Source organism: Marmota marmota, unplaced genomic scaffold, assembly GCF_001458135.2.
Source record: "Marmota marmota marmota unplaced genomic scaffold, marMar, whole genome shotgun sequence".
NCBI lineage: Eukaryota > Metazoa > Chordata > Mammalia > Rodentia > Sciuridae > Marmota > Marmota marmota.
In genome coordinates this window covers 29297324-29441502 of record NW_026000229.1, presented here as the reverse complement: position 1 = coordinate 29441502, position 144179 = coordinate 29297324, and the positions used below count along the sequence as shown (strand labels likewise).

The 144179-nt window shown below is 37.5% G+C and overlaps 3 protein-coding genes and 1 pseudogene across 11 annotated transcripts in view; 1 reads left to right on the top strand and 3 right to left on the bottom strand.

The window, feature by feature from the left end:
* Slc27a2 (solute carrier family 27 member 2) overlaps window positions 1-18862 on the top strand; it is a 37533-nt gene extending 18671 nt beyond the window's left edge. The window contains exons 5-10 of the mRNA XM_015480680.2: window positions 5642-5836; window positions 10227-10317; window positions 10840-11038; window positions 12557-12654; window positions 17143-17273; window positions 18377-18862. Of these exons, the coding sequence (XP_015336166.1) occupies window positions 5642-5836; window positions 10227-10317; window positions 10840-11038; window positions 12557-12654; window positions 17143-17273; window positions 18377-18553 (891 nt within the window). The 3' untranslated portion in view covers window positions 18554-18862. The remainder of the gene's footprint in view (window positions 1-5641; window positions 5837-10226; window positions 10318-10839; window positions 11039-12556; window positions 12655-17142; window positions 17274-18376) is intronic.
* On the bottom strand, window positions 8010-9228 carry LOC107138115 (annotated as a pseudogene).
* A 5433-nt stretch (window positions 18863-24295) lies between the features above and the next one.
* Window positions 24296-44905, bottom strand: Hdc (histidine decarboxylase). Its single transcript, XM_015480094.2, has 12 exons — window positions 44770-44905; window positions 42802-42974; window positions 39464-39577; window positions 38248-38370; window positions 35902-36036; window positions 35543-35686; window positions 35045-35111; window positions 33667-33829; window positions 33484-33574; window positions 29777-29875; window positions 25505-25606; window positions 24296-25375 (listed from the first exon to the last, which is right to left on the bottom strand). The coding sequence occupies exons 1-12, from the start codon at window positions 44798-44800 to the stop codon at window positions 24629-24631; spliced, it is 1989 nt and encodes a 662-aa protein (XP_015335580.2). The 5' UTR covers window positions 44801-44905; the 3' UTR covers window positions 24296-24628.
* Window positions 44906-60686: 15781 nt separating this feature from the next.
* Window positions 60687-122529, bottom strand: Gabpb1 (GA binding protein transcription factor subunit beta 1). 9 transcript variants are annotated; one of them, XM_015480676.2, is made up of 9 exons: window positions 121845-122527; window positions 89923-90030; window positions 83904-84071; window positions 82358-82552; window positions 80827-80974; window positions 80399-80512; window positions 72904-73086; window positions 69969-70084; window positions 60687-62213 (listed from the first exon to the last, which is right to left on the bottom strand). In XM_015480676.2, the coding sequence occupies exons 2-9, from the start codon at window positions 90028-90030 to the stop codon at window positions 62061-62063; spliced, it is 1185 nt and encodes a 394-aa protein (XP_015336162.1). In that variant the 5' UTR covers window positions 121845-122527; the 3' UTR covers window positions 60687-62060. The 9 variants fall into 9 exon arrangements, with proteins under 9 accessions (XP_015336162.1, XP_015336164.1, XP_015336161.1 ...); XM_015480678.2 differs by having other exon boundaries at window positions 80863-80974; XM_015480675.2 differs by having other exon boundaries at window positions 72904-73089; window positions 121845-122526.
* Window positions 122530-144179: the final 21650 nt, after the last annotated feature.

The window sequence follows — 144179 nt, the reverse complement described above, 5'->3', positions numbered from 1 at the left end:
AAATGTTCAATAAATGGTAGCCATTATTGCCATTATCATCATTTTCCATGCCTGATAGTATGTAGCTTGAAATAACATATTCATTGAATCAATCAGTGAAAATTCTGCCCCATATACACAGAGGAAAAAATAAAAGAAGACATTCAAACTAGTCAGTTCATCTCTATCATTTGCGGTTGAATAAGGGTTGAATAGCAAAGCTGTTGACTTAAGTGATTTTTATGGTTGAATATTTTACTTCATTTCTCATTTTGTTATATTTGATCCTTTTCTTCCAAAGCACTCATTTATAATGAAAGATCATTCTGGTTCTTTGCTTGCTATAATGCAGTTATCAGCTCCCATTTTGTTTGTGTAATTGCCTAAAAACAATGTCATTAGGAAAAACTATTTATTGGAACAAGATATCACGAAAGCTAAGTGTTTCTCTTCTACAATTAGGAACTAAACTACAGCAAGGAGCATAAAAAAGGTTGTGTGCCACCTACTTGTATAGAGACCAGTGGAAAGGAGGAGAAAGAGGAGGGAAAGGAGTCCAGAAAAGAGTTCCAGGAACCACAAGTAAAAGTCATGCTGTTTGGAAGAAGAAATTAAATGAACCAGAGCTCTGGCAGAGCTGAGTAGACTCAATTTACCTTCCTAGTGTTGTCTGCCTTCCCTCCAAAATGAGATAAACTCTGGTCCCTTCCAACCAGAGATACTGTCTCTGAATCACCTGCATTCTGGTAGAATGGAGGGAGGGGTATGTAGTAACACAGAATGGGGAGTGACCAATTTGATGGAGGGATAGCCAGAAGAAAGTTGACAGAGACCAGCCAGGAGAAAGAGGGAAGCAGAGGAGAATCAAGAAGCTTTGCCAGAGGTGAGTTCTAAAGGGTACAGAGAAGTTCTCCAGCCACACAAGGAAAGAAGGGCTTCTGGTTATCTGGAACAGCTCATGAAGCTGTGGAATAAAGGTCCTGCTGCGTGGGGAGCTGCAAGCAGATTGATAGGAGGTTGGCTGAGGGCTGTCCCAGGTGGAAAGGGCTTTCCTATGCTGAGACTTAGGTGTGGACATGAGAAATTGTGATTGAAGGACCTTAGGTGAAGGGTGACATGGGAGATGGTGTTTTAGACAGTCTTGTAGACTGCAGTAGGGAAAATACACTTGAGCTCTTGGGTAAAGCAAAGAGGTAAAGCCTCATCCAGGTAGAAATATAGCACAGTAGGTATTAAGAACATGGCCTCTGGAATCTTCTAAAATGGTGAAGACGCTTCATCTCATGGAAGTCAATCAAAAAATATGAAGACCAGAAAAAGACACAGCTCCATCATGTTAGAAGCTAAGAGATATCACAACCATGAAGTACATAGTACAGAAAACCTAGAGATGGAGGTGACTGATACAGTAAGACTGAGGAAGGTGAAATGTAAGAGGAAAGTACCATGATTAAATTGAAGACTACCAACGACTGAGAGAGAGAGAGAGAGAGAGAGAGAGAGAGAGAATTCTCTAAGAAAATCAATTGTAGACAGTGGCACTGCAAGCAGGAATAAAAAGGGAAGGTGCCTTCAGAATTCTAAATAAAAGTTATTACCCATCTAGAATTTTATATCCAGCCAGATTATCAATCAGGTATACCATAAGAATATTTTCAGACATTCAAAGTTTCAACAACAACAGCAAACTTACCTTTTTATACCCTCCTTCAGGAAGTTAGGAGAGAACATGTTTCGTCTAAACAAGAGAGTTAAAACAGAGAAAGACACAGGATCCCAGAAGAGAGGCAAAGGAGACCCCCAGTCCTAGAGAGCAACCAATCCAGCCTATAGCAGAAGGATTAAGGGAAGCCTAATGGAAGGAAGGAAATCATGTCATCTGATAGATTTCCTCAGGAGGAAAACTGTGTTTAGAGGGTGCTGAAGAATGAGGAAAGAAATAGAAACAGAATATGAAGCAAATGGGCAGAGAGGCAATTAATTCCAGGGAAAATATAAATGAGTTTAAGAATTTTTTCATGTTTCTTATTTGGTTCATCAGTAGTATGTTATGAGCAAAATAATGTGAATGCTGAATATTGATTTAACCAAACTTTGTGATACTGGAAAAAAAAATAGGAGAGAAAACAGGAGAGAGCATATCCTCATCTAGCACAATAGGAAATTTAATAGTGAGGAATCAAGAGGTAACAATACAAGCATTTAATTTAGAAATATGGAGCTTAGAAGAGTTAAAAGTTATCTACCTCTGATGAGGGGCAAAGGACAGATGGAATACAGCATTCTTCATTTAAGGATCTTTCAGTAGTATATTTAAACTATGCATACCACTCTTTATTTTTTCCTCTTTATTTCCCTTTGTATTTTCCCTTCTTTTTTCATTTTTAACCAAAGAAAGAGCACTCTCTGAAGTCACTTAGATTTGGATCTGAGTCTTGGGTATCTATTTTGCTATCTTTGTGAGCTTGGAATCATAACTATAAATTTCCCAAAGCTCCATCTCCTCAATTGTAATAGGGGGCAATACTTTATAACCTATCACATTCTGGTAGAATTTTTTTTAAGAAATGTAAATAAGATAATACACATAGAAAAGCCCTCAATAAAAATTTTTTGCTTACTTTAATTACCTATGTTCCTTCCTGAACAACCTGTCCTCTCACCCTTCATAAGTCATTAAATTCAGGGTGGACTGATGTCCCTAAGTGTGTTTGCATGTTGCACCTCAGCTGCAATGTGGAATAGAAAGTCTAATTCTCACTAAAGAAAATGAGCAGGTGACCTTTGACCTAGAGGAGCAGCTTTGGTGATAGAGAACCACTGTACCCTGTGGGAAAGGAGAACTCGAGACACATTCCATTCAGCCACTGGTGAGTGGAAACTAGGTGACAGCCAGACATCTTAGAATGTTCCAGTATCTCCCCCTTGTATCACCAGTGCTTCCAGGCTAGAGCCTTAATCCCTTCTACTAGTATAATAAGATCCCTCAGTTGTTTGATGCAAACCAAGCCTGAGGTATTGTGATTAGCTACCTGCCACCCACAGGTGACAGCTGCACCTGTGAGGCTGGCCAGCTTCCAACATACCCAGGGCACCTGCACCACCTCCTGCACCCTCAGCCCTGCCCTTGTGCCAATGTCCCAGCCGCCAGCTATTGAACAGGAAAATTGAGGGTTTCCTGGTGGAGGTTATTTATTTTACTGCAGGGATTATGCTGTATGCAAAGCACAGGTCCAAGGCCCTCTGGGCAATACAAAGATAGAGTTGAACTCAACGGAAGTTACCATCTAGTGACAGGGATAGATGATCACCCTTCATCAGATAAGGAAACAAGCTAAGTGTTTGAGAGAACTTATTGTGGGCTGCATGTGGAATAAGTAAGGTTTGCATTGATGAGAAGGCTAATTTGGAACTTCTCACACAGGCCTGGAGCAGGTAAGCACCCAGGTCAGGTGGTTATTTTTTAAGTGAAAATAAGCATTCTTCAACCATCTGGAATTTTCCCCCCTTGGAATGAGAGTGAGGGAGAATGGCAGGGGTGAGGGATCTCTGTAAAGCCAAAAATTCTTACTGAGAATAATAGCATCTTGTGCTCAGGGTGACCCTATAGTTCATTATCCAAATGGGAACATAAGAGTGAAAGATACCAAGCACACCAGAACAACAGGCATAAGCCAGAACTGGCCCTGGCAAACAGACATGTGAGGTCCCTCCTTACAGGTACTAGGTAATTATAAAGGGAACAGATGCCGTGACCTATGGTCCTGAGGAGCTGCTGAAGAGAATAGATTCCTGTGCAATCAGAACACTGAGAACTCCTGCAGGTTCAAACTCGTCTCAGGTGACTCTCCTGAACACTGTAGTTGAGATCCACTGGCATGAGGACCCTGTTTTCTCTTTGCACATGTCCTCCTCAGAAAAAATACTCAGGCTCATTTTTTTTTCCCAGTTAAACCAGTATGTAGCCATCTCTTCGGCTAGGACTCCTGAAAATGCTCTGCTACCTAAATTTTGACCAACCAGCTACTTAAAAATCAAATGCATGTTTACTTTTTTCCCAGCCCCTTTAGCTCCTTTGGTGTGGAGCCAATTCAAAGTTTGTTTTGGTTTGGCTTTTAACTGCCATATCAAAGTCCCTCCCCTTAGATCTGCCAGCTTCTTTCTTCAAACAGTTCTTTTTTTTTTATTGGTTGTTCAAAACATTACAAAGCTCATGACATATCATCTTTCATACATTTGATTCAAGTGGGTTATTCAAACAGTTCTTTACAAAGAGTAATTCTTATTCCAATATCCCTTCATGGCAACTTCACAGTGTAGGAGATAATGTAGAAAATACAGAAAACACTCTGATCTAAGTGATTGCTGTTCTGCCCAATAAATTACCATTAGACTTGAGATGAGATTCCCAGTTACCTAGCACTTTAGCCTGATTCATTCTGTTTTCTGTTCAAATAACTGAGTAACAGAATTTACAAATTAAATGTATAATTATTTATTTATTTTTTTAAAAAAATATTTTGTTTTAGTTGTCGTTGAACACAATACCTTTATTTTATTTTTATGTGGTGCTGAGGATCGAAACCAGTGCCCTGCACATGCCAGGCAAGCGCTCTACCGCTGAGCCACAACCCCAGCCCTAATTATTTATTTACCTGTCTCTTCCACTAAGCTGTGATCTCCTGGAGAGCATAAATTACCTTATTAATATAAACTACATCAAAACTACCATTGATTTGGACACATCTGTAGGGTCCTCGTAAATGACTGGTGAAATGGAAGGCAGCCAGTCCTCACCCCACCTCTCTTGTTCTCATAAACTCCTCTTTCAGTTCTTACACTCAAAATAGCTTTTCCTTTGTGATTTTTATTAATAGCAAAGCATCTTCCTCCCAAGCCACCTAAGCAACTGGGAGCCAGCTTCCTCCTTCTCTTTCTCTTCCCATCCCATTGGGACAGTCTCACTGTCTTGGTTCAGCTCTAACTGGTCTTGTGACCTTTGGGTGTACCTGTTACATGTAAATGTGAACTAGATTATTCTCTCCTGTTCCTTCTAGACTCTTTGATGGCTTTGTAGAAAATCAATATCTATCTATCTATCTATTTATCTATCTATCTATCTACCTATTTCCCCGCCACCACTGAGACCCCACCTCCCTGAACTGTTTTCTAGGTTTACTCTTCACCACCAAGCAGAAGAAACATTACCCAGGGTCCTGCTGGTGTTAGAATGCATCTACTCTGACAGATCTTTCCCATGGAGCCCCTCCCTTCTGGAAATTCACTGATCTTCATCAGCCCATGAAGGAAACTATTAACACATTATTCTAACTTTACATTGAATGAAATGTTGGCATCATCTGGCTCTGTCCAATTGCCTCATCTTTCCCCTTAAAAATCAAAACAGGGAAAATCCAAATCTTTTGGTTATTAAATCAAAGTTCTATCAATCAGACCATAATGATTGTGTTAGAGACAGAAGGAATATTGTCTGTGGGTGGCAGAAAAGGCATAGAATTTGTGACTAATGTAAATATGTAATAAAATAAAGACAACTATTAGTGTAAATTAAATATATAAAAAAATAAAGGCAATTATTAATATATTAAGTACAGATTCCAGAGATGGCTCAGTTTGTCTCCTTCTTCTCCCTCTATCACAGAAACCAAATGATCGTGATCATAAAGTGAGAATGGCCCTGGGAAATGGCTTACGAGGAGACGTGTGGAAAGAATTTGTCAAGAGATTTGGGGACATTCACGTTTATGAGTTCTATGCTTCCACTGAAGGCAATATTGGATTTATGAATTATCCAAGAAAAATCGGTGCTGTTGGGAGAGCAAACTACCTACAAAGAGTTAAGTACATTGAAAAATGAGAGCACATGTAGTTGATTCCCAGAACACAGAGGCTTTTTAAAAGTCAAGTCATGATGACATTATTATTAGAAGTTCATGCTGCAATTAGAGCTGTGTCCATCTGTATCACCAAGAGAAGTTTTGCTCATTCTCTGTACTAATGATCTCAAAAATTCATCTCAATCTAAACCATCTCAGTTTCTGTTAATATCAACCCATTATTTTTTTGCCATCTGCAACTTATTGAAGCCTTCCTTCCTTTGTTTACGTGTGCATGGCAAAGCATCTGACAGTTGCCAGTTCCATAACTTTATTATACACTGAAATATAATATTTCCCCTCAGTTGTGCTCTACTTTACAAGCTCTTTACATGTATAGGTGCAGGGCCCAGAACTTGCATTTTGGAGCTAGTTGTTCTGAGATGGGGCCGAGTTGCTTTTTAAAAGATATGCAGGGTTAAGACTGACTTATTTGACCTTCCGGAGCACAGGGATGCATCCCAGTTCTAGAATCTAGGGAACATTGCATCTACCTAATAATTCTACCAGAAAAATATTTTTTATTTTTAAGCCTGCTCACAGAGGTAGCAATCCCTGTTCTCCCTCAGCTGTTTCATTGCCTGGGATCTCTGGACAATTTATCTGTCTTTTTGTGCCCAAATATTCTGTCTACTACATGGCCCACTCTGCTGCAAAATTTGAGGAATAGTTCATGAATGCAGAGCCTCCTTTGGCTTGAATAGTCAATTTTGTCATTATGTCTCTAGACACCCATCCTGCCTGGCCATAAGACAGCCACACCAGAAGTCTCAGGCAACCTTTATTCCCCAGACACCAGCACAGTACACAGGACAGTGGTTCATATGCATGAGAAGTTCAGCTCTGAACTGCAAAACCCAGCACCACTATATGCCAGCTGAGTGACCTGGGGCAAGTCACTTACATTTCTTAGGCTTCAACCTCATCATCCTAAAACAAAGATTTAAAATAGTAATCAGGCATGGTGGAACACACCTCTAATCCCAGTGACTCAGGAGGCTGAGGCAGGAGCATCACAAGTTTGAGGCTATCCTCAGCAATCTAGTGAGGCCTTAAGCAACTTAGCAAGACCTTGTGTCAAAATAAAAAGTAAAGAGAACTGGGGATGTAGCTCAGTGGTAAAGAGCCCCTGAGTTCAGTCCCCAGTACTAAGAAAGTAAAATAAAAAGAGCAAACACTGGGCTCAATACCTAACCTGTACTCAGTGTTAATAAGGATTGTTGAAAGGATTAAACCAAATACTTTATGAAAAAGCCCTTAGAAGCCAATGCCTATTGTATAATAGACTTGGATAATTGTAGCTGTAATGATCATTGCCATTGCATTTTTTATATACTGGCCTGAGCTTAAGGCATTACCCAGTTCAAGAGGCCTCTCTGACAATGGCAGCCAAACCCACACCTGCAGGAGAACCCTGCAAGGTTCTCCCTGTCCTCCATACCTGCACCATCCAATATAATAACCACTAGTTACTAGTTATTAAATTTTAAATTATATAAATAACGTTTTTAATTCAGTTCTTCATTCACACTGTCAAGAGCTCAATAGTCATATGTGGTTAGTGACTACCACACTGAGCAGGGGAGATTGAGAACATTCTCATTGTCACAGAAAATTCTACTAGACTTCCATTGGGCAGCAATGCTACAGATTGAGAATGGAAATCCTACTGCCCACTGGAAGCATTGATGATTGGGTCAGTGTTTTCCAGTTAGCACCAATCCAACCTGGACCAGCCAAAACCCTGTAGACCAAGGTTACATGCAGTTTAGAAAAAGGGGGCCAGCAAGTTATTGATGTTGGTATTGTTGATGCTCAGAAAGAGTAGTTACATAGAAGCTTTGTTTTCTACCAAACCTCCTTAGAAGCTGCTGCCATACATTGCTAGTTCTTTGCTTTCTCATCCATTGATTGCCATGTGTTATAAACAAAACCACTTTTTAAAAACTAAAAAGAGAAACAAGATACCCCTGCAATTGATATGGAAGAACTGTTAGCATCCACAAATTCTTTACATTCTTGCAAATAATGGTAAGATTTACATTTGTTGACCACAGATGCCACCTGTTGTTTGTTTGTTTTTGAGAGCATAATGAGCAAATACTTATTTTAATTACTCCTATCTGAAGGTACTTATTTATGGAGAACAGCAAGGCATTTTTTTTTTATCTACTCTTTCCATTCCTTAAAGCCTTAAAGTTTTCAGTAAATTCACATTATTTTCACAACTATGTTTTGGAGTTGCTCTTGGTGTGTCAGCAGATATGTCATCAATCTACCTTATCAGTGCTTTATATCTTTCTGCAATATTGAAGCCAATGGCACACGACAACTTGCATAGACAGATAGGACAATCATCAGCTTCCTCCAAGTGGTTGGAGCCTTGCATTAGGCATATGAGCCACCCGCAGTGTCACAGTCCAAATATGTGTTCAATCTCATGGGTTAAAGTCTTACAGGAATAGAGCAGCAAAACACTAGTGATTCCCTGAATAAAGTAGTTATCAAAAATGGAAGAGTCATTGGAAGATTATTTTTTGGAGCTCCTTCACTGTGCCTTCATAGTGGGAGCTATAGAAAAAACTGCCATATCTAGTGAAGCTGAATATTTCCACACCATCTGTCAAAGAAGCCTATCCAAAGACAAAATTCCAGGAGTCTCTTGGGTAAAGATCAATCATTGTTATTCTCACAACACAAAAGGCATCTTCAGATTTCATCTTTTTTAAGAACTTCAGGATATGCCCTGCATGAATTTGTAAATTGCGTGATCATTCACTCTAAAAGAACACCATGTTGCAGAAACAGAAACCAGTTCTAGGAGTTTTATAGTCAAACCGTAGAAAAATGCTTCACAGTAGCCCTTGAGACATTTAATACATTCTTCACTAAAAACTTGGTGTTTCCTAGAGATCCATTGGACAGAATATAAATACTATGCTTCTCTGGAGAGGGTATCTTTCTATAAGGATTACTGAAAAACCATTCAATGTCTTGGGAAGCCTCAGGTTAGGAGGTGATCCAATCTGATTGTGAATGCAAAGTAATAGGTCTGAAGAGATCACTGGTTTGCTGGAAGGCTTCGTTCATTTGTTGCTGTTCCTTAGCATCTAACTTCTCATACTGTGACACAAGCATTGGGTTCTGAGAGATGAGAACTGTTTTTAGTGTCTGTTCAGAGTGACATAATACTTGCATAATGACAGGTCTCATCTATTCACATCAAGTTCCTATGTAGAGCTTTCATCCTTCCCTTTATAAAGTAATTGAAGTTTTTACCTTACAAGGACAGGCATGTCCAGAAGGTGCTATGGAGGGTACCTTCACCCCAACAGGCCTTACCACTGCCCGCCACCACCTGTATTTTTTAATGAAGTTATCTGCTCCAACTAAAGCATGTGATTGATTACTGTATCCCATAAACTTGGATATAAATTTGAAATGGACACAATAATCATGGCTAACAATTATATCCAAATACTGTCATATTTGTGATTATCCATTAGTAGGGAAAATAATATACTTAGTATTGCTCTTACTGAATTATTTAAATTTAAATTCTTATCTCATTAAAAAAACTGTTAAGTGTGATAGAATTTTAATTTTATGGTCAAGGGCATGAAATAATTTTAGCTTTGATTTTTGAATATTTTGTAGAACATGTCCCTGAAAATGTGAAAAATCTAATGATAGCATATTAATATAAGGTTATATAAGATTTTTAAAACCCACTTGTGATATGTCCACCAAAAGATATGTAAAAGAATGTTCATAACAGCTTAATTTATAATAGCCCAAACTAGAAACAGTCCAAATACCCATTAACAGGAGAATAGACAAATTGCTATATATTTATAGAGGGAAAATTTCATGACAATAATAAATGAACTACTTTGGATAGGGATATAGTTCAGTAGTAGAGCAGTTGCCTAGCATGCATTAGGCTCTAGGTTCAATCCCCAGCCTTATAAAAACTAATAATGATAATAATTAATAAACCACTCATAAGAACACAAACATGGATGGATAAATATTCAGAGATATACTGAATGAAAGAAGCAGACATAAAGGCATACATACACTTCACTCATTTGAGATTTAAAACTAATTGATGGTGATAAAAGTCACAATAGTGGCTGACTTCATGGAAAGGACCAGGAGCAAATGTTTTAAGTGAAATGAGAATGTTTAGTATCTTAATGTAGGTAGTAACTACATGGCCGTACACAAAAGCAAAATTTCACTGAGCTGTACACTTACCATATGTGTACTTCATGTACTTTATATAATGAAGTATATAAAAACTGTAACAGAATTTGAACTCAAGATGATATTTTTTAATTTTGTTAGAAAGTCATAACTTATGAACTGATTAAATATGACGTGGAGAAAGACGAACCTGTCCGTGATGGAAATGGATATTGCATCAAAGTTCCCAAAGGTACAGTGAATATTTTGTTCATATATCCTGTGACTTTTCTTATCACAGGATTTTTAAGACTAATGCATTATTTCCAGATGGTTTAATTACTCCCAAAAATAGTTATAGGAATTAGCTTCTGCTTCAAATTTCCAGGCGCTAATTTGCCATTACGTGTAACATAATTATGGTTTTAAGGCTAGCTTAACAACTTCTTGCTTATAAGGTAAGTGTTTTGTGGAAAGGAATATGTAATTATGGTTTCAAGGCTACAGTTAACTTCAGGTGGTCTTGTGTAGTTATGTGCATAAATCATTATCAGTACAAGATCAGCATTAAACTAATTTCAAGTGTGTGTTAATATGTGTATATGTAGTATACATGCATATGCATGTACATGATGTATATGAACGTGTGTATGAAAATGGCACTTTCTGCAGCCAGCTTATTAACAGTGGGTTCTATGGCATCAGTCTTAAGAGAAATTGAAAATAAAATTTGCTTATCTCTAGCACACAAAATAACAACTTTCTTCTGTCTTAGGTGAGGTTGGACTCCTGATTTGCAAAATTACACAACTTACACCATTTAATGGCTATGCTGGAGGAAAGACTCAGACAGAGAAGAAAAAACTGAGAGATGTCTTTAAGAAAGGAGACCTTTATTTCAACACTGGAGATCTCTTAATGATTGATCATGAAAATTTCGTCTACTTCCATGACAGAGTGGGAGACACATTCCGGTTGGTTTTTCTGCATTATTGAGCCTAAATTGAACACAGGCACAGTTTGGTTTATTCCTAAATTGGAATCACATTCCAATTGGGTTATGCTGCTTCATTTCCTCTTGTCTCTGATATATCATTTCAACCTCTAGTATGCCCAGAGAATAAAAGGCAAAATACATGAAGTGTAGCTCTGTAATGCCCATTTAACTTGGCTGAGCAACACTAGATAATCAAATGAGGTAGGAAAGCTGTGTCTGATTTTTGGAGGTTAAAGCCCGTCCAACTACTCTCATTTGTCCTGTATTATTAGGACAGCTGGGAATTTCCACAATGTTCCCAGTCATGGGGCTTTTCTTCCTGCCAAAATCAAATGCAAATTAATGTGGAATTGATCTGGCTGAATCGGAAGTGAGAGGTGCAGAGCCCATCCTCCTCCTCTTCTTCCCTTTTTCTCCCTCCCTAACGAAATGGCTTCCATTGGAACCCCAAAGTCAGCAAAAGGAACTTTGAAAGTCATTCTAATAGACCATGAAGTTAATCCCCAACATTAACCCAGTCGGAAAGAAGCCTTCCTTCTAACATAGGCTTCTTTTCTTTGGGAACTCCCTGACAACAGGCAGGCCCTGTGTCTGTTGGCCACCCCCACAGCACTGAGCCCAGTGCCAGACACACATAACTTTTGATATAAATGAATGAGGAGGTAATGGAAGTCATCTGACTACAGTAGAATGAGCATGGTTGAATGAGAACCAAGCTCCCAGGGTCACTTCCACTACTGACCAGCAGCATTAGCAAAGCAGGTCTGCTTTGCTAATGCTGCTGGTCAGTAGCGGAAGTGGTCTGCTTTACCTCAGTTCTTTTCACCCATTTCATGAGTGTCCTGATGATTCTTGAGATTTCTTCCTTCCCCAATATTCCACAACTCAAGATCCAAATTATTATTTAATGCCACCTTCATATTACTAAGAAGATACATCTAAGAGACCTAGAGAATTTTTATGCAAAACAAAGTTCAACTCTTTATTAAGTGAAAAATAGCACTTGGTGAGCCTTAATATGATAATCTCCCTGTAACAAAAGTATGATATTTTTCCCTTTTTCGTGCTGCCTTGAGACCTTGAAATACAAATATAAGTTCTATGAAACAGAAATTCACTAATTGAATTAAATAGCAACTTAAGTTGGTAAATGAGGAAAGTGAGAGGTCTAAACACAGCAAAAAAACAGTTGAGATTTGTTTCTGATTTCCAGGGCCTTTCTTAGCCATGGTTGTATTTTAACCTTAGAATGCCATTCGTTGTCAAGTTTTACTTGACAAGACTAAAATCCCACATATCTTTAGCTTTACCTTTTATACCTTTACCTTTTATTCCTCAAGCAGAATGCCGTGACTAATTTGGGGAGTAGAGGGAATCAAGATGGGGACGATGAGACCACCACCCCAAAGAGGTCAGAAGGAAGCACCTGCTCTCTGCATTTGCAACCTGGGCTAGAAAGCACCAGTGACCTCTGCTAACTGGCCTTTTCTTCCAGGTGGAAAGGGGAAAATGTGGCCACCACAGAAGTTGCTGACATAGTAGGACTGGTTGATTTTGTCCAAGAAGTGAATATTTATGGAGTGCCTGTGCCAGGTATGTACAAGATATTATACATCTGAACCTCAACTCCTGCAGGTACTGAATATAAATTTAACCTCAAGGCAGTTTGTCAATACCTTCTCCTTCCAGCTGGAGAATTTAACAACTCGATGTCAGTCACCAGGGTATAAGGAGCTTTGTGTTCCCTAGTAACAGGAAACTCAGTATATCTAAGCTGGCTTCCACTGTTTCTGCCCTCTCAGGCAAGCAAAGTCTCCCAAATGCAGTGCTCCATGCTGTGTCTGGCACTCTTCCAGAAAAGATGTGTCAAGTTTGTGAGAGCTGGGAAATGGTGAATGAGGCAGTACAAATAAGAGCAACTACCGTTGCTAAAAAGAAAACCTGGGAAGGAACTGATTTTATTCAGATTCTTTTTCTAAAGCAGGTCCCCGACCCTAACCCAGCTCACTGAGTTTCATAATCATCACAGACCACATCTGCAGATCTGCTTCTGCCCGCAGTGTGGAAAGAGACAAGGTCTAACCTTAAGTCCTGGCTCCAATACCTGCTGGCTATTTGACCTCAGGCAAGTCACTAAAATTAGGGATAATACTTGCCCTGCAGTTGAGATTGTCAGGAGAATTAATTTTATTTCATAAATACTAAACATGTATTTATCAAATTTATACATGAGGATATTCATGAGAATAAATTATTTGAATTATAGATGTCAGAGAGGAGTGAAACTTCCAAACCATTACCCAAATATAACATGCTAGTTCCCTGAGAATTCAGTATTTGGGATTCTCACCCATGTGTTCAAAATGGAAATCCAAAAGTTCCTCTTTCCTGAGCTGTGACAGTTTCATGTGACCTTGTGCTGTCCTTTTATTTTTTGAAGAATGTTTGATAATGTCTCTTGCCTGTTTCTCTATGACCCTCTGATACTAACTCAGTGGGAAATATGGCCACATGTCAGGGCACAGAGTAGGAGAGGGTACAGAATGCTCCTTGTGTTGGTCCCAAGGAGAATGCACCAGACTCCAAACTGAACTAATATAACACTAGGGTCCAAGTCATGGTTGTCAACTGTCCTGCCATACCAGGGTCTTCTTGTAAATCCCTCTTAGAAGGTCATATGTGCTTCTAAATGCTGTATTTTAAGAAGGTAACACAAACAAGAAGTCAAGAGAATCTGAAAAATGGAACAGAAGGACCTAGCCCAGTGTTCCTCAAAGTGGGATCCCCAGACCAGCCATATCTGTATCACCTGGGAACTTGTTTAAAATGAAGTTTCTCAGGCTGGGGTTGTAGCTCAGTGGTAGTGTGCTTGTCTAGCATGTGTGAGGCCCTGGGTTTCATCCCTAGCACCACATAAAGATAAATAAATAAAATAAAGGTATTGTGTCCATCTACAACTTAAAAAAAATATTTTTTTAAATGAAGTTTCTTGGGTATCATGAAAATCAAAGGGAGATCAATAGAGTAGAGGAAAGGGATCAGGGGGAAGAGGAAGGGAAGGAAAGGAGGAAATACAGTAGAATGATACTGACCAAATTATATTGTTATATTGTGTGCATGTACAAATAGGCAACAACAAATTCCACCATTATTACAACTATAATGTACTAATAAAAAATATGGAAAATCTTAAATGCAAAAATAAATAAATAAAAATGCAGTTTCTCAGGCCCATCCCAGTCCTGCTACATCAAAACTTGTAAGATGGGGACCAGGAAGCTGTTTTCACAAACCCTCCGGTGATTCTTAAAAATACTAAAGTCTAATTTGGAAGTGATGAAAATGTTCTAGAACTAGATTCTGGTGGTGACTGTATAACATTTTGGCTGCACTAAGTACCATTGAATTGTACACTTTTGAATTATAAAAATTATGGATTTTATGGTATGGGTTTTAATTTAAAAAAAAAAACACCAAAATCTAAGAAGCACTGAAGCCCAATAATTCCCAAAATTTGGTCAATTATCAAAATTATCTAGAAAACTTCAAAACCTAGACCTAATGGGTCATAACCTCTGGGGTTTGGAACGTGAAATCTGGTGATGTCTTTTTTTAATTCCCAAATAAGTCTAACAAGCAGTTAGACTTGGGGATCATGGATATAAAACAAGGAAGAGGAGGTTAACGGAATTCAAATAATTGGAAGAATAGTCTGGTAGAACAAGGTATTCTGTATTGCCCCAGTGATCAGAACCAAAACTAATGGGTTGAAATTATCAGAAGAAAACTTTGGCCTGAGAACTCTCCTGTAACTAGAGAGACCAAAAATTAAGTGGGCTTTTCTCCTGTTCCACCAGCTAGGGCATGATGTAAAGGGAGGTTGATTGTCTACCTGGGATCCTAGTATCATTCTTGCAGCAGTGAAAAATTAGAGATGAACTCTGAAGTCCCTCCCAACTTTCAGATTCTGGATTATCGTTGCCACTCTTGCTACCACCTGGCCTCCTATCCATAAGAAGGCAGTTCCATCCCCGCCTGGATATGCAGTAGGCCCATGAAAGTAAGGCACCACAGTCCACCATGATTGATCCTCAGCACAGACCTCACAGATCTCAGCTTAGCACCAGGAGAGAACTTCCAGGTTTGGGCCTAGACTGGAGATGACTTTTTCCTGAGTTTCACACTAGAATTGTTCAACTACTCTCTAGAACTTTCCATTCACAACTTAACTTTCTGAAACTGTTGCCAGGTGACATTAGTATTGCACAGGGGAAGAGGCTAGGGCTACAATCTGCTCCAGAAATGTTCAGAGTCAAAGTGGTAAGATAATGGGTTTTATTCAAAACCAGTTTTGAAGGAAAAGAGAAGAAACTTCCACCTTTTGTCTATTTCTTATGTAGGCAGGTAGTTGAATCCAGGCAGTCAGGATCCAGACAGGGTCCCTGAGCTAGGCTGCTAGTAACACAATGACAAAATGGTGTATATCTTCACTGTCCAGGATAGCAGCCAATAGCCACCACGTAGCTACTGAGCACTTGAAACATGGCTAGTACAACTGAGAAACTGCATTTTTTATTTTACTTAATTATACTTAAAATTTAGTTTTATAGCCACATTCGAACAAAGGCTACCACATTAGACAGTGCAGTTCTAGAGAACGCCTAGCCAGAACTGATCTTTAAATTTAGCCCATAGCTGTTGTAGACTGGAACCTTCTTCCTGGAGCTGAGCTAACCCCAAACCAAGCTGTGTGAATCAGGACAAGAGGTTTGAGACCCAACAGTCGCATCTGCCCCTTGTCCAGCTTTGCTTTGTCACTGCCAAAACAGGAAATAAGGAGCTAGTTGATGCAGATTTCTGTTGCGTCAGCCCTTGCCTTCATTCTAAAAGAAACTTATTGGAGACATTTGAGATTGCTGAGGCAGGTTCCAGGGATCCCTAAAGAAAGAGGGTCTGGTGCCCCACCGCTCTTCTTTAGATGAAAGGCAAACCAAATGAGGTGACATTTCCTTTATTGGTTTGTTTGGGGGACGTTTTGTTTCGTTTGAGTTTTTGGTTTTGTTTTTTTTTTTTTAAATCTTCTTTAGAGCCATAGGTAAACATACAATCACCATGGGAGAGATTTCAAAAGCTGGGGCCCAGGTGATCCAGATCGGCTCCTTCCCAGTCTCTGATTACAGCTAAGTAGTTCAGGGAAGTGGACCTGGACTCCCACTGGGTCTACTGGATCGTGTAGAAGATGTATTAATACCTAATTACCACTGTCCTCACAAGAAAACAAAGGTAATTGTTCTGAATTCCTCTCCACTAACAGCCCTGCTGTTAGGATCTGTTTTCTCTGTGGTGTTGCACAGCCTCTTGAGGCTGGTGGGCATGAATGGGAGGGCACCAAACAGCTCACCTCCTCACCTGCCTTCACCCTCCTGTCCTGCAACTTCTCTGAGGTGCAGACAGCAAAGCTATTAGGAACCTTGATTAAATAAAAAAGTCTCCAAGGTGTATTTGTGCCTGGAGGTGCAACTAAAGAACAACCTAAGCTCACTGATTCATGCTGGTAGAGCAACGACTTGTCACTAGAATCCAAAAACAACTTTTTTTCACCACAAGTTTGACCTGTGTCCTACTGAGATATCTCTGTGTTGGCTGCCAAGGAGGACAAAGGTTACAAGCATAGGATCTGAAGCCAGCCTGCCTGGATTCAGTTTCTAACCCTGGTTAGTATTTGCATTGTGATCTTAATCAAGTCTCTTAATGGCTTTAAGTCGCAACTTCTTTATCTGTAAAATGGAGATAACATCTGTACTCCTTCATAAGGTTGTTATAAGAGTTAAATGAGAGTATTTGTAATATATATCTGCTAAAAATTCAACCAATGCAGAGCTATTAGGAGTCTTACTATGAGTAATAGTATATTCACCTGAGAAAAACTTGCACATATATTTGAAGTAAAAATTCCAACTATACAAAAGTAATCCATGCTATACTATGGGCTCAGTGCATAGCTCCTTGAACTAACGAAGTTTCACAAGTGAAATAAACAGCCACAACAACACCTCTAATGTTTTCTCACCTCATATCTAGGTCATGAGGGTCGAATTGGCATGGCCTCCATCAAGATGAAAGAAAACCATGAATTTGATGGAAAGAAACTCTTTCAGCACGTTGCGGATTACCTGCCTAGTTATGCAAGGCCTCGGTTTCTGAGAATACAGGTGAGACATCTTACCAGGTTCAATTATCTTCTCTCTTAGAGACCCCTGTCTATTAGGGAACAACTCCCCTTCTCCCTGGAGTGACCACATTTGCCAAATTTGCCTTGCCTTTTCCAGAAAGTTTGAAAAGAAGTTCAACAAGGAAGCAAAATATCCAAAAATGTAGCTAGCAGAAATCCAATCCTAATCCCTTTCTCCCTGAAATGACAAGGAGACTATTCAACAATAGACTTGGCAAAAAAAAACTCAAAGTCTGTGTAGCTGAAGTATGACAGGCATTTTAAATAGAAATGCTCTATTTAATAGAAATGTTGTTTTCAATTTTAAGGAATACAAAAATATACAAAAATCCTACCCCATAGGGAAAAATTTAATTAGGCATCATTAGCCAGTTGGAACTACCAAACTTGACAACCCTGCTAGAGGGATTTTTTTTTTCCTTTCTAAAACTTAATCCTTTTATTTGGTTCAACACTCTTGCTTTCAGACTTTAAGCTCTGTGATTCTATAACCAAAGGCTTGAGAAAAAAAAGTCTTAAGGTTCTAGATATTGGTGAGTGTATGGTTTATTTCTATTGATGTATATTCATTAAACACTGACATTTAATTTGCAACCAGATGGTAAAGAGATGTCAACATGAAATATCTTCAGAGATCTCAATTAACATTGAAGGAAGTGTTCCCTCTAACAAACAGATGGAGACAACAGAGCTCCCTGTGTGTAAATGATCCCTCCTCCCACTCCCACTGTTAGCCCAGACACCCGGGGGGGGGGGGGGGGCTGGGGGGGTTATCAACAGAAGCCTTACCAACCACCAGGCACCACCCTCTGCTCAAAAATCTAGTTACAGGTATCTCACCATTGGCAGCCTTTCCTGCCCCACAGGTTATCCTAAGGACAAAAGGCAATAAAAACAAATCCCTCACACTAGGCTCTTCATGGAACTTCTGAAAACAGGCAAAATGGATATCACTTCTCAGCTCTCACCTGAGCCATAAATGCCAATGATTTGCAAGTCCCCCTGCCCCACCTCTACTCCTCACCCTGCTCCCTAATCTATTGCAAAACACAACTGCAATGTGGATTGTTTGATCTTTTTCAGGATACCATTGAGATCACTGGAACTTTTAAACACCGCAAAGTAACTCTCATGGAGGAGGGCTTTAATCCCACAGTCATCAAAGATGCCTTATATTTCTTGGATGACACAGCAAAAACATATATCCCTATGACAGAGGACATTTACAAAGCCATAAATGATAAAACTCTGAAAATCTGAATATCCCCAGAAGGATAACTCACATTTCCAGAAAGAAACTGAATGGACTTAATACAGCCACTCAAAATAATCCATCCTTAATTTGATTGAAGATTATGAGATGCAATTTTTTTAGGAATTATTCACATCAGTAAGGGAACAGTTATTGTTGTTTTAATTACACCTGAACCTTTGTAAGTGAAAAGATTTAGAAACAATTATTTTTTCAACGTGTACCTACTGTTTGTATTTGTAAACTGAGCTCATTGGAGGGACAGCCTTATTTTTTTTAAAATATATAATAAAATAGACGAACACCAGCACACGAAATGACACTGTCTCTTGGGTTCTTTGCTGACTTTATTCTAAATGCAGCTGTGTCACTTACTCCAAAACCTGAAAGCCTCACTGGTAACTTGTCACAGGTGTCCAAGTAATGGCATTCTAAATTTAAAAAGATGGCAGAGGACAGGGAAGACCCACAATGAACAATCCAACAGAAATCCAACTCCAGTGTAAGGAAACCAGCTCTCCCCACCCATAAACACCCTGGTCACTGTGTACAAACAGCATTATACCACAGTGGCAATGCCATCCATAGTCCTTAAAGAAGCCTAAGTCTATTGTATCAGAGTCCTATACATGAAAAGGGTTCAGTAAATATTTTGTAGCTACATTGAGGGTGGTGAGCTCACATGTCTTCAGGATTCACATAACGTAGATGAAAGAAGCAGCTCAGGAATGAATGTGGCAAACATGAACAGCTACTACTCAGCTTCAGTCAGCTGATTATTGGCATGCAAGAATGCTGGGATTGTCTAATTATTTGGAAAACACAAATCCAGATTTATATGCAATCTCTCAACTTCTAAAACATGAAGTCTCAACATTTTGAAACTTCCATGCATCTCAAATATAATGTTTCTATGAGCCAGGTAAGTCCCAACTCTCTGAGAAGCACTCCACTGTACACACTCGCACATGCTGCATGCAGTTGGAACTCTGTCCCATGCTTCCAGGTGGGAACTGGTTCCACTCCACAGTCTCCTGCCTGCTCAAGGGCCTGGGGCCTTTGGGTAAGGTACAGGATGGTTTGGGACCTTCTGAGGAACTTTTTCAGAAAACTCTTTCTCCTTCCATTCAGCTGCCTCCCTTCCTGAGTAGCACTTCTTGCTCTCCACAGTGATCAATAGCAACCATTTCAGAAGCAGATCCTGGGTGGAGATACTTAAGACACATTCTTACCTAGAGCTTATCCTAAACCACAGGATCATCACAGTCACTGACCTTAGTCCCCATCCAGAAAATGAGACCCAAGTTCACCCCAGCATCCCTAGAAGCAGTCAAGATTCCTTCCTTCAGACATCCTCAAATGACCAAGATCTGACAAGGAGTCCCAGTTCTCCCCAAGCTTAGTCCCCATAAAGCCCTAGGCAAACACGCCTGGGATCCTCAATGATATATAATGAGGAAGGCCACCACCCTCACCTCCGATACAGTACTAGAAATATTGTATACAATCAATACCTCTCTAATAGTCTCTCTACTCTTTTAAAAAGTGACTTCTATGAAGACTTATAACCAGAATCCCTGCCCCCACTTACTAAGCCTAATAATAAACATTTCCTTAGCACTTAATCTGCATGAGGGATTTGAGGATGGCCCAAGGAAAACTTTGGATATGCTGCATCTTAATGAATTTTTCCTATTGTTTAGAATGATTATTGCTTGTGTATCAGAGCCTGGGTATTTTTGCAAAAAACTCTCTATGTCTTTGCTTTATTGATTTTTCTGGTGAGAACTTGAACCCAAGTAATGCGAGGTAGCAGATCCTGTGTTTTGGAGTTCCGTGTTACGCAATTGCGTTACATGGTATCTCACCAAGTTGATTCCATTTGACCGCAGGTTAAGTTAAAGCAGTGATGTTACTCTTTCCCTAGGGGCATCTTTTCAGGTGAGAGGTCAGCACTTGCACCATTAGCCAGAATATGAGTGTTCCATTAACCAGAGCTTACTGGACTCTGACCTATTTGGGCTGATGTTTTAGATGATTCAGTTAGAAAATCAGAAAACTGTGCCCTTACATCTCCCCCAGCTCTGCTTCCCAGCCTGATGGCTTCCTCGGCCTCTCACTTCCCCAAACCTCCCAGATTCTAGTCAGGTACACAGCTCCATTATGAAGGATTAAGCACCAGCATAATATCTTTACTCCTGGGTTTGCACGCATATAAACAAAAGAAAGCTACCACCTGTGAGAGAGAAATCCACTCTAAAGACTGGTTTATCTCTTAAAAGATCAGAAATCACTGAGCACAGAGGTGAAGTCTGGAATCTCAATGGCTTGGGAGGCTGGGGCAGGAGGATTGCAATTTCAAAGCCAGCCTCAGCATTTTACCTCAGCAACTTAGTGAGGCCCTAAGCAATTCAGTGAGACCCTATCTCTAAACAAAGTATTAAAAAGGGCTGGGGATGTGGCTCAGTGGTTAAGCACCCCTGAGTTCAATCCCAGTTGCAAAAAAAAAAAAAAAAGTCAGAAATCAAATTCATAGAACTAGGTACACAAGTTAGCTTTATTTGAAAGCATAAATTTGTAATCAATGCATAGAGAGGATGCTCCATGCTCCAAAATAATTTGGGGATGAAACTGGGAAGTGTCAGCATTTGAAATGGAAGCCAGTAAGAGTCAGTACAGGTATGGAGAAGACTGACCAACTGTAGTGACCCACCCTAAAAGATAACTTCTTAAATGTGTTGTTTATTTATACATCCACTCTACAAGCATTTAGTGAGTGCCTATTAAGAACCAAGAGATACACTCAGCACTACTGTTATGGACTTCTCCAAGCCTGTCTCCAGGAAGTCAGGTCAGACCTTCAAAGACTGGAAGGGACCCCTAGAAGAAGGGTCAGGGTCCTTTTCATGTGTTTTAACTTTTCTACAATCATTACTTTGTCATTGAAGTTGGAGGGGCTGTATGAAGTCTATAAAGAGGTAAAAAGAAATTGTTACTTAGCATCACCCAGCACTGTTGGAGGGGAGGTGGGCTTACTGGCCACCTAGTCGGCTGGACCGCTATCTTCCAGAGCACACTAAACATCAGGTAGTAGGGAATATGAGATTGATGGTGCATTCCATTAAGATTTTCATTTTCCACTGGGCACAGTGGCACACCCTATAACCTTGGGAGGCTGAGACAGGAGGATTGAGAGTTCAAAGCCAGCCTCAGCAACTTACCAAAGCCCTAAGCAACTCAACAAGATCCTGTCTCTAAATAAAATACAAAAAAAAAAAAAAAAAAAAAAAAAAGAAGAAGAAGAAGAAGAAGTGGCTGAGGATGTGGCTCAGTAATTAAGGGCCCCTAGGTTCAATTCCTGGTACACGCACACACACAAAAAAGATCGTCACTTTCCCTTGGCTCAGATTTCATGCATCTATGAAAATAGAAACTCCGTGAAGGCAGAGACTGTGTATCTTGCTCATCATTATATCCTCAGTGCCTGGCACATAGTGGCAAATTTATTGCTTGTTCATTACACAACCTGCTAAACATGCAGTTCTCTATGTAAGTTTTTCTACTGGGGGAAAGAGCTAATTAAACAATCTAATGTTTATAGTACACATAGAGCAATGGTTCTCACATTTAAACACTGATGATCATCTTGGAAAAAAGAAAGAAAATTGCCTTGAAGTCTTATTAAAATATGGAATACTGAATCCCACCTCCCAGAGTTGGAATTGGAATTTGCATTTCTAACAAACTGCCATGTGATGTTGGTGCTGTTGGTTGGGGACCACATTTTGGGAACCATTAACACAAAGAAAAGCACCTTAAGTTATAAGTCAGGCATGCTTAGTTGCTGTAACTCAGTTCCTCAGGACTGAATTATCTCTTAATACCTGAGGCTCAGCTCTTAGATCAGAGTGGCTCAAAGTGCAGGCCCCAGGAAAGGCAGAGCATCAGGATGCTTTTTACTCCTAGATATTCACATCAATTAACCACTTATATTTATTTCTTACACACATTGTGCTTTACTATAGCAAAATCACAAGTGATCCTAAAGAGTAGTAGAACAGTGCTTCTCAAACTTGTGCATCAGGCTCACCTGGAGGTGCAAAATGCTTCTGACCCACACTCACCCGTTTGACAAGCAAGTTAATCTAAAGCAGTAGTCCCCAAATGATGCTGCATATTAACATCAACATCACCTTTAATCCCAAAGATTAAAACTAAAATCTCATACCAAGTAGACTAAGATTTCTGGGAGTGGGAGCCAGGGACCATTTTTTAAATACCCCCCAGGTGATTCCAGGGTATATCAAAATTCAGGGATCAGTGATAGAGAACAAGTGGCAATGTGAAGCTTTAAGCTCTTAACAAAGATTCTCTCTTGGACCAAACTCTAGCCAGGCTCCTCTGAGCCCTCTTTTCAATGAGTCCTCAATCTTGGCCTATGGACACTTGAACAAACTCTAACCTAGTGTCTAACAGGTCAAGGTTACATCCTTAAAAGGACCTGAGACTTCCCTGAAGTTCTCACCTAAGAAAATTCAAGCCTTCCAAAAAAATTTACCACTAGTTCCAACTAACATCTGAAGATAAGGCCCATGCCCTGTCGGTGGCAGGGTAGGACCCTAACTTTGATAAGGACCATTAATAAACCCAGGTGCATTTCATATGAACCAGCCCGATACCTACTTTTTGTAACTATTTTACATTCCCGACTCTACCAAGTTCCTACTGGCACCTATCCCTTCTCCCTTTAAAACGTCAATTACTTCTGTACTGCCTCAGGTTGAGTTCAGTTCACACTGGACTCATTTCCCTATTACAATAGTTTATTGCTGAGTAAAATTGTCCTTGCTACCTTAACTAGTATACAGTTTTATCTTTTATGCTCTTCATATAACCAATTTTAGAGCCATTCCCTATGAATTAATCATAGCAAGCTGCCCATGAGCATAGCTTTTTTTTTTAACTATAAGGTCCAGAATAAAGAAAAAATGTACAAGTTACAAACCTAGAGATGGGACATTTAAGTGTACTAGAGGACTAGAGTTGGTCTGCTGGACAGTGAGCTTCTGATCAAGTACAATCCTGAACTGTTCTGTAGAGTGGAAACAACATGAGCCCCATTGAAAAGAAGAGGACCTAGTTTTGTCCTTTTAAAGCTCTGGGACCAGAAGCCAGGGCTTTCTTATTTATAAACATCATGCCTGACTCAGAATTGATGCTTTTAAATACAAGTTGCCTGACTCCTTCACTACCAATGTGCCGCAGTCTGGTTGGGCACAAATCACGAGCCACTGAAGCAGGAACAAACTTTATTTTTAAACTGCAGGAAAACACTTCACACAGCTCCCGGGGAATCCTCCCGAACGCGCCACGAGGCTTGTCCAGGAACCCCCAGCCAGAAATATCTCTCCCGGAAATCCCTCCTCCTGCACTTCCCCAACCAATGGGAACTCTCGGGGAATCCCCGGAAATCCCCACGAGAACTCCAAAATAGTGCGAGAACTCAAAAGTTGCGGCAGAGGCGGATAGTAATGCCTCGCCTGTCAATCAATACTGTTGGCAAAATGCCAGGGGCCATACAGACTCAGCCGTGGCTCTCAGCACCAATGGTTCCTCCACTGTTTTCCTATAATTAAATTCAAATCTTCAGCATCCTAAAAAGAAAAATCTATGAGGTTGATTCATTTATGTTCCAGGACATGCCCTGGTTAGTTCATTAATGTTTTAGTAGTCAATTAAGTCACACAGGGTTTGCTTTGTTTCAGGGAGAAGCACAATTTATTTCTAAATAATATTTCATATCACAAGTTGAACCACAAAAGACAGAAGCCGTCTGTCAGTATGCAATCCTCAATTCTTTCTGTCTAATGACCTTCTGGAATCTTCTGGATTATGCTGATATAAACTCTCCATTTATATTCCACCGTGGGCTATGAACCCCTATAAGAACCTGATCAAAATTATGGACTTTCTCCCAAGAAAAATGCACATACACATAAGCACACAAACTCTGCACACAATTTGAAGGGGCTCAAAGACTCCCTGAAACACACACATCCTTAGACTCTGGCTGAAGACCCTGTCTACACTATGGCCTGCAGAGGGCAGCAGGGCAGCTGGAGCCCACATTGAGAGTTGCATTCAGGAAAGCTGGGGACACTGTAGAACTTGATTAGCTTCTTGAAAGCACTTTTCTTCAGGAGCATCATCTCTTCTGGAAACCTGGAGAAGATTCTGATCCTAGAGGAGCCCCCATTCTTCACAGAGCCATCAGCAGGCAGTGGCTTCTGAGCACTCACGGGCACACTATTACAACTGAGGGACCTCACTGTCTTCTTCTTATTCTGCACAGACAAGTAACTGAACAGAAAGGAGGACAGCTTATGCTTGGTGGCATCTGGGGCCTCTTCTAAAAAGCAGTCATCAAGTGGGTCCAGCAAGGTTTCTATGCGGCAGCTGTCTTCCCTTCTCACAGGACTGGCTCCCACACGCTGAGGCTGTTTGATGATCTTCCTGGCCTGGGCTGGGTCATCTCCTGCCTCATTGACAAACTGAAGGGACATTCCACTGGCCATGGCTCTGGAGCCACTGGTTTGAGGGATGAGGTTCCTGACCATGCGGCTTGGTTGGGAAGTACAGTGCTGACTCAGGATGAAAGTAGCAGCATCTCGAATGAGCTTCCAGTCTCTCAGGATGTCATCCTTGGTGGTAAATTGGGATGTCACAGTGAAACGGATGATCAACTTGTCCTGGATAGTGGCTGGGATGAGGAAGAGCTGGCCAGCTTTGGCTATTTCCTTTAACACACTTTCTGTGAGACAATTAGGTCCCTGTTTGAAGGATAAAGAGAAGTCTAGATCACATCCCCTTGTAATCATCTCCAGAAACCCAATGTCTACATGTCCAAGAGATTCAACAACTCCAGAACACTGAAGAACATCACTGGAACATGGCATTACCTTCAGACGAAAAACCACCAGGCCAAGGTGCCTCTTGGCAGGAATTTCAAAGAAAGGGTCATTTCTGACTAGAGATTCAAAATATTTAGCCATTTCTGTACCCTGGAATGGTGAATGTAGAGAAAAATGAGGTTAATAATCAGGCATAAACTTTCACATCACGAAACAGTTTAAACCGGTGACACCTTTGAACCATGGAGACCCAAGTGGCTTCTGCTTGCCTCTCTTCTTCATGTGATCTCACTCATATTGCAAGCTGGAAAATCTCCACTGGTTCCCTTGGTCCTGTCACATCAGACCCACCTGGAGAACTTGTATCTCAGGGCCCTCTTTCAAGTCATCCCCAGAAACTAGAATCTATGGGCTTTGTTATTCAAGCAATCTGACCTCCTATTCTGGAGTGAACACTTCTTAAGGGGCCAGGGGAGCAGACAAGGGCCAAAACTCTGTGCTCATAGGCAGGTGCCTCCTTCCACGGCACAGGTTCGCAATGGCCCAGCCTCACCCTAAACCTACATGTTTTCTTTGCCAACCTCTTCACATCTTGAAACTCAAATGCCCTTTCATCTTCCTTTTTTCATGTTTTATTGGTGCATTTTGGTTGTACATAACGGTGGCATTTGTTGTCACATATTCATACATGCACACAGTATAACAATATAATTTGGCCAATATCATTTCATCCCTCTTTTTCTAAATTCCACAAAGAACATTATTTTATATATCATCCTAACCTACGGAGCAGAAAAACCTTTGTACATGGCTTAACGGTAGTTTCTGCTTGGGTGGGATGATGAAAATTTCCTGAGTTGCACAACATTGCAAGTACACTTAATGTCACATTAAATTGTCCCCTTAAAAATGCTCAACAAGGTACATTTATGTTGTGCATATTTTATCACCGAAAAAGTTAAAGATTTTACTATGTGTTCATCCTTCACTGAAGTTTGTGTCATCTTTTAAAATTTCCTATTTTTTTTAGTTTTTGTTTTTACCTAGGATTATTAACAAAATGAAGACAAGACTTCCCTTTTCTTTAATTTTTAAAAATTCCTCCAAGCATCGAGAAGAAAGGCAATAAAATATCTGCTAAGTGGTTCTGTCCGTTGGAACTCACACCTGCTGTTCTATTTTAGAAGACAAGAGATTAGCTTTGTCTTTGACCAAGAGTAAACCCATTCCTCTATTTGTAGCAATTTTCAAAACCCCTTTCTCTCTCCATTGTGTGGTCTGTTGTAGTCTTAAACACTACCCCAAGAACTTCTCCTTTGTAAGTTCTAAGGCTGTCTCTCCTAGGGAAAGTACACTTCTAATTGTTTTCTAGCTGTCTCTACTTTTGCATTTCATTTTCTAATTTGATCATGAGTCTCCTCTCCAGGCCCATTTCCACCATTTACCAAGCTTGATATCCTTCTGAGTAAATTTTTCTGCAACATAATCAAGCACCATTAAGACAGCTCAAGTGCAGACCTGGAATCAGGCTAAGAACAGGAAGCTGATGCTCTGGAGCAAGAAAAGAGACCCAGAAACCATCGTTGTTCAACCTCCACAGTTTCTAGGAGAAGTCAAAGGAAAGTGACTTTCCCAGCCGCCAAGGGGTGGAAGGCAGGGCTCCTGGCTGCCTTCTCCCAGCATGCTCTGCTCCTTCCTGCAATGCATGCTGTTGACAATAAGACAGAACAGAGGCCAGGGGAGAGGCAAGAACATCACAGGCAGCGAGTCCACCACCAAAGCCCACCTTTGTGGGCAATGAGATCAGAGCTGCACACTCCAGTCAAGGTGCACAAAGCCCAGCTCCTACTGCTTTTTATAAATAAAGTTTTCTGCAACACAGCCAGTCATGCCCATGTGTTGTCTATGTTGGCTTTGTGCTATGACAGAGTCAGGAAGTTACAACAGAGACTGTCTCTGTATGGCCCCCAAAGCCAAAAATAATTACCATCTGGCTTTTCAAAGCAAAAGTTTACCATCCCTATTGGAGGTGATAAGAAATGATGGTGGGCTGGGGTTATGGCTCAGAGGTAGAGCACTCGCCTCGCACCTGCAAGGCCCCAGGTTCGATCCTCAGCATCACATAAAAATAAATAAATAAAATAAAGTTATTGTGGAAAAAAAAGAAATGATGATAATGATGACAACTTGTTAGAAAAGGGAGAAAATAAAAAGAGGGGAAGAGGGAGGAGCAGGGAATATCGAGTACCGAACTGTCCTCCACCAAGAACTACATATGTATACTCTTATTTAATTCTCACAATAAACTTTTGAGAGTGAGATTATCATTTTCCCATTTTATAAACCAGGAAGGCAAACATAGGAAAATTAAGTAATTTTTGGCACAAGGTCACCAAATACTGAAATGGAACTAAAAATCAAACCCAGATCCCATTCTCTAAAGCACAACTATGTAACAAAGAAATACAAAACTTGGCTTTATGTAAAGACAAGAGCTTTGCATAGGAAGAAATGGCCCAGAACACTGACTAAAGGACTTGTAATTGGGAAGCTTGAAATAAGATCTCAGGATTTTCACCCTTTTTTTTTAAAGAGAGAGTGAGAGAGAGAGAATTTTTTTTTTAATATTTATTTTTTGGTTTTGGCAGGCACAACATCTTTGTTTGTATGTGGTGCTGAGGATCGAACCCGGGCGCACGCATGCTACCGCTTGAGCCACATCCCCAGCCCCCGAGGCTTTTCACTCTTGAGCAGGGCAAGCACTATCTCTGAGCCACACCTAATTAGGGTGACCACCACAAGCATTGTTTTAAGAATCTATTGAAACAGTCTATTTAAAAAAAAAAAAATAAGACATATGCAAGTAACAATAATTATAATCAATTTAAAAAAAATAAAATTAACTCATACAAAACAACTTTTGTTTTGATTCTAGCCCCTACTATGGTGAGACACTGAGCCTTGGGCTCAGACTCTCATTTGAGTCTGAGTATGTGACCCTGGGAATACCAAGGAGGTAGAGACCGGAACAAAAGGAATACTCAGGGACTCTCCGGGAGGAAGTGGAGCTTGATCCATGAACAACAATTGAGAGGAGATGTCAATCCAGGTAAAAGGTACCGGTGAAGGTACGGGTGGCCTGGGCATGGGTTTTTGGATGGCTTCCTAATATGCCCAAGCTGAGGTGGAAACTTAACTGATAATCAGGCCCTTGGCAGGCAGGCCCAGAAGTGTGGACTGATGTGGCAAAATAGATGGGAACTCAGAGGCTGGGCTGGCAAAAGGCAGCATTTAGAGAAGGTTGACGGCAGCTACACATTGAACATCCAGTCTTAAGTTGTAACCAAAGAATTTTCCTAATTATTTGTGACCTCTACTGCCTCATTCCCCACCCATTACCCTCTGACCTACAGGATCGAACAAGAGTATGAAATGCCAAAAACCCCTCAGTTTACTGGTGGCAGCTTATAAATTAGTGTCCACAGTTGATTACAAATGTAAAATTACAAACATTAGGACCAGTCATAGTTACTGCCTTGACCTCTTCATTTTGTTTTGTTGTTGTTGTTTGAAAGAAGTAGCGATTCCCTAGTAGAAAGGTAGAGAGGTAAAGATTTGCCTCATGACAAAAAAAGAGTGTTTTTGGATTGACCCTGCTGCTTTTATCAATAGCTCTGTCTTTCACATAGGCTCTTGAAGAACTTTAGCTGCTGGCTCAAGTTCCTTAAGTCCCACCTCCTCCATGAAGAATATGCATTTCTCCCTTATCTCTGTGTCCCTTTCTTAGCCCAATAATTTTGTAGGTATTTAATTGAATTGGAATAAATTGTACCAAATATGCCTTCAACAAACAGCTGTTAACACAACCCAGGGAGACATATTACAGATTTGGTGGGTCTGAAGAGCTACTTCAGGCATAACCATAACAACAATTAAAATTTTCGGCCAGGGCGATTCCAAAAAAAGATCCTACCTTGGCCATCCACACTGCTCTTTGATTTACTTTCTTTTTCTCTGCAAACCAGGCTCTCAAGCTATCACTCCCCAGTGCTCAGTGACAGCAAAAGGCATGGTGAGACATTCAGCAGAAAAAACAGGCACCAGAGAGCCCTTAGGCTGATATTGTGCTCAGTGCTTCTCCAGTTAACAAAGATAGGGCCACCCTGAATAATCAAATCTCAGGAGCCCCTGTGTAGTCCCAGACACCTGAGCCAGACACCAATGGCCCCCTGGGTATGTCAGTAAAGCAGAGCAGAGCCTTCCTCCCCAGGAGAAAACACAGCAAGATGGGTTCAGCACCACAGCGTCCATGCTACATACGTGTCTGACATGTGCTTGAAGATTCTTCACCCCGAAGGACCGAATCACAAACCAGAGTTTAATAGAGCGAAACCGCCGGCTCAAAGGGATCTGCCAGTGCTAGAATTAAAAGAACACAGTGCTCACAGTTAGAGACAAGGGTGTCTGTTCCCTTGGACACTCTTGGGCATTATCTGTTGCTTGCCCAGCCCTCAGGGATGGACACTGTCACCATGACTCCTGAAGCTGTTGCTAAGGAGCAAGCCAAAGCAAGTTATCCAAAGGGTACTCCACTGATAATGGTGGCCAATAATTCCTTGTCCAGCCTCAGGACAAGTGAAAACTCAGTCCATAACCTTGAACTAATGAGAAGAGCACTTTTCTTTTAATGCTGTTTTAAATATCTCATCCCAGTCCAGAAACTCAAGATAGAGGAGATATATTTTTTTTTCTGTAAAAGAACTTGTTTCATGAATAAGGTGTTTTATTTCGGTTCCAACGAATTAGATAACAATTAAAAGTGGGGTGGTTACGAGCTCAGATACTGGCGCCCCGCAGATCTGGGTGTCTCCTCCAGCTTAGCCACTGACGAATTGTGTGAGCCTGGGCGGAGACACTTCACTGCTCATCCATGAAACAGAATGGACAGCAGTTTCCAGGGAAGTGGTACAAGGAAAACAGAGGGCAAAAGCTCAGCGGAAGTTGTCAGTGAGGATTGTTATTAGATAATAAACTATGTGAGCTGCCAACTCACAGCAGTATTTCTATCTAGAACCAACATATTACTTATTTAATCTCACTGCCCTATCCTGACTTGTGAGATTCCTGTGACCTCAGGGGTATCACTCAAGCATTCAGATTTCAAATGGGCATCCATCCAAATCTCTGTTTCTGTTAGACTGAAATTGACCCTTTGTTCTGGTGATGGAATTCAATAGGGCTTAAAGTTCAAAGTTGCAGTTACCATAGGTCTGACATCTTCCAAACCAATTTCTCAGATCTGAAAACAAAGTAAAGAGTTTGTAAAGTGCTTATTTATTCTAACGTGTAGTGGGGTTTTTAATAACCTATACCTCCACTGTCAGAAAGCTTCCACCACAATTTTTAATTTGCTAAAAAATAAATATTTGGGGCTGGGGCTGGGGCTCAGTGGCAGACTCACACATGTGAGGCATTGGGTTCGATCCTCAGCACCACATAAAAATAAATAAACAAAATAAAGATATTTTTAAATGAAATAAATAAAAAATAAATATTTGTCCTGTCAAATATTTATCTGCCCATCCATGGAATTGCCAAATCCTCACAAATGTCCTCATCTTCAGCCTTCAACCCAGTTTCCTGGGTTAGGCACTGTGGGGACATTACTCCTGTGTCAATGGACTATATTTCTCCTGCATGAAAATATCAAATTTTGATTTCCAAACAAAACTCTCATCACGTGGAGGAGCAGCTTGAGGACCTCCATTAGCCAGCAGAGGGCATCAAAGCTTGGAAACAAAACGAAATTTCTGTAGCAGGGAATGCGTCTACTCCACCTCTTGTCCAAAGGACAGACACTCAAGGAGAATAAATAATGAATGCTAAGCTAAGAGTTGTCTCTAAAAACATTCTGGTTTCCAGGTGGTTATGGCCAATGGAATACTTTATTTCATCAGCAAATTAACAGGGAAAGGCAGAGACGATTTTAATTTTGACTTCTTCATAATCATTTTTATTCCCAGTTGTTCTTCTTTTGTCACTCTTCCAAAACCAATTCATACTGGCTCAGAAGGGTGGCTTGACCCAAGAATTTCTGTCAGCTCAAGACATCTGAATTTACAAAGGCTGATGTGGCTCTTTTTTAAGTAGTGACCTTCCCCAGCCTCCTCTGTGTCCTTTCAAGGTTTTGTCAGTCTCCACTGCCAAGGGCAAGACAATGCCCCATCCACTGGGGCTCACTATGCTATTGGAGGGAAAGGAAATGAACAGGAGGGGAGTTTTGCTGACGGCAGAGGGACTGATTTTAGGTGATTCCAAGGTCCCAGGAATGCACCACTATTTCTGGCTCATCTCAGAGCAGGGATGAGCTTCTATTTAAAACCGCAGGCACCTGGCTGCAAAAGAGCTTGGGGTCTGGGTCAGAGCCCCTGTGAGACCCCCAGGATCACAACAAAGATAGCAGCTTCAGTGTTCTCAGAGTTTCTTCATAGTCTTAAAAATTAAATCCACAGGATTCCAGATGGAGGAAGAACAATTATAAAGTAATGCTTTTTGGATGTAGAAGGTAAAATACTAAGATTACCATGGACCAGCACGTGGAAAAGTTTAATTTAGATTTTTCTAAGCTATCTGGAAAAGAGAGAGTACTGTAAAAATCTCCAAACTGGTGGGAATGAACCATAGGAAGATCTTGAGATACTCTGATAAATGAACAACAATAACAAAAAGCTAACATGAAATTCAAAACGGACAAAGGCAAAGATAATGTTCTTAGGTTATGGTGTTCTTAGGTTAAAATCCACTTTTAGGAGAATGGGTATTGTTTTGTGCTCAGGAACAAAACTTAGCCATAAAAATAACTGTGTGGAATTTTTAAATTTTTTAATTTGAATTTTTCTGAAAACCCACCAAAAAAGGGAAGTTGAGATGTCCTATCTTTATTCACCTCTAGAGGGTCTTCTCCTACCACTGCAAGTTTACTGCCTGCAATTCCAATCAAAAACCTTCACAGATCTCAAGCAAGCATGAACTGGTCTAGGAGAGAACAACCCTATAATCAAGTGATGATAGAGCTCATGTGCCTGAGGCCACCCAAGTTAGTGAGTGGAGAAGCCATGGTTCAAACACAGGTAATTTGGCTTTAGCACCTACAAGCTTAACCACTTTGCTGTAGCCAATCTCTGCAGCTCAAAAGAGATTTTAGGAGTATTGTGACTACTGTTTATTGCCCATTTGCCACACAGGTATTGTGCTAAGCAATCTATATGTAGATTACCACTTAAGCCTAACAATACCCTATGACAGTGGTAACACTGTTGCCATGTCATAGACAAGAAAGAGCTCAGAGAGGTCCAATAAGTTTCCTGAAGGGCCACTGCTGTTATGGAATTCCAAACTAAGATCCCTGCATTCTGCTTCACAGCCTCCTGTTAGCTATGCAATACATAATGTATATTGTTTACATCCCTGAATGTGAGTTTGGGAGAGTGGAGATGCAGGCAGTTGAGAATGCCAAAAAATGCCTGGAGACATCCAGAACCTCACAAAGGGCACACGTGTCTCGCCATATCACAGAGCTCCCCACAGTGCCTCTGTCAGGCACAACGACTAAAAGCAATGTAAGCAAGGAACCTCTTCCCCACCCAGGGAAATGCTCCATCCCTCCCTGCTTGGTAGTGACTGAAAAACATATTATCCAAGATGGAGAAGAAGGATTGACCCACCTGTAGTAGGGAAAATATTTCTAGGAATAAAATTTTTTAAAAAAAGCCACAGATATTCAGGAAATGTGCATTCTGCCTCAAAATTTGCTCTCCTTTTCTAGGGTTTTTAATAGTTTTCTGGGTTACATTCAATATACTCATGCACAAGTTGAAATCAAAGGAACACAGTATCAGTATTATGGGATGAGCTCAAAGTGTTCTGCCTCCTGAAGGGAGCCAACATGCAGGAGGACTTTAGGGGTCAGAGGCAGCCAGTTCCCACCTCGGAGGTCACAAGCTGCCCTCCCTCTCCTGGGTACTCACCATGAAGTCAGTGGCAGCACCAGAGTTGGCATGCCTGAGGTAGATGGGGTTCACACTGAAGGTCTGCTGCAGCTTGTACTTGTCCTTGACCCTGGGGGTTTCCAAATGGGTATAAGTGTCAGAGTTTTCTCCAAAGGAAACAAGGCTCTCCCATGTGCTCAGAGCTTGGCTGACAACACTCACCAGAACCCAGTACAGTCAAAGTGCACCATCATCCACTTGGAAGGATTGAAGGTAAAAGAGTCAGCATACTCAATGCCTTTCAGAAATCCCCGGAACTCAGGACACAGGAAGGCAGTGCCTGCATAAGCAGCATCAATGTGAAGCCACAGTCCCTCACTGGCACCTGAGGAAGTAAATGTGACCTGCTGGAGAGGAGGCATGAAGTAGGGAATCGAAAGACATCTCTCACTTCGCTCAGCTGGATGGTAGGCAAAGGGAATAGCTGGGAAAGGATGATGTGCTTGGCTAAATGAGCCATCAAAGTGCATGCAGATGGAAGGATGGGGTGTCAGTGTGAGGGAAAGGGGCTGAAAGAGGTGTCACTGCCTCCTAATGGGAAAGTCTACTAAAACCTCACCCTGACCTTTTTCTCACATTGGACAGAGGACCAACACCCCCTTGGCTTCAATCTAGAATATCCTAGAACAACCAACTTCCCACTATCCCAGAAAGCAATGTTAATGCATCTAATACAAAGGCTAGAAAGATGGCTCTCTTTCTTAGTGGGTATCTCTGTTGTGGATTAAACAATTATATTTGGGTTTCTTCTCTGCCTTTATCTCTCACATGGTTTTCCCTACCCTACTCTTTTCTTTTTCTGAAGCAGAATAGAAAATATCTCCCTGTACCTCATTCGCCCTGTTTTTTAGATACAGCCTGCTTTAGGTAGATTTCAACATACAAGTGAGAGAATGAGAAAACCTGAGACTCTCAGTTATAGTTTGGAACTTGAATGACCCCAAAGGTCCATGTGTTAAAGGTCCACAGAGTGGCCCTCTTGGGGGGTAGTGAGACTTGTAAGAGGTGGGGCCTTATGGAGGTCTTTAGGTCATTGGGGGTGTGCCCTTGACAAGGATTTTGGAACCTGATCTCCCACTCTATCCCTTCCTGGCTTGTGATGGGGTAAGTGGTTTTTCTCCACCATGTGCTCCCACCATGATATGCTGCTTTGCCACAGGCTCAAAAGGGACAAAGCCAGCCAATCATGGACTGGAAAATTCAAAATTGTGAGCCAAAATAAATCTATTTTCTTCATAAGTGAATTACCTTAGATATTGGTTATATTGATGGAACGCTGACTAACATTCTTTCCTGCCATTGTCTCCCAGGAGAAGATGCATGATGGGGCAACTCTAACCCTTGTCTCACCACTAGGAAAAGCCCAGTGACCTGGGCTGCCTGGGAGTATCACCTTTGGTAATTCTTCCCATGTCCTCAAATTGACCAAAGAGGCAGGGAGAATAAGTCCATAGAGTTGGTTTCAGGAAATATTTCTCACTCTAGAAAATATTTTTAAATGTATTCCTTGTCTTCTTCACCACATGGGGCATATACTTACAGATGGGGCCCAGCTCTGACAGGCAGTCAAATGCACAGACCCCAGTGGTCCCTAGTGTTGCACAGACCTGGAAAGAAATGAAAGTCAGTTATCTGGGTAGGGTGGGTCTGAACAAAGATTTCACCACACACATTACCTACCATATGCATCCTACTAGAACAATGTGTATTTCACATTGTGTTTTAGCACAAACTAAGAAATATATTTTATGTAGCAATTAGTCCACATATACATGTGTATTTGAAATAAAATTTCAAAAAACAGTTCATACTCTGGCTGTCTAAATGCATTTGGATGTTTTCTATTTATTTTTAATGCTAGTCACAACAAATTTCATTTCATCACATATCGATGAATAGCAATCATAACTTGTAAAACAGTGTATTTGAAGACTCTTCTGCTCTGGTTTGCAGCACATTACTTACCTGAATTCTGCCCAAATTCCTTGCTCACATCCATGTTCTACCATTCTAATCTTAAGGATACATTCTGACTTACAAAGACAGGCACCAAGCCCCGCTGCTTGTCTTCCTCAATGGCTTTCTGAAGAACTTCCCCTCGAAGTGAGAAGTTGTCATCCACAGGTAGAAACTTCATCTTCACAAGGGAAATCAAACCAGCCTTCTCCACTGAGGAGTGAGCCTGGAAGGACCATGGAAACATGTTAGTAAAGAGTCTTCCTGGAATCAAGTTCAAATGGTCGAAGCTTGGCTCCCCCTAGAGATCCTGGAGAAAACCTCTGGGCCTGAGCTACCCTGAAGCACAAGGTGCTCATGTGCTAGAAGAAAACTGCTTACAGACTAAGGCCCTGGAAGCCAACCACCAACCTGAAGTTTGTCCTGTGTCAGGTAACTCACCTGGTCAGAGGCATAGGCGATGAGACGGGCATTCAGAAAGGACTCGTTGGCATCAGGCTCAGATGTTTTCATTTCCAAGATTTTGTTCTTCCTTGCAGCCAGCAGGGCGATCAAGGTAGATTCACTGACTGTGCTCTGTAGTGGAAGGATTACCAATGGCAGCCTCTTTCTATGTCCTCTTGATAAATTTTCCAAATTAAGTAATTTCCTCTGTTTATGTGTACATAACTCCTCCCTAAGGGGCCCTCCTTCTCCCCAACCCCTATTTTGCATTCTGAAAACAAATTTATATCTAATACCAACATCCCTATTAGAGAGACCAAAAAGAGAATGTTCCAGAAACCAAAAAGAGAAAGTTCAAGTTTGCTCCCTGTGTAAAACTTATTTAGTACTCTTTTGGGCTGGGGACCCACTCAGTGGTAGAGCCAATGCTTAACATGTGCAAGGCCCTGGGTTTGATCCCCAGAATGGAAAGGAGAGAAAAGAAAGGAAAGAAAAGAATAAAAGATAGAAAACTCTCAAAGGATTAGGTATGGAGATGGAGGTTGATTCCACAGGGATATTCCAGAGAGAGGGTCCTGGCTTATGTGAGAGGCTGGCAACTTTGACCCTGCTTTTGTTGTCAATGACTATTGTGACCTTGGGCTAATATTGCCCCTCTGTAAGATTCTTTTTTTCATATGTAAAATTAAGAGCATCCATTTAATTGCCTTCTGGGATGGGAAGGACCAGACAATATCCCTCTGGGCATGATTGTAGGAATACCGAAGGCCAGGTAGGCAGCTTCTCAGGATTCTATGATTCCTGATCATTCATTCACATAGTCCCTGGTATCTTTGCTCCTTGACCTATAGCTGATAGAATCCTGCTAAAGAGCTTTTCAGACACTGTTATGGCCAGGGAGTCAAAGTTTCATCAAAAAACAGTTCATACTCTGGCTGTATAAATCTCTCGTGGACCAGATTCCACGAGAGAGTCAGTGGCTGAAAATTACTCCATAACAAGGAAGCCAACTTAATACTAATACCACCTTCCATCTGTATCCCAATTCACAGTTTATGAAACACTTCCTGTTATCCTCCTTGATCCTCACAACACCTCTCTGAGATAATTATGATACTTATCCGACTATTGATAAGGATAGTGATGCTCAGATCAGTTATCTCAAGTTCACATGGCTAATGCACACAGGAGAGAGCATGGTTTGAATGGGAACAGGCATGGATTTGAATCCTCATTTTCCCACTTACCATCTGTGTGGCCTATTTGAGCTCTCTGAGCTTCAGAGCTCTTATCTCAAAAGTTGGAAATGACACTATATACCTACAGGGTTCCTCAGATGATTAGATGTAAGATCATGTAAGTAGACATTGTGCACATTCTCCCAGATATAATATATGAAGTTTCAAGTATTTGCTAACAACCCAGCAGGTCCACAACCTGCAGCTGTTTTTCTTTCTTGTAAGGTTACAAATTTAATCCTGCTGCAAGGTTGGAGTGAGAGAAGCAATAACTTAGCTGGCAAATGGAGCCAGTGAACTTGCCAGTTCTCTCACTCAGTACATTATGGCTCTTTGTATCTAATAAGAGAATTTATTTAATACCACGCCAACTCTTTAGGAAAATATTATTATCTCTAGATTATAAAACCAGGAAAATTACAAATTACAATAGAATTTGAGAATTTGGGGATTCTCAAAGGCCTCAGAACAAAGACCTCTTGAATGCCAGGGGTTCATAGATGGAGATGGACCTAGCCATGTGCATGGTGTATGGGAGGCATCCAGAAAGCTCCACTCTGGGCGGAAAAAAAAATATTTGAAGAACTATCATTTGACACATATCCCAAAAACAGGATCCAAGGGCAAGGTTCCTCACTCCATGTTGTTAATTTCCCTCCCAGAGATTTCCCCAACCTGAGGTGGGAGTGGGCTCTCCTTGACTTCTCTCTTCCTCTCTTATCACAAGGTGTAAAGTGGGACAACAGAGAGGAACTGTCCGATTATAAACTAAGAAATTTGAATTAAGAAATAATGGAAGTGTGATAATCTGTGTTGCCTTTTTAGTCTCTTTCAAAGAAAAAGGAGAGAAAGTGGTGAAGGTGGGAGCAGCAGGTAAATGAAATGGAAGATGAGGTGGCCCTAGTGGCGGCTGGGGTGGAGGCTCAAGCTATCTCAACGGTGCTGTGGCTGAAGATGTTGTCAATCAAGGAAGTGATGTTGGTAATAATGATGGTGGTTAGGGTAGCCCGGGGAAACTCTGAAGAATAGGAAAATTGCTGGGGAAGGGCTGGCTTTTCTTTGACTACTTAGCCCCTGTGCTAGGTAGAGATTGTCAATGTGCCACCTGCAAGACACCTCCCCCCTGGCTGCCGGGATGGTGATGTAGGAAGTGCTCAGGGAGTCCCAGCATTTTCGCCAGCCAGTCCATAACGTTCATCTCCAGCTCTGTGCATGCAGGGCTGGAAGCCTGAAAAAGGGAAAGAAATTTCATCTGCACAGACCCAAAGCACTGAGACACCCCCACCAGCCCCAGAGCCACTTCTCTCTGCCTATATCAATGGGAGCCTCCCTAGAGAAGGAGTCAGCGTCAGGTCCGGTACCTGCCCTCATCCCACCCTCTGCCAAACCAAAAGGGAAAAGAATATGGGGCATTGGATTCATTTTGTTCTCAATGACAGATTCTCCAGGGCTCTGTGAAGAAATTCCTAGAAATTATTCGTTTGGATTTGGTTCCCTAAGTCCCTCAAAATACCCAAGAAATACTCCAAAGCCAAAAGCAATGTGTTCTGACTAAGAAAGTATAGTATTCTCTCCTGGAAAATACAGTGATATAGTGCCTTATAGGTTTAAAATATAGTTTTTTAGGAGGACTTTGGCACAATTTAAAGCTAAGTAATGATAGGTGCAGTGGTGCATGCTTGTAATCTTGACCACTCAGGTTAAGGAAGAAGGGTCTCAAGTTTGAGGCCAGCCTCAGTAACTCAGTGAGGATCTGAACAACTTATTGAGATTCTGATCCTGCTCAAAATTAAAAAATAAAAAGGGCTGGGATGTAGCTCAGTGGTAGCTCATTAGTACCAAAATAAATAAATTAAATTAAAAAATAAAGCTGAGTAGTGCTGAAGGAATTATTAAGGGAAGTCTGAAGACATTTCTCTAACTCTTTAAAGACATGAGCTTGGGGGAAGTTGTGACCCAACTGGCGTCAAAGTGCTTAAAGGTCACAAACTGTAACAAGAACCAGATCTCAGCTGAAATCTCATCTGTGTCTCTATACTCTGTGTGATCCTGGGAAGATAAGTTACTTAAGCCTCAATTTCCTCATCTACAAAATGGGCCAGTACTTGTGATTCTGTTGGATTGAAGGATTAGAAGAGATAATTCATAAACAGATTAAACTTAAAGAATATTGCCATTATTCATGTTTTTACGTGGCACTCCATTTTTAATATTTGTCTTGGACTCCTCTTCAGAGGCCTGTATAAAATATCTGCCCTATGATGCTACCCACCTCCTGAAAGGTCCCCAGGTGCCAGTAGTTACCCGCCACTGCTACTCACCCAGGTGAATCCTAAGCAGTTGATGGCATCGGCCAGCATGTCTCCCAGCAGGGATGGCCAAGAGGTAAGGGCTGGGTAGTAGGCATGCATGTGGGGGCTCTGCCAATGTACCACCTAGAGGCAGAATATGCACACAGTTGGCATCAGGAGGCATTTCTAGGAGGCTTTCTTCCTCCAGAGACCCTCCCTGGAAAGGGGAAACAACTCTAGAGATGGGAGAACACTTTTAAGATAGGTGATACAACTCAACAAAAATAAGACGTGTTCATTGGTATTCTTTAATCACCCACATGCCTCATATTCTAAGCTAGGCCATCAGTGGAGCCTTGGCACATACCAGAAAGAAATATGCAAAATAAAATTGTCTGTATCAGTTAGGTTGTGGGATTCTGGGTAGTGTTCACATTGATCTCCAATGTTTATCCCCCCTGTTGCTCCTGCCCAGTAATACAAAGAAACTCTAAAAGAGCAAATTGCTTGTCTCATCTAATTTCCTGCAAAAACTTGTTTTATGGAGCATTGAGCTCTCTGGGCAGGCAGTTCCTACAAGGGGGGGGGGTGTCAGTGTGACTAGATTCAAGGCTGTCCTTAGCTTTCCAAGAGGGAAGTCAGGAGAGGAGAGGACAGGGAGGAGGTGCCAGCCAAAGGGTAGGGAAGGCTAACCTCCAGGCTAACTCCTCCGCCCACAATAGGAAACAGATATAAGGAGGAGCTGGCCGGATGTGGAGGGCCCCTGCCCCAACATCCCTGATGGTTCATCTGCCTCATTAATTATCTAATCTCTCCTCATCTCACTGCTCTGTAAGCATGCTTAGTTCATTTCTGCATTTGCATCTTTGAGCAAGGCTGTTTCCCTTGAAGGGAAAGCACTTCCATGAAGATATGGCCCTTCCAGACCTGCTAATTCTTAGAAAGTTATTCTTCAGTTCCTCCGCATGCCCTTCCGGACCTCCCACAGCAGACCTCCTCCAGCCCATGAACCTCTATAATTCTAGATGTTTCCCCTGCCAATAATTTATTAGATAACATCTTAGAGTGTCATTCTGTTGTTTAGAGTGTGTGAATTTTTATAATCCTCCACGAGTAAAGACTGTGTCCTAGACAGTGTGTGGAGTAAAAGGATAAGATTTAAGTACAAGGACATAGTTTCTGGTTCTACTGCTGCCCCTAACCAGCTCCTTGTAGATTTACTGTGAACTAATGAATTTAGGCTCCAAGGTCCTGTGTTTGACATCTCCCCCCCACACACACACCTGCCACCCACTAATGTACCTCTTTTGAGATACATTTTTTAACTTTTTTTCTTAAAGGTGTTCTCAGAATGTGTGCACAATTCAGTCCCCATACAACCAGGACCTTCTCTTGTACCTCCCTTAACATCAGTTTCTCGTTATAAGGGATGACCCTTAGGGACAGATGGCAGCGCCAAGACAGGAACCCCCAAGTTGCCTGGCTCCAGAGCCCAAACACCTAAGCAGAATGGTGTCCTGCTTCTTCCATGGGCTGCTCTCTCTTCCCCTATCTAAAAGTAAATGAAGGTTTTCAAACCAGGATTGGAATTAAAGTAGAAAGGAAGTTTTTCTTCTCTTAATATTAAGGAGGTGACAGGAAGGAAAAAAGAATCCAATTTTCAATGAGGTACTGACCAAAATGAGAAAGCAAAGGGCCAACTGCTCTCAGGCCAATTCTCAGAGGATAGTATAGCCTATGAGATAAAATCAAAGATTGGACCCTCATTATCGCTGTGCTTAGTGACAGTATTTTGGAAACCCCAGAGAAGGGTTCCCACCTCCTAGGCCTATCAAGAGGTAATTATCTGTCCTTACAAGATAAATGAGATGAGATAAACCAGAAGAGTCCTTATCAAAACAGACAGACCCCCTGTCCAGAAATGAGCCTCCTTGGCCACACCTCCCCCCAACTGCTGGGATTTCTTTCCATCAACTGAATCAGCTCATTTCTGGCTCTGCTAACGGTTGCTTTTTCTCTCCCTCAGATTACAGTTAGTGCCTCAGCCGATTGCATTTTACAAAATGGAACCTGTGAGATAATCTTATCAGGGAGCTAGCCTTTATGGTAAAGATTTACTGATATTGACATTTTCAAAAGAGGCTTGTAAAATAGACAATAGTAAAAGAGAGGTGAGTATTTGTCATTCTGCAAATTTGCTCTTGTTTTCTGAGTTTGAATATTTTCTCCTTTCTGCCTTCAAGCACATTTCTGGAATCTCCAGGCATCTCTGGAGATTCATCATCTGGGGATGATGGAGATAATTCTCAAGTCAGTGTTGGGAAGAGCTTCTAGACACACACACAGGTCAGGACACAATGACCCAAGCAGGGGGAGTGAGCCAAAAGCCTAGGTGTTAGGGGAATTACTGGGGTGTGGTGCTGGGGCCAGGTTCAGCCTCTCCTTGCTCAGGAGGCATCATCACAGTATAGGATAAAGAGCAGAGCCTTTGGTGTAAAACTGGCCTAGTGTGAACTCCTACATCTATCCAGTACAAATTCTATGACTTTGGGCAGGACAGTTAACTCCTGAGAGCCTGCATTTCCTCACCTGTCAAACAGAATCACTGTGAGGATTAAACTAGCTGACATATAGCCCAGCTGGTACAGTGCAAGGACACCTGGGGCAAGTTCTTCACCCTGGTGGCCAGGGATGCAGAGGTTGCTACCCAGAACATCAGCCAACTCCCACCTCTTCTCTGGCCTCACCAGCAACATCCCAGGCTGCTCCCTCCATCACTGAGTATCAATGATTCATGGAAAACTCATTCACCAACAGCTCAATCACCAGACCTCCCTGGTAAGAAGGACATGGTACCCACTCTACAGTGGAAAGAGGGGCTGAGAGGACCCCTCAGCTACCTGGGTCTCCATCCTGACAGCTAGGGTGCCTTCAGTGGATCATATTCCCCAACTCAGATACTAGGTAGGAGAGTCCCTGGCTCTGCCTATCAGGGCCCAGGGACTGTTTCCAGCCTTCTGTCTTCTGCCTTCCTATCTGTATTTCTTCTTTCCCTTCAAATAAAATTTTTATTTCTCATACCATTCCTTTAGATGCCCATTCCTTAAATTGGACTATGCCCTGAAATACAGTCATTATTGTCCCCGGCTACACACTCAACACTATAGGCCATCCCTGGTGTCAGAAACCTACCCCCAGTCAAAGTCCTGGCCCTCCACATGCCCAGAAGATGGAGGTGGATATTGGTGGAAGTAACAGAAGGATGCATTTTCATCCCAGACTGACCGAAGGCAGGTCTTTCTTCAGGCCACCACCCACCCTGTATGCCCCCCAAATCCAGAGTCACCCGTGTGGTCACTATATCTCACCCCTGGCATGATGATTCGCTCAATGTCCCCAAAAATGCTGTCCCAGCTATCAGGTTCCTCAGGCGCACTCTCAGGCAGCTGGGCTCGAAGGTAGCCAGGCTGCACATCTGGGGTCACCCGCCTCTCCCGCACAGTGCTCAGGTACTGGCAGATGTAATCCACCATCTCTCTCCCTAGAAGAAAGCAGAGAAACCAGGGTCGTGTCCCCTGACTGGCCCTGGCCAACTTGTGCCCATCCCTCTTGGATTGGGATCAAGAGAACGTGGTGAAAAAAGAGATAGAGTCATGGACCAGGGAGGAGTCTGATCCCAGTCATGCTCTTATCTTCAGAATTTAAAAAAAATATAAAAATAAAAGAATGAGGGAGAAAATGACTGATGAAGAGGATGTGTGAATAACAAAATGAAAAAGAGGAGAAATCTCTAAAGTACAAAACTCTAGCTCCAAAGTAAAATATTTTCTCTTCCCCTCATTCATTTATGTCTCTCCTGCCTTTGTTTTCTTCTCAGAACAGAATAGCTATGAATTCTTTACCTTAGAGGTTCAGTAGGCTTAGGAGCTCTTTGTATTTAAAAATTGTTATACACAAGCCAGGCACAGTGATGCATGACTGTAATCCCATCGGCCTGGGAGGCTGAGGCAAGAGGATAGCAAGTTCAAAGCCAGCCTCAGCAACTTAGCAAGGCCATAAGCAACACAGCAAGACTCTGTCTCTAAATAAAATATTTTTAAAAGGTCTGGGGATGTGGCTCAGTGGTTAAGTGTCTGTTGGGTTCAATTCTTGATACAAAAAAAAAATGTTATACACACATGTATATACACAGAGTTTCTCTCCCTTTCTGTGTGTGTTTATTATTCTCTCAATATCCATAAACCTTTCTTAATACAATGTAGACTCCTTTTACCCCTGCAGAATAAAGGTTTTGTTTTGTTTTAAATGGAGGAGACAGTACCCCATTTCTTCCCTCTGCATCAGCTCATGAAGTTCTTATAAAGAGAATGAGCCCCAGAAAATACTAAGGAATCAAAAAGATTTCAGCACTTTTCTTTCTGCTCTCCTGCAACCCTCTCAAAGCCCAGGGGCTCTGGTGACTTCTGAAGTGCCCCACCAGAGGTCAAGAGCTCTGGACCTACCTTCCCCTTGTCAGGCACAGTATAAATGAACTTGTGTTCCCATCACAGGATAAAGTCCACAGCAACCTGCTCTGAGCTCAATATGCCTTGGCAAAGCAATCAAATAAGCTAATGCACACTGAAAAGTGTGCATATTGATGGACACTTAGTCAATTATCTCCTGGGGGACAGGGAAAGCTGGATTTTAATATGAGACCATAGTGTATAATAAAGGAATCTGAGGCAATGCAACCCAGTAGTAGAGATAAGAATATAAAAAATTACAGTGATAAAGATATGCAAAATTCTCTTAAAAGCAATTACCCACTTCCCCTCTAAGAAAACCCAGGCCTGGAAACAGGGTAATAATTTGGTTTTGCTCTTCATATGAGGCTTGATACATGGTGGGCATATACTAAATACTTAGGGAATGAAGGACTAAATGAAAGAACAGTGTACATGGGTTCACACATAGAGAAATGAATATTAAGAGACAAAATTTTGCAGTGACTATAAAATACTGAAATATCAGGGAATGATAGCCCTGCATCTAAATGACTTTCAGAAGATAAATAACCCCCTTTTCCCTCTATTTTGTGGAAAAGTTGAAAGAAAAAAAAAAGTCAAAGGTAATATGGATATCCATGAGAGTGGGTAGATGAGAGGGAGAATGAGAGAGAGGTTTTCATCTCTGATCTCATGTTCCTTTTCAGAGAAATTGTTGCTGAAGCCAAGCCTCAAAACACAATGCTAATGCTCCAGTCAATTGATACTACAAAACCTAGGGCCACTCACCAGCAGCTGCCCCTACAGAAGTGACAATGGGGAAGAGGACCAGGGATACCCATCACTCACCTCTCTCTCTGTACTCCTCAGGCTCCATCATCTTCCTCAGGCTCAGGCTCCTTCTCACAGGGGAAAACACAGGAGATGGACAGCAACGTGAAGGAGGGAAGCAGCCCAGCTTCCTGCTTGCTGGTCCCGCACACTCCCTGGCAGCCAGAGTAGGAGCCTTATTTAAAGGGTTCTCCTTTCTTCCTCTTTAGCTCCGCCCCCCAAAGTCCTTTCCTCTAGGCTTAATTAATTTCACCCCTTCTTTTCGATAAAAGGCACTTCTCAATTAAACAGGGCACTTAACAACCCAAGCCTGCAGACAGCATCCAGGTAGATGTGGAAAAAGAGCCCTCAGTTCCTTCTGGCCCTGGATTCAGACAACAGAGCCCAGCCTCAGGCAAAGCTCCCAGCTGAGTAGCCCAGAACAAGGCCAAGGGTATGCAGAATAAGTAGCATGAATGACAAGCATCATTCCTGCCCCTGCGTCCTTATCAGCAGCAGGGAGGGAGCAACAAGCCCTCATGGGGAAGCTACCCGACTGGCCACGCTGTGCTCAGGAACAGGATTTTTTTTTTTTTAACTATACAATACTTATTATAGACAGAAGAGAAAAAAACAGAGATGCGCGCGCGCGCGCGCGCGCACACACACACACACACACACACACACACAAAAATAATAACAGAAATTAAAACATGCTCCAGAATCGGTCACTTTCAGCATTTAAAGAATTGAGGGGAATGTGTAAAGGGGCGTGCAAGGAGGGGAGACCCCACTCTTGCAGATTGGTTTCTGAGTGAAAATTAATCAAACTCTTTCAAATTGACTAATACAACAGACTCTGTTTGTTCCCAGTCATCTTTTTCGTCCTCTTGGGGGCACTTTATTAATACTGCTTTTATGTCCTAGAAGTGCACGATTTCTTCAGGTTTCGCAAAAGGCCTCTTATAATCTTGCTTCTCCCTCTCTGTTGGTCTCCTCTATTCAGCCATTAAATTTGGCATGTTTCAGGCTGTTGAGGCATCCATTCCTAGTGGCCTTACCCATTTTTGTAGCTTTAGATGTGACCGATACAATACACACAAAGGGAAAAACCCCATGTTAAATTTATACCATCAGGCCCTTCCTGACTTGAGCTCCAATATCTTACCCACAACTGCTTTGGTTCTCAGGCACCTCTAAGTTAACATGTCGCAAAACTATTATTAGTCTTTACCCCAAACTTGCCTCCCTCCTTCAAATCTTCCCCATTTCAATTCATCCATCTTCCCATCCATACATCCAAATATTTAAGGGCATAAACCTGGATTCTTCCTTCCCTTCACTAGCCCCCATGCTTGCCTAATCCAATCTGTTCAGATCCAGTTCTTACAAAATAAATCTCTTGTCTTTCAAGTTCTCCCTACCTCCATGGCTACAACCCTCCTCTTGTGGTCCAAGTCAACATTGCCATTCTCTTTAGACTAATGCAGGAAATATATAATGGCCTTCCCACATTCCTGGCCTCCTGTAGTCTGTTCTCTACATAATACAGTGATCTTTACAAAACTCACATATGATTATGACATCCCCTGCTTTTAAAATCTTAAAAAGCTAAGGAAATTCATTTAGGTAATGTGGTACAAAATGGAGGTTTATTCATGCAATAATAATTAGTTGGAATATAACATCTTTAAAAGATCTAAATACAACAGTAAGAGGGGGAAAATCTATGAAAAAATAAGAAATGTGCATTGCCTACATAAAGAAAAGGATGTTCAACATCACTAACCATTAGGGATATGCAAATTCAGACCATAATGAGATTACTATGACTCATTTGTTAGAATAAGTAAAATTAAAATGATGATAAAAGATATGGAGAAACTGGCTCTCTCCTACGTTGTTGGTAAGAATGTAGAGTGGTATAGCCAATCTGGAAAGCTGTCAGTTTCTTAGACTAAACATTTATACAAATTTATTCAAATATTATACAAATCATCAATTATATTAGGATTATCTAGAGGAACAGAACCAATAGAAAACACAAATATATAAGCATTTATATATGTGTCAATATATAAGAGGGCATTTATTAAATTGGCTTATATGATCAGAAACTGGATAATCCCATAATGGCCATCTATAGTTTGGAGAGCCAGAAAAGCCAGTAGCTGCTCAGCCCAAGAAGCTAGAGCCTCAGAACAAGAGGGATCATTGGTGTAACCCCAGTCCCAGGTTGAAGACCAGGAAGCTCTGTCAAGAGTTGCTGCTGTGAGTCCATATTGAAAAACTGAGCATGCTGGAATCTGATGTCCACAGGCAATGGCAACAGCAACAAATAATCTTCTCAAGAAGAGTCGAGCTTCCTCCTTCTTCAGCTGTTGTCCCATCTGGGCCCCCCAGCCTACTGGACAGTGCTGCCCACACTCAGAGCAGGTCACTTGTTCATCATCTCTGAAAATACCTTCACAGACACACACAGAAGTGTGCTTTACTAATTTAGGAGTATCTCAAACCAATCAGATTGATAACCAAGATTAACCATCACAACATTGTTGGGCGTGTATCCCAACAATGTTCATGAAAAAACCTCTACATAAATGTTCACAGCAGTCCATATTTGTCAAACTCCAATTTGGAAATAACCCACGTTTTAATGGGTGAAGATTAAACTTGGGTACATCATTTTATAGAACAATAGCCAGAAATAAAAATGAAAAAAATTATTGTGATGTGCAATAACCCAGATGGATCTCAAGGTATTTTCTGAGTGAAAAAAAAAATCTCAAATATTCCATTTATGTAACTTCTCAAAATATTGTTATTATAGCATAATTACAAAAACATAGAATGAATTTAGTGCTTGCTAATTTAAGAGAATTAAAGATGGAGTTGTGGGATGGGTGGAAGCTATACTTTATGTTATAGCATGAGGGAATTTTTCTGGTGATAGAACAGTTGGGTATCTCAATTGTGATGGTATGGAACAAAATTGCTTAGAATTATACAGGAGTACTCAAGTGTGTCTAGTTCGAGCTCCTATAACAAAATACCATAGATTGAGTGGCTTTAAACAACATTTATTTCTCACATTTTTGGAGGCTGGAAAGTTCAAGATCAAAATGCTTGCTATAGCCTCACATGATAGAGTAGTGGCAGGGCTGGAGAGGTTGGATGGAGAGTGTGAGTATTGTGGTCTCTTCCTCTATTTATAAGACTAATAATCCCATCATAGAGACTCTAACCTCATGAATTCATCTAATCCTATTACCTCCAGAAGGCCCTAGCTCCTAGTACTATCACACTGGAGGACAGGTTTCCAACATATGAATTTGGGGAGGAAAAAAGTATTCAGTCCATAAAGCAGCCCACTTTAAAAATTGTAAAATCTGAATTAGGCCTAATTAACAGTACTATACCAATGTCAGCTTCTTGGTTTTGAAATTGCACTACAATCATGTAAGATGTTTTCTTTGGGAGAATGTGATATAATATGCAATATATTGTATTTTGTCCCAAGAACCTGTTATTAGGGAGCAAAAATGGCTCCTGTCACCCCTTCTAGGTTATTTGACTGACCTACAAATTACATTAAGACAGTTTGACAGGAGAAACACATATTTAATCCCATGAACATAGATATCTCACACACACACAGAGAGACTCAGAGAGAGAGAGAGAGTCTCAAATAAAGGGTCAATCCATTAAAGTTTATATAGCATTCTAAGCTACAGAAGAGAATAGGGCCTTGATTGGTGTGGGGTGGCCACACAATTTATGAGAGGTGAGAGAAAGAATTGCATGGTGATAAGACACTGGGTTTAATCCTCAGCACCACATAAAAATAAAATAAAGATATTGTATCCAAATAAAACTAAAAACTAACTAAATAAATAAATAGCTGCTTAAAAAGAATTTAAAAATAGTTGTCTGGAATAGCTCTCTCCCTAATACATTTAATAATATAGAATTCCTTTATAGATGTACATTTATTTTATGTAAGGACAGCTTTAGGGTTAGGGATGTTGCTCAGTGGTAGAATGCTTTATCTAATCCATGCAAGGCCCTGGAATCCATCTCCAGCACTGCAAAAGTCAAACATTAAATAAAAGGACAGCTTTTCAGAGCTACTAGTGTGTCTGCAGTTTCTCAGAACAGCCAGCTCAAAATACGCCAAAGACGTATAGCTTTGACATGGAGCATTGTGGTCTCCCACAGTTACATTTTAGGGTAGTATGTCCTGACATTGTCACAGAACACCTAAAATCCTTGGAGTTTCCTGAGTGACAGGAGTATTCTTTGTTATTTGTAATGAGCCCCTTTGGATAGACCTTAGTTTATCCTAATGAGGCAACTTAGAGTACAGCCCATACAATCTCAGAATGGGGCTGGTCACTCAAAAGAACAAGTGATCAGAGAGTTGAAACTTTCAGCTGTACCTTCTGACCTTTGGGTGAACTGGCAGGCTGGGGATCAATCTCTATAAAAACTCTTGAACAACAAGGTTCAATGAGCTTTGGGTTTCTGAACACATGGAGGTGTTGGGAATATGGAGATCCCAGAGAAGGGAAATTGTCTCTCTTCATCTGTCTGTTAAACTGTATCTTCATTATATCCTTTATAGTAAGACAGTAAACATGTTTCTCTGAGTTCTGTAAGCTTTCCTAGCAATTACTGGAACCCAAAAGTCGGGGGTGGGGGCATAGTCTGAAGTACAGGTGACAACCTACTGCTTGAAATTGGTGTCTGATGTGGAGGCAGCTTTGTGGGACTGAGCCCTCAACCTGTGGGATCTGATTCTGTCTCCAGGTAGCTAGCATATGAACAGAACTGAATTATAGGTTACCAAGTCGGTGTCCACTGGAGATTGCTTGTTGTGTAGGGAAAAATCCACACACATCTGGTCACAGAAGCATTCTGTGTTGAGTGTGTGAGAGAAACAATTTGTTTTCTCCTTTACAGAGTTTGATTCTGCAAACTATACTATTTGTGAATTTATAATTATTTCTAAGAAAAAAAGAGTTTCTTATATTGCTACTGAAAACTACCACCTCATATACACTAGAATGACTATAATAAAAAAAGAAAAATTACATATGTCAGTGAGGATGTGTTGAAGTTGAAACTCTCCTAGATTACTGATGGGGATGTAAAATGGTGCAGCCATTTGAGAAAACCAAAATATCTGAAGTTTCCTCAAAAGGAACTTCTATAAGCCAACTTAATGGGAAATAAATACTTTTGTCCTCACAAAAACTTGTATGTGTCCAATGGCTCAGAAGGCTGAGAAAGGAGGACTGTAAGTTCAAAGCCAATCTCAGCAAAAGTGAGGCACTAAGCAACTCAGTGAGACCCTGTCTCTAAATGAAATGCAAAATAGGGCTGGGGATGTGGCTCGGTGGTTGAGTGCCCCTGGGTTCAATTTCCAGTACAAAAAAAAAAACAAAAAACTTACATGTGAATGTTCACAGCAGCATTATTCATAATAGACAGACAAAAGTGAAAACAATTCAAATGTCCATCAACAGATGAATGGATATGTAAAATGTGTTACATCCAATAACAGAATATTATTTCACAATGGAAAGGAATGAAGTACTGATAGATGCTAAAACATGGATGAACCTGAAAACAACCTGTGACAAGGAACCTTGTCACAAAGGACCACATATTTTATGATCCCACTTTTGGGGAATATCCAGAAAAGTCAAATTTATAGAGACAAAAAGAAGATTAGTGGTTTCCAGGGGTTAGGGGTAGGTGAGGAGTTGGAGGTTGATGTCTAAAGAAAGAAAATTGTTTTATTTTCTGGGTTGGTAGGGAGAGGGGGATAGAATGTATGTGAAAAAGTTCTAAAATCGTTTGTGGTGATGTTTGCATAATTCTGTGAATATACTAACAGCCATTAGATTGTACACTTTAGGAGAATTGTATAGTGTGAGAATTATAGCTCAATAAAGATGGTGAAGAGAAAAAAGGAGAAAAGAATGCCACAGGAATAAATGCAGTGAAAAAAAATGCCCTCGCAAAAGTCCCAGCTACTTGGGAGGCTGAGGCAGGAGGATCATTTAAGCCCAGGAGTTCAGCCTGAGCAACATAGTGAGACATCGTCTCACAAACACAATGCAGGGGCTGGGGTTGTAGCTCAGTGATGGAGTGCATGTGAGGCACTGGGTTCAATCTTCAGCACCACATAAAAAATAAATAAATAAAATAAAGGTACTGTGTCCATCTGCAACTAAAACAAACAAACAAACAAAACAATGCACTTGGGTAAATTCACACCATGCATTTGGTAAATTCCAAAACAGCCAAAGATTTAAATGTAAAAAGTAAAAGCATAAAATTAGGGCTGGGGATGTGGCTCAAGCGGTAGCATGCTCGCCTGGCATGCGTGCGGCCCGGGTTCGATCCTCAGCACCACATACAAACAAAGATGTTGTGTCCACCAAAAACTAAAAAATAAATATTAAAAAAATTCTAAAAAAAAAAGCATAAAATTACATAATACCATCACCACCATCCAGGGTAGTAGCAATTTATTGGGTGTATGAACATGTTCACATTCATCAAATTGTATGCGATAATTATGAGCAATTTTCAGATATCAATTATACCTTAATCTAGCTGTTCAAAAAAAGATGAAAATTAAATGTAGGAGCTTTCCTAGACAACCTCAGAGTGAAGAATACATTTACCACTATAGCTCAAAATCCAGAAACTAGGCCAGGTGTCATGGTACACAACTGTAATCCCAGCAGCTCAGGAGGCTGCAGCAGGAAGCTCACAAATTCAGAGCCAGCCTCAGCAACTTAGCAAACCCCTGAGCAATTCAGCAAGACCCTGTATCTAAATAAAATATATAAAGGACTGGGGATGTGGCTCAGTGGTTAAGCACCCCTGGGTTCAATCCTGATATCAAAAAAAAAAAAAAGCCAGAAACCATAAATTTAATTACATTTTTAAAAACCCATAAAGACACTTGGAAGATAAATGACAGACTGAAAAAAAATATTTGCAATTCATAGCAGAAAGAACTAATCTCTCTAATATATGAAGAATTACAAATTAAGAAGAAAAAGAGAGGCTATGGCTGTGGCTCTGTGGTAGAGCACATGCCCAACATATGTGAGGCACTGGATTTGATCCTCAGCACGACATAAAAATAAACAAATAAAATAAAGGCATTCTGTCCATCTACAACTACAAAAATATATTTTAAAAAAGAAGAAAAAAAGATCATGATTCAAATGAAAACTGGGCAAGGTATAGTAAGAGAAATAGCAAAAAAAGAAATATAAAACTCATAATTGAGAAAATCAATTTAGAATCTACGCTGAATGGCCATTTTTTTACTTATCAGAGTAGCAAAAACTTCAGTTTGATAATCCTTCCATGAGCAAGGCTGTAGGGTGACAGGGGCCATCATAGTGGCAGTGGAAAGGCATCCTAAAAATATTTCTCATGCACATGTTTTTTTGACCCAGCTGTTTTCACTTCACAGTTTTTTTACACACACATGAAATGACCTATGTGCAAGGCAATTCTTTGCAGCTCTGTTTGCAATATCAAAAGATTAGAAACTACTCCAAAATCCATTGCTAGGAAAGTAATTACTCAATGCAACCACACACACACACACACACACACACACACACACACACATTGGTTCTAAGATAAAAGGAGAAAAATTAGAATACAGTATATATTCGCTTTTATGTACAAAAAGAAACACTGAGATAACAGAGTGCTCGTCTCACATGTGTGAGGCATTGGGTTCGATCCTTGACACCACATAAAAATAAATAAAATAAAGGTATTGTGTCCATCTACAACTAAAAAAATTTTTAAAAAGAAACACTGAGATGTGAAGAAATGTGAGCAACTTCCGTACCCACCAAATCCCTGCACCCAGCACCTACGTCCACTTATTGTCATCTTCACAATGCCCAAGCGAGAGCCTGTAGGGGATGTTCAAGGAGATGAGGCAAGGTAAAGGGCAAATCGGAGATCTTTGAGGTTGTCTGCTGAACCGGCTCCTCTTGGGCTCTGGCACTTGCAAAGAAGAGAGGGAAGGTAGCCAACCAGAAAAAGGACAAAACCAGCATTGGAAAGGTTAGGAATAACCCTACAAAAAATGGAGATGCCAAACAGACCAGGCACAGAAAGCTGAGATGCTAGGGAAGCGAATGCATTTTTCAGAGTCATGTACTTCTGGTGACTATAGAGTCTGAAATACTGTTTTTTATCCAATTTTATAAAAATGCAGATGTTTATTTTTGCTTTTTTTAAACTATGTTGCCAACACTTTTGTTATTTTGGGGAAGGGGCATATATCACTAATAGAATATCTTCAGAGCTGGATTGCTGTTGGGAAAACCCGTTTATGCTATAGTTTTGAGACTATCTCATGGCTTCCAGAAGGAGGGACTCCCTGACATTGACACATGTGGCCTCCTTGGTACAAACCTTATGTTGTAGGAAGATTAGAGTTCATTTTTATGTCCTCTGCCTTTCTGCCTTGAGCGTAGACATAACTGGCTTAAACGCAGACAACTATTGAGACCTGCGCTGCCCCATACCTGTCCCCAGTACTGACAAGCAACAGCATTGACACAGCATCTCTCAAAACACAAAGGTTCTTTTTTTAAGATTGTGGATCTTTATTTGGATAATTTTGCCATTTTCATTCATTTCCTGAAAGTTAGAGCTGGCTGGTGAAAAGTTGCTAAACAACACGCTAAATGTGAAATGTCAGCCCTCATTCTCAACTGCCCATTCAGAGGATCAGGTGAAGACACCACTGGTATTTGTAGTGGCTTTTGATTTTGATAGTCCATCCAAGAAGGGAGTTTGAAAATTATGTTAAGAACTGTCTGCCTACATCCTGCCTGAGGTGTCCCCCAAAAGTTCATGTGTGAGATAACGCAACAATTTTCAAACAATTTTTTGAGTTATGAGAGTCTTGACCTAATCAGTGGATTAATCCACCTGAATGAATTAACTGGGTGGTATGTAGGCACACAGGGTGTGGCTGGAGGAGGTAGGTCACTGGGGGCATGCTTTTTAGGTTTATATTTTGAACAAAGTGCTGCTGGTATTTAGTTAAGATGTTTAAATGTCACTCAGTGATTACATCACATATCTCTTTTTCCTGGTGGCCATGTCCTGAGTTACTTTCCTCTGTCATTCCCTTTTGCCATGATGTTCTGCCTCACCCTGGGCTACAAGCTATGGAGTCGGCTCTCAGTGTACTAAGACTTCTGAAACTGTGAGCCAAAATAAACTTTTCCTCCTCTAATTGTTTTTGTCAAGTCTTTTGGACACAATGACAAAAAAGCTGACTAAAACATGATTCCACTTCATTCTTGAAAGGATTATTCTGCCTGTCCTTTTGAAAAGGGAGCAAAGAGTTAGGGAGACCAGACAGGAAGCCACCATAATTATCTAGCTAAGAGATGGTAGTGGGCCAGTGTGAAGCAATCAGATTATAGATGTCTTTGGAGAGAAAAGCAAACAAGACTTGCTAATAGGATGGTTGGATTTGGGATATGAAAGAAAGAGGAGTCAAGGATGATTTCAAAGTTTGGGGCCCAGGTAACAGTAAGGATGCAGCCTCCAACTGCCAGTAGGAAGAGGGGTGGGCTGAAATGACAGCCCTGCTCTCAAGTCTTCCTATTTCCTCAAAATATATCCAAGAATGTCAACTATGTGCTGAGTACTCTGCCTTGCACTCTTTTATACACATTACTTGATGTAATCTTGACAACCTCATGAAAGCCATCTTCTAACTTATCTTGACAAACTGAGTCTTGAGGAAATTAAGACACTTGGCTAAAATTACACAATTGAGACCAGGATTTAAGCTAAGGACCCAGGATTTAAGCTAAGGATCCAATACCCCTGTTCATTCCAACACCCCAAGCTGTGTTATCTTTGGCTCTTCACATGTCAGATCTGTAGGATTAAGGAGCTAATGCAATTTTAATCTTTGGAGGTTTTATTAAATGTTCCCAAACACTGTATATACAATAATCACCTTCTTGTTCTTTCAAATATAATTCAAAATACACAGCCATAAAATACCAAAATAAGAAGCAAGAATTGAGAAACAGATTATGTCAAGTAGTGTAATACATCTTACATGTTAAGAGTAAAAATCAAATCTTCACTGATTATCGGGAAGTATACATGTTTTAACTAGTGATAACTAAAACAGGATTAAGTTGTAAATGAAAATTTCCTTTTGTTGTTGTTGTTGTTGTTGAGACAGGGGTCTTATTATGCCACCCAAGTTGGCCTTGAACTCCTGGGTTCAAGAAATCCTCCTTCCTCAGCCTCTCAAATAGTTGGGATTACCAGATGGGCCACTGCACCCAGTTTTCATTCCACTTTTGATTATGATTGTTAGACTCATAAAATACTTCTTGGAATGCTCCCTTCAGCCTGACATTAGAGTTGCACTTGGAGGCATTCAATAAAAGAAGGATTTAGAGATTAAACAAACAATTTTTTTTAGAAAATCAGACTGTGGAAGAAGATACTTAACAAATTACACAATCAGCAAAAGATTAGTTTAGCTTCCAGGAAAGTATTAAACTTCAACTTACTAAGAAAAATTACCCAATAAAAAGAGGGGAAAAATATTCAATCTCCCTAGTAATAAGGCAAATGCAAGTAATAATTTTTTTCCTTATGCAGCAGATTGAAACCAGGGGAGCTCTACCACCAAGCTACATGCCCAGCCCTTTTTATTTTTTGAAGCAGGGCCTCATTCAGTTGCCCAGACTGGCTTTAAACTTGTGATCCTCCTTCCTCAGCCTCCAAAAAGCAGGTATTACAGATATGCACCACTGTGCCTCATCAGGAAATGCAAATGATAAGAAACAACTTCCTATAAATGTGAGTAGGAAAAAATGTTGGAAGTGTAACAATGTCAGGTGTGGTGAGATGTGAGGAAATAAAAATTCTCATCCCTATTCATTCTTCACAGACACTTCAGAAAGCAATTTGATAGTATCTAGTAAAATTGACTCTCCTATACTGACAATGCCAATTCTAGGTACATGCCTTGGAGAAACCTACCACATATACACAAGGAATTAACATGTAAGGATGTTTGTTACAGCACTATCTATAATATTTTTTTTTTTCCTGTGCTGGGGGTTTAACACAGCACTGTTCTACCATCAAACTATATCTACAGCCCTTTCTATTGATTATTTTTAGACAGGGTCTTGCTAAGTTGCCCAGGCTGGCCTCAAACTTGGGATCCACATCTTTCAGTCTCCTGAGTTGCTGGCATTACAGATGTGCACCATCACATCCAATTTATAACATCAAACAATCAGAAGTGACAGTTGGAAAATAGATAGAATGAAACATTATGTGTATGCACACATAGGTAAAAACAAATCCCATAAAACTATGATACACCAATAAAAAATATGGGAAAAAATATAAAAGAATGAAGTGTCTCAGGATAGTGATTAGTTCTGATTGTCTTTTTTGGGGGGGGAGGGAGGCCAGAGATTGGACTCAGGGGCACTCAACCATTGAGCCGCATCCCAGGATCTGAGTTACTTAGCACCTCACTTTTGCTGAGGCTGGCTTTGAAATCGCGATCCTCCTGCCTCAGCCTCCGGAGCTGCTGGTATTACAGGCATGCGCCACTGCGCCAGCTCTGATTGTCTTTTAAGAGACAGGGAAGGAAATAGGACCAAGGAACAGAACAAAGGGACCTAATTTTGTTCCTTAAAAGAATGAAGAACAAAAGTCAAACAAACATTAAATTTGAGGATAGGTATATGGATGTTTTCATAATATTTTCTAGACTCTTCTGCATGGTTTGAAATTTTCATTAAAGTAAAACAGAAAACTAAATACTGAATTATTTCTAAAAGGAAAATAAACATATTTCATAATGTTTCAGTGTGTGATGCCAAATCTTGACATTAGGTAGAAGTTTTTGGAAAAAGAACTATTTCTGTGGCAGACTAAGAATTTTTTTTAAGAGACTACACTTAATCTGGCACAGTGACACAAGCCTATTATCCCAGCAATTTAGGAGGCTGAGGCAGGAGGTTCACAAATTTGAAGACAGCCTGGGCAATTTAGCAAGGCCCTAAGCAATTTATCAAGAATCTGTCTCAAAATAAAAAATAAAAAGGGCTGGGGATGTGGCTCAGTGGTTAAGAGCTCCTGGGTTCAATTCATGGTATCAAAAAAAGAAAAATTAAAGAAAAGACTACATTTTTGGGGGTATAGTGGTTCATGCCTATAATCCCAGCAACTACAAAGGCTAGGGCAATAGAATCAAAAGTTCAAGACCACCCTAAGCAATTTAGCAAGACCCTGTCTCAAAACATAAAAAGGCTGGGGGTGTGAATCAATAGTAAAAATCCCTGAGTTCTAGCACCAAAGAAATTTTTTTAAAGACAAGACTGGCTGGGAGTGGTGGACCATACCTGTAATCCCAGCGGTTTGGGAGGCTGAGGCAGGAGGATTGGGATTCAAAGACAGCCTCAGGAAAAGTGAGGCACTAAGCAACTTAGTGAGACCCTGTCTCTAAATAAAATATAATATAGGGCTGGGAATGTGGTTCAGTGGTCAAGTGCCCCTGAGTTCAATCCCCAGTACCCAGTAAATAAATAAATAATAAAGACAGCTATATTTCCACTTAAATGTGGACTTCTTAATACTTATTTGCCTATAGAAAAATAATAAATCAATGTAATTTTAATCCTTAAGAACTTTAAAATTTATATTTATTTAGGTACTAGGGATTGAACCCAAGCATGCTTAACCACTGAGCCACATCCCCAGCCCTTTTTCAAATTTTATTTTAAGACAGGGTCTCACTAAATTGTTTAGGGCCTCACTAAAGTTGCTGAGGCTGGCTTTGAACTTGCAATCCTCCTGCTTCAGTCTCCTGAGCCTTTGGTGTTACAGATGTGTATCACTACACCCAGCTAAGAGAATCATGATGGGGATGCTAAGTCTAGAATAATCATAAAAAATAGTAATACAAAAATGAATGTTTGGCTGACTTTTTAACTGGTGCACAAAAATATATGAGAATATTATTCTTGTAGAAAATCAATATCCAAATAATCTGTGAAATTCAAAATTATAATCCATGTAATCAATCACCACTAAGAATGGAATTGTATTATATAGTACTATATATTTACATATTTTAGAAAATATATCAACTATGCATATGAGATCATAACTATTCAAACAAAAAGCCAAGTACGCAATTAAGAAGTATGGTAGACAGAACCTCAGAAACAAACCAGGTCAAAATTTTTCCAGAAAGTACACGGTAGTTATGGGGGAGTTATTTATCTAAAAATGAAGAGCCCACAGGCATTGTATCCAAATTTTATTCAATATTTGATTATCATTAAAGTGACATATTTTCAAAGAAATTTAAGGTGTGTAAATGATCAGAAGGCTAATCATTGGGGAAACAATTTTATGAAAGCAAAAATATTAATATCAAAAGTAGCTTGCGCTGGGCATGGTAGTGTATGTCTATAATTCTAGCTACTTAGGATGCTGAGGCAGAAGGATTGCAATTTTGAGGCCAGCAGCAAAAGGGGTAGGGGTGTAACTCAATGGTTGAGCACCCCTGGATTCCACCCCCATTCTCTCTCTCTCTCTCTCTCTCACACACACACACACACACACACACACACATACATACACACACACACAAATTGATTTGGAACCAGAGGCATATTTCCAGTGATGATACTATGTTTTCCACTGTAGTTTACACAAAATAATCTGGGAATGAATTTGAGAACTTACGTCAAACTGAATCCACTTGCATCAGGTGTTCTCATCTAACATAGAGAAAGCAAATAGCAAACATCGCTTAAAACTACAATAGACTAGTTATCTATAATGAAATCCAAGAACAGTAAATATTATTTAGTGAAATAACAAATCTACTAGTTAGTCCATTCCTAAGTTGATCTGACATGACAGAGAGGTTATTTATTCAATAGAAGCCAGGTGAAACAGAAAAAAATACATTTTTTTTCTATTGCTATATAAGCCTAAGTACTAATGCCTTGGGAACCCATCCATATGGATATAAATGTTCCTAGTATTGCTTTGTGATTTTTATCTGAAAAAAAATTCCCTCTTGCTGCATTTTTATTTCAAATCAACATTCAAGGTCTTCCAGGTATTAAAGTAACATCAAAGTAACTCATAGATTTTTATCAGAACAACTTGATTTTGAGTAATACAGGAAAAAAAAAGTCATATCAGAATTAAGCAGCCATAACTATTTCTATCAACATACCAGTTTCCATTATGGGCAAAGAATTTCTTCAAATTTCTAATGAATAACATCACAAATGATCATATTGAAGATACATATATTGGCATAAAGTTTCATTAGTAATATTTTGGATAAACACATTACAAAATAATCTTCATGACATGATTTTTCAAATTCTCTTTGCTTTTTAGTTTTGTTCTACTGAATATCAAGGAGAAAGCTCTCCAACTCCCCAATATCCACTACCAGAAAGATAACATATCAATCTAGCGGCAGAGTAAAAAGCATAGTAACTATTTTACTATTTGGATCTTGAGAGATTGATATAAGAAAACAATTCCTAACCGCCAATAAAAACAAATGGCATGACAAATCTTTTTGGGAAATATTTAAGGTAAAATATTAATAAACAACAATTAATGAAAAATAGTTGAGAAGTGTGATTCCTGTAGATGAGGTTCCTCTTCAAATGAGGAATCTGAAAGCACCACAAATTCAACCTAGCATTTATAAATCTTAGGAGTCTAGCATCTACCCAGGAAAGTGTTTAAATTGAATCAAGTAATTCACAATCAAGACACCCAGTGAGTTCAATGTCCAGACAGTATAGAAAAATTACACAAATTCCAATACAAAAACTGAAAAAAAGTAAACAACCCAAAGATATCTGAATACTTGTTAGTATCAAATTTACTCCTCAGCACCAAGCATTTTTTACCATCTATGCCAGTGATTGTTATTGGAGGTCAAAATGATGTCTTGCACAGGTAAAGTCTCAACAAAACAAGGCTGGGAGTCAACAGAAGACATTAAATTAGCATTTAAAGGCTTGCTTCCAACACTGTTTTGAGGATTTTCAGGGTCAGTCTGGTTTGGGAGCAAAACTACAGTGGCAAACACATTAGACCTTCTCCATTCCAACTCTGTACGTCAGGGTATGGGAATGTAATACCAGCACCTTGCCTAACATAAATTAAAACACTAATCAAAAAGACATTCTCCATTGACTTTTTAGACTGCAGAAAAAGCTTCATGCTATTGAAAATATGTCCTGTCATTTTTAAAACTTAGTTTTATATAATTCAAAATATATGTCAAAGACAGACATAGTGGTGAACAACTGTGGTTCCAGCCGTCTGGAGCCTGCAGTGGGAGGACTCCTTGAGCCCAGGAGTTAGAGACCAGCTTGGGTGATGCAGAAGACTTCATCTTGAAATAAAAAAATAAATAAATAAAACATAAGTCAAATTCAGTGGGGGAAAAAAAACTGAAAAAAAGATTTTTCTCCTCCTATAGAGTTATTTAATTTGCCCTTATAACCTTTTTTAAGAACTTCCCAATAGCAACTAAAATCAGGCTGATAGTCATCCCTTTTTATTAACAACTCATATGAGTAACTCCACCGAGAACTGAAATGCCCAAGAAGTTACCCCAGGGATTTTTAAGTCACTATGTGAAAAGTACAAAATATTTTCCTATGGCAGAATATGGCTCAAAAACACAGTATGATAAAATTTCTTTTTTCTTTTTTTTAGGTGCTGGAGGTGGAACCCAGGGCCTTGTGAATGCTGAGCACACTTTGCCACTGAACTACATCTCCAACTCAGAATTTTTAATATAAAGAAAATACAGTCAAAATATAAGTCTACACTGAACATATGTGGAAAAGATATTTAATTGTAAAATATAAAAGTAGGCCAGAGTACAGTTTTAAGGGCAATTGCTTCTTTATACAGTATAGGTAATCTAGAGGGTTATTAGGGTTAAACATTTTCATAAAGCAATAAAACATTAAAAAATAAAGCAAGAAAAAAGGTCTTGAAGTTATGTTTTACAAAAAAGAATGAACAGTCTTCAGAGTTTAAGGACCATACACTGTAGAATTCAAGAATATTGTGATGAGAGCAGGTTACAACATAGACATGGAGCTTTCACAGGGAAAAGTGTAAGTTACATCAGACATATCTATAGCATCACTGTAGTACAAAAAGTTCTTGTTCTACATACAAAAGCAATTTTTTTTCCATAAGAATAATTTCCTGGGGGAAAATAAGTCCATGAAATATTTCAGAAACCCATATACATTTGAGTTTTCAAAAAAACATTATCTTAAAATCCAGTGCCTTAAAGTGCTTTCATGTGGAAATCATGATGGAAGGCACAAATACAGTTTCACGTCCCCACAATGAAATTTTCAAAAAAGCATAGATTTTGCAGAGTTTGCAAATTATTCAAGTTATCTTGTAAGCTGCTCCTTCTAAGAACATTGTCATTCCAATAAAACTAACTGCTAGCTTACTTGGTTTCAATTACCTACAGAATAAAAGTTTTGTGTATTGTTGTTTGTTTTTTTCTGGAGGCTTTCATCATCTTTGTGGGAAAAATATCTATGCAAGTGATGCATTTTGAAATTATAAAACATGCAGAATATGTACAAACAGAAAGTTTTAAAAATATTTGCTTCATATACATGTAAATCTACTTGGGTATAGCTGAAATTGAACAAATATAAAAATTTGCTTTCTAAAAAATGTTTTCAGAGAATCTGAGACAACTTAAAGCTGTACAAAGATTTCCTGGGAGAAATCTTTTCTTCACACAGAAGTTTATACCTACAGGAGTAATTCCAGCATTAGTCCACCATAATTATTACACAACATTTGGTCTAATCAACAACGATCACCCTTAAAACTGTTCTGTCTCTGAGAAATTTAGGTTCATACTAAAAATCAAAAAGAAGCTCAATAACAGTGGCTTATTGTGTTTTTGGATCTCTTCAACAATCTTTTATCAACTCATGGAACTGTAAAAAAAAAAAAAAACTATTTACAGAGTTCAGTTTTAAATACATTTCACAACTTCTAAAGTAAAGTTTATGATACAAGAATTCAGAGCTCATGGCTTAAGTCCAATTATTGATCTGCAGTCTCTTCTATTTCCTGTATTCCCATGACTGTACTCTTTTTGTATACAGTTCAAGATTGCATTCTTTCTTGACCAAAAGTAAAATCAAACTACATGTTCATTTTAACTAAACAGCTTCTTTATTAGTCTGAAGACGAGTCATAGCTTCTAATTTCTGTCTGTAAGCCTCGGCTTCCTGTTCTTTCTTAAGAAGCTGCTGTCGATATTTTTGTGCTTCTCGATTTGCTTCATCCAGCTGTTTCTGAAGAGCTTCTCTCTCCTAAATTAAAAAAAAAAAATAAGTTTTTTTTCAATTATTGGTCAAATACATTACTAACACATTCAAGCATGTTTCTTTCACATAGAAAATCTGCAGTAGCCATAAGTAGATTTCTATTGATATTTCCTAGACATCTTACCTTTTCAACCAATTCACTAGTAATTAAACCATAATTTTTTGCTCCATATTATAAGATGTAAATTACTTTCTAATCTCAAATTTCTGAGTTAAAAATAAGACTAACCCAAATGGGTATCTGTACTTTCATATGTACTATAAAAACTTAAGAAGTTTTCAAAGAGCCAAGTGACAGTGCTGCACACATATAATCCCAACCACTTGGGAGACTGAGGCAGGAGGATCACAACTTCAAGTTCAAAGTCAGCTTGACTAAAACAGTGAGACTTTGTTTCAAACCAAAAATAAAACAAAACAAAAAGCAGAGTTTTAAGAGAAAACTATACAACTATACCTTTTTATATCTATATTTGTGATGTTTTCATCTAAAGGTAATGATAGAGATCTCTATCATTATATATGTATTAAATTCTTCAATAAATTTAGAGCTGAAAAACAAATCCAATCCAATGAATAATGGTATTGTTTTTCCTCCTCACTCTGCCCCTATTAGTTACTTCATATATTACATATTATATACATTATATATTATTATTAAATATGTCACATAATATATATTATATTATATATTTTAGGGAAAACATTTCAAATATTCCTTTCCCATACCTCTTGTAAGCACGTAAACAAAAGAGGTAACCTGCATAGGCCCAGACTCTAGGAAAGTTTCCATTATCTTAGGAATGAAGCAACCTAGACAGGTGTGGTGGTGCACACCTGTAATCCCAATGATTCTGGAACCTGAAGCAGGAGGATCACAAGTTGGACCTTGTCTTGAAATAAAAAATAAAATAAAAAATAAAAAAGGCTGAGGATGTAGCTCAGCAATAAAGTACCCCTGGGTTAGAATCTCAGTATCAAACAAAAGGAATAAATCAACCCCATCACAGGATGCAGGACCCTCTTAGTGAGGTAGAATTATAAATCAAGAAAATTCGGGCTCACTTTGGGCAAGAAATTTGACTAGAGGAAACTGAAGGTGAGGAGTGGGCAGCCTGCTAGAAGGGCAGTATAAGGGTCTGTTCCTATATATCCACTGCCTCCTTGATACTTGCACACTAAAGACACCAAAAGAGTCCCTTCTCTTTGTTTTTCATATGGTGCACAAGAAGGATCATATACAATCCACCTGCCTTCCTATGATCCTGCCTCCTTTCCTACACTGAGAATGAAGTTAGATCCAACATTTATTTTTTCCATGGGCCGGCCAGAAATGGGAGTGACTGATTATATAAGTGGTCTCCAAATCTTCTAATTACACCAAGTGTTCAAGTATAATAAAAGAATGATTCTTACCACTAACCAGGCCCTACCCTGATGCTTCTTTATACCCTAGCTACCCTCTTCTTACCCCTTTCTAACCATAACTTCAGCAAAGATGAATGACAGCATAGGAACAAGCCAAATACCCAAGAGCCGAGCCTCAGGTAAATTATGAAAACTAGTACCCCAGCACATGATGAAGGATTTTGAGCATACCAATGGATAGGGGTAGAGGGTGAGACGGCTTGTGTACTGCTGCCTCAGGAGCTAGATATCACCTCTCTGGAAGGAACACTCTCAATCATGCAAAAGTATTTTAGAAATTTACATGTGTTCAGAGCACAGAAAGCAAGGAGTCTCAACTGCACCTCAGAGGACCTCATGTGCTATGCCTAAGTTTCTTTTTAAAACAAAACAACAACAACAACAAAAAAACCTTTACGTATGTTAAGCAAGAAAGTCCTTTCGCAGCCAAAACTTAGAATATAGATAAAAATCTGCCCCAGTTTAGTAGGAAATATTATATCTCATTAAACCTAAAGTATCTTTTATTATTATCTATTTATTAATATTTAGACTCAGCAAGAGATTCACTATTATTGCAGAAGATGCAAATAAACTGAGTGAGGTAAAACAGTCCAAAAATGACAATACTTTAATCCTATTATAAGTAGAATATGTATATTCACATTCATATTTGTTTTTGCATGTGCATGCATATATACATATTTTATGTTTTCATGCTGGGGATCAACTTCAGGGCCTCACACATGCTAGGCAAGTGCTTTACTACGAACCCCATCCCCAAAAAGTAGAATATATTTTAATATAAATAAAATGAAAGCTCCCTTCTGTCTACCAGGCCAAACAAAAGACTTCTTTTACACTGCATTTTTTTGACCAGATCTGTAAAATCTGAAAAACAATGCTCATTAACACTATTCTTTGAATATACTGAAAGTATGATTAACATTATAAATTTTTATGGTGTTTTCCCTTTTTACTTAGTTCCTAGGAAAAGAATCTTTCTGCTACCTCACTTTTCAAAGCAAATAATAATCTCTGAAAAGTGGAAAACATCACTTTCTATTTTACAAAAAGAGTCTTTGCTTTCCTGCTTATTTGTCAAACATTTACTGAACATACATCACATGCAAGACAGTTCCTTAATGCAAACAGTTGGTTGTTTGAAACATTAACAGTGGCAAGAGACTGACATTTGAGATTTATATTTAAATAGAAATGCCAAAAAAATGGCTTTAATCCTTTGCAATAAAACTACAATGAAAATGATTCTGACATTTTAAAGTAAACATAATTTAGTCTCCAAATATGTAATACTGAAGTGTTTTTCTAGGGATTGGGGTTACAACTCAGTGACAAACAATAACAATGCTTTACATGTGCCAGGACCTAGATTCAATCCCCAGCACAAAACAAAACAAAAAACAAAAGATTTTTCTGTCAACATCTCAACATTGAAGAATTTAAAGAAAAAAAATCCTGATAATAATCAACATCTGGGTGGCAATAAGGAATATATTTATCTAAGCCACAACTTAAAACCAAAGCAATAAGTTACTATTACATTTATTGCTAATGTAATAAATAAATAATGGAATGATAGGACAAGAAAAAAAATTGAATGCCAAATGCACACCTGTAATCCCAGCAACTCAGGAGGCTGAGGCAGAAGGATTCCAGGTTCAAGACCAGCCTCAGCAACTTAGTGAGGCCCTCAGCAACTTAGTGAGATCGTGTCTTAGAGTAAAAAATAAAAGGGGCCAGGGATAGAGCCCAGTGGTTAAGTGTCCCTGAGTTCAATCCCTGGTACCAAAAGAAAAAAGATTTGAGCTTGGTTTATTTTCAAACAGGATTCTTTAATTCTGCTTTAGTTAACAGCAATGATCTCAAACACTTTTTATCATTTTAAATATATAATTTTCTAATATTTCAATTTACATTTTGCTACTATAAAACCAAAAATATCACTATAGTGATTTATCTTCTACCATACTTAAATATGAATTTTAGAAAGATAATAAACATTTAATTAAGTAAATTAACATTTAAGTAAGCATTTACTATATGCTCACTTTTGCAAGAGTCCTCCTTACAATAATCTTACATTGCAGGTCCTATTGTTTTTCCATTTTTAGTGATAGGAAAACCAAGCCTTAAAATGTTAAATAACTTGACCAAGATCATACAATCAAAAAATTATAAAATAACCAGTGTAACTCTACATCATGTATAACCACAAAAATGGGAAGTTATACTTCATGTACGTATAACATATCAAAATACACTCTACTGTCATGTATATCTAAAAAGAACAAATAAAAAATAAATTACAGGGCTGGAGTTGTGGCTCAGTGGTAGAGCGCTTGCCTAGCATGCGCAAGGCCCTGGGTTCGATCCCCAGCACCACATAAAAATAAATAAAATAAAGGCATTGTGTCCAACTACAACTAAAAAATAAATTTAAAAAATGAATAAATAAAGATAATAAATAAATTACAAAATAACTGGATATGGGGGAGCAGACCTGCAATCCCAGCAACTCAGTAGGCTGAAGCAGAAGGATCACAAGTTCAAGGCCAGCCTCAAAAAATTAGTGAGACCCTAAGCAACTCAGTGAGAACCTGTCTCAAAATCAAAAATAAAAAGGACTGAGGATGTAGCTCACTGGTAGAGTATCCATGGGTTCAATCTCCAATAAAAATATGTATATATATGCATATCTACATATATATACACATATATATTTACACACACACTTNTATATATATATATATATATATATATATATATATATATATATATATATATATATAATTTAAAACTAAATAAAATCTAAACCTAAATTTGATTCCAGACCCTTATTTAAAAAAAATAAATCCTAAACATTAGAAAAAAAAATTTTTAAAGAAAAACTAGACCAGTTTTTAAAGAAAAACTAGACTTCAATTTTCTTGCTGCCCTGGTTCAATTATAACAAATATTATCTTGTTTTTAATTAACAAACTATTCTTGACATACATCCACACCTACTCATTTCCAAATTGTCCATGGCTGCTTTCTCACTATAATGGCAGAACTGAGCAGCTGTAACAGAGACCGGCTCATAAAGTCAAAAAATTTCAATCTGGTCCTTTTACAAAAACACTTGGTCTTCTTTGGTCCTGGAGAAACAAACTATCAAGAAGAAATACAACTACAGAAAATTTAAAATTTTAACAGATCAAGAAAGATCTGTTAATAAAAGAAAAACAGATTGGAAAAAATTATAATAAACATTGACCTTACAGAGGTCAATTTTTAAAAGAGCACTAGGATCCTGATCCACCCCTGGTTAAAAGACACAAATATTTCATTAAAAATAACAGGGTTGGAGATGTAGTTCAGTGGTATAGTGCTAACATGAAAAAAGCCCTGGGTTAGCTGCCTAATACCATTAAAACAAAAAAAAAAAAGTCTACTAGAAGAAAAAAACATGCCAACCTCAAAAATAAACAAACAAAATTCATTATTAAACTTACTTTTCTCTAATCTTTGTGACAAAGAAAGAGCAAAGGTCTTTCCTGAATTCACACAACTATGTAAGTAATAAGAGAAAACCTAATGCACTAATTAATTACATTAACTCCCTCCCATGTATACAAGAGTTAATTTCAGTTCAGATCAGGATATTGTTTCTTATTTATGGAAGAAAACTGTAAATAGTACACTTCCTTCAAAAATATCTTCAATAGAGTAATATTATCAAGAGGTAGTAACAGTTACATACACTATTGGAATTCAGTGTCTTCTATTTTCCCTTCCAAAATACAAACTCATTTCATTCCTTTATGTTTTTACAATGCAGATGTAAAAGTCAAAAAATTTAAAATAAAATTTCTACAATTTGAACTAATTTTCCCAGAGATTACTGGAGAAACCTTTTCATTGTTGGATGGAAAGCTTGTAAACATAAAATTCTTGGCACCTTTGTTATAGACAGTCACTCTGGAAATTATGGACACGAGACATAAAACCCACACATCAGATTCTATATGTTAATCTTTTAATTCCTTTACAAGTTTTTAAATTTCATCATTATGAATATTTTTAGACCACATAAATCAAAATGCAGCCCTGTGCATTTCAAAGTGTCAAGCCAGTCTCTATCCACTAAATGCCAGTTGTATGCCACTAATCATAACCAAAAATGTCTCCAGACACCACCAAATGTCCCCTGGAGTTAAAATTGCTCCAGTTGAGAATCATTGCTTAACAGAAACTCTTTGGATTACAACCAAGTTGTTACTTAAGAAATCAGTGTAAAAGTCTGCTAGAATATATGCTAGAATATGAATTCAAAAGAATGACTTTATGTATTATAGAAAAGTGATTACCTGTTTTGATATAAACACTGGAGGCCATCTCTTCATTCTTAACTCTAGCCCACCTCTACTACCTATACTCACTGTATATGTCAAAGTTTCTGTGTAATAGCCCTTAAGAAGTCATGTAGCCTTGGCTTGAATATTTCCAGTGACAAAAAATAAGATTTCCATTACCAGAAAGTTCTATTAAAAATAAAACAAAACAAACAAAAAATACTCTTCTTTATTCAAGCGAAAACTCTATCACCATAAGTTCTCTTTCCTTGGTCCTAGTATTAATACCTCAATTCCTAATTTCCTATTATTTGCAATCATTCTCCCTAATCTCTGAAAAATTATAAGAGAGGAATCAGGATGAACTTCTGAGGGAAACAGTAATGTTCGCTGACTTGTACATAAAGGTACAGGCTGCACACTCATTGTTTTAAAACATAACTTATGGAATTGAATAAACTTCATCTAATAAAAATTCAAGTAATTTAAAAATACTTTATTAAAGTTCATAACAAATATTTTTACCTTATATGCATGAAAAAGATGATCTGACAAATCAGGAAAGCATTAAATAATAAGTATAGCTGATATGTTCAATGGAATAAATTGTTAGCTTGTGAATAAGACATTCAATATGCATAGCACTTTGAATTTTGAAGCAATAAAACCACCCACACTTAACAATTAAAGTCATCATTTTATCAGATATTCTGATTAAATCATCAAATTCTTTTTAACTCAATCATATATTATTTGTAATTAAGGTCAAAGATGTACAGCCTGATATTTAAATGAATATGAGACCAGGAGTAGTGGCATACACCTGTATCCCCAGCTACTTAAGAAGCTGAGACAGCAGGATTTTAAGTTTAGTAACTTAGACCCTATCTAAAAATAAAAAGGAGCTGGAAATGTAGAGCACCCCTGGGTTCAATTCCTAGTACCATAAAAAATATAACAACAATAAAAGATATATGTGAGAAGTGTATTTTAAAAAATCTCCTTTTTCTGATAACAAGAATCTTTTAAAAGAATTACTAAATGCTCATCAAGTTTACTATACACATATCAGATACTACCAATACATATATAAGAGTATGTTGACTTTTAAAATTCTCATTAAAACCCTAAAATGAGATATTATTATTCTAAATTCCAATTTGGGAGAAAATAAAACTGAGACCAAGAAAGACAACTTGCCTAAAAGTTGACAGATCAAGAGACAATATTCAAATCCAGATTCTCTGATTTCATGTTCAATGTTGATTACACTACAGTTTCTCTTTCAAAGTAACTCTCAAGAATAACTTGTTTTTTATTCGTAAGTTCAAGGAACATAATTTTATTAATAGTCGTGCAAAGAAAAAACTGAGGTAGCTGTGGTTTGGTTACACCTACAAACTGGTTTACACTTTCAAATTAGTTTGAGAGGGGGAAAAAAGAAGTTGAATTCTATCAACAATCTAAATTAATTTCCTTCAAGATCTTAATGGTGAAATAAAAAGTTATTTATTGCTTTTAAAAACAACCCATCCAACAAACATCATCCTTTTTTTAAAATAGCCCCCTAGCCCAATTAAGCATTTGCATTTCATTTTTGAAAGAAAAAGAATTTTTAGTCAGTATATAGTGACATTTTCCTTTAATGACTTGTGAGAATGGTATAAGTTTAACAGAAAATAAAGGATGGAATGCAAGAACCAAAGACATCCCAATGTTATCAGGATGACAGACTCTGTTACAAACAAATGCTTTACTCACTCATTCATTCATTCAATATTTATTTATTGAGGGCTTACTATATGTATAAGACAAAAAAAATTAAACAAAGTGATAACACTATGCACTTTCATTCTGTATAAAAACAACATGGTCAATAATAAATATATAAGACAAAATAATAATAATAAAGAAAAATAAATTGAATTTATTTTGGATGACTGCCGCAAAACACACCGGGTAAAAGACTCCTTACTTCTATTTCTGCAGATTCCACCCGGTTTTCAATTATTTCGATACATTGTCTCTTAGCTGGTGGTTCTTCACTTATAACAGTTTCTTCAGCAATGTCTGTTGCTGGTACTGTTAACACTAAAATGAAAAGGTGTACACATTACTTCATTCTCTCAGATAGGTTTAGAATTAATAAAACTAGTCTTGACACTGTTGATGCTACTCACCTAAGTATATTCCAAAACAATAATTTCAACATACTGATTTGCTTTTATGAAGAGGTCTGTACTTGTCTTTTTTGCTTTCTTATTTTTTTTTTAACTGAAATCTACTTATTAAATTATCTACTTAAAAAAACTTTTATAGATAATTTATTAATATGTCGCAAAACTCAAAACAATATTTAACCAGTTTATTTTGTGAGGTTTCATGCCCATCCCACTAACATAATCCCATCCATTACTTTCTTGTGTATTACTCCTATATTAATTTATATAAAAATAAACATGAAAATATATGAGTAGCATACATACAATGCCTACATTCAAACATATATACAATATGTTGTTCTACATTATCTTCTTTCACTCCCTACATTTACAGTATCTTACATTAATACACAGAGCTTCCTTTTTTCAGCTGCATAATATTTCATCATATGGATACACCATTATGAATACAGTTTATAAACTTTATTTTCCAATTGGATTTTGTCGCCATTTCTTTGTAGCTCTTTATATAAATGTAAATATTAGAAAAGCTGTCATTGGTTGACACAGCACTACAGGACCACACAAGTAAAAATCTTGCAAAACAATTTTATTGATGAATGGGGAAAATTACAGTTTGCTCTATGATTTTTTCCTAAATTTTTGTCAAACCATTAAAAATTCCCTTTCACTTATAAATGTAAACAGAAATTAGAAAATGGCAAAATTACTATTTGAGAATAAAATTTAAAACACTAGAAATACTGAGAAGAAAAGAATGTTCTTTCTATCATATTACATTTATCACTTTATTTATTTATCGTTTTATTTATCATTCATGATGAACTAAGAATTTGTATTTGTTTCACTGGACTGTCTATATACTCTACATATTCATGTTATCTATACATTTTTAAATTAGGGAGGCTTTAAATTTTTATTTAATTATTTAGTAAGGTCTTCTCAGTGTGCTTTTCCCCCCAGAGTTTTCCTTATTCTTCTTTCCCCCTCTCCCTGTCAACATAAATTTTAAAATTCATTTGCATAATTATAGGGGGAAAAAACCTGTTGATTTTTGCTATGGGCTGAATTGTGAACTCCTCCCCCAACTCCAATTCATGTTAAAGACCTAACCTCCAGGAACACTAAATGTGACTGTATTTGGAGATAAGGCCTTTAAAGAGATTGAAGTAAAATGAGAACTTATGGGTGGATCCTAGTCTAATATTATTGGTGTCCTCATTAGAAAAGAAAATTAGGCACATATAACACACAAAAACTGAAGTCAATTAAGTGAAAAAATATAGCCAGAAGGCAGCCATCTACAAGCCAAGGAAAGAGGCCTGAGAATAAACCAGACTGGACAACACTTTGATGCTGGATTTCTAGCTCCCAGAACTGAGAGAAAATAAATTTCCATTGTTTAAGTCACCCAGTCTGTTTTGTAACAGTCCTATCAAACTAACAGTCCATTTTTCATGACATATTACAACTATAAATTAACTCAGGAAGAATTGAAAGTTTTACGATAATGAACCTTCACTTTGAAAAGCATGGATTTTCCCTTTATTTGTTCATCAATTGTTAGTCTGTAAATGTCAGGTTTTGGAGACAATTTTATATCTGCTTTATACAAATATTTGGAAATTTTCCTCTTTTTGAAATAATTAGTTCTTCAAAGCTTTTGTGGAAGCATTTGGGCTTAATCCAAACCTTGGACCAGCTGTCAACGGATGTCTACAGAGCGGGAGAGAAAAGCTCCCAAGCTTCATAGGTCAAGAGTTTCCTCTTCTTTGGCTATAGCAACAAAATTTTTTCTTGAAATCTGGTCTCTCTTTAGTGCCACAGCTCCTCTGTTAACTCAAAACAAAACCCAACTTAGAAGTTCTATCTCTAGCCTTGCCCCCCACCATTTCCTTCATTGCCCATGAAGAGGCACAGTCTTTACAATTCTGGTCATTTCCTTAAAGGTTTTGTGTGTACATACTTCTTTGGCACTGAAGGGTATGCTTGATCAGATAGACTCTTTCTGCACCTTTTCTCTCTGACTCCTCAGTATTCATTCCTTATTCTAATTTAGCCATGTATGTACAGTCCCTATTCATGCTGAGGCTCTATTCTTATCGGAGTGTATATTTATTGGTGATTTCTGAGCTCAATCCTACTCTTTCCTTGATAAACCATTGTGGGTTTTCATGTGGGTCCTCTTGTCCTGGCTGCAAGGGTCCTATATGTTTTGAACAATGAACAAAACTTAAAATGTGGGAATTTGAGGTTTTCTCAGCCTTTCAGTTTCACTAAAAATGTAGCTGAGGCTTTTGTTTCATCTATCTTGTTACTCTTTGTGGTTTTCAAGGAGAAAAAAAGGGGAGAGGGGACTCACAATAAAGTTTCTAAAAGTTGTCACTATATTCCTACTATAGGGACTTGTTTTTCAGTAGTTTTCCTTATGTGGTATTTTTAAAAGTTCACATGATATTCCAATTGTATAAAATGGCCTGCGAATTTATTGTCCAGTGCTGCTTTGAATTATTTTCTGTACTGTCTGTGTTGATATTTAAGCCCATTTTCCAACCAGAATACTTTGGAGCCAATTTCTTTCCACCTGATGCATACTCTGAAAAAGTAAGTTAATTTTAATATTAACCTAAATAAATAAATACTAGGCAATCATGTCTGTTATAATATATCACAATTTCCTGAAAATTAAAAATAAACACAAACTTTAAGTAAATGTCCACTACTAACCTTGCTGTCCATCTGGCATGGTCACAATGATGGGCTGACCTATTCCACTGGTTGGAATGGAGTGCAAATTTCCAAGCTGAATTCCATCTGTGACTATTGTGATGACTTGTTGACCCCCTGAACTAACTACTTGCTGAATTGCACCATCCACAGATTCTGCAGTAACCACTTCTTCTGTGGCCACTACTGGGGGGGAAAAAAAAGTAAAGTAAAAATTAGTGAACATATCTAGCAGTATGAATAGACATTTAGTTTTGCTTCTTCTGCTACTTTTGCTTTCTCTGCTTCTTTCTTATGCAGGACAACTTTTATAGTTTTTAAACTCAATGTAAATGGCTGGATTACAAGTGCTGCAATTTAAAATAATAGTTTCTTTTCTTTTTATTTTGAGACAGGCTCTCACTAATTTGCCCAGGCAGGCTTCAAACTTGGGATTCTCCTGCTTCAGTCTCTGAGTTGCTGGGATTATAGGTATGTACTACTACCCTTGGCTTTCAACTACCTTCATGAGTGTGTTTAAATAAACAGTTTCTCTTCTTTTTCAGGTACAAAATGTATAAAATCTTCTAAAATCATGACAAAGGTTCTGTCTACTCAATAAAATTCCATAATTCAAATTGGTTATATTCCATTCATATTTACATATATGAGTTGATATACAGAATAAATAGTATTCCCTTTTTTGATTGAGTGAGCAAGGATTGCTTTGATAATAAGCAGCATACAGATCTGGTACTATATGATACTGAACAAAACAGTATTGAAGATTAACATAAATAAAATCCCAAAATATGCTCTTAGTAATTTGAGAGGCTCAAAGGATTCTGGCAACTAAAAACAGCACTTCTGGCTCTGCCTGAGTAAAGAAATCACAAGTTAATACTGCCAAAATCCTTTTCTACAAGCAATCCTATATTCAACTACTGACCCCAAAAGACATGAAACGGGAAAATTCATAATTTTGGTTTTTTTTAGCTGTAGATGGACACAATATCTTCAATTTTTTTAATGTGGTTCTGTGAATCGAAACCAGTGCCTTGCACATACTAGGCAAGCACTCTACCACTGAGCCACAACCCCAGCCCTCATAGCAGCTTTTTTAAAATAGTAAAAACTAGAAATAATCTACATATTCATTGACAGTAAATAAACTGTGGTAGAGTCATACATTGGAATACTACATAATAACTAAAATGACTATATGCAAAACATGGATGAATTTGATAAAAACAATACTGAGTTATGTAAAACAGACATGAGACTAAATACACTGTCTGCCTTCTATTTAGGAATTGAGGAAGCATTATGCAGAAATGATTATTTTGTGATAATTCATCAAATTGGACATTTATTATCTATGGACTTTCCAATGTACATGTTATATTTCAATAAAGGAGCATCAAAAGGAATAATAATAGTGAATGGATTATTCATAATGAATTTTTAAAAATCTCTATATAATAATATTTTGTAGGGCTAGGATTGTGGCTCAGGGGTACGTGTAAGGCATTGGGTTTGATCTTCAGCACCACATAAAAATAAAGGTATTGTGTCTACCTACAACTAAAATATCAATGTTAAAAAAATACATATATCTTGTAAAAAAAAAGGAGGGGGGAGTCAAAGATCTTGATAGAAGATATCTATCGAAGAATGACAAATTTGAAAAAATCACTTTAATATAATAATTGATTCAAGCAAAGATCACTAGTGAGTGATAAAAGCACTGGTGAAATGTTTGGGGACAACAGGATATTTAAATATTCTCAAAGTATTTCACCAAAGACTAATATTGGTTGCAAAGGGGAAAGAGTATCTTTAAAGACCTGGCAGTTACCAAATGCCATTATCAAGTCTGCCTGATATTATGTGCCTCATGATATGATGCAATAAGAGGTTACAAAATATCACTGTGTTCTTCTGAAAGTGTTTGACCTGCATCTATCTATTAAGAAACAAATGGGGGGGCTGGGGTTGTAGCTCAGTGGTAGAACGCTTGCCTAGCACATTTGAGGCACTGGATTTGATCCTCAGCACCATATAAAAATAAATGAATAAAATAAAAGCACAGTGTCCATCTACAACTAAAAATATTTTTAAAAAAGAAACAAACAAACAAACAAATGGGGGCCAGGGTAAGAAAGGAAAATAGGAAGTAATAGGATCAAACTCAGTGCCTTGCACTGCAAGTACTCTACAACTGAGCTACAACCTCGGCCCCTCTAAATAACATTTTTAAAAACCTATTATTCAAGGCAACACTTACACAAAGTGCAATTTAATAAAAGCTTTCTCTACCCAAATCAAGCTACTGTCCAGATATAACATTTGCTCTCGAGTTGCTACCAACTCACAGCAGAACATCATGGATAAAAATGATTCTGGGTTTATTTCAGAGAGAAAGACCACAAATATATGAATATATGGAATGCTTTTTTTTTTTTAGGCAAGATAAATGCCAGGATCCTAGTTTTCAAGAAGACAAACTTGTGGCAACAGACCTGGCTTCCACCTTGTCACAGCATTATTTGATAATCAAGAATCACAACACAAACCATAGAACACTCAAAATGCAAACAACCTTTGTTTTGAGTGCTTTCATTATTTTTGTTTGCTTTAAACTATAATCAAATTTTATCATGAAGCACTTAAGGAAATTTCAGGAAGATAGTTACAAAATAAAATATTGGGCACTAAGTAAAAAAATATTCAATAGGACAACTATTAAGGCTTTCAAATGCATTAACTATTGCTTTGATTTTTTTAAAAAAAATCCATATGAAAAAGAAATGTTCACTGGTTGAATACTAAATATAAATAGTAATATTTTAAAGCATAATCATAAGAAATTTCTGAGATTACATGCAATCAAGATACATCTCAACTTTCATCATTGCACTATTTACAATGACTGTCATTAGAGTTCTTGTCTTTCATCTAAAAAGCTTTCTTTTCAAGTTGTGCAATGGTAAGGTATTTAAGAAAAAATTAAAAGGAAACTAATTATGGAAGAAGACAAAGCACCCTCCCCCAACCTTAAGAATAACTCAACAATAAAATGTTGAAACATGTAAGAGTAAAAGAGAAAGCCTAAAAATTCTAAAAAGGATTTTATATAATATGTATGTGCACATATATATTTTTCCAAAATATAAAAACCTTGGATAAAAAGTAACTGCTATTTCATAAATATTGGTTGATCTAATTCTGAAGTCAAGCTCTAATATTTAAAAAGAGCTAGATAACCTACAGCACCCTTTGAAAATAGTTGGGATCTCTTATTCAACATGACTTTTGAATTATAATGCCATAAAACTAAAATAAGGCAGGGAAGAAAATTATCTTTGTAAAAGACTGAAAATTCTATCTGTAATATTTAAACAATAAAATAAAAACTTCATTGAAGAAAAAATAACATTCAAAGGTATTATGCTTGCAATCAAACCTGAAATTAAAAACAAAAAATACCTCATGAGGCCCAGGTACTTATGCCTCTAAAGTCAATTCAGTTTTATTACCCTATGTTAGGAACAGACCAAAAACCAATATGTTAACAGGTAGGTACCTGTTAAACTACACCATTAGGGAGAAAGGAAGGAACTTACAGCCTCTACCTGACGTATTACAACACCTTTGAAATACCATCTTACAAGCAATTAGCAGAAGTTGCTCTGAAGACAAAAAGAAGAGTGATCATAGATTTCTATTTAATCTAGGAATGATAAGGACTGCTAGAAGTATAAAACAGGGGTTTCATGAAACGGTGTTTTAAAAAAACCTGATATTTACATGGCAAAGATAAGACCTACCTTCCTCCTCCCAGCCCTTAGTACTGGGGATGGAACCCAGGGGGTGCTTTATCATGGAGCTACTTCTCCAGCCTTTTTTAAAATTTTGAGACAGGATAGTCTCGAGTCATTGAGACTACAGGCACACACTACCACATCCTGCAAGACCTACATCTTAGGCAACTACAGTTTCTAATTCTACACCTAAATAACTCTCAAATCTATCCACTTCTTATTATCTCCTTGTCAAATCCTCGCTCATGCTGCCATTATATGTTGTTCCTAATTGATTGCATTAGACTCCTAACTAAACGCCCTTCCAGAGTCTTCTATGCCTGCCAAAATGATCACTTTTAAAGTTCTCTATAATCTTACTTTCAACCCCTATGTTATTCTCCCTCTCACTGGGTTCAGTTGCATTGGACTCTGGGTCTCCTTGAAAATATAAGCTCTTTCTGTCTCAAAAATTTCACGTCTCTCTCCTCCTGATATGTTCTTCCCTCAACTTTTCCCTAATTTCTACTTAATCCTTTAGGAAGACTCCATGACTCACCAGAGTAGCCTGTAACCTATGGCAGAAAGACAAGAAAACGTGATTGCCTCTGTTTATGAAGACTGTACTCCATTTTCCTAAGGGAAAAAATGTGCCTGCAATCCCCAAGCAGCTTTTATTCTTCTGTCTCTTCATTTTGGGAATGGCTTTCAAAATGAAATAACTTCCAAAGTAGTATGGCTTGGAATGTGTTCCTATCCATTCTTTAGGCCAGCAACTCAACACCCACCCCTCTACAAACTCTTCCCAACTCCAGCTGTTCCCTCTGAACAACAGTAATCCAGTGAGATATTCCAATCATCAAGCCTTGACAAACTGCAATTCTATTTGTTTATAAAATCAAGAAGATAGCACCATCATTTAGTTGTGCAACAAAAGCATTTTAATAGACTTCATGAGATTCTCACTGGACTAACATTAAAATTTGTTTTATATGCCAAAAATGGTCCTACTGTAGTCATGGAAGTGCAAGACTTACACACACATATGAAGTAACAACTAGTGTAAGCATAGTTCTTACACTATATTTTGGTCCACAATCATTTTAAAAAGGCATGACAGGAACAGAACACTTAGTTCAATAAACTATTACCAGAAAAAGTTACAGATACATCTTTGAAGTAAAAGTAGGAATAGTGATCATTTTTTGCTTGATATGAGGCAAAATGATAACTACACAAGTACTTATTTCTATTGCAAACATTCCAAAAGAGACCAGTCCACAGATCACCCAAAGAAACGTATAAAAAAGAGTACACTGACAGCCAGGCAGGGTGCCGCATGCCTGTAATCCCAGCGATTTGGGAGGCTAAGGCAGAAGGATTATGAGTTCAAACCCAGCCTCAGCAATTGAGGGAGGTCCTAAGCAACTCAACTAGACCCTGTCTCTAATAAAATATAAATATAAAAAAGGGCTGGGGATGTGGTTCAGTGGTTAAGCACACATGCATTTAATCCCTGGTACCAAAAAGAAGGAAAAAATAAACTATATAGTGGTCAAAGACACACAACTTGTGAACTTGTCAGACTTTGATCACAAGCCTCTGTTCATCACTCAGTAGCCACATGACCTTAGGAAAAACTATTCAACCTTCACAAATCTATTTCATCATATGTAAAATGAAGACGCTTCTAATACATTTTGCAGATCCTAAAATGCTCTTGAAAAATACATATTTCTAAAATCAAAATGAAAGTAATGATTGTTGGGTAAAGAAACCAAATAGCCAAAATGAAAAAAAAAACAAATTTGTGGCAGATTTATCACTGCCTGAGCAGGTACCAACTGAGTAAGAAGATATATACTTCAGCGCAATTGTGGCATAAGTACTGGGTGGCAATATATTTAACTGAACTTTTACTTAATTCAAGCTCTTAAAAATCTCTTCAAAAGGATTCTATTATGATATAGCATTGAAATGAAAAGTTATTATGCTCATAGAAGATTGTAAAGTCACATGCAATAAAAGTCAACTGAAATTCTGTCAGACTAGACCATAAAAATTTTCAAAGATAGGAGAAGTTAAAAAGGTTAGTATAACCAATTTAAAGGAGCTAAAAATCTAAATGTCAGAACTTCTAGCTGACTTTTAAGAAAAGCTATTGAATTTCAGGTATATGCTTTTTTTTTTTTTTTTTTGGTACTAAGTATTGAACAACCACTGAGCCACATATATCCCCAGCATTTTTTGTTTTGGGTTTTTTTTTTTTTTTTTGTACCAGAGATTAATCTCAGAGGTACTCAACCCCTAAGCTATAGCCCCAGCCCTATTTTGTATTTTATTTAGAGACAGGATCTCGCTGAATTGCTAAGTGCCTCTCTGAGTTGCCGAGGTTGGCTTTGAACTTGTGACCTTCTGTCTCAGTCTCCCAAGCCACCATGATTACAGGCATGCGCCATCACACCTGGCAAGGTATATGCATTTTAATTAACAATATTTTCAAGTTTAACCAAAGAGAAACCACCAATAAAATAGGTTTTTTCTTTTTTTCTTTCTTCTCTCAGGTGCTAGGGATTGAGCCCAATGCCTCACACATGTTGACCTTTGTGCCTCGTTCAGAAATCAACTTTGACAGTTTCTGTACTTTCAAAGGTGCTAAAAAGAGCCAGACATACATTCATTATAAAAGCAATATGCAAACATGATGATGCATATATCACTGTTAATGGCCAAAAACAATTTAGAAAAATCTAGACTCCCAGATAAAAAGACTTAGATTCAAACTTTATGTGATGTAAGAAGCTGGAGAATTACTAATTAGTTGAAAAAAGAAAGGAAAAAAAGAAAAGGGTAGGAATTATTTTTCTTCCAAGTTAAAAAAAAAATCCAATATTATTTACCTTAAAGCTTTTCAGTGAGGATCCAGTGAAATCATAGGTAAAAAATTTATAGTGGTGCCCTTGCACAGGGTAAGCAGTCAATGACTTGCTACTGTTATTATTAATCTTTTAAAAAACACTAATTTAAAAAATGACAATAAATTATTCTACTTTTATAAACATTAATCCAAACCCAATGGCTTGAACTACCATAAAAAGACTATTTTTTGGAGTTTTAAAAATTTCCTAGTTAAAAAGAACTTACACAATAATTACAGTAAGAAATATTTTAAGTAAGTATGAGGCAAACCTTATCTGAACCAGCTATTCACCAACACTGCACGTCCTCATTTAACAGGAAACCCTTTAATAGTAATTTTTATATACTATCTCCTAGTTCTGTCAGACATTAAGATCTTTGTAGCATTCTAAAAAAACTGACAAAAATTAAATATATGAAAAAATAGTAAGTTCATATACATTTATTTACTTAAAAAAAAGTCACCAATTGATAAAAAAAAGGCCAACTTGGGTAAACAGACATGCTTTCTGTAAAGCATACAAGTTTGTTTTTTAATTTTAATTAGTTGTCAAATTTTAATATTCTTTTGAAGTTCACATTTTCAGCTTCCCATGAAAAAACAGAATCTGGAAACATAGAAGACATGTCTATAATCAGCTAGAGCTGAGTAGTACATGCCCCTGCCTGGCCCCACTTTTTAACTGGGCATAATCTCCACCCTGCCTAGTTTTGTCTTTCATGTTACCTTCCCAGCCTTTGTAAGTATTTGAATCTGCACCTTTTATTGTACATATCTGGCTTGCTTTTCTAACCTGGAGTTTCTGACGAATTGGATAATGGAGCAGAGGCTTCAGCTAAGGCAGCTAACGTAGCTAATACTGATGTAGAGGAGTTTCCAAACTGAACAGCAGACACACCCGTTTCATCTATGAGAAAACAGAAAATAGATTTGAATTTTTAAGGAATTTAAACCAATGTATATTTCTCATATTGTTTTATTTTATTCAACTCTTAAATGATGCTTGGAGGCATTAGTTTTTGAAAGGTAATATTATAGTACATTTTGTAATATTACCTTTCTTTAGATTGTTTTGTTTCAGAAAAATGTTTATGGCTAATACCAAAGAAACCAAGATGGCTGATATAATCTTACCCTTATTCTTCAACAGTCCTTGCTTAAAAGGATGGATACCTACTAATGCATAAAATCCCAACAGCTATCCTATATGCATCTCAATACCTGTTGCCTTGGATGAATTTTCTGAAGATACCAGACCTGTTAGGTTCACCACCCCTCCAGGTCCAATGATAAACTGTGGTGTTGCAGCATGTATCGTCACAGTGTCAGGACTCTCTGGGTTTGTGTTGATTTGGTTCTGCATAGCAATCTAGGGGAAAAAATCACCACAGTGCTTTCAGAATTATAGTCAGAATATTTGGTACAGATTCTCAATGTAATACAAATATGATTTTATAGGCGCATTCTCTAAGAAGAAACATAATACAAATGGAAATGGTTTGATCATTGGAACACCAAGAGTGTAGTATTAAAACATAGATATGAATTTATATATTTTAATCCCCTGTTGAGTAAAGCAGAACAATTCTATTAGAGGAGAAATGGGTATCTGAAAGCTTTTATAGAGCACAGGAAAACAGGAGATTGAAAGATATCCTGTTGCTCTATAGGTGTGGAAATAAGAATTATTCAAATTGTTCCCAATCTTCAACTCCAACCCTCAAACTGCACTCTTAGATACAAAGGAATGAAAAAGGCACGGTAAAATTCATTTTCCTGAACATAAAACAGCTTTCAAGTAACTCATGGTGGTTAAATGAAGTCAGAGACGACAGTTCCACTGGGAGGAACAAGAAGATAGACAAGAAGAGGCAGTAAACAAAGAAAATAATATATCAATGTTGTCTAGCTGAAGAAAAAAGAAGTCATGTTGGTTACTAGAAAAGCCAAATATACCCATTTCCACAAACAATTTTTTTTTTTAAAGAGAGAGTGAGAAAGAGAGTGAGAGAGAGAGAGAGAATTTTTTTAATATTTATTTTTTAGTTTTCGGCAGACACAACATCTTTGTTTGTTTGTGGTGCTGAGGATTGAACCCGGCACGCATGCCAGGCGAGCGTGCTACAGCTTGAGCCACATCCCCAGCCCCACAAACAATTTTTTTTGAGGACAGTGAAAATAAAAGAAACAAATCTGAATGATAAAGACAGCATCACTTACTCAAAGGATGTCATTACAGTTGCTATTTATTTTTTAATTTTTATAAAATAATTTAAAACAGACTTTGAAAATCCATTTGGTTTTTCAGCAAGAATAATTAATAAAATAAGCTACCTAGAGGGTAATTCAGAAACTTGAAAACACAGAAAAGTAATCACCTTATCTAATCTTCTATTACATAAAAAGACTGTGTGGTCTTACCATCAGGAAAATGAATAGTATTGAACTAAGAGGAAATGAAAGAAAAAAGACTGTCCAAAATAACTGAGTCCAAAATAAAAAGCTACAAGCTTTAAGTAATCTACAACATAGAGATCCATCTACCTGAACAGCTTCCTTTTTTTTTTTTTTTTTTTTTTTTTAAATATTTATTTATTTTTCGGTGGACACAACATCTTTGTTTGTATGTGGTGCTGAGGATCGAACCCGGGCCGCACGCATGCCAGGCGAGCGCGCTACCACTTGAGCCACATCCCCAGCCCCTGAACAGCTTCCTTTTGTTTGCTTTCTTAAAAATTAAAATCCAAGTTACCTGTAATATTTCTGCTAAATCTTCATTTCCATTGTCTATTGAAATATCAAATGCAGTTTTACAAAATTTACTTTGCGTGTGTACATCAGCACCATATTTGATTAAAAGTTCCACCACCTCTTGATGATTGTGTTCTGTGGCCCAATGCAGAGCTGTCATTTTTAACATGTCCTTTGCATTAACGTCAGCACCATGCTACAAAAAAGTATTTCAAAATGAGAGATTGCTAAAACATGGAAAACAAAAATTCCCGACATGATAATACTAGTCACTATGCTTTGAAGCAAGAACAAATACCATAGTTGATTTTCTGTGTTAAACATGCTTTCTAGCAATTACCCTTTATCTCTCCCTTTATCATTCTTCTTTCATGCTGATCTTCCTACTATTTTCCTTCTCATTTCTTGAAATGAGGCAATTATTCTTTTAGTTACTCAACTACAGGCATGAAGGGACAGGAATGGCATAAGAAGTGAAGGAAAACTATGAGCACTTCTCCAAACTCTTTTTAATGTTGTATTAGAATTGATCCCCTAGTTCCTCATTTACACAAAATCACCCTTTGCTTTCAAAACCAGCACAACACAAGCAATTAGAAGGGAGCGATCTAGTTATCCAGTATAATCACCAGTAAACACAGGTGGTTATAATACAGCTTATCAGAATAGAGATATGTTATATGTGTAAAATAAGCACTGGAATTCAAAGACTTAGTACCAAAGAAACAGAATGTAAATTATCTCAATAATTTTCAGATCAGTTCATGTTGAAATTATAATGTTTTGAATATTTTGGATCAAAAATAATATTCATTTTTACTTTTTGAATGTAGATACAAGTATATCTAGAATTACATGTAATTTGCATACATGGCTTACATTGTATTTCTTTTGGATAGGTTCATCTAAAGACCAGAATAAAAAGGACCAAGAATAAGGACTATTGCCAGGTGTGACGGCACATGCCTATAATCCCATTGGCTTGGGAGGCTGAGGCAGGAGGATCACAAGTTCAAAGCCTGACTCAGCAATGACGAGGCACTTAGCAACTCAGTGAGACCCGGTCTCTAAATAAAATACAAAATAGGACTGGGGCTGTGGTTTCGTGGTCAAGTGCCCCTGAGTTCAATCCCTGATACGCATCCCATGTAAAAAAGAATAATGTTGCAAAATTTTCTACAACACATTTTTGCATCTAGATAATTAAAGGTAAATCCCCATTTATATTACCTATCAATTTGTTAATCATCCAAGCCTAATGTTCCCTTCCATAGGCATCTGGACTATATTGACAAACTTGTTGTTGTCCCTTACCCTAAGGACTTTCAATTGTTTGACTTAACTAAGAATATACCTAGAGAAAGTTTTCCCCTCACAAAAGAAAAATTTAATTTTCATTTGATGGGCTTACACACCAAAAAAAAAAAAGAGAGAGAGAATCACCACAGGTAAAACACTAAGTAGGCATTCAATAAAATTATCTCCCTCCTCCTTCTTATAAACTCATAAGAAGTTTCAATAGCAAAGACCAAAAAAAGAAGACATACCTTAAGCAAAACCTCTACTATGCTGGCATGGCCCTCAGAAGCTGCCATGTGTAATGGTGTTCGGTCCACTTTGGTTCTGGCATCCCTACTTACACCAGCTCGCAGTAGTACCTCTGTGGTGGAATAATGCCCATATTGTGCTGCAAGATGAAGTGGAGATGTTCCCAGCTGTACCACAGGAGGAAAAAAAAAAAATCCAAATTTATGATTACTTTTGCTACACATGGTGGCACATGCCTGTAATCCCAGCTACACCAGAGGCTAGGCCACGAGGATCCCAAATTCAAGGTCACCCTGGAAAACTCAGTGAGATTCTGTCTCAAAATAAAAAATAAAAAGGGCTGGGGATGTAGCTCAGCAGTACTGTCTCTAGGTTCAATCCCTAGTACCACAAAGAAATAAAAATAAAAAATATACAATTACTTTTAATATATCACTATAATTTATATGCTATATTTTCTATTTATATAGTAATCTGTATATATGGTAATCCAAAATGAATTACTAGATTTAAGCTTATCATATCTTCATGGAGGTCGTTAAGAATTCTCATACAATTATCAGTGAGGAAGAAAAGTCAAGCATTTCCTTTAATTCAAAATTTCTGTAAATAACAACCTAAATAAAATTAATTTCATTAAGAATTAGAGATAGAGAGTTTCAGAATTTTTCTGAATATTGGAATATTTTCTTTATACCAGTCATACAAAACATGCTATAATAACTTCCTTTCATCTATAAAATTAATCTCAAATAAATTTAATAGTGTAGAATTTAGGTCAAAACTTTTTGCAGAGTTTTTAAAAATATACATAAACAAGACTATCTCGATGATCTTTTCTAAGGGGTTCATGTAGTCTTTTCTCAAAGGAAAAATCTGAAATGCATTTGTCAAAGTTAAGTCCAGAGAGACCCAAACAGAGCTCAGTTCTGAAATTAGACCCACAGTATCTAGCCATTAAACTGACATCCACAAAGTACAAAGGAAATTTTAAAATATGAGCAAAATTTAGAAATGTTGTATCACATGCATTTAGAAGCACAGAAAATCCCTACAACTCTTGATTATCAAAACACTGATGTTCTAAGGAGCTCATATATTTCACTAGAACATGAAATTTGCTCAGATTACCACTGTAATAAAAGCACCTAAAATTTTTAATCACTTTCTATTGAACACATTGTTCTAAGACCTTCACATACTAATCTCATTTAATCTCTTCATAGCATAAATACTATTACTATCCTCATTTAGCAGTAAAAGAACCTAAGGCACAAAGAGGTTACTAATTTGCCTGAAGTCACACAACAAATAATCACAATACAAAGTTAGGTATGTGCTCTCAATATGTGATAAAAATTGAAATTATTTACCTTGGGAATAATTTTTTTATTACTACAAAAACACGCATTTTTAAATGGAAAAATCATTCTAGTAGAACAAAGGAAATTTCTGAACAATCCTTTCTTTCTCCATGCTTTGTCATATTTTCCTAAAACAAACTCTTTTCTAAATTCTTTAAGTACTTCAACAATCCATTGAGCAACTATGGCTCTTTCTTAGTGTGATATTAAGGCTTACTTTGTATTTTTTGTTTTATTCCTGAGCATTTCCCCTTTTGGTTGATGATGAAATATATATATACATACATACACACACACACACACACACATATATAACATATATATATATATATATATATATATATATATATATATATATATATATATATATCTGTGTATGCACACATACATACATGTAGTTGAAAAAAAGGCAGACATCTGTGAAAGTCAACACCACAGTCCAGAAGTAAAATATTGACAATAATTTAAAATCTTCCCACACAACAGTCTCTAATCACAAAGACAAGAGATAAATAATACTCAAAACTTTGTGACAAACACTGCTTTTCTGTGTACCATTTATGCATTCTTAAATAATATATTTTGGTTTTGCCCATTTTGAATTTTTTTAAACAGAATCCTACTGTATTTTCTGTCACTTGCTTTCCTTTGCTTAATATTATGTTCTTAAGATTCACTCATTAATGAGTACAAACATAGTTCACTAACTCTCTATGATATCCTACTTAGTGAGTAATTCGCAATTAATTTAAACAATATACTGATGAATATTTGTATCATTTCCATTTTTGTTACTATGGATTACAATGCTGCATAATGTACTCTTATGTGTATCTCAGAAATATGAATAAGATTTTCTTCTATTGGAAATATTCTTAGAAATTCAACTGATAGGTCACAGGGGTATGCACATGCTCAAATTTATTCAGTACTGCAAAATTATCCTCCAAAACAATTCTACCAATTCAAACTTCCACCAGAAGTATCAGAGAGTTCCCAATTCACCATCTCTTCACCAAGGCTTTGTACTGCCAGGCAATCTTTGCTAATCCAGTACAGAAGAATTTCTTAATTTTACTTTTATTTGCCCAATTATTAATGTAGTTGATCATCTTTTCATGTTTATTGGTCAATCCCTCTCTTGGGAAAGTATCACAGTGAGTCATTTGTCTATTTTCTATTTCCTTGTATGTCTTTTTATTACTTACCCACAGGAATACCTTATGTACTATGGATACTAATCCTTCTTATAACCTTTTTGTCTTGATGTACTATAGGATCACTAAGATTTTTTTTTAAATTGTTGTTGTTGTAAGAAAAAGAAAATGTTTTATTGCTTTGCAAGCAAAGGGGAAACACAGGGAACTCCTGTCCTACAGCCTGTGATTCTGCCCATTATAGGGAACAGGAGATTTTTAAAGAGGTGATTCAGATAAATGAGATAAGGGAAAATAGATCAGGAAGGAGAAGATCAAGGTGGACAAGGTTAGGGAAAAGAAGATCAGGGAGAAAGTCAGGGAAAAGAAGGTTGGGAAAAAGAAATGAGCTTTTAAAGTGACAAGGAATATACTCAAATCATCAACTGAACCCGTTACATTTCTCCACTGTCAATTTCTAGCCTTCATTTCTATGAAAAGAGGGTGACGACATCTCCAAGCTACTTCCTGCTGAAAGCGGGCAATGAATGGGGATCTTTAGAATGGAGACTTTTTATTTTTTGCCATTCTATCTTATGAGTTTTTGTTGCATAGTTGCAAAGGTGGAAGAGCAACAGAGAAGTAAAGGGCAATGATGAACAGGGTAGTCAGAATGGGGCAGAGTAGACCTAGTAAAATAGACTTAGTATCTTTTGGTATCTAAGAGAAAAAGCTAGAAAACCAGTCAGTTAGGCCTGTCCCCATCCCATGCATAAGGGAGGTGTGGTGGTCAAGGATCTGTTGTAGCCAGGTTGCTCACTGCCTGATCTTTTCAGTACTGGTCCCCACCTGTGAGGAGGTGTTAACATAAATGCAGCAAGACATATTAGCTAAAGCACAACTCCCCCTTGCTTGGCCAATAGTCTAATGTCATAGGGTTATCTAGAATTACCTTGGCCAAGGAGTCCAGATAAGTCTATAAATTTAGATGGACAAGGTATCTCATTGGCCAAAATGATCAAAGTTTTTAACAGATTTCAGAGGACCCAATGGTGTGCCCCAATCCTCCATGAAGATAACAAGGTGTAACCAATAAGTATTCATCACTATCAGGAATTCCAGCAAGGAGGTCCCAGGCCAGTTGAATAAAGAACTTTAGGGAACTTCCCCAGTGAGCTCATTCCTTCAAGGAATGAATTGAAAATGGTGTCACTAAATTGCCTAGAAAATATTGGGTGGGAAATGTGAAGTTTCTGAGACATTTGTTAGCCCAAATTTTACAGATGAACATATGTCCCTTGTTCTCCCTGATCTTTTCCTCAACCTTCTCCTCCCTGATCTTCTTTTCCCTAAACTTCTCATCCCTGATCTTCTCCTTCCTGACCTATCCTCCCTAATCTCATTTCTCTGAATCACCTAGTTAATTTTACAGATGAACACATGTCCTGCAGGGGACTATAATGTTTTTATATATGGATTTATTTTTTTTACAAAAATGATCCTGCTGAAGATTTGTTGGGCTACTCAAATCTCTGGGTTATCATCTTTCATCAGTTCTGGAAAATTCTTCATGACTGCCTCTTCAAATTATTTCCTCCCAGTTCCCCTCCTTGAGGATCTATGGTTAGATATATGGTAGACTTTCTTATCTTTTATGATTCTTAGTGTATCACTTATATTTTCTACTTATTTTTTCTGTCTACAATCCATATTTCTTTTCATATTTTATCCTCCAGTTTACTAATTTTCTCTCTAGTTGTGCCTAACCTGTTACTGAAATTTAAAGTCCTTAGTAGTTGTTGTAACCTTTTCAGCAGGTTATTGTTCAAGTTGTTTTGTGTTTTTATGTTTATTTTTAACTGTTTGTTTTCCTTCAAATTTCATTAGTGGATATGTTACCTTGTTTTTATTTTTTATACTGTTTTCCTTGCTCCTCCCCACCCTCTACCAGGGTTGAGGACCAAACTCAGGGCCTTGTTGAGAACCAAACTCAGGACTTGCTAGGCAAACACTCTGCCACTAAGATAAATCCCCAGCCCCTCGTTAGTGAATATGAAACCTGGAATAAAGGTACCTTACTCTAGAAAGGATATGTATTTTCTTCTGCCAGAAACCTGAGGTAATTCCTAGTCCAAAGAACACTTCAAATTTACTTCTCAGTTTACAAAATACACAGGTATATGAGTTCAAGTGCAAACACATTTAAGGAATGGCTTGTGGTTCCAAATTTTCATCAACAAAATTTTCCTTTTCTCTATTAGTCCCTTGGGTCAAGTCAGGTCATTTTCTTTGTAACACCCTATCACATGAAAAGAAAAGGTGAGGGTATTTCTGATTTACCTTTACAGGCTGAAGGTGCAGCTTGTTAGGATTACAGAATTATGGAGAGAGGGATTTCCTATCAGATCTCTCTCTCCATGAGTAGCCCCAGCCCTTTGTCTTCAGAACCCCACACTAGTGAAGTGGGAAAACCAATAATAGGTAGATCTACATTCAGCAAATGTTCCTAGGGGAAAATTTCTCTGAGTTCCAGCCTTCACTTAGTTCTTCAGGTTGACAATTCCTTTCTTTCTAATTTAGCAGCACATTTAAGATTTTCTTGAAAATAGCTAATGAAAGAATCTTTATTTCTTAAAGACAGACACTGAAATATCTGTGGAAGAAATTATATGGATTTTGGAATTTGCTTCAAAATAACACAAAACAAAAGAAGTGGATGCAATTATAAAGGAAATAAGATCCATGATGATTTAATATTTTTTAAGTGAGATAAAGGCTATGCAGGGATTGAAATTTATGCCTGAAATTACAGAATAAAAAAAAAATTACATGGAAAAAAAGGGGGGATAAGTAAAAAAGGGGAAAAAAATCAAAATCTGGACTTTATAATTGTTAACAGAGGATTAATCCAGATTTCAAGTCCTCTATATTCCCAATACCATGCCTTTTGATTTATCCCTGGAATTAAACAGTTTGGGGGAATTTGGGTTTTGTTTTTTAGGGTTTGTTTTTTTGTTTTTTTTTTTTAACCTTCCCACAATCGCCTTCTATAGTGATCTATAGTGATCAAATTCCTTTCTTCCCCTTAGGTCATGTTTATAATAGGTTGTACAATTATCAACTGAAATACAAACTTTTTTTTTCTTTTTTTAGAAGTTACATTTCCTATCTTTATCTGTTACGTTCTGGATTATAATTTTACCTGTGTTATTTAAAAGACCTTTAATTTAAATCCTAAGCAGATACATATTATATTAACCCCATATTAGTGAACTTCAAAGCCTAAAAGAAAAACTTTGGTGACAGAATACTCACATAAAATTGTCCAGTATCAAAGACAATTATACGAACCATTTATTTTAAAAGTTAGTTATAATTCTAAAAAATAAAAACAAATTTGCAAAAAAAAAAAATCGTTTTTTTAACCACTTAAAAGTACTGATAAATTTTTTATCTGGAAAAAGTCAAAAATGAGAAGCAGAAGAAGAAAAAACCACAACATTAAAGTTATTCTTTACCCAGTCTGTAGTAAAAGGAGCTCCATTTGCCATCAAAATACGAACTTCATCATCTTGACCTGCTCGTGCCGCTTCTAAAAGCTTCTTTCCCAAATCTACCAGGGACATCTAAACAAAACATAGATGAACTGAACATCAAAATCTATATTTATATATGACATGACTTTTCCCCTCTTGTCTTTATTATTAAGTCCACTTTCAATTATCCCTTCAAAAGGTTACAGTATGGTTAGTTTAATCTACAGCTGGAGATCACACAAAAGCAATTTATATTTGGATGTTAGGAATATATTTTCCTTTCTCATTAAGTGTTTACCTAGAATAAAATGAAGTTTGAATTCTTCAAATATAGCTGGTAAAAGTAAGTTATCAGAGAAAAGGTAGTCTAAAATTTAAAATTAGCAACTAACTCTTTTCATTGGAGAAGGTGTAGTAATAAAATTCTTCATAAAAATAAAGTATAAGACACTGTGTTCTATTACTGGTGCAAATTTTGTCTTCTTTGTATTGGGGATTAAACTCAGTGTTTTACCACTGAGCCACATCCTTATTGGTGCATATTAAACTGAATCTACTACATTTTTGCAATAGTGAATGTATTGAAATTTTATTTATTTATTTACTTACTTATCTGCTGTACTGGAGACGACACCAGGGATACTCTACCATTAACATACATTCCCCAATCCTTTATATTTTTAGACAGGGTTTCACGGAGATGTCGAAGTTGGCCTAGAACTTGCAATTCTCCTGCCTTGGTCTCCTGAGTAGCTGGGATTATAGGTGTGTGCTACAGCACCTAGTTGTGTTTGGAATTTAAAATAAATATTTTCTGCCCTTTTACATTCAATGAACATTTACATTCTTCCAGAAAAGGGCACAATTTGTGTTCCGTTAAAATACTATTAAAAAAAAAAAAAGTCTAACCGTTATTATGATTAGACCATGTGTCTCAGTAGGAAACCAGAAAGAATAATTTGTGTCTTGAATTTAAGAGATCTGACAGAGTAATGTCCCAGCCTAGAGTGTGCTATGTGTATGTGATATCTTCTTGAATAAGAAATATTTAAATATACGTAAGAAAAAGATCATGACAGGAGTATTTAAGTAAAGAAAGATTTGAATATCAGAGACACTTAAGATTCATGAGAAGATAGTTCTTAGGAAAAGAAAGTTTCCAGACCCAGAAAGACTATTCAGCTAGAGAACCACCCAATGATATTAAATAACATCCTAAAAAAAATAAAACAGGTAGTTTAGGCCAGAGGGGAAGGGTAATATGAAACCTGTGATTTATATAAGAAAAATGTGTGTGGGATGTGAACTTGTCTCAAAAAACAATAATGTACTCTATGAGGGTTAGGTAAGTGGTCAAGGGAAAATAAGTTGTAAGGAAGGAAAGACAGGTTGATTAGCGTATCCTAATAATAGCTATTACTCTAGAAGGGAAAAAAAAAAGGGTGCGTGTGTGTGTGTGTGTGTGTGTGTACACACACATGCATGAAAGAGAGAAACTGGCAGAGTTTGGAAGATTATTTCTGCCATGAAGGAATAAAATGTACTACATAATTAAAAATGATTTAAGAAAATCTAAAATGAATAATTATATTAAAAGATGTCCCTAAAAGTATGAAGAATTATGCTATGCCAGTGTTGTATTTTTTTGGTAGATTCTATGAAATGAGAACAACCCAGCAGAGGAATAACCAGGAGTAGCCACTAACATTAGAAAACTTGCACAATAACTAAGTGAGATGTACATCCAAAACAGGTTTATCAGTTACAGGGCATGAGATAATTTCTTAGAGTTGTTCTCTTTCATACAATAAAAATAATTCACATGGGGCTGGGGTTATGGCTCAGTGGTACAGCTAGCCTCCCACTTGTGAGGTCCTGGGTTCGATCCTCAGCACCACATAAAAATAAATAAATAAAATAAAGGTATTGTGTCCAACTGCCACTAAAAAATAAATATTTTTTAAAAATAATTCACATTATATCCTATGGTGAGGAATAAGAAAAATAACACATGTATTTAAGTTTTATGTGGGGTTTTCTAATGTGCTTTTTTTGGTGACAACTGCAGCATTTTCACCTTCAAATTGATCTCTAATGAAGGCTTTTTTCTAAAGAATATTTTGTGACTTGATAGTAAAAATTAACATTGGGGCTGGGGCTGTGCCTCAGTGCTACATAGAACACTCACCTAGCACTAGAGCACTCACCTAGCAAGTGTGAGGCCCTGGGTTCGATTCTTAGCACCACATAAAATAAATTAAAAAATAAATATATTATGTCCAATTACAACCAAAAAAATAAATATTTTTTAAAAGTTAACAAATTCAAAAGGCAAAGAATCTGCAACAATACTTTCCTATTAAAGATAGCATAAGGACAAAGGAAAAATAAAAACTGACTTCTTCCCTATATTAAATATAGTAAAATGTAAATTTGCCACATTAACACACACTCTATATTTTAGATAAGCAAAATTTCATCTAAATCTGGATCTACAGTGAAATACATCTTTCAAAATGTTTTTAAATATGTTTTGCACAAGTAGTATCAAACCAGCTTGCATTCTTTCACCATAGGTAGTGCCAGATGGTTTAGATGGATATCTTTTATAAAGTGCTAGTTTAGGGCTTTTCTTCATTTCTGAATTAGATTGTATTCCTTTCTCTGATATTTGTAAACATTCTTATTTACATTCTGGATATTAGGTCTTTTGTCAAATACAAAATTATGAATATCTCCTTCCCGAATCCTGATTTTTTTTTACTTCAATCCCATGTTTTTTCTTTAATATCACATATTATCCTCTATGGGTAAATAACTGTTACGTTTCATAAAAATGTGAAACTTCTAGGTATTAAAAAATTGAAAATAAAATAATCAAAGATGGAAAAAGAATGAATATGTTTACCACAAAAATTACTGAAAGAAAATTAAAGTTTTCATTATTTAAAAGGTCTAACCCAAAATTCAAAAAAGGAAAAAATGAACAGCAAGAACTTCACACATTAATAGTCAAAAGACATGACCATATATTTTGCAAAAGAGAAAACAGTTTATAAGCAAAATATTCTATGTCATTGATAGTCAATAAATGTAAATAATTTTAAAGGAATTCCTAATACAATCAAGGATAGGTGAAACTGATACTTTCATACATCGACATCTCATGTATTCTGATAGCAATATAAATGGATCAGCTTTACTTAAGTCAGTTTGGTAAATTTATCAAAAATTACAAGAAAGTTCAAGTCTATGGGTCCAATAGATGATTTCACCTCTGAAAATCTATTCTAAAGGAAAAACATAAACTCAAACAGATCAATAAAAATTACATATGTATATATACATGTAACAATCATTTTTATAACATAAACAATCTAAAGATCGGAAAATATTTAAATTGTAGAATCTAATAGAACAAGATACAGTAATTTAACTGATTGCAAAGCAATATAATAACAAAAACTTGTGTCATGTTAAGGGAATAGATATAAAACTAATGTTTTTATTTAAGAATGTTGAAATGTACACATAAAGAAAAAATACTGAGGGGCTTGGGTTGTAGCTCAGTGGTAGAGCACTTGCCCAGCATGTGTGAGGCCTTCGGTTCGAGTCTCAGCACCACATATAAATAAAATAAAGGTACATTTACAACTAAAATAAATATATATTTTTTAAAAAGAAAAAATATGGAAAAATATTAAGTATTAGGATGGTATGATTATGGGAAATTTTTCCTCCACTTTACAAAGTTTCTTTAATGTTGTTATACTACCTTCCCAATTGAAAAAGTGTCTTTTGTTAAAGGAACAAATTACATTACATAACTCCAACTAAGTAAATGATGACATTAATTTATATACTCCTACCTTACTGGACAAGAGGAGCAGAAAAAATAAAGAAATTGAAGAATTTTAAAGACTGAAAATAGCAAAATTATTGACTTGCTTATAGCATTGCAATAAGACGATAAAGCATACAAGCAAATCAACTTCTGTAATTCTATAAGTGTCTTAACTATTCAAAACATACCATATTTAAGGACCAAGGACACTTAAAAGTTACTCTGATTTTAAAACTCCATGAGCAATATAAATACATATACAGCTATAGTAGATTAATGTAGCTGGATATTTAGAAATCAGTAGTTCTCAAAGGTAGTAGCAAAAGCCCCATTTGTATATTTATGAAGTCATTTGGGGGATTACTGGGGGAACTAGCAGCATTTAAAGACACGTGTAAGGGATAGCAGATGTCCAGCAATGCAAAGAACTATCATGAATTGCAAAGAACTATCATGAATCCTGCATGATTTTTAGTTTCCACTAAATATATCTAAAACTGGAACCTAACTAAATTTTACATGTATACAAAATGTGTTTTTTCACAGTGTTAATATATCCCACATTTTCCAAAATGCAACCATATCATGAATTCATGTGTTTTGTTCAGAACTTTACTAAGAGCTCTTTACCATTTTGGAAAATTGTGTCATCGATGTCAATGCTACTTTGGTATCTACATCACCAATACAACACAATCAGCTTATACACTTGTCCCTTGGTATCCATGGGGCATTGGTTCCAGGACCCAACACAACAAAATTTATGAATGCTCAGTCCCTTGAACATGGTGGTATAATATTTGCATATAATCTATGTACATTCTCACATATACTTTAAATCATATCTAGACTAGTGACAACAACTAATGCAATGTAAATGCTATATAAATAGGCATTTAAGTAACAATGACAAGAAAAGTACATATTCAATACAGACACAATTTATTTTCATGCATTTTTGATTTGTTGTTGGTTAAATCTGAGAATGCAGAACCCACAGATACAGGAGCTAACTGTATAACTATCACATTCACAGTGATTTTATATACAGGTGCAAGCATTCAACTACCTCACTGTGACATCTGGTATAATCTAGTTAATTATTTAATATTTTAATAACATTTTATTTTAAATTGCTTCCCTTCTATTTTTCCTTCATATTATAAGCAAGAGATTGTACTTTTTGAAGTTATGCAGATCTAAAAATATTAACTACAATTTTCATTTCAAGTTCGAAGACGGGGCAATATATTATAAAAAGGTAGCAATGGATCTAAATAAGATCAAAAAAACAATGGAATATGCAAGATCAAAATCAAAGATGCTCTAATTTTCTTGTCAAGATCATTAGTAAAATAATGAAAAATACCAAAAGACAACAATCATCTTTGATTCTCACCCGAAAAAAATCATATATATATAGTGAAATAATTCTGATTCACAGAGGAACTCAGCTGTATTCAGATAGCAAAACTGATCAAGAGTACCTTAGCTCAAGGTGAAGTCTTTAGTTTACTCATTTTAATATCTATATATTAAATTGTCAGAGGTAAAGTGCTACATTAAAATAAAATTATTTAAAGGGTTAAGGGTTAGTGATTAAAAAAATGTTGCTTTTTAGTGTGGCAAATAACTTTTCACCCTTAACAAAAGATTTAATTCAATAAATTTTAATGAATGTTAAAAACACTGAAAATACAGTGTTGAATAGCAATTCTTGCTACCTAGTTTAATACTCCCTTCTTCTTGAAAGAAACCAAAACAAATCTATTGTAATAAATTCTATCCTGAATTTATCTATTTTCATAACATCTACAGAGGAACTTCAAATTATTTACACAAAAGCTACGTCTTCCTTACAAGTACTGTACATTCCAAGAGGGCCATCTAGTGGTAACAGGAATTACTACCAATAATTACACAAAAGCTTTAAGTATTGTTTTAAATTTCTATAATATGGCTTATAGAGTTGTTATAACAATTATATTATCTACTAGACATGAAAATACTCCATAAAATTGTAAGGTACTAAACCCATGTAAATTGTTACTATCACTCTTAAATAAGAATATGAATAAAAACAAAATTTTAAGCCTGTTATAAATAAACCTTAATTGTCTCACATTAGAAATTTTAGGATAAACTTTTTATATCACTTTTCTGCTCAACAAATACAATTATAAAATTCAATAAAACTCTTCTAAGGTTCCATATCAAACAATTTAGCACTACATGTTTCAAAAGCCTTTAAAATGTTCTTACCCTTTCATTTATTAATTCTATACATATAAATTCAAAGTATTTGAAAAATATATATTAATAGTGATATTATTTAAAATAAGGAAAAGCAAATTTCCAATTATAAATAATGGTTAAAGAAACTAAAACATGTCATAATGAAATACTGAAGTCTCTCTCTCTTTCTCTCTCTTGATACTTAGAGATTCAATCACTGAGCTACTTTTTATTTTGAGACAGGATCTCACTAAGTTGCTGAGGCTAGCCTGCAACTTTTGATCCTCTTGCCACTGAGTCACTGCAATAATAAGTATACTCCACCATGCCTGGCTTGTAGTCTTTTATTTTTATTTTTTACCTTTTACTATGGAAAAATTTTGATAAGTATATACAAGAATAGGCAATAGTATAATAAACTCATACACAACCACCACTTCATTTAAATATCATCAATGTATGGTCAACTCATTTCCCATTCACACACATTTTTCTGAAGTATAAGACATCATACCATTATATATGTAAATATTTTAGTATAGATAATATTGTATTCATTTACAAATATTTACAAATAGTATATAACAGTTTAAAATCAGAACTCCCCTGAAATCTGCACATTGCGATCTAAACTATGTAAGAAATGTATAGAAAAATACTTGGAAACAATATACCATGGTAATAAAAATGATGAATTTCCCTGTTGTCTACTTTTCTCTATCTAGCAATTTTTCTATAGCAAGCATTTATTATGCAAGTTATTAAAAACAAATTTTTATTTATTTAAAAGCTTTTCATTAAAATTAGATGCCTTTAATGTAGAACATTAGATGCTGAAAAAGCATCATTTTGTCAAGTGTGGTGATACACACCTGTAGTCTCAGCAACTGGAGAGTGGCTGAGGCAAGAGGATCACAAATTTGAAGCCAGCCTCAGTAACTTAGAAGAACCTATCTCAAAATTAAAAAATAAAAAGGGCTGGTGATGTGGTTCAGTGGTAAAGCATCCTGGGATTCAATCCTCAGTACCAAAAGAGAAAAAAAGAAATATGTACTTCAAAATCATCTCTAGACTTCCTGTGTTTTTGCTCCTCAGAAGTAAACACTATTTAAATGTTTAGTGTATATCCTTCCAGAACTTCTCTATGCATATAGAAACACATATACAAAACAAGAAAAGGGATCATATTATACTGTTCTACAACTTTGTATTTACCTAACCAGAATCCTCTTATCAGTGACATCTTCCTATGTTAGTACATACAGATCTGAACACTCTTCTTAGTGGCTGCACAGTATTATAGAGTGTGGCAGGCCAAGCAATGGTCCCCCAAAGACGTCTAGATCCCAATTCACAGAATCTATGTTACCTTACATATCAAAGGGGAGTTTGAAGGTGTGATTAAATTAAGGACCTCAAGATAAGATTAACCTGTATTATACAGGTGGGTTCAAAGCATCACAAGGGCCCTTTTAAGAGGGAGAGAAGAGGAGCAGAAAGAATCAAGAGAAGTAGGTGTACAATGAGAGCCAGAGGATCAAGTCAGAGAGAATGAAAGAGATGAAGAGTAGGGGAGAGAGATTTAAAGACTCTGCACTGCTGGCCTTGACAATGGAGGGAGGGGTCACGTAGCAAGAAACGCAGACCATCTTTTTAAGACAGAAAAGGCAAGAAAAGGGATTCTCCCCTAAAGCCTCCAGAAGGAATATAGCCCTCCTGAAATCTTAATTTTAGGTCTTTGGGCCTCCAGACTGTAAAATAAAAACTCTTCTGTTTTAAGATACAAAGTTTGTGCTAATTTGTTACAGCAAATAGGAAAATATACTGTAAGAATAGGAAATACAGAATAGAAGTATATTATTTACTTGATCCCATTTTAATTTCTTATAATGTTTCAATACCATACATGAGTTAGAACTTTTCTAGAAATTATTCAGACAAGTAGGATCACAGATTTTTTAAAAAATCACATTTTAATCATAATAGACACTGCCAAATTATCTACTAAAAGACTGTACCAACTCAAGAATAACTGATTCTCCTCAAGGTCCCCATCTCCTGAAGCCAGAACCTTAATCCATCTGACTCAGTCAAGGCCCAGTCTCCTATGAAACTACATGAGAAACTTTCTTCCAGGATAACTCTCTTTAGGTAATGTAACTTAAGTAAATTCCACTACCACATGAGGAAGACAAGACTAAAGCCACAGAAACCCTCTCACCACCTTCAGAGCCCTTGTTTTAAAAGGCTTTTTTTTTTTTTTGGTCCCTGAGAATGTGGAGGAAATGCCCATTCTGGGCTTCTGTGGCACTTTTTCATCCACTTCATTTATTTTTGAAAATGCTTTTTACTAGTGCGCCACACTTACACATAATAGTTGGTTCATTTTAACATAATCATACTTTTTAACAATTTAGAAATGAACACCTGCACAAAATCATGTGTGTTCTATAGAGCAAACATTCCTGCTCAGGGAACCTTTTCTCTCTGTAGTGCCTAGTTATTCTGCCAAAACATGGGCCCTCATTTGACACATTGACTAATTCAATCTTAAAACACTATAAAGTAGCAATTATTATCATCATCATTATTTTACAGACATGGAAACAGGCACAGAAGGTCATACTGCCCAAGATTTTCCTGCTTAGTGGGAATTTGAACCGAGACAGTTGGCTCCAGAATCCATGCTCACGCATAATCACTCTGACAGAGGCCACAGTCTTAAGTCCTAGTGACCACAGGCCAGATATCCCCATTGAATTCACGCACCACAAATGTAGTAACCACTGTCTCTACCTACCTAACTTCATTACATACAAAACAGAGGGTTACAATTTAGCACCAAATTATACTCTGATTTTCAGTTGTCATCAAATGGTTGTACCTATCTGAACTATAAAATACTTGGAGGCAAGAATGGTAACTTACTTGTCTTTCAACTGGGTTCCTTTTTTTCCCCTTTAAATATTGGTATTCCTCAATGTTATATTTTCAGCACCCTCCCCCTTTCTTTCTCAGTTACATTCTCTACTTTAGTGGATATTATCTACTTTCTATTTCATGATTACCTATCAGCTTCCAAGTTTCCAACTCTATAGGGGTACTCCACCTATAAATTCCAAGGCATCTCCAAATTCAATTGTCTAAGGACTGACTTATTTCTGGCTCAGAACCTTGATGTCGCCCTCGACTCTTTTTCTTCACCTCTCCAATAATTCATTAAGATCTATGACTTTTATCTCCCAACTCTCTCTCAATTCCTGTTACCTCTTTTCACTGATATACAGTGGACCCTCAGTAAATACCTGCCAGCTGGCTTTTCTTTTCTGTCACAATTATATCCATACCTCCATCCTTTCTCTCTTACAGAGCTTATAAACTAGTGTCTAAGCCTCACTTCTTGTTCTTCTCTCTTCTCCACTTTGCCATCAATATTTTAAATCTTGTTAAACAGAAACCAATTTCTTCCTCAGTTCACTCATATACAAACTCTTCAGCCTTAGGAACAAGGCCTTACACATTGGGCGCCTGTTGCCATCACCCCATGTACACTACTCACCATCTCTACCATTGAACTCCATACCTCAGACAATGTATTGGACTGGGCTCTTTTTAGGGGGGTGTGAGGGACAGGACTGGACCCTGAACCCAGGGGTGCTCTATCACTGACTTACATCTCCAGACCCTTTTTATTTTGAGACAGAGTCCCAAATTAATAATAATAAAAACATGTATCTAATGAATTATCCCCAAAATTGACCTTAAACTTGGAACCATCTCCCCTCAGCCTCCTGAACAGCTGGGATTACAGGCACACACCACTGGTTGGACTAAGCTCTTTTTCTCACCTTTGGGTCATTATACAAGCATTTTCACTGCGAAGAACAATGTTCTCATCCTCAAGTCCCCTCATTCCTATTTGTCCTTCAGAGTTAAATTCTTATCTCTTCAGAGAAGCCTTCCTCAATCCCCTTAAATAACTCAAATTAAGAACACATAGTCCTTCATGTATATTCTTCCTGTGTCCTCTCTATCACTTCTTCTATCACACCACAGTAAATTTACTGTTTACTTGGTTAAAACTGGTCATTGTGCCTGGACTATGATACCTGTCAAATGCCCAATAAATTTCTCATTCATGAAACGAACAATATTTGATACACAGTAGACACTCCAAAAATATTTGGGACAACCAATGAATTCCTAACATTTAAGGCTTTGTTTTTTAATATTTTTTAGTTGCTGATAGACCTTTATTTTTTATGTATTTATATGTGGTGCTGAGGATCAGAGTACCTCAACACATGCTAGACAAGTGCTCTACCACTGAGCCACAATCTCAGTCCCAACATTTAAGTTTTTAAATGTAAACTAAGCTGACAGTTTGACAAACTCTAGGAAATAACATAATAGAAACCTTAACAAATTCCTAAATTAGCCTTGTAACTATAAATTCCTTGTCATTGATCAAGGTTATAACTTGACTGAAAATTCTTTTTTTATTGGCAGCTACTTAAATTGACAATTTAACCCCAAAAAACCTGAGGTCAACTTTGTTTTTTGAAACAAAAGGGAAAAATATGAACATAATAAATCTAGATATTACCAATGATTCATTTGGACCCTCAGTCACTTTTGGACCTGCCAAGTCAGTATGATAGAGAAAAATCTAGCCAAGAAGCCAGAACTTATCTAATAATCATCAACAGGACTTTGAAACAAGATCATCTCAGGGCCACCATCAATGATAGTAAATTAAATCAGTAACAAACTGTGTTGAAAGACTTCTACTGAGTATATTCTAGAACTGAGCTGTACAATATAATTAGCCCCTAACCCTATGAGGATACAGTACACTGAAATGTGGCTAGTTCATTTTGAGATGTGCTATAGGTACAACACACACCAGATTTTGATGACTTAGTACCAAAAATAGGTGATTAACGACTCTGACTACTTGTTTAAAACAAGTAGTGTTTATATATATGGGGTTAAATAATAGATACCATAAATTAACTTTGTTTTTGAGATTTTTTTAAATGTAGCTATGAGATAAATTTAAATATGTGGTTCACATTACATTTCTGTTGGACCAAGATATTCTAGAACCATTAGTCAAAACTTCTTAAAGGCATCAACTTTAGAATTTACAAGTCTTTTTTTTTTTAACTTTGGTACCACACCCAGCTCTACAACATTTTAAAATAAGAAATAAGGGCATTCTATCTGATGAATTATCCCTTTCATAATGGATAGGCTTTACCTCTAAAAATTATAGGAGGATATGGCCTTTGTAAGATTTCAAAAAATCATATAAAGACAAAGGGACCCAGTTGGGCACAGTGCCACAAGCATGTAATCCCAGTGACTTGGAAAGCTGAGGCAGGAGGATGGCATGTTCAAAGTCAGTATCAGCAATTTAGGGAAACCCCATTTCAAAACAAAAAATAAAAAGGGTTGAATATGTAGTTCAGTGTCCCTAAGTTCAATCCCCAGTTCCAAAGAAAAAAGAGAGAAACCTCACATATTTTATTAAATTCTTATCTTTGCAATCCACTGTGCTTTATCGCATTAAATCACTCATTTGTTTTTTAATCACACATATTTATCTCAAGAAGAGACCAAATGAGGTTTGAGTGTACCAAGAGGATGAAGATAAGGCTAGATTTCTACTGGAATGAGTCAGTACATGACTCTGGATTATTACAGAAGTATAACTTACCTGCTTGTTATAAAGTAAAGCAAATCAACTCTTAGCTGTTGTAAGCCACAAGAGTGAACCATCAATATCCTGCCCAACAAAAAGAAAACAAACATTTTGATTCTCTCTCCCCAAGATTTCTCATATTCATCTCCTTCTCCCCACTGCCTCTAGTCTTACATAGTCTCATACCTTAAACATCACAATGGCCTCTTAGCTGACCTAACTCTACTTTCTCCACCCTGCTGCCAGGCAATTCTCCTGAAATACAATTTCATTCAAACATATCTGTGTGAACCTCTAATACAGAACCTGCCCTCAAAGAATTCACAAGTAGGGAAGACATACATCTCAAGCTTCTCTTATCCAAAATTCCCACTGGAACAACCATTCTGAAGAGTAATATATCAACATCTGGTATAGCTAGAGATGTGAGTATTGTTTGACCTAGGGATTCCTAGGAAGGGTAGCTAGGAAGCTGCTACCCTATCTTGTGTATTTTTGAACACATACATCATTTGTAAAAAGAAAAACAGAAACTACAAATAAGTGCCCAATGACAGAAATAAAAATTGAAATTTTTATTAAAAAATCTTCAAATACAGAAGTGTATGTATATGCATATATATAACATGTATGCTACATATACACACACACACACACACACACACACACCTATATGCCCATCATCCACATTCTAAATTTAAAGCTGGCCATCTTGCTTTATCCTACTTCTTAAATTAAAAAAAAAAAAAATGTACTTTACTGCTAACACCCACTGCATTTTGTTGCCTTATCTAAATATTAATTTTATTCCATAGCAATTTCCTTCTCTCTCATCTACCCTACCCATCTTTCTTTCTCCCCCATGAAAATGATTTGATAAATAGCCAGTTCATCTGAATCTCATTTCTGATTTTTTCCTATTGCCTCCTCAAAATAGCATTTAATCTCTTTCTTTTCTTTTTTCTTCCTTTTTATTTTGTGGTGTTGGAGATTAAATCCAAGGCCTCATGCATGCTAGTCCTTTGCTCTATCAATGAGCTACACCTGGAGGCCTAATTTCTTTCTCCGTCTCCAGTATTTCTTATAAACTAAAAGTAATAAAAGCCTGATGAAATTCAGATTAAATTTTGGGACAAAAATATTTCATAATTGTTGATGTATACTTGATATTGAATCACATTAGGAAGCATAAAACTTTTGGTTCATTGTTAATGATACCAAGATTAATTACTAGGTAAATGATGGACTGGATCAATCCCTCCGATCATTTTACCTAGAGACCAACTAGCAATCTGTAACGTCACACTGTTGCACCATGTGAATAACCCATTCCCAGTCAACCTTTGGTTTTTTTTCTTCTTTTAATCAGTTTTAACACCCACTAATGATCCTGGCCCATGTCAATTATTTCACAACATGTTGTATAAAATTGTGACTTTCTAATTCCATAATTCCTTTTACATTTATTATTTGGCTTTCCTAATTGACTACAGTATAGTTCCTAGTGAAAAGCAGTTAAATTTATAATAGCTTTTAATTGTCTATTTTCAGATTCAGGAAAAGATATGATAGTCACCTTCAGTTGTTCTGTTTTGTTAAATATTCACTTTCCCAATAAATTACTCCTATTCTTTTTGATGTTCAGATTGTCCCAGTTTTGTCCAATAGCCTCTTCAATTTGGCTTTTGCATCTTTCAAAGCTTTCTTGCTTCTGGCACAAAACGTTCCAGGTTCACTATGTATGTATGTTCCCTGCACCAGACCTGGAATGAGCTCTGGACTCAATTTTAAGTAGAAGTATTTAACGACCAAAATCAAAGTATTAAAAGTACTTCTGTCTACCAAGGTGACACTGTTTCTAGATCCTTTTAGTACACAAAGATAAGAAAAATATGTATACATAGGTAGAATTAAAAAATACATATTTAAATTGTGAGTTCATGTTGACATTCACAACTCAAGTCAATCATTACCAGGTCTTTTTGCTTAGTTTAATTTTATATTTGTATCTCAATTGATTCCTAACACATTAAATAAAGACTTAACTTGCTTTATTCTATGATATATATCAAATGATATTAAATTAAAACACATATTAAAACTAGCAATAAAATTTAAAATTTTTTTGTCTGTCTTTTTGTCCCGAGCATATATACCACTTACTGTGGAACTCAAAAGTCACTTAAAAGTGTTTTTCCAGACCTGGGGTTGTGGCTCAGTGGCAGAGCACTTGCCTAGCACATGTGAGGCACTGGGTTCAGTTCTCAGCAATGCATATAAATAAATAAAATAAAGATCCATTGACAACTTAAAAAAAAAAAAAAGGTGTTTTTCCCACCAGGTGCAGTGGAGAAGCTTGTAATCCTAGCTATTCAGGAGGCTGAATGGTTTGCAAGTTCAAGGTCAACCTGGACAACTTAGTGTGGCCCTGTTACAAAACAAAAATACGCCAGGGATTCAATATCCAATACTGAAAAAGAAGAAAAAAAAAGTTCTCCATGTATTTAAATAACTATTTTGTATTCTATATGTAGATTCATTTACTCAACAGTGTTTTTGATCTTTTGATCTTAGGGATTTTTTTTTTCTTACAGTACTAGAGACTGAACTCAGAAACACTTATCACTGAGTTATACCCCCAACCCTTTTCCTTTATTATTTTAAAACAGAGTCTTGTGAAGTTGCTGAGACTGGCCTCCAACATGCTGTTCTCCTAACTTCAGCCTACTGAGTTGCACAACTTATAGAAACTCACTACCTCACCCAGCTAATCTCAGGGATTTGGGGGCAGAGGGGGGGATGTCTAATTCACTGAAAGTTTTGAAAGTGTAAAAATATTTAACATACTTCAAAAGTTAAAATTGAAAAAGGTATACTCAGAATCTTAGCTTAATTCTTGTTTCCTTCATGCCATTCCCACCCACCCTTCACCATAGGGTAACAATTTTATTTATTTGTCTTTTTGATTTTTCTGTTTGCAACATAGACAAATTAGTATTTATATACACTTACTCTCCATCCTCCACTTCTTTTTAATATGCCCAAAAAAGGCATACTAAACACTGTTCTGCACCTCATTTTTTTTTATTTTTACCTTTTAATATTTCTACTAGAAATACAAGATTGTCTTTTTTTAATCCATTAGACATTTCTCCTGTTTAATGAAATCCATTTTCATTTTTCCAAATATATATTACCTTCTTTACTTTTCATTTACACTTTACATTTTTCCTTCCTACAATGTAGAATCACTCTGCCCTTTTTTTTTTAAGGGGCAGAGTACTAGGGATTGAACTCAGGGGTACTTTACCACTGAGCCACATCCCTAGCCCTTTTTATTTATTTATTTATTTTATTTTGAGACAGGGTTTCACTAAATTGCTAAGGGTCTTGCACTTGCGCTTCCAAGTCATGGGATTACAGTGTGCCATCACCATGCTCATCTAGTATCGCTGTCATTCTGCTTTAGACATATCCTTTAGAAATGCACTGTCCAACCTGGGCACTGTGGTGTAGGCCTGTAATCCCACAAATCTGGGAGGCTGAGGCAGAAGAAGTTTGAGGCCAGTCTCAGCAACTTAGCCAGACCTTCAGCAACTTAGCAAGACTCTTAAAAAGACTCGAGGTGCTGGGGATGTGGCTCAGTGATACAGTGCTTGCCTATCATTCGTGAGGCCCTGAGTTCAATTCCGAGCAACACACACACACACACACACAAAACAAAAAAGTTAAAAAAAAAAAAAAGGAAAGAAATTAAAGGCACGGCGGCACATGCCTGTAATCCTAGAGGCTCAGGAAGCTAAGGCAGGAGGATCGCAAGTTTCAAAGCCGACCTCGGCAATAGAGAGGCACTAAGCAATTCAGTGAGACCCTGTCTCTAAATAAAATACAAAATAGGGCTGGGGATGTGGCTCAGTGGTTGAGTGCCTCTAAGTTCAATACCTAGTACCAAAAAAAAAAGACTGGGGCTTCAGATCAGTGGTAAAGCATCCCTAATACAAAAAAACAAAAAAAACTCACACTGTCCAATCTGTGCATGTGTGCATTTTTTTGACTATTTAAAATAAGCAAAATAAAAAATTCAGTCCATCATAGCCACTTTCAAGTGCTCAAGAGCCTATATGTCTGAGGCAGGAAGATCACAAGTTTAAGGTCATCTCTGTGGTTAAAAACAAAAACAAATAAGCAATGCCTTATGTGGCTTATGACAATATTGGCCAACACCGAGATCAAAAACATTTCCATCATCATAGAAATTTCTATAGAACAGTGCTGCTTAAATCATCTTTCATGGATGAGATGTTGACAGTTTTGGGTCTGGAAATATATTGGTGGTAAACCATATCTTTGTGTGCACCTGTGACTGTGTGTGTGTGTGTGTGCACGCGAGCATGCAGGAGCACGCTAGGGATTAACCCAGGACTCACTCATGCTACTTTTAAGCTTTTTCCATTACTGGTTTTCTGTGATTTTTCTTATCATGTGTGTAGGTGTGCATTTATTTTTATCCTGAGTAGGATTCGTTGGGATTCTTAAATATTGGTATCTTTCATTGGGGCTGAGAAATACCCTACAACATCTCTTCAAATGCTCTATATCCCCTCACCCTCATGCCTGGAGTTCCAATTAAGACTTTCTTGATATATCTTACAATCTTTTGTATTTACATCTTTTTGCCTTTGAGCTTAATTTGCCTTTGAGGATAATTTCATCTGCTCAATATTCTAGTTTGATACTTCTGTTGTATTCAATCTACTGTAGATTGTATCATGAAGTTTTTGATTCTGCTTCTAATTTTTTTCTTTTTTTGAGTTTCCTGTTCCCTGTCTTCAAGCCTGCCACTAGATACAGACAAATATTTCATGGGGGCAAAATCATACTTGATTAAAAACAACTGAACTGCATGCTTCTTGAATTAAAGTAAATTACCTTTGATCCTCCTGCTTCAGCGTCCCAAGCCACTGGGATTACAGGTGCATGCCACTGCACTCAGCTTCAAGTGAATTTCTACAAAATGTTCCATTACTATCCTTTCACTCATCTGTACATATTAAAAATATAAATGCAGTAAGAGTCCATCCAACCCCTAATTCTAGCCCAACCCAATCCATCATTTCTCAACTTATGTTTCCTAAAGTTCCAGAGGACTTCAGTACTGAGAAAGGCAGGGGGTAAAGGGGTAAACACAAACTGGAGATAAAAGAATAGGATGAGTTTCGGTATCTTTTTACTCACTTTGATCCCTACGTACAACTACTAGAAATTTGTTGTTTTGCTGCAGTGCCAGGGATCAAACCCAGGGCCTTGTACTTGAGTGCTGTACCACTGAAGTTATGCTATACCCCAACCTAGTTGTAACTTTTTTTTTTTTTTTTTTTTAAACAATAGGGTCTCACTGTATTGCCCAGGCTGGTCTCAAACTCATGAGTTCAAGTTATTTTCCTGTCTTAGCCTCCCAGGTAACTAGGACTACACACTAACACACCCTACTGTTCCTAAAGCATTTTATAAAGTAAACCACTATCAGCAAAACATCTTCTCTTCAGATATAAAGAGGCTAAAATTTCCATCATCCCACATTTAAATCCTTAATAACATAACCCCAGGAGAAAACTATCAAATTTATTTGCAAGTCCTAATATGTTTGTACTTTATCTGTGCTCCATTTTTAAAGTTTTTTATTTATTTTTACTCAAAAAAAAATCAGGTAAAAGTAACATATATGTTATAGCCTCAAAAATCAAATTCTGAACTATAACTTAGGCAAAAGTCTTGAAATTTCAAATTCTATAGCAGGAAATTCTTGTAGGCAGCACCCAGCATGTTGGGACTCCTTTTCTCCATTGTATTAAACCTCTTTTGTCTTATATACAGTTACTCTCAAATTTTTCTACATAATATTTGTGTACTCTACTAAAAACATCCCTAAACTTCAGTTTTAAATATTAAAGTACAATTTCATCTCCCCCAAACTAAAGATTCCTTATTCTAAGCTATTTTTGTTTCTTGGGTTTCAGATACCAAAAGATACCATTAAATTGGAACTGTGCTAAGCTAGGGTTGTGGCTCAGCAGAACACTTGCCTAGCATGTGTGAGGCACTGGGTTTGATCCTCAGCACCACATAAAAATAAATAAATACAATAAATACAATAAAGGCATTGTGTCTCACTATAACAACAAAAATTTTTAAAAATTGGAACTGTACTAATGAATTAAGCTCCTACTTCCGTATACTGTATTTATCAGAGATACATCTTCTTTTTCTTTTTCCTTTTCTATTTTTACATTTGTTTCTTTAATAACATTCTACCAGTGCATACCAGTGTCTCTGACTGTAAAATTATGAAATTATTGATATCCATGAAACTTAGAATATAAATATTGATAATTCTAAGGATAAGAATATTTATTGATGACAAATATTTGATATTCATGTTTAAGATAAGTTCATGAGTTTCATATCTATAGCACATAAATTATGCCAACGCACATTAAACTAAAAAGTAATAAAGATTTCCCCAGATAAGGTGACACATGCCTATAATCCCAGCTACTCACAAGGCTGAGGCAAGAGGAGTGGCAAGTTCAAGGTCAGCCTGGACAACTTAGCAAAACCTTGGCTCAAAATAAAAAATAAAAAGGGTTAGGAATGTAAGTCAGTGGCAGAGCACCCATGGGTTCAATCCCCAATATCTCTATCTCTATCTCTCTCCCTCTCTCCCTCCCCCCCCCCACACACAATTTGTCAATTAGCATGTACAAATATTCCTCCCAGTCTGTTTTAAATTTGTGCATTGTAATAGTCTAAAAATGTGATTTAGTCAAATTTATCCATGTCTTCCAAAAATGTAGATATAATTATGTAATTCAATCACATATAGAAAACAGTAAGATTTATAATGTATATTTAACTTGAAGTGAAAAATGATTTAGCCACTCACCATTCTAGTTTTAGAATGAAATATGAATCTCCCATTTCCTCAATAGATCTCAGTTCACAAATGCTGCTTCTCATTGCAATGATGAGAATTTAATGTTAATTTTTCCCCCAGTACAACACAGCCCCATAAATGCAGGCCAACTCCTAGGGCACAGTGATAGACTTCATCACTAGAGGAAAACCTGGCTGTTTTAGATTTACTGAGAGATGGTATCTCTATTTCCCATGTGACAACTTCCTAGAATTAATTCTGACTATACATTATTTTCACCTAAAATGCATAATCATTAAATAAATGGTAACTCCAATGCATCTCAGACCTTTTAAGATCTGGCCTGTGCCTCACTACAGCCTTATCAACTCATTATTTCCCCTTTGGGTTTATAATGTAACAATACAGAGTCATCTGTAAGTACCCAAATGTGCTATTTGATCTCATGATACTGCTCCTTTATGTGTTGTTCTGCCTAAGAAATCTCCCTTTTACAATTTACCTAATCAGCCATTAATATCCTGCCTTCAAAACTCAATTCAGACATTACCTTCTCCAACAAGCTCTCCTTGAGCTCAGCAGAATTAATCACTTCTTTATTCTCTCACTGTGCCCTAAACATACTTCCATTATTATATGGATTCTACCACATAATAAATGATTTGTTTACAAGCTCTCCTCTCCCATAAGCCTCAGGAAGTCAAGGAAGGTTTAACTTACATGTATATGTATTCTAGTAGCTAGCTAGCAGTTTCTAGCATAACAATCATTTAATAAACAAATCCACTTTAATTCCACACTAGTACAACACTATAAACCTGTGTTGCCAAAGTAAACAAAGCACTATAATTAAATACTACACAAAAACTGAAGTCACAATTTAAAAAAAAAAAATTGTAGTTGTAAATGGACCGAAGAATACCCTTATTTTATTTATTTTTATGTGATGCTAAGGATTGAACCCAATGCCTCACACATGCTAGGTAAGCACTCTGCCATTGAGTTATAGCCCCAGTCCTAACGTCACGATTTTTAACTGAAATATTTCATAAGATGAAAGAATGGGTGGACAATCTGAATAAATTATGAGCAAATAAACTGAAAAGCATTTCTCAAAAGAAGATACACAACTAGCCAACAAGTATATGAAAAAATGCCCAGCATCACTAATCATCAAGGAAATGCAAATGAAAACCATGATGAGTTATCATTTAGAATGGCTGTTATCAGAAAGACAAAAAAAATAACAAATGCTACTGAGGATGAGGAAAGTGAACTCTCATAACTATTAGTGGCAATGGAAATTAACACAGCCATTATGGAAAAAAGTATGTTAGTTCCTAAAAGAAAAAGAAAAAAAAAAATGCCATGATCTAGAAATCCCACTACTGGGTATATATTCAAAGGAAAAAAAATCATTTTGTCAAAGAGATAACTGCATTCACATATTTATTGCACTACTCAAAATAGCCAAGACATGAAATCAACCTAGATGCCAAACAATGGATGAAATGATAAAGAAAATGTGATTAGCTGGGTATGGTGGCACATGCCTATAATCCCAGCAGCTCCAGAGACTGAGGCATGAGGATCACAAATTCAAGGCCAGCCTCTGCAATTTAGTGAGGGCCTAAGCAACTTAGTGAGACCCTGTCTCAAAATAAAAAATATACAGGGCTGAGGATGTAGCTCAGTGGTTAAGTGCCCCTGGGTTCAGTCCCCAGTGCCCCTACCACCACCAAAATGTGAGTATATCTATATATGAATATTATTTAATAAAAAAAGGAATAAAATTCTGTCATTTGCAGCTATATGGACAACTGGAGGACATTATATTAGGTGAAAAATTCAGGCACAGAAAGACAAATAAAACATGTTCTTGTTAACTTCCACTGAAATCTCAAAAAGTAGAAAATAAAATACTACTTAGCAGAGGCTAGAAAGGATGGGGAAAAGAAAGGAATAAGGAGATGATAGTTAGAGGGTTCAGAGGTGCAGCCAGACAGGAGGGTGTTAACTTCTAATGTTTTAACGCCATAATAGGGTAACTATGGTTCACAATTAATGGGATATTTCAAAATAGTGACCAGAGAGGATTTTGGATGTTCTCATCACAAAGAAAGGATGTATATCTGAGGTGATATATATATAGTAATTACTCTGAACAATAATAATCACACACTGTATACAAACATTGAAATGCCACACTGTACCCTGCAAATATGTACAATCACTACATATGAATCTTAAAAACATCTTATTAATAATGAAAAAAATATGTAAATTATATAACAAAAGCAGTCTATAGTTCAGGTTTTTTGTTTGTTTGTTTGTTTGATATTTGTACATGCCATAAATCAGGATTGTTTAGATCCATAGGTCATAACCTACAATTACCACACTAAGAAATCCTTTTAGTGGGTTGAGATCAACATTTTAAAAAATATGAATATGTATCAAATGTAATTATCATCCATACATATGGAAAAAAATTGAAAACTACTTCTATAGTTGCTACCTATGTTTAAAGGTTTAAATTAACAAGATGAAGTAGTCAAGGAAGGATTCTTCAACAAAAGACAAAATCTGAGTGGGGCGTGGTGGTACATGCCTGTAATCCCAGTGGCTTGGGAAGCTGTGGCAGGAGGATCACAAGTTCAAAGTTAGCCTCGGCAACTTAGCAAAACCCTGTCTCAAAATAAAAATTAAAAAGGTCTGGGGATATGGCCTAATGGTTAAGCGATCCTGGGTTCAATCCCCTCACCAAAAAAAAACATTGGAGATACTCAGAAGACAGAGACTGGGAGGATTGAGAATTCTAGCCTAAGCAACACAGCAAGACTCCATCTAAAATAAAAGACAACATTTGAAGCATTATCTGGCTCCCCACTACCTCTCTTAGCTTACCTATCATTCCCCACAAGCATGCTCTAGCCATTTAAAGTTTAGCAATTCTAACCAGTCAAACAAACATTCCCTCTACTTAGGGTCTTGCACACATTCCCTCTCCTTAGAAAATTCTACTTAGATAGTTGCATGCCATGCTCCAGGGTTTCAGTCCAGTGAGGTCTTCAGGACTTTCCCTAACTATACAAAGTAGCAGCCACATCCCATTCCACTATTCCCTTATCTAGATTTATTCTTTTTCATAGTACTCATTACCACCTAACATCATAGACCTGTTTACTGTGTCTCTCCTCACAAATCTCGGCTCCAAAACTTTTGTCTTGTTTTGTTCATTACCATAATGCAGAGATTAGAAAAGTGCCTGGCACAGGGCAAACATTCTTGAACAAGCTTTGACAGGCCAGGAAAAGAACTCAAGGAGTTGTGCGTGAGCATGGTACACTACTGAGGAAACACCAGCTTAATAATGTTTAGAAGTAAGGGGAAAAAAAAAAAAAACTAAAGAGGAAGAATATAATATGAAAAGGTTTGAAAGTCAGAAAGTAGAATTTGGACTTTATCCTGAAGTCTACTGGGAGTCATTCAAAGTTTTGAGCAAATGTTGATCCATTTAAACATTTATTTTGCCCAAGTTCAATTCACTTTGCTTGGCACAATGGAGAGTACAAAGATCAACAGCACAATATTCTCTACTTGAGCTTTCAATTTAGTAGCAATGGGTTCAAAAAAATGTTTCAGGAAAATTATTCTGGCAGCCATAAGCAAGAATAGGTTAAAAGAAGGAGAAGCTAAAGTTAGAAAAACTATGCTGAATGATGGATTTAAGTAATAAAGGAAAACATGCATCACAGACAACTTCAAGATGATAAGGAGGAAACCAGTCAAACAAACATTCCCTCTACTTAGGTTCTTGCACACGTAAGGGGGTTTACCTGGGAGCAGGTAGAAGGCTGGGTAATAATAAATCTAAACTGATGGAAGTTCCTCGAGCCTTCCAGTAGAAACATCCAGTAAACCACTAGAGCTACAAACCTGGAGAGTACACACTTGAGAGTCATCAACATATAAAACATCTATCTGATAAAGACATATAGAGGAGGAGAGGACCAAGAATTGATGGGTACGATGACACAACAAACTTAAAATTTGTAGTCAGAGAAAACCAGAATGGTATACTAATATGAAAGGCAAAGAAAGAATGTTGGCAGCCTTTGTAAAAATCAACTTAACACGCATATATTGGCTAAATAAAATCAGGTCAAAGCTAACACTGTTGACAAGAACAATGTCTTCTGAAGCAATAGTCTGAATAAAATATTCCAAAATTGCAGTTAAGTAGTAAAAGAGCTGGGAGCAGCAACTGGAACTCAATCCTTAAACTTCTGAAATGAAGAAAAGAAATAAGGCAGACAGGAGGAAACAAGTGCAGTAAAGAAGTGCAGCAGTTAATTACAGTTCATTTTTTTCCGGAAAAATCTGTACATTTTAAGGTAAAGAGGAAAATCCAATAAAGATAATGATCAACATAACCAAAGAATAAAAGTTAAGTATGGCAGCAAGATTCCTGGGAAAAAAACAAAAGCAAAGATTCCTCTTTTATTTAATTGACAAAATATAAGATGACAGAATTGAGATTCATTATGGTGACAATGAAAAAAAAATGTGCAGGTATATACCCTACAGTTTTTCCAATAAGTAGAAGTCAATAGCACCTACTAAGAGAATAAGAAGAAATATGAAACATCAGAAAAATATGAAATTAATATAACAATTAGCATGAAGTAGTAAGGGCCCATTTGGAACTATTCAACATAAACTTATACTGGCCAAGGAATCATAATTATTCAACTTCCTCCATTCATATGCTGTGAATTATGAGGGGAAAACAGAGGAAATCAATGATGGAAAGATTTGACAACAGAAGCCCAGTAAATATCTAACACACGCACAAATAAACTTAGTATCTTAGCCCATTTGAGCTACATAAACAAAATACCATAAACTGGGTGGCTTACAAAGAACAGAAGTTTATTTCTCACTGTTCTAGAGGCTGGAAAGTCCAAAATCAAGGCATCAGCAGATTCATTCTATTTAGGGCCAGCTTCTAGACAGTAGTTTCTTTGATGTAATCTCACATGGTGGAAGGGGCAAACTGGCTCTCTGGAGTCTCTTAAAAAGGCACTAATCTCATTCTTTGGGGGCTCTGCCTTCATGACTTAATCACTTTCCAAAATCATCATCTTGGAGACTCACAGTTCAACATATGAACTTCTAGGAAACACAAGCATTCATACCATAACACAATGGGAAAGAAATTAAGGGTTCTTGTAAATGGATAGAAATAAAGAAAAACAGTAAGAGTAATCAATCACATGGGCAAAGGTCTAAGAACTCACATAAGCCATTTAAGATATAAAGGAAATTTTTTAAATCATTCACTTACATACCATAGTATTTAAATGCGCTGTTTGGGTACATGGTAAGTGCTATAGACACAATGGAGTCAGAAAGGACTACACATTCAATAATTTTATCATGAGAAGAACTGAACTAATTCCAAAGTCCAGTATTAAAACTAATTTTGTGTCCTCGAGTAAATAACCACCTCAGTCAGAATAGGAATGTATTAGAAACAAGTATCATGGTGGCCTTCCTCCCACTATTCTTTATATAATCACTGCTTCAGTAAACCACTGTAGTAAAGTATTTTATCCCTCAAATGTAATGAGACAGAAACAAGCTGTTACAGGAACTCTCAAGACTTTTTTTAGAAAAAAATTGTACTTTATATAACAGAATCATAGTATCCGTGGGTATAGCATATTTTTAAAAACAGAATCACCCAATTGGTGGGTTTAACATTTTTTAAAGCAAAGGAGATAGAAGTGGACATTTCCCATTATTTCCATTTTTTTAACTATGTACTATAAAACTATATAATGTCATAAAAGATGTTTTAATACTAAAATAAAATGGGACTCAAAATTAAGTAAATGGTTTGGTTTTCTTATCCGCAATTCCAAAATTAAAAAAAAAAAGTTCTGAAACCAAAAATAATTTATTTGGTAGTAAAACCTTTTCTAAACTGACATGAAGCTATCTCTAATCTATCCCATTTAGCCTAATGTTCATATATTTTACTGCAGAAAATGTTAACATTAAATAGTAACGTTTGAAGAAGGATATTTGCACTGAACTGCTTTGGAAGACTGCATAACATTATTACCTTGCTTATATCCAAAAAATTCTTAATTTCAAACTATTAGGTTCCCAACGTTTTGAACAGTGGATTTTGGTCCTAAAATAATAATCACTAACATTTACTGAGGTATTAACTATGTGCCAGGCATTGTTCTGATCACTTTATGTGTACTAACTCATTTAATTCTCACCACCACCATGAGATAGGTATTATGATAATCCCCATTTTTTAAAGAAGAAAACTGGCACAGAGAGATTAATAAATTGCCTAAAATCACATAGCTAGAGAATGACTAACTGGAATGAATAAAACATTTAAAATATACACCTATGATGAAGAAAACACAAAATAGTTAATTACAGTAAGGTGGTAGAAGTCAGTGATATTTTCTCTGTTCAATTAACATATTACTTCGAGAATGGGAAGAAATTAAACTGAAAAAAACTCAAAATATTACATGCACTTACAAAATCACATTTATGTATAAATCCTGAGTCGTCTTGCATAAAGTGAATAGTATGAAGTTTAAATTCCTTAGCTTATGCAAATATCTTTAATTCTGAATTTAAAAGTAACATTAACATCTTTTTAATACACAATAATTCATATTCATTGCAGAAGCTGAAAAATTTGAATAAGCACAAAGAAAATAATCACCCATAAAACTACACTTAGAAATAGCTACTCCAAAGTTGGGGATGGTGGTGCATTCCTATAAACCCAGCTACTCAGGAGGCTGAGGCAGGAGGATTCCAAGTTCAAGGCCAGCTGCAGCAATTTAGCAAGATCCTGTCTCAAAATAAAAAGGGCTGGGAATGCAACTCAGTAGTAAAACACCCCTGGGTTCAGTCCTCAGTACCAAAGAAGATAAATAAACAAAAGAAATAATCACTCAACAATTCTGCATGTAGTCTTACAGATGTCAATAAATATTTTTTAAACCAAAATGGAATACTGTTTTTAAATCTACTTTTCTCGCTTACAGTTTTTCATGTCTTTACGTTCTTCTATCATCACTTTAATGGTGGATTGGTAGTATCCCCATGTAGAGATGTGGCCTAACCTCACTGTGAATTACCTAGATTGTTTACAATTTTACAGCATAGTGAACAGGAGTACTGGCTCGGTAGTGACAATGGCAGGACTAAAGTCCGGTTCTACTAGTTACTAATTCAGCTACGTCATTTCTCTATACTTCAGTATTGTCTTCTGAAAAATGGGAGACAGTACCCAGTTCAAATGTTTACTGTGAGAGTTAAATGTGTTAATATATTGTCTTTTTTGTTTGGTGCTGGGAATGGAAGCTAAGACGTCATACATAATATGCTAAGCACAGCTCAACTTGTGACTCTACCACTGAGTTACAACCTCAGCTAATAGACTATATATATAGTTGTAGATGGACATAATACCTTTATTTATTTTATGTGGTGCTAAGGATTGAATCCAGTGCCTCAAATGTGCTGGGCAAGCACTCTACCACTAAACTACAACCCCTTTGTATGTGGCATGTTATTTTAAGTAGAACATTCACCCCTTCTCAAAGTTTATATTAGAATTACCTGGAGACCTATAAAACAGAGGACCAAGCTTAAGAAGTGCAGGACCTGGGCCCTTATTATTATTTTCCCCCCAAATTCCCAAGGTGGTAGACACCCAGGTACAAGAATCACTGAACTGCAGAACCAGAGGATCTAGCCCCCCATAGGCTCATAATATCAACAGAGCTACAACTGATATGCTTACATCAATACAGATTACTTTAACTGGGAGTGTCCATGTCAGAGGTATGTTCATTTTTAAGACTTTTGAGTCTGCCAAAGCAGAGTGGCTTAAAGTCTTTTATCAAATAACCCTGTTACTTCATACTCAACTTATCAAGATGAAAACTCTGATCCAATTAAGCTCAACTGTCTCACTTAGTTTTTGCTCTTTCTCCATGTACCTGCAAACATAGATACAGTTCATAAAATCTCAAAGTTTATAGAAAACTTGAGGATGCCTTGCCCAACTCCTCCTTCAGCACATCAACTCCTATACACTAGAATCCCCAACTGGACACTAACAGTAAATAAAGACAGCCTACCAAACAAAATAACTCATTTTATTTTTAGACCTTTAAAAGGAAATTTCTCTTAGAAGATAGTTGAAATCTGACTCTAACTTCTACCCATTGATCCTGGTCTTTCTAGACAGATCAAACCTGATCCTTCAGCATGACAGACTACCAAATATTTCAAGATGGTTGTCATTTCTTAAAGGAGCTTCTCTCAAACATCCTTTGTTTTCTACATGTCCTTATTCCCATTCCTCCCAGGATGAAAATCCTCTGGCTCTACTCTACAGTTAGTGATTCTTGTACTTGGGTGTCTAACACCTTGGGAATTCGTGAGGAAAAAATAATAATAGGGGCCCAGGTCCTACACTTCTTAAGCTTGGGCCTCTTTTTTAAAGGTTTCCAGGTAATTCTAATATAAACTTTGAGAAGGGGTGCAAGGTTCTACTTAAAATAACATGCCACATACAAAGGTGGCAGTATCCTACATGCAACACAACCAGTATAAAGCACAGTGGGTTAACACTTCCTATAAGCTGTTCTGTCAATCTAAAATTTATTTACTTTTTTAAAAAATTAAACAATAGCGTTGATTCACACTAAACACAGAGTTAAAATTATGAAGTCTTTCCCACGATGTCTATTTGTGCAAGAGAACTTGGGGCCCCAACTACAGCCTTTATAATTATTCCTATTAAAAAATAAGTCCAGATGTGGTGGCACATGCCTGTATTCCCAACTACTCCAAGGGTGAAGCAGGGGACCACAAGTTCAAGGTCAGCCTCAGCAATTTAGCCAAGATCCTGTCTCAAAAATACATTTTTAAAAAAGGAGGGAAGGAGGGGGCAGAGGTAGCTCTGTAGTAGATCACTTGAGTCAGGCACAAACAAGGTCATGGGTCTCAAGTACTGCAAAAATGGTAAGCGAAGTAGAGTTCAATTTTAAATATCTGTATCTATATCCCTACATATGGATTTATCTTTAGAGGAGAAATCACTTCAAGTTTAAGTCTCTACACTTATGCATATACTCTGCCCAAATAAAGGAGCAAAGGCTGAACTGACAGCTAATTGCACCAAAACATTTCTGTACAGAGCAATGTAGTGTTCATAGTATGAGAAAACACTAATAACACTAAATTCATCTGACTCTGGATTTACTTTTTAGAGAGTATGGTAGAACTTTTCAGTAAAGTTAACTAAAACACTAATTATCATCATCCCAAAGTAGACATATTTGTGGTAGAGAAATATGACTAAGTACAAAAGTGTGAACCAAAGGAATGATTTTCGTTACAAAACTAAATTACTGGGGCTGGGGTTGTAGCGGTAGAGCAGCTTGCCTAGCAGGTGACAGGTACTGGGTTCAATCCTTAGCACCACATAAAAATAAAACAAAATAAAAGTATTTAAAAAAAAAAAAAAAAGGAAAACAAGACCCCAACCCACTCTAAATAATATACATAAAAAAGGGTGGGGGGCTGGTATTAAAAAAAAAAAAAACTAAATTATCCTTAATGAGGTAATTATAGTTTACAACTTATTATATATTATAAAGACTTTTGAGTTCAAAGGTTCCCAAAACAATAACTGTTTAAGCAGATGGAAATGCTCATTACTTTGATCATTACGTTGTATACATGTATCCAAGTATCACACTGTACTCCCTAAATACGTATACATTAAAGAAAAAAAAAAAAAAACGAAAACTAATTTGTCTTGAGTCCAAGACCTTGTTTGAGTTTGGTTTTGTTTACTTGTTTGTTTTGCAGTGCTGGGGACAGAAACCAAGGCCTCAAGCTTGCCAGGGAAGTATTCTATCAGGGAGCTACATCCCCACCAGCTGGGTTTGTTTTTTAATGTTTGCAAAGAGAGAGGAAAAGAGATGGAGCACAACAGTGAGTTCATCCACACTTGGTACAGGGCCTCATGTACCCTCAAAACTGAATGTGATTTGAAATTTAATACAAAAATCCCGGGAAGGTTACGGGCACCTGTAATCCCAGAGTCTCCGGAGGCTAAGGCAGAAGAATCACAAGTTCAATGCCAGCCTCAGCAATTTAGCAGAGCCCCAAGGAAAACAAGACCCCAAACCACTCAAAATAAAATACTTTTAAAAGGGTGGGGGGTTGGGGATGTGGCTCAGTAGTTAAGCACCCTGGGTTCAATCCCCAGTGCAGAAAAAAAAATTTTTTCATATGAAATTTCTGAATTCCTAATAACATGTTTGCTTTACCTGTTTACAAGATACTTGGGGGGGGGGGGTCTATTCTGTAGGAGATGTAGCCTACTATAAAGACTTTTATTTTTAATATTGGAGGAAAAAAAACTAGAATCAAGTAAAATTAACCAAGATTCAACCTATTGTCATAGGAACAGCAAACTATTAAAAATACACCTGACATTTTTTAACAATTACATGAAGAACCACCAGATGCTTCCTGTTGATGGAACAGTACAGACTGACAGATTCAGAGTAGAGTTCACAGAAACAACTGGAAACAAATTTAGTTTCCTTTCCAAACCATTAAAACAAAATGTGATCTTAAAGTTTTACACACTGCACTATAACTGTCCAGACAGAAAAGTTTCTAAAGATTCAGACAGAAAACTCTAGATGTGTATAGATACATTACACAGATTGAACGAAGGTTTTACTCTTTTAAATCTGGAGCTCCCACAGTGCTTTGAAAGTGTCCTATACTCAGATTACAATTACACACAGATTTTTCACAAGTACATCTAATGTGGAATTCATGTTTTATTTATGTACATAACTAAAGAAACATATTGGAATTAAAGACAAAGTTTAATCACTCAGAATGAATCTTCAGTGATGATGTGGGGATGGTAAGGAGGAGAATGAGACTGACATTATTACACTGTATACATGTATGATTCCACTACTGGTGTGCACCATGTACAACCAGAGGAATGTGTTCCACTTGTGTACAATGTATCAAAATGCATTCTATTGTCATGTATAACTAATTAGGACAAATTAAAAAAGAAGAAGGGAGACCAACAGAATATAAAGAAGGGGATCAGGGATAGGAAGAGGGAAAGAGGAGATACTGGGGAATGAAATTGATCAAATTACACTGTTTCACTGTGTTCACGTAGGAATAAAACAAAAAGAGAAAAAAAATGAATCTCCAGGAGCATATGCAGGTTACATAATCTTTAACTATTATATTGTTTATGCACCAAAAGCCCAATTGATTTTTTCGGGGACTGGAGATTGAACCCAGGTCCTGGAGCACACTAGGTAAACCCCCTACCCGTGACTATAAAGCCCCACCCTTAAATCTCAACTTCTTAAAAAGTTAGACCCCAAGAAAAAAGTACAAGAATCATCCTTATTATCCTGATTTTTAAAATGTGTATTGGATAGTATCCTTATATGACTTTCACAGTGAAAACAGACAGGAATAACACACTTCTGTGTTAAAAAAGGAGGGAGACAGAAGTGGAGTTTTCCAGATGTTACATGGTATGATACCACAACCAGCGGTGTTCCATTAATCAATCATTAAAAAGATTTGCAGAAATACAATGTCACGCTTGCCTAATATGTCACTGTGTTAACGTGGAGTCAGTTTGTTGATTTTTTTTTTTTTTTTTTTTTTTTTACAAAAACAAGATACAGCCGTCTTCAGTTTCCTTAAATTGAAAGTCTGAGCCTGAAAGTGGAAGTGTCAAAATATGGCAGAAGAAATTTAAACCAAGCTGGGTGGGTTTTTACATGATTTAAAACACGAGCAAAAAAGAATTTCTGAGCACCAACTTCTGCATGATAAATTAGAGTGAGTTTTTAATTCCGGGATGGCAATCTACAAGGATCATCCACCGACTACATGAAACTTGTTTGCAGATTAAAATTATACTTCAGAAAGTAACACTTGCCTGAATTCAACCAGCAACCCAGTGTCCGGAGAGAGAAAATAATTCCACATTATCAAGCCCCTTTCAGAAGTACTGTGCTCTCTGCCCTCCTTTGAACAGATCTCTGCTCGCCACAGTCCAATCAGCTTTGAATCAAAAATTTGTGTACTGAAAACAAGCTTGAAGTGGGAAAACACACAAAGCAGGCCAGAATCATTCCTTTGGTTTCAGTTTTCACGATGCACCCTTGAGACTAGGCACGCTGATTCAACACAGTTGGACAGCTTCAACGAAACTCACTAAATATCACACCGATTAACTGTGCCCAGGCAGAGATGACCTGGCAAAATTCTCAATATCTGCCCCGAATCCGTTCTCGTAAGTCCCAGCGGCGAAGTCTCTGGGGCAGAAGTCCCGAACATTCAGAACCGCAGGCTTCGTCCCCTCAGGACTCGAGTCCCCGCGGCCGAGGCAGTAGCCGTGGCGGCCCTGCCCGGCACCAGCTGAGCTCTCTCGTTAACCCTGTCCAATCCCGCCGCTCCCACCGCGATCCGACAGCCTTCCAGCTCCGCGGGCCCCACAGCACAGCGCGACAGGGCCAGTCGGCCCTTCCCGCTCAGTAAGGCCGGCGGGACAGTCAGGCCGCAGAGACAATGGGGCTGGCGGGGCCGGGGGCGGCAGGCGCCGAGGCCGGGCCGCGCCTGCCTCCTTCCCTCTTCCGCCCACTGCCCGCCTCCCAGCGCCCACAGAGTCCCCGCTGCCCCGGCACGACCCCATCGCCGCCCCGGGGCCGCCGCTCAGCAGCGGCTCGGCGGGAAGCGCAGGGGAGGCCGCGGCGTGCCAGGGCCGAGGAGGGGGCGGCGGCCGCCACCATGTCTGCCCGCCCCTCCCAGAAGCGGGGTGCCCGGCAGACAAGCGCGGCGGCGGCGCGGGCGGAGCGGGTGCCCAGGCCGACCCCGTCGACCCCCGCGGAATAAGCGGGTCCGGGAGCCCCGGAAACCCGGCGCCTTAATGCAATAAACAGGAAATCGCGGGGATGATCTGGGTTCCGGGGGAAGTGGAATTATTTTTTACCAGCGAAGAGATCAACTTCCACATCCGGTGGTAACAGGGCCCTACACAGACCCGCACTGACCTGGAAAAGCTTCGGGAGCGGCGACGGGGGAGCAGCAGGAGGTGGTGCGGGGACCCGAGGCGCCTCGTACCCGGCCGGGCTGACGCGGCCCCGCTACACACTAAGCGCTTCAGCTGCACAGGGCGCTATTTTCCGAAAATGCCGCGTCTGGTCGGCGCCCAAAATCCCCACCGAAAAGTCCCCCGTGCTGCGCGCGGAGGGACACATGGTGTGCGAGTGAGTCAAGCTCCCAGCATCCCTCCCGGACCCGGCCCTCGTCAGCCTTTCGCTTGAGGCTTTTTCGCCCCTGCCTTTGTGTGCAGATCCCGCTCCCATCCACTCCCTAAACCCATTCCGGTGGGAGGAAGGGACAAGAGCGTTTGATTTTTTGTTTTTTAACAGAAGGAAGGAAAATATGCCATTTCTAGCGTTCAGCCACACAAAGAAGGCGGCGGAATGATCCGCTGTCGGCGACCGCGAGTCCCGGCTCGCCCGGCGCCTGCGCGGCAGCGGGGGTGGGAACTGCGGCGGGCCATGTGCGCGGAATAGCAGCTGAGCCGCACCGCGCCGCCTCTTTCCGAGATGGGTAGGAGTTTGGAAACAAGCTGGCGTGTGCTAACGCTAGTATGTCTCCGACATGACCGTTGAAAGGCGTGGACTACGGGATCCTTGGGATTTAAGCTTGCCAATTGGACCGCCTAGCAGAATTCTGGGAGACGGAAGGGCAGCCAGGAGGCTAGGATTTACCTTAAAGTGGCCCTAGACTGAACTAGGTAGACTGGGACGGGAGTCGCTGTTGAAGTTCCAGGGGAGGAACGAAGACTGTTTCCACTTCGCATAAACTGAACAGTCAGGTTTATGACGAGGATGTACGTGTTTCTGTAACCTTTTTTGAAAAAAAGCGTTCTAATGATGCCTCATACTTTGTAGACTACAATAATTTGCTCACTGAATTCCCTTGGATTACTTGTCACCTGTCACAGAGGTAGAGATCAATTTTTCTGTGCCTGCAACATAAAGCTTTTTTGCGTTTTATTTTAAAAGCAAGTTTATTCGGAGATGGCGATCTGCAAAGGAAAAGTCTTAAATGTTTATGAGATTTCCAAAGTAACTCAACATACTGATGTTTTAACAGGGAAGCTCGGGGATCGCTTTCCCAACCTACAAAGAGCGAAACTTTGGTATCCTTGTATCTAGGAGTTGGGAGTATCTCAGACAACGCGAAGTTTAGTCCAGAACTGACAAGTTTAAACGGAATTCATATTTCCCACTGTTTTTGTGTGGCCTCATAAGTAATTTATCTTCACTTACCCTTTGTAATACTGATGCAATAAAGATTCATAGTCTTGGTATAACTCAATATTCCTAAATTGGAAGCAGAGCGGTATAGGAGCCACAGTCTTTATTTGTTTTTATTTAATATTTTTATTGATAAAACGTAAAGATTTTGATGTCATACTTTTTAATGTTTTTTAGTTGTAGATGGACACAATATCTTTCATTTTATTTTTATTTATTTTTATGTGGTGCTGAGGATCGAACCCAGGGTCTCACACGTGCTAGGCCAGCACTCCACCGCTGAGCCAGGACCCAAGCCTCAATGTCATGCTTTTCTGTAACACAGAGTTTGAGTAAACATTCAGTTAATGCTACAGAATCTTTGCCCCAATTGATCTTCTGCTGTAAAATGTAACCGGTTAATAGGCATCATCAGTAGTATGATGAGGGGAAATTGCCGAATACTAGAATTACAAAGAGGAGGAGCCCTTTACTAACCTGAAAGGGAGGAATTGAATAACACTGGAGAAGCTATGAGCTTCAGTGAGGGAATTGAGGAAGGCCTCCTAGATAGAGGTTAGAAAACAAAATACCAAGGAGTTCGATGGATAAAGAAGAAAATGCTATTTCAGTAGTATCTAAAGTGTTCCTGTAAAGATCTAATGAAGTAATGAAGACCTTGAATGCCATGTGCAGAAATTAGCTTTTAAGAGCAGGAGGGAAATGTTGAATGATCTGTAATAGGAACATTCATGTGATTTAATTTGTGGATGACTAGCATACAAAGTTCAAGACAAGAAAAACAGTTTGAATAAAAATCCAAGAGAATGATGAATTGGAGAGAGAATGGCAAACAGGAGTGAAGGACATGATCAAAGTGGTTATGGAGAGCTTAGAGATTTGGTTGACTCCATAAGGGAATGACTTAAGAGGTAGAATGTCAAAGGTGACCCTCAAGTTTGGCAATGAAGCACCTAGGAAGATGGTAATATCTTCACTGAGATAAGAAGGGAAGAGGAATATGTTAGGGAAGGACAAAGGTTCTATTTTGATCATGAAGTATTTGAAGTGCCTGTGAGCCAACCAAATAGATAAGCCCAGTCAGCAATTAGGTACTCATTCAACAGTTGTTGGAAAGGCACCCCCACCCTATGCCTGGGCACTGTTCTACACACTACGGTAGGTAAAGCAGCAGTAAGACAAACATCATTCCTGTTCCTATTTCCAGTGTGTATGTTGGGCAGGGGGGACTATAAAATAGAAACAAGAAAAGACATCCCATAATAAGTTAATGAGAAAAATGAATGCATGATTGGATAAAATATTTCTGAGTGAAAGAAAAAAATTTTGGTCCTTGATCAGAAAAGCCTCAAAGAGAAGTTATTCTGTTTGCTCAGACCTAATGGGAAAGAAATTGGGACAGTATTCCAGAGGGAATAGCAGGGCAAAAGCCCTAAGGTAAGAAGGAGTTATGTTTAGGGAGCAGCAAAGGTGGCAGAAAAAAAATCTAGTGAAAAAAATTAAAGAGATGGTAAGAGACAAGTCTGCAACTTTTGTAAGATCAAGCCATTGAAGGGTTATAAGAATGGAGAAGCATGTACTAGGATAGTAACAGTAGAGATGGAGAAAACGGATGTATCACAGATATAGTTTGAGGATTTAACCTGATGTGAAGAGTGAGAGAATAAGAAATCAATAGTGATACCTAGGTTTGGGGCATTGTTGTCTACGCCAGCACTGGCCAATAAAAATATAACAAGCCACATAATTTTATATTAGCCTCATTAAAAAGTAAAAAGGAATGTGAAATTCTAGTTTAAAAAAGTCTTATTTAACCTAGTTTGTCTCAGTATTTCATTTGTGATCAATATATAAATTATTAAATATTTTTGGGGACTGGGGATGTGACTCAAGTGGTAGCGCGCTTGCCTAGCATGCATGAGGCACTGGGTTCAATTCTCAGCACTACATAAAAATAAAGATATTGTGTCCACCTAAAACTAAAAAATTATTAAATATTTTTAAACATTTTACATGCTTTTCTTGTTACTAAGAGTTTGGAATGTTATTTTATAGCAAAGTATCTCAATATTTGATTTTACAAAATTTACAGTTCAAAATTAACATATCCAACTGGTTTCAACCATAATGAAGTTTTGTGGTATTTGAATCATATCAGTTTTTAAATTTTATTTTAACTTTAGGAATAAAAAATTCAATTCCTAAATTAGCTCAATTTCAAGAACAGCTAGTCGCTACTATACTAATCAATGCAGTCTAGTAGAACAGAGAATAGCAGAAAGTCTTTTTAAAAAAGTTATTTGGGACCATGATGGAAGGTCTTAGATGACTAGCTAAAGGACTCAGATTTTATCCTAGAAATGAGGTGAACAGTGACTATTTTTTGAGCAAGGAACTAAAAGTGTGGTATTTAAGGCTAGAAAGCAACCAATAGATGGCCATCTGGTGACTCAGGACCAAGAGCAACCTTTCAGTTGCTTTAACTTAAGGCTAGCAGATTAGAAATTTTTATTTTTATTGTGCTCTAGACTAGTATCACCAAAAATTTGGCCCATGGGCCAATGTCAAACTTCACAAAAAGTGAAAATTTGAAACACTGCTCTAAAGGTGTTCAGATAAAGGGGTCAAAAGAACCAAATTCCTAGAAGATTTATCTAAATCTAAATGCCTCTTTTTTACTTTATAGCAAGAACTGTGTAGCTAAGAGGAATGGACATCTGCTTATTTTCTCCTTTCATATAGATGAAGAAAACTGTGGAGATAACCAAATCTATAATAGCTACCATTTATTAATGCCTTTTTTGTGCCAGCCACTTTGCATAGTCTGTTACATATATTGTCTCATCTAATCCTTAAATAATTCTATAAAATATTATTACCCTATTTTTCCTGTGAGGAAACTAAGGCTAAAATGGATTAAGCAACTTGCCTAAAGTCACCAAGCTCATAAATGTTAGCAGCAAGTGTTATAGTTTGTATCTGGAATGTTTCCCAAGGCTCATATGTTGGAAGACTTGATCCCCACAGTTAAGAGGTGAGCCTTTGGGGAAGTGATTGGATCATAAGGTCTTTGAACAATCAATCCATTGAGGAATTCATAGCTGAATGGACTCTTGGGAAGTGGTAGAAACTGTAAGAGGTTAAAATACTTGGAGTAGGTCCCTGGGGATGTGTCCTTGGGGACTGTTATCTTGTCCTCAGCCCCTTCCTCTTTCTCTGCTTCCTGGCTACCATGAAGTGAGCAGCTTTGCTTTTCCATGCCCCCCCTCACCAGGGCATTCTGCCTTACCACAGACCCACAGCAGTGGGACAAAGCATCTGTGGACTAAAACCTGAAATGGCACGTTATTTTTCTCAGGTATTTTTGTCATAGCAACAGAAACCTGATTAACAACAGGATCCTAGTACAGGTCTCTTTCTGAAGCAATATTCCTTGTGTGTGTGTGCGCCACTAATGTGTAATGTCTAAGGAGTTCCTTGGCACAAAGACTCGATACATTGTTTTAAAGAGAATGCATGAAGTTGGTTACATAACTCCCAGAAGGTTTATTAGCGAATTTGGTGCCAGAATAAGGTGAGTTAGTGGTATTCTGACAGCACTGGACAAATGCATTCAGTGGAAATACATCGTCTTTGCTTCTATCTATAATTTATAGACCACAGTTAAATAACAAATTTCAGCCCAATAGAAAACTGGGTAAGAGCCTTAACAGTCATTTCACAAAAGAAGGTAATTATATGTTTTTTAAACATTTAAAGGTACTCAACTATCTTAATCCTTAGAGAAATGCCATAAAGCCCCAATGAGCCACTGTGACACACCCAAAAAAAACTGTTAAAATTAACCAGAAAGTACCAAATGTTGATCAAGAGTTAGCAACTGAAGCATATGTTATTGATAGGAATGGATGTTGTTATGACCACTTTGGAAAATTCAAAGTTCAAACAACAGGCAAAACCAAACTAGACTTAGGAAATAAAGTTACAGAGAGAAGAAAGAATTGACTGGGGGATTGTACTTGGGAGGAAATAAAGGTATGCTTCCAGGGTTTGGGGCCCTGTTTTGTTTCTTGACTTGTATGGGGTTGGTGAGGGGCAGGTCACTCACTTATTGAGCCATAAAGTTGGGAAAGGTGCCTTTTGGTATATTCTGTATTTCATGATTAAAAAGTTTTGATGAGCTGGGCACAGCAGTGCACACCTGTAATCCCAGAGGCTCCGGAGGCTGAGGCAGGAGGATTAAGAATTTAAAGCTAGCCTCAGCAACAGTGAGGTGCAAGCAACTCAGTGAGACCCTGTCTCTAAATAAAATACAAAATAGGGCTGGGGATATGGCTCAGTGGTTGAGAGCCCCTGAGTTCAATCCCCAGTATCCCCCCCCCCCAATATTTTGATGAAGTTTTTTTCTAATAAGGAAAAAAATATCTCCTCAGCAATGCTGGATACATGCTACTGCCTATTCCCTCGATGAACCAATTTTTCTATAAATGCATTGCCATTATTGTGAAAGATAAGGTAGACCTGAATTTGGGGGATGGCAGTAGGAAGGAGAAAAGAATCAAGATACTGCAAAACTTGAAGCAGTATGGCAAAGTGAAAGAGCATAACAGTTGGAAAGAGGAGCAGTGGGTTTTTAGACAAGGCTCTAACCACTTTTGAAACATGACCTGGGTATGTCTCCTAACTTCTCTTAATTTCATTTTTCTCATCTCTGTGGGCTTGATAGGAGGATAAAAACTAACATTTTATTGCTGTTTATAACCCTTTGCAAGCTATTAAAATGCAATGTAATTTTTATTTATTTATTTATTTATTGTGATACTGTAGATCTAAGCCAGGGCCTCATGCATGACTGGAAGTGCTGTGCCCCTGAGCCACATCCCCAGCCCCCATGCAAAAATTATATTGATGTTTTATTCGATGTAATGGGAAAGGAGTAAAAGATAATTGAGACTTTAAGCCTAAGTGATAGAGATAATAGTAATTTAATGGCATGAATTAAGTGAGAAAACCAAGAGGATGAGGACCAAATTTGGAGAAAGATAACAAACTCTATTTTATATGTGTTGAGTTTAAGATGATGCTGGAATGCCAAAGGGGAATTATTAAACAGACACAGAAGCCAACGTTTGATACTCAGGGGAAAGGTCAGATTGGTGATAGAAAATTAGAAGTTATCCATAGAAGGATAATAATTAAAGCTATGAGAGTGAATGAAAGAATATAGAACAGGTATTGAAGAACAAAGAAGGAAAATGAAGAAAGGGGGAGGGGAAATGATTTATTGAGCATCGGCTAAATGGAGTACTAGACAGTCTGCATTTGTTTTCTCATTTATTCCTTTCAGATTCCAAGGTAGCCAATTTTAGCCTCTTTTGGTAGTCTTACTTTGTAAACTCAGCAAGACAATTAAGGAGCATTTAAAACCAGCTTGTGACTCCAGTTTATACTGTTCACCACACTATTCCTGGAGAACCAAGTGTCTGTTACAAAAGACCATGGAGAGGATTTGAGTGCAGGAAAGATAAGCCCTGAGAAAAGACCATTGGATTTTTGTGATTTGTGAGTTAAGGAGACACTGGAATATAGTCAGCAGTACCTGTACTCTTCTCCCATATGTTAAGCTTCTTTGAGTGTGAGTAATCCAGACACATTTGTGTTCTAAACTTCTGGTGATATGAAAAAAAAAAATCAAAGATAGTGATTGTAAAAATCAGTACATATGAAACAAAGCCAGTTACTAATTTCTAGCTAGATGCTCTTGCCAACCAAGTGCTTTGAATCCAAAGACTGAAAGAGAAGAGAAACAGGAGAAACTTTCTCTGATTCAGTGCTATTTACTGCTTTGTCCATGTACTGCCTAGAACCATTTTGAATGTCACCAGTGGTATGGGTCTTTCTCTTTGGGAAACTCTGGAATGTTATGTAACTTTGTTCACTGTGTATACAGTGCAGTTTTAGTCACCTGAAATTCTACAGGAAAACGTGAAGATGGTTTTGCTAGTCAAGATCATTAAAAAGTGGTGTGAAGGTAATTTCTGGTGATGGTAAACACATACCTTCTAAAAAGCAGCAATATCAAGCCAGGCAAAATAACACATGCCTGTTAGTCCCAGTTTCTGGGGAGGATAAAGCAGAAGGATTGCTTAAGTTCACAAGCTCAAGACCAGCTTGGGCAACATAGTGAGAGAGACCCCACCTAAAAATACCTACAGTGTGTTTTAAATCACTTAAAAAGAACTTTATTTAAAAAAAGAAAAGAGAAAGAAAGCACTAATGTTGCCTCAAATTTTAGGGTGATCTACTATAATCTATGAGAAAGAATTTTCCATTCTAGGTTTATTAAAACCATTTCTTTACATAGCATTGTAACATTAAGGAAAATTGAAAGAAGAATGTTTCCCCATAATGCAATTACTTGTTCCTTCCTATAGTTTTACTGATGAATAATGCATGGTTCGAAGGCAGACTGGCTTCTGAACTACTTTATTTGTTTATTGTATGTATGCAGTGCCTGGGCTTGAACCCAAGGTCACACATGTTAGGCACGCGTTCCACCACTGAGCTTTATCTCCAGCCCCTCAAAGCACTTAAAATTGTTTATAGGAGCAAAGGTCTTCTGTCTGTTCTCTGTCCACCTCTCTGAGTTCTAAAGAAGATCCATAGTAAGTCACTGAAATTTTCCCTAGAGGCATCTGGAAACTTTGGTTTCCAGGAATTAGACACTTCAATTTTATATTTTTGCACCATGAATTAAGATAGCATTGGGGTAACTATCCCATATAATTTTTGGTTAATTAGAGCTTCTAGATAATTTTTTAAAAAAATATTTGAATAGATAATACATTCACAGGTCCAGAAAATTTTTAAATAATCATCACTGTCTTCTGTCCATCCTGTTCCCACCCACTAGGTAACCTCTACTTTTTCTTCATGACTCTACATATGAGAATAAATATGCTTATTTTTCCCATTTCTTATACAAAAGGGAGGTTATCATACATACTTCTGCACTGTACACTTAAGGTACCTGGACATTTCCCTATCAATGTATAGAAGATGACTTCTTTTTCTTACCCCTGCAGATTATTTAACTACTTTCTAATCTTGTATTCTAATTAGTGAATAGAAGAACATCCTTGTATTCACATCATCTTTTCTTACATGTTTAGATTTGTTGGATCTCAGTTTCCACAGGTAAAATTGCTCTGCAAAAATGACACAAATGTATTTTTAGTTTGCCTTCCATATACCTAATATTCCTCCACAGCATTGCTCATGGACTAGAAAGTTATCATATTTTCAGGTTTTTTACCTACTAGCTTTTGAAGGGCAAAATATTTCAAGTCCTATTTAACGTTTTTAAGATTAATAACAAAATAATTTGTTTAAATTAAGGGAAATGGGATTCAGTTAACAAAATTTGATCAGGATATAGAAATTCTTTGCTGCTACTCCTGCAGTGACACACCCATAACTGGTAAAAACATGATTGCTTATGCAATCAAAACGGCCAGCAAACCTGGAAAGGGGCCAAGAATGACTACAAATAGCTCCACCCACCTTTTCTTTTTTCTTGGCAAATTTGCAAGTTTAACAGGATCTAAAAAGATTCTTCAAGCTGGGCACAGTGACACATGCCCATGATTCCAGATACTTGGGAGATTTGAGATAAGAGGATCACAAGTTGGAGGCCTTGGCAGCTACTAAAATTGTCAAAAAATAAAAAGGGGTGGGGATATAGCTCAGTTGTAGAGCCGCCCCCCCCCTATTCAATTCCCAATATAAAAAAAAATGAAAAGATCCTTCAGCTTTCATTTGAATTGCAAATCTGGTAAGTGGTAGGAAATTACTAATTTCATGAAAAATTCCCCTAATATGATGGGAGTTAAAAGTGAGTTTTGATTAAGCTTGTTTTGGTGCTGAGGCAGCACAGGGAGGGAGAAAGTATCTATATAGGGCTGTTGATTCTACCTACCGTGGAAATTACATCAGGGTGTGAAGAAAGTTTTCCAGAAATGATTACTGTTTACTTGGAGCAAAAGTAACTCTGGGTGAGGAAAAGGCTTAGTTGTGTCACAGTTGCTAGTTTTTCAGCTTGCCAGAATTTTTTTTTTGGGGGGAAGGGTATCAGGGATTAACTCAGGGGCACCCAAACACTGAGCCACATCTCCAACCCAGCTCTATTTTTTAAATTATATTTAGAGACAGGGTCTCACTGAGTTGCTTAGTGCCTCACTTTTGCTGAGGCTGTCTTTAAACTCACAGTCCTCCTGCCTCAGCCTCTTGAGCTGCTGGGATTACAGGCATGCACCGCCATGCCTGGCTTGCCAGACTTTTAAGATCCATTTCATAGTCATGGGTTTATAGAGCATTTTAGTTCTTTGGAGCCCATCTGACGGTATTTGATATAATTTACCCACTTTGGTCCTACCCAGGGGTGCTCTATCCCCCACTGGTTTTTTTATTGTTGTTGTTTGTTGTTTTGCCTTATTCATGGTACTGGAAGTTGAACCCAGGGGTACTTTATTACTGTGCTACATCCTCAACCCTTTTTATTTTTTATTTTGAAACAGGGTCTCACTAAGTTGCTTAGGACCTCACCAGGTTGAGGCTGGCCTCAAATTTGTGCTCCTTCTACCTCAGTCTCCCAACTCACTGGGATTACAGGTGAGCACAGTATGCCACTGTGCTCAGCATACATCTATATCTATATATTTGAACTAAACAAATTGGCTCATATAAAGTGCCTAGAAAGTGTTTATAGAAGGTAAGAATACAAATACTAGGATATTGTTTTGTTTCATTTTGCTTTGGGTGCTGGGTATCAACTCCAGGGCCTTATACATACTAAACACATGCTCTACCACTGAGCTATACCCCTAATTACTTATTTTTCCATTCTCAAGTAATTGTCACTCTCTGGACAACTGTGTTAACACATAGTTCCTGATCTTTACAAATGTATGCAGTTGAATACCTCTTGAAAGTCATAAGGCTATCTTTAGAAAGAACACTTCAGGCTTTTAAAATCATTAATTTCCAAAGTTTTTTCTGGTTACAGTGGCACACGCTTGTAATCCCAGAAACTAAGAAGCCTGAGGCAGGAGAACTGCAAGTTCAAAGCCAGCCTCATCCATTTAGCAAGGTTCAAAGAAATTTAGGAAGACCCACTCGCAAAATGAAAAATAAAAAAAGTTGCATATGTGGCTCAGTGGTTAAGCACCCCTAGGTGTACACACACACACACACACACACACACAAAATCCATGTTTTGGGACTTTTTTTTTTCCTTTCTTTAATATTGGAAATTGAGCCTAGGGGCACTGTACCACTGAGCTACATCCCTAGCCCTTTTTATTGATTTTTTATTTTGAGACAGGATCTCACTAGGTTGCTGAGACTGGCCTCAAATTTGCCATCCTTCTGCCTCATCCTCCTGAGCAGCTAGGATTGATTACAAGCTTGGAGCCACTGAAACAGGCATTTTGAACTTTTAACTGCTTATAAGTGTTAACATATTTTGAGATATTTTCTGCAAAAAAAAAATAAAAGAGCAATTAGGTGTTATATCTATTTCAGTTGAAGTTAGTTAAAACTACTTTGATTTTACAAATACCATGATACCTATTGAGATAACTGTAAGCCAGTATACAATCAAGGGCATGGTATCAAAAGAACTGTCATTGTAGCTATCTGAAATGATAAGCTGACTTCTGTTTCATTCATTTACTCATTAAAAAAAAATATCCTGCTGACCCTTTCCATTACTTGCTTTTCTCCCTGGACACCCAGTCATCTCTCAGTCAGAAAGCAGCATCATTCACTAATCTAACTTGGTTCAGCTTCAGCCTCAGGTGCATTATCAAGGTCATAGATCAAACTGTGGCTGAATTACTAGAAATGTGCACCTATTTGCATGTCCTTAATATACTCACTTTTAAAAAAAATAGCTGTAGATGGACACAATACCTTTATTTTATTTATTTTTATTTAGTTCTGAGGCTCAAACCCAGTGCCTCACACATGGTGGGCAAGCACTCTACCACTAAGTTACACCCCCAGCCTACTATATGCTTACTTTTTTTTCCAGCTATTTGGATGTCTTTGCTCCTGCTCAGTTTACAGTAAACTCAGTATGCTATGAACTGAATATTCGTGCAGTTCCAAAATTCATATGTTGAAGTCCTAACCCCTAATGTGATGGTGTTTGGAGATGATGCCTTTGGGAGTTAATTAGGATTAGATTAGGTCCTGAGATAAGGTACTCATGATCTGATAAGAGGCCTTATAAGAAGGGGAAGAGAGGGCTGGGGCTGTAGCTCAGAAGTAGAGTACTTGCCTAGCACATGTGGGTTTGATCCTCACCACCACATAAAAATAAATAAAGAGAATAAAGGTATTGTGAAAAAAATTCTTTCAAAAAAATAAATGGAAGAGAAAGATCTCTTTCTCTCTCTCTCTTCTAGATCATAGAGGCAAAGTCATATGAAGATTCAATGAGAAGGCAGTCATCTTCAAAAAAGCCCTTACCAGGAAATGAACTGGCTGGCATCTTGATCTTGGACTTCCTGGCCTGTAGAACTGTAAGATTTCTGATATTTAAGCCACTTAGTCTATGGTATTTTGTTGTGTCAGCCCAAGCCAGCTAAAACAATGTATCTCAAGTTTTGCACAGATTAATAAAGATCCATCCAAAAAAGAATCATCATAACTGTAAGCCATATTTTGTTCTTAAGATTAAGTACAATCAACATAGTCTGTAATTCCTTTACAGTTTAGGAACAGTGACTTCTTTTAGGTTTGTCAAGTAACTATTGGGAAACCCTCCAATTTGTTTAATTTTTCCAAATTTTAATTTGTATATTGGGAATTGCTTGGAACTTGGGATCCTCTCCTGTTTTTGAATTGAAATAAAAGGTATGTTACTGCAGGTGGAAACTCATTCATTTAATAGACTGGAAGTAGCGTTAAACATGTAATCGATATTTAATTATACTAAGGAATTATTGATTATATTTAGCTCTGATGTTTTGCTATGATTAATTTTTTAAGATACCGAAAATATTGGTACCTAGAATTTGTTTCAAAAGTTCAGAATCAGGGCAAGGTGTAACTAGTTCACAATATCAAAGAAACAAGTAGTCAGCAGATGATAATTATAGACACTGGAAGATAGATGCACAGATTTCCTTTTTGTCTCTATACTTAAACATGTTTAAATTTTCTATAATGATTTTTAATATAAGTTATGATTGTGTATAATTAATTACTACACTTAGGATTTCACATCTCATCTTTCATTATTATGTGTGGTCTGTTACTGCTAATGTTAATGTATTAAAGAATCTTCAATTTATGTGTCTTAGTAAGCATGAAAATTAAAATGCTAAACATTAGTACACATTAAACTTCATTTGCCATACATTTATTTAGCAGCTGCTAAGTACTTTCATTGTAGGTTATTTCAAATCTGCAAGGTGAGTGTTACTACCCATTTCACAAATAATAAAATGTTGATCCTAGATAAATATTATGCAGGTAGAAAATAAGAAAATTATGAATTTTACCCAGGTGATTCCCCCCCCCAAAAATTCATGTTTTATTTCTACCACATTATGCTGCTTCTCAGACATGGTTGACTGTCCTTTTCCCCAATCTGTTTTCCTTTTGCAAGTGAAAGTCTGGCCCAACAAATGGAATAAAATTCATATGTGAAAATGTGGAAGTTCTTTGTCCACTCCTTTCATGTTAAAGCAATAAAGATATTGTGAAAAAAATATTTTAAAAAAAGAAGGGGAAGAGAAAGATCTCTCTCTCCTCAAGATCATAGAGGCAAAGTCATATGAAGATTCCATGAGAAGGCAATCATCTTCAAAAAAGCATTTATCAGGAAATGAACCAGCTGGCATCTTGATCTTGGACTTCCTGGCCTGTAGAACTGTAAGATTTTTGTAAGAGTCTGAAGGCAGGCATTAAAATTGGACTATACCTTAAGGAATCCATAGAACAGTGAATGACAAAATTCTAGATCTAACTCATTAACTTTTGATTCTTCAAGAATTCTTTTAATCATTATTCCATGTATTTGTGTCTGTTACTGTTCAAGATACTGAAGTAATACTTTCTCATCTCACTTCAAGAATATTAAGAGCTCAACTCCAACACACTTGCCTCCGTTTGTGTCCCTGTCTACTTATATCCCCTCAATTAGAATCCACGTCTGCATAGCTCACGAGATGGGATAAGTGCAAGTTAGAAACTTCCCCCAACTAACACTGAACAGCCAGCCCTGCCATTCAGTCTTTGCTTTGTCCTTTCCCTTCCCAAAGACACTTCCAAGTTTGTAGTAGAAGGAGTTTGAAATCATCATCATCAATAGTCATCTATAAGACACCAACTTCTTATTTCTATCTGATTATTACTTAGTACTCATTAATCACACTGTCCCCATGCCTCCATCCCTTCCTTTTCCCCTGCCTCTGGTACCTACCATTCTATTCCATACCTCTGTGAGGTAAACTCTTGTATTCCATATATAAGTAAGACCATGTGGTGCTTGTCTTTGTGTTTCTGGCTTATTTCATCTAATAACAATATCCAGTTCCATCCATATTGTTGAAAATAATGGTTTCATTCTTTTTATACTAAATACTATTCCATGGTATACATATACCACATTTTCTATATCCATTCATCAACTAATCAGCACTTGGTTGTTTCCATTTCTTGGAAATTGTGAATAGTGCTGCAGTGAACATGAGGCTGTAGATGTCTCTTTGACATACAGATTTCCTTGAATACATATCCAGGAGTAGGACTGCTGGATCATATGATAGTTTTACATTTAAATTTTTTGAAGAACTTCTTTTTCAAACTGGCTATACTAATTTACATGCCTACCATCAGTATACAAATGGTCCATTTTGTCCACACCTAATACTTATCTTTTGATAATAGCATTCTAATGGGAATAAAGTGCTATCTTAATTAAGGCTTGGATTTGCTTTCTCTGATGATTGGTGAATTTGAGTGCTTTTTCCATATACCTATTGGCTGCTTGTATGTCTTTTTTAAGTCTACTGCTTTTTTTTTTTTTTTTTTTACAAGAGACAGAATCATAATGTTGTCTAAGCTTTATTCAGACTCCTAGGTTCAGGCAATCCTCCTGCCTCAGCCTCAGGAGTAGCTGGGAGTACAAGTGCACACCACTCAGCCTAGTTTATTGACTACTTTTTTTATTTGTAAATATATTTTTCTTTCTTAAATTTGTTCTAATTAGTTATACATGACAATAGAATGAATTTTGGCACATCATGTATAAATGGAGTATAACTTCTCATTCTTGTGGTTGTACATGATATAGGATCACACCAGTTATGTAATCATATATGTACATAGGGTAATAATGTCCAATTCATTCTACTATCCTTCCTTCCCCCATATCCCCTGCCCTCCCTTCACTCCCCTCTGCCTAATCCAAAGTACTTCTATTTTTTCCTAGCACCCTGCCCCCTTATTGTGAATTAGCATCTGAATATATAAGAAAACATTCAGCCTTTGGTTTATTTATTTATTTATTTGTTTGTGGTGCTGGATATTGAACCCAGGGCCTTATGCATGTAAGGCAAGCGCTCTACCAACTGAGCCACATCCCCAGTTCTTGGCTTTTGGTTTTTTGGGGTTGAGCCTCCCTATTCTCTCCCCATCCCTAATCTCAGGGGAAACAGGATTACCTTCTCCATCCCAGGAAGAGTTATCTATCCTTGAGCACACACCCACTACAGGAACAAAGTAGCTCAGATTCAGGGATGGTTCCAGAAGATCTAAGAAATTACTATCTCCCAAAGTAACAAGTGAATTACAAGTCCAAATAGAAAACACTTGGAGTGTAGCTTTTGATTCACCTCTTAAAAAAAAAAAAAAAAACCTGTTCCCCCTGATATACAGAATCAAAGCCTCTGGAATAGTCCCTGTTGTTTCTCCTTTGCTAAGAAAGCAATACAACTTCTTTTTCCTTTTTCCAAAAACTTTATCCTTGTTATTGGCTTGTCACGGGGGACAAGGACCGAGTTTTTGATAACAGGAACAAAATCTTTACCACATGTGCTTTTCGGGGGACACTTAATATCCAAATTACAACATATGTCTCTGTCTCCAAAGGTTCATGTCCATCACACAGTGCCAAATGCATTCAGTCTGAGTTTCCAAAGTCTTAACTGTTCCAGTATTATGTGTAAGTCCAAGTCCACAGCGAGACTTCAGACAAGACTACAGGCAAATTTAGTTGTGAGCTCCCATAAAATCAAAAGAACAAATTACATACTTTCAAGATACAGTGATGAAATAGGCACAGGACAAACATTCCTATTTCGAAAGGGAGGAACAGGGAAATAGTAAAGAGGGATCAGACCAAAGCAATCAAAACAGCCAGCAAACCTGGAAAGGGGACACATGTAGAACTTTTGATGTTCCATTTTATATCTTTCTATGTTGCTTATCTCTTAACATATTAATGTATTTTTAAATTGGCTTGAGGGTTTTTTGTGTGTTTATACTAAAGATATGAACCACTATGCACCATGTTTGCAATATTGCACCATTCTGAACATGTCTGCATACCTCTTACAAATGGGTTTGATGCTTTCTGATGTTTTCTTCTTGCTCAGTATGTCCCTTTTCTTTTAAGTTTGAAGAACTTACTTTAGTACTTCTTGTAGAACAGGTCCAGTAAAGATATATTCACTTAGTTTTTGCTTGAATGTCTTTATCTCTGCTTCTTTTCTTAAAAAATAGCTTTGCTTTATACAATATTATTGTTCAACAGTTCATTTTTCTCCTCCCTTCAGTGCTGTGAAAATCTCATGCCAACTCTCTCTTGCCTTACGGTTTTTGCTGACAGGCAAATTGGGACACCCTTATGTGTTATTCTTTTCATTTGATGCCTCAAAAATCTTCTCATTATTTTTCACCTTTGAGAGCTTGATTTTGTTTGGGGGTAGAATTGGTTGAGTTAAATCTGACTAGTGATCTTTGACCTTATGTACCTGGATATTCATGTCCTTTTCTAGATTTAGGAAATTTTCTGTTATCATTCTTTCTTTCTTTTTTTCTCCTTCAATTGTATATTTTCAAACAGGCTATCTTGGAACTTGTTGATTTTCTCTTCTATTTTATCCATTCTACTACTGATGCCTTCTATTATGTTTTTAATTCATTTAATCTATTTTTCAACTCAAGAATTTGTTTGATTTTCTTTTCTTTTCTCTTTTTTTGCAGGGGGCTGGTGGGCACTGGGAATTGAACCCAGGAGAACTTTACCAGCAAATTACACCCCCAGTCCTTTTTGTTTTTTATTTTGAGACAGGGTCTCACTAAATTTCTGAGGGTCTTACTAAGTTGCTGAGGCTAATATTGTGATCCTCATGTCTTAGCCTCCTGGGTTGCTGGGATTACCAGGATTATATATAGTGTGCACCACCAGGCCTAGCTTGTTTAATTTTTTTAAATTGCTCTTGTTTCTCTTTCTTTGTTAGAGCATTGAGCTATTTTTCTTTGTTCTCTTAAAGCTCATTTAGTTTCCTTAATATGCCTGTTTAAAATTCTTTACAGACTGGTTGGTCTCTGGCCAGTTTCTGGAACCTGTGAGTGTGTGTGTGTGTGTGTGTGTGAGAGAGAGGGGGGGNTTTTCATTTATCCACCAGAAAAAGGAATTTGATGCATTGAATGTTACCTTTGAGAATAACTCTACCCTGACATATCCTTGTGACAGTTGATAAAACCTTGTGAGATATTAATATTTCCTTAACTTATACCTGAGGAAACTAGAGACCAGCAACCTTTCTCTGGAGGAGTCTTAAGGCTGGAGAAAACTCTCCTTTCCATTGCAGAGAGGAGAAAAGAAAAAAAAACCTTTTTGGCAAACTGAGATAACATAGCTAATTTTAACATTTATTTTCTTTTACCTGCTGTTTTTCTGTGACTCAACTATTTTGGTGTATGCTTTTCTTATTTTCTGTCCTTTGGTTTTGAGTAAAAGGCACATCTTAAAAATATCCAATCAATAAGGAAGATGCAATTCCATTATGCATCACTTCCTTTAATAGGACCTATTTTAAACCTGGTCTTCCTGGAACTAAGATATCCAGTGGTTTATCAGAAATAATTAGGCATTTTGAATAAAGTATATTTACAGGTCCTGTCTCTTTGAGTGTAAATTTATACAAAGCCATCCTAAGAATTATCTTCAAGCTATCTCACTTGAAATGACATCCTCATTGAAATAGAATCATTCTACTGTGGTTATTCAAGAGGAAGTATATGGAGACAGAATCCCCAAAATAGTTGTTGTTAGAATCAATCAGGAGTTTAGGAGAATTCAACATTCCAAATGTAACTCCATGTGTTAGAAGGCATTTCCTGGTTGAAGAAATTCTGCCCATTATTAATCAATTGTAAAAATTTTACTGAGAGTTCGTTTTATGCCACACACCCCTGCTATTAAAAAAAAAAAGAAAGAAAGAAAATCCTTCCCTCAAGAAATTTACAATCTCACTGGGGAGAACGGACTAGCACATGAAATAATTAAAGCACAATTAAATCTGAAATGCTGTAAGTTTAGTGGTAGTTCGGGGAGGGGAGGGCTCAGTCACCGCAGGCTGATGTAGTTATGAAAGCTTTCACAAGGGGTTAGGAGCGAAGCCTTTGAAAACCCCAGTTGAAATGCAAAAATATTTTCTGGGAGGGGCAGTGTTTTAAGTGTTCATTACTTTTTAATGCCTTATCTATAAATTATTGATTAAGCTGCTGAACGCTGAGTTGTACTTGAAAGGAATCGCCTGTGGTGGGTCAGGTGAGCCAGGAGGAAGGGAGGACACTGAGAAGGTCTGAGAGCCCATGGCACCTCTTGAGAGGCTGCAGGCTGGGTGAGAATTCTAAGGGTGTCACTGAGGGGGTCCTGACTCTTGGTTGAGGTGGACAGAAGGACACAAAGAAGGAAGAAGAGGCAACAAAATGAAGTTATGCCAAACAATAGTTCCCTGCTCCAAAACTCAGGGCAAAGTTGCTGAACTATGATTGAGTTTCAAGGGGTTTTGAAAGAATTTTTTCCTGGTCCTGGGGCATAGTCACTAGCTGCAGGGGGAATTTTATGGTTCTGCCTTATTTCTCTAAGTCTCAGCCTTTTAGACTAGGAGAGAACACAAGGAAACAGGCCCCAGTCACAGCTACTCACTCACTCAAGCCTCCAGAGGACACATCTGTGAGAAAATATAGTAGGCAATCAATAATGATAATCCCCATTAATTGAGCAGGTACTCTCTGCCTGTGACTGCTCTATCTCATTTAATCTCCAAAAATCACATTTTGAAACTGGTGTTATCCTACTGTAGAAAGTGATACCGATGCAGGTTGTAAAAACTGCGTGAAGGGAAGGATTAAAATGAGCTTCATACTCATTCATTGAATGCCTAACCAAATCAATCCATCAATTAAGAGTTCCCATGGGGATGAAAATTACCAAGTGTCTGGGTACTGACAAAACACTTTCATGTGTATTATCTCTCTTGAGTCTCACCACAACTTCTTGAGGCAGGCATTTTACATTTTCCTTCTACAGATAAGAGAGACCAAGAAGGAGCATGTAGCTCACCTGTGGTCTCTCAGCTGGTAAGAATAGATTAGAACAAGATTCAATCCCAGATATTGGAACACCACAGCCATCTTTATTCCTATTCATTCCAAATCCAGAAATAAGAAGAAGGTTTGCAGGTTAAAGAGAAAGGATGCCCTCACAATCATAACTTACAGAATTGGCTCTGCATTTGCATGAGCAATTAGTCTCGTGATTCTCCTTTATCCTCATTATCTTGCCTACAAAATTTCATTTTTCAAAGGGGATTTTTTCCAAAGAAATACTAAGCCAAGAAAGCAACACTAGAGTTACCAGAATACATGTCTTCAAATTATATTACAGAGCTAGAGTAATACAAACTGCATGGTACTGGCATAAAAACAGATGCATAGACCAATGAAACAGAATAAAAGACAGAGGAAACCCACACAGATACAGTCGACTGATCCTTGACAGAGGTGCTAAAAACATGTTGGAGAAAAGACAGCCTTTTTAACAAATGGTTCTGGGAAAAACTGGATATCCATATCTAGAAGAATGAGATAAGACCCTTATGTCTCACCCTCCACAAAAGTAACTCAAAGTCATAGGAATTAGACCACAAACTATGCAGCTCCTGGAAGAAAATGTAGGGGCAACACTCCAGCAGATAGGCATAGGCAACAACTTCCTCAATTAGTACCTCTAAATAACATTGAGAATCAACACCAAGAGTTAATAAAAGGGATGGCATCAAATTAAAAAGCTTCTACAGAGCAAAGAAAACAAGAATGCAGACAATCTACAGAATGGGAGAAAATATTTGCTAGCTAATCTTCTGGCACAGGATTACAATCCAGAATATAAAAAGAATTCAAAAAACTTAACACCAAAATAACTTGCAATTCATAAATGGGTAAATGAACTAAACAGGCACTTCTCAAAAGAAGAAATACAAATAGCCAATAAATAGATTAAAAAAAACTGTTCAACATCTTTATCGGTTAAAGAAATGCAAATTCAAACTACACTATGATTTCATCACACTCCAGTTACAATGGTAGTCATCAAAAATACAAATAATAAATCTGGCGAGAATGGGGAGGGAAAGGAACTCTTTTACATTGTTGGTGGGATTCTAAGCTAGTACAACCACTATGGAAATCAGTATGGAGTTTCCTCAAAAGACTAGGAATGGAACCACCGTATGACCCAGCTATGCCACTCCTCAGTATTTATCCAAAAGAATGAAAAAGTCATCATTCTACAGCAATACATGCATACCAGTTTAGAGCAGCACAATTTACAATAGCCAAACTATAGAACCAGCTTAGGTGTCTGTCAATGGATAAATAATTTTTTTTAATGTGGTAAATATGCACAATGAAGCTTTATTCAGCCATAAAGAAGAATAAAATCGTCATTTGTAGGAAAACAAATGGTACTTGAGAATATTATGTTAAACAAAATAAACCAAACTCAAAAAGTCATGGGTTGTGTCTTACATGTGGAAGTTAGAGAGTAAATAGAAAAAAAAAAAAAAAAAAGGTGGAGGGGCTTTCCCCATCTATAAAGAGAAACATCAAAACTAAGAGTTAAGAACCTCTGAGGGGCTGGGGTTGTGGCTCACTGGTAGAATGCTTGCCTAGCATGTGTGAGGCACTGGGTTCAATCCTCAGCATCGCATAAAAAAAATAAATAAATAAAATAAAGGTATTGTGTCCATCTACCAAAAAAAATTTTTAAAAAATTTTGAGATTGCCTAAAATGGTTTCCTCATTTTAAAAGAGAAAATGAAGGAATATAAGCATGACATCTTCTACTTGATTTAGCATATCTGCTTTATTACAGAGCTAGAATATAAATTTCTTCATGAATGCTGTGTACTCTAGTCCTTACTGATTTTCCTTTTCACTAACTTATTAATGTCGTCACAGTGTTTGGCCCATAACTGCTTTGTTTAATAATTTATCAAGTGTTCACTAAGTACTGGGTGTATTGCTAAGTTTCTTGAATGCAGAGCTGTTGATTGGAATACTGTGAGCAGAGGTATGAAGTTTTAATCCTTGTTCTAACATATGACAAAAAGTCAATAAGGCTTCTAATCCATTCACCTACCCAAGGTGAAACAATTTAAATTTTCTTTCTGCTATGATTTGGATGTGTCCCCTAAAATTTCATGTGTTAGAGAATTAATTCCCTATCTAATTGGTTAGATGAGGGCATGATGGCATTAGTGGCTTTATAAGAAGAGCAGGTGGCACCAGATGTAGCATGTTTGCTCTGTCTCACCATGTAATGCCCGGTGCTGTGTAATGATGTCAGGAGAAAGCTCTCACCAGAAGCTGAACTGACACCAGTGTGTGCTCTTGGATTTCGGTCCTCTAGAACTGTGAGTCAAGTAAACTTTTATTCTGTATAAATCACCCAGTCTGTGCTATTCAGTAACAGCAACAGAAGACAGACTAAAACAGAACATTTGTAACAAAATGTGGGGCTTTTGCTGTACTAACAGCTGACAATGTAGAAGTGGCTTTGGATCTCTGAAATGAGAGCAGAGGCTGAAACAGTTTTGAAATGAATGCTTGAAAAAAGTTTGTATTGCTTTTTTCTTGTATTGCTGTGGAGCTTTAAGGGTGATTCTGGTGAGGGTTCAGAAGGGACCAGTAAAAGTCTGGAACTTCACAAAGATTATCTAAGTGATTGTGACCAGAATGTTACTAAAGATGTGGACAGTAAGGGCCATCTGATGATGTTTCAAATGGAACTGAGAGAAAAGTATTAGAAACTAGAGTAAAGACCATCCTTGTTTTAAAGTTGCAAAAACATTGCCTGCTTTGTGTTGATGCCCTAGAAATTTATGGAATGCAGAACTTAAATATCTGGTATGGGAAACTTCTCGGCAACCCAGCATTGGAGTTGCTGCTGGCTCCTTTAAAACACTTACAATGAAATGACAGCAAAGAGATGCCTCTGCTCCCCACATTCCAGGCCAGCACCCCTCAGCCACTCTAGCTGGGTCTCAAGCCCCAGGTGCAGCTCAGCTCACCACTCCAGGGGGGCACAACCTACAAATCTCAGCAATGTTCATACGGTATTGATCCTGAAGACCTACGGAATGCAAGAGTTGTGGGAATATGGCTTCCCCCATCTAGGTTTCAAAGGATGTTGTGGATGGCTTGAGGACTCAATCAGAGACTCTCACAGAGATGGAGTCCCCACTAGGGTGATACCTAGTATGGGAACATGATGCCACAAGACTCCAGAACTGTGGAGCTATCAGTGTGCAACCCCAGCACGAAAGGACTACAGTAATAGGACTCTAATCAGAGAGCTGAAGTGTGTGCTGATCCTAGGAAAGCCATGGAGATGGTGCTGTCAGAGGTCCAGGGGTCCCAACAGTGTGCCCAGAATCATAGAGATGGAATCAGGTTATTCTCAAGCCT

Excerpts from the sequence above, each read along its gene's own strand:
- Hdc (XM_015480094.2), bottom strand. The coding sequence starts at position 44,800 with ATGATGGAGCCTGAGGAGTACAGAGAGAGAG. Across the intron at positions 36,037-38,247 it reads AGGGGGGAGGTGTCTTGCAG|AGCACAGTCAGTGAATCTAC; the intron begins GTGGCACATTGA and ends CTTCCACTACAG. Across the intron at positions 35,687-35,901 it reads TCGCCTATGCCTCTGACCAG|GCTCACTCCTCAGTGGAGAA; the intron begins GTGAGTTACCTG and ends TGGTCCTTCCAG.
- Gabpb1 (XM_015480675.2), bottom strand. The coding sequence starts at position 90,030 with ATGTCCCTGGTAGATTTGGGAAAGAAGCTTTTAGAAGCGGCACGAGCA. Across the intron at positions 80,975-82,357 it reads ATTTAGCAGAAATATTACAG|ATTGCTATGCAGAACCAAAT; the intron begins GTAACTTGGATT and ends TTTTTCCCCTAG. Across the intron at positions 80,513-80,826 it reads AAATTCATCCAAGGCAACAG|ATGAAACGGGTGTGTCTGCT; the intron begins GTATTGAGATGC and ends GTTTTCTCATAG.